The sequence below is a fragment of the Anomalospiza imberbis genome, chromosome 4 (genome assembly GCF_031753505.1).
Source record: "Anomalospiza imberbis isolate Cuckoo-Finch-1a 21T00152 chromosome 4, ASM3175350v1, whole genome shotgun sequence".
Lineage (NCBI taxonomy): Eukaryota > Metazoa > Chordata > Aves > Passeriformes > Viduidae > Anomalospiza > Anomalospiza imberbis.
The window spans coordinates 40,219,257-40,341,152 of record NC_089684.1 but is presented as its reverse complement, the minus strand read 5'-3'; the positions used below and the strand labels follow the sequence as shown (position 1 = coordinate 40,341,152).

The 121,896-nt window shown below is 38.4% G+C and overlaps 2 protein-coding genes and 1 long non-coding RNA gene across 5 annotated transcripts; 2 read left to right on the top strand and 1 right to left on the bottom strand.

Annotated features, from left to right (window-relative positions):
- Positions 1 to 3,411: 3,411 nt before the first annotated feature.
- On the top strand, positions 3,412 to 81,462 carry SYNPO2 (synaptopodin 2). 2 transcript variants are annotated; one of them, XM_068187985.1, is made up of 5 exons: positions 3,412 to 3,675; positions 54,867 to 55,018; positions 59,269 to 60,059; positions 63,177 to 65,362; positions 77,162 to 81,462. In XM_068187985.1, exons 1-5 carry the CDS (start codon positions 3,550 to 3,552, stop codon positions 77,726 to 77,728), a joined length of 3,822 nt encoding a protein of 1,273 aa, XP_068044086.1. In that variant the 5' UTR covers positions 3,412 to 3,549; the 3' UTR covers positions 77,729 to 81,462. The 2 variants fall into 2 exon arrangements, with proteins under 2 accessions (XP_068044086.1, XP_068044087.1); XM_068187986.1 differs by lacking the exon at positions 77,162 to 81,462 and adding an exon at positions 69,541 to 70,742.
- LOC137472686 (uncharacterized) lies at positions 53,134 to 104,070 on the bottom strand. 2 transcript variants are annotated; one of them, XR_010998368.1, is made up of 5 exons: positions 103,940 to 104,070; positions 60,372 to 60,429; positions 57,588 to 57,658; positions 56,277 to 56,583; positions 53,134 to 55,158 (listed from the first exon to the last, which is right to left on the bottom strand). It is a non-coding gene; the product is annotated as an uncharacterized lncRNA (long non-coding RNA). The 2 variants fall into 2 exon arrangements; XR_010998367.1 differs by having other exon boundaries at positions 53,134 to 56,583.
- MYOZ2 (myozenin 2) lies at positions 98,071 to 113,902 on the top strand. Its single transcript, XM_068188000.1, has 6 exons — positions 98,071 to 98,233; positions 98,784 to 98,887; positions 103,954 to 104,123; positions 105,533 to 105,662; positions 107,031 to 107,214; positions 113,473 to 113,902. The coding sequence occupies exons 2-6, from the start codon at positions 98,812 to 98,814 to the stop codon at positions 113,702 to 113,704; spliced, it is 792 nt and encodes a 263-aa protein (XP_068044101.1). The 5' UTR covers positions 98,071 to 98,233; positions 98,784 to 98,811; the 3' UTR covers positions 113,705 to 113,902.
- The last annotated feature ends 7,994 nt before the right edge of the window (positions 113,903 to 121,896 follow it).

Genomic DNA, 121,896 nt, shown 5'->3' with positions numbered 1-121,896 from the left:
TTGAAAAAAGGTAGATATGCAAAAGGTCTGTAAAATAAGTGCCTGTGAAGTGTGCCTGGGGAATGCTTGGTCACAGTTTTCCTTGATCCATGAACCAGGGGACATCAAATGAATCTCTGGGATCCAGATTCAAGGAAGAGAAGGTGATTCTTTGAGTCAGTATTTAGTTAGGGATGATTTCCCACACTAAGCTAAAGATACTAAAAGTTATGTGAGCTCAAGAGGAAACAACATGCAAAAGTTCACGGAAGAGAAATTCCTGCTACAGAGCTGCCACATTCAGCTGAGGAAGTCTTTGAGTGGAGGCTCCCTGGGGAAAGAAATGCACCATTTTCCATGTTCTATCTTCCATCTATTATCAGAGACAACATTTCAGGATAGATGGTCTCACTTTGGTTATTCTACAAGTATGGCTATTCCTATCTTATCACAGCTCATCCAGATTATTGTGCTGGGTTTTTTGACTGGCAGTTCTTGAAGGGAGATGAGCAAGGGGAGGTTTGACCTGGAAATGTTGTAATACAGATCTCATCATACAAGCTTAGATTGAAGCCAAAGCTTTCCCTGTATTTGTGCACAGATAGATTTTGAGTGAGTTCTGCCACTTGTCATTTTCCCAGTTTATAGGATTATTTGTGACATCAAAGTTTTATCACTTGTTGCCTAAAACTGGATCTTTAAGTTTTAGTGAAACAATGGAGGTGGTGGGAGTGGTTAAATGGCTGTAGTTAACATTAGCTTGAAATTCTCCAATGTATTTTGAAAATAATCTCAGAATTGATGCAATCTATTTAAACTCTAGAAATTACAGAGATCAAAAAGTCATAAACTTCATTATGGACTCCACTTTTATCTTGATGTCCAGTTTCTGACCAGCATTCAAAAATCCCAAAGGATGCATGAGTGTACAAAAAGACAGGAGTTGTACTAAAAAGCAAAACATGCTGCAGCATAAGCATTTAAGAAATTCATATAAAGCAACTGGGAATTGTTAAGGCCTATGGAATGTTCATTGTGAGATTAAGGCATAGGAAGCTTTGGGTGTCCCCATCATGGGAATAGCAATTTGTTTGAAATTGTTGTTAGAAAAGTCCTTCAACACGCTGACAAGACAAAAGTTATTTCTCCTGTTTTTTCTCCTATTTCTCCTATTTTTTTTCTCCTGTCAGGATCACAGTGCTTGTCACTTCAAGTGAAGAGTACTGTATCACTTGAAATGTACCAGGTTAAAATATCCCCAAAGCTTTTTCATCCACCAAAATCAAACAGATCCTGATGTTCTGACGGTCATTTTTTCAGCTGAGCTGAAAAATCAAGGTTGTTCTGTTCTAATATTTTACACAGTACAGTTATATGGTCAAAGGTGACAGAAACATCTGTTTCTAGTACAAATTTCCATCACATATGTGACCATCCAAATGCAGGGGTGATTCTCTTTAATTTGATTTCTCCAGTAAGTATATGAAGAAGTTCAGAAGCAGAGATCAGATTTGATTATTCCTTTTTACCAAAATAATAAGAGACTAATACAAGCTCAAACATCCTAACAGTAATCAGGCATTTAGTCACAAACTTGTAACATTTAAAGGACTAATAATTATGCGATAAATTCTGCTCAAACACACTGTTATTTTTTGTATTTAACAGAGTGTCATGGAGCATTTGTTGCAGCTATATACTGAAGAATTTAATTGCCATAAAATCTATAAAAACTTGCATCATTGGGTAAAAAGGAGAGAATTTTGTCTAAAGCAAGATTCTGCCTAGGGAAAGACTGAAAATTTGTCTGCTACAGCAATGTATCAACACTGCAGAAGATAATAAGCAGCTAGCCCCTTGAACTATTTCAAATGAGGTGTCTGCACTCAAAGGTTGTCTAGCAAAGTCTCTTTAAAGGCCATCCCCTTTCCTAGTGTGGCTTCTCTGATGGTGTTTTCCTTAAGTATTTAATTATATGGCAACCCGTGCTGGTTTTGCTTCTCCAGAGCTGTTGACTTGTAGTCAATAAAGCAAGCACTCTTCCTCCTACTAAATCCTGTTATTGAGAGAGTGACATTTTCCTCTGTTTGATTAGGGATCGTCTCTCCATCCAGGCTTTGTGTTACCTTAGTGTCTTAGAGGACTAATGAAGGACTCAGGCTCCTAAAAGTCTGTCTACTTTTTCCAGCCAGAATATTTCAGTTTGACAGAAGATCCTGTCTCTACCTTGATATTTTGCCTTTGAAGCATCACTCAAGGGGTCACTTAACTGACAGATGCACTGGATAGCTTTAAGCCCTCTGTGGTTATCTGCTTCTTAGATGCAAAGTCATGTAATTTAAATGATGAGGGTTTGCCCCAACATCTCTGACAGCTTAGAACCAACCAAATGGAAACACTTCCAAGAGGGACCTGAGTGAATTTATACTGTGAGAATCTGTGTCCCAGTACCCTGGGTCTCAAAGCAAAAGGTGTTTCTGTCAGAAACTTGTCCAGAAATTAAAGACTGCTCACCTGCTGAACACTCTCCTTTAGAACCAGCATAGTTCAAAATGCAATGAGATTTAAACCAGGCTACCTGACTGGGCTGAGGTGATAGATAATGCTGTCAGTTGTTAACACCCAGCTAGAGGATCCTCTTAAACCACCCCAGTGAATTTCTTTTTTATTTTGGTGCTTATAGTAAGGTTCCCCTTTAACAAAACAACGTAAACCATCCATTGATAGCATCTGAAGAGGGATCTGATACTTCATTTCACTAACCCTCTTCCCCTCTCTGGTAGGAAAGGCAGCAGGCTGCATAAGAACAGGTATTATTAGGGTCCAATAGTAATTCAGGTCACTGCTAAATTGCAGCACATGTTAAACTATACTGAGGTCAGAGAGAACTAGAAAAGGAAGCAATTCCATGACAGGGGAATTATAAAACTTTCTCTTTCTTTTTTTTTTTTTTCTTTTTCTTATTTTCTTTACTTTTTTGTCTTGTTTTGTTGTTTGTTTGTTTGTTTTTTTGCTTACTTGCCCGCAGTGCTGCAGAAAGTACATGCAGAGTAGAGATGAACATCCTAAAGCCAGTTCAATCAAAGTGAATCAGTTATTCAGAAGATGTACATGGTGTTCCACTTCAGATTCTGCTTGGAGTAAAAATGCAAGAAATGAGTAAATCAGGGTTTCAAATGTCTGGTACCATTTACTAAAGTGAACTTATTTCCCAAATTGTCACAGGGAAATGTACACTTCTTTCTGCTGTTGTTTTGATTTAGCTGGCAGGAGACTCTTTTAAAGCCAACCTTCTCTGCCTCACGGCTGAGTGTCTGTGTGAATTCCTTTAAGCTCCAAGTTCACTTACTTTACTTTGAAGGTGGGCTGAGCATCGGAATCTGACGAAAGAGTGGGCTGTGCCCTCATTGCGAGGGAGCTCTTCCATTCCCCTCAATGACTACATTTGCTCGTGCAGTACACAGGAGCAGCAACAGTGTGGTGCTCTGGGTCTCCAGTTCTGCCCGGCAGACGGATCTCCAGCTCACTGAACATCTGCAAGCCAAGTTTTTCATGTTCTCCCGTATGTGAATGCTGCCCAACTGCAGGAAAATGGGCACAGGGGATTATCTCTGCATTGCTATGAGCGGAGGGGCGCCGTGGGGCTTCAGGCTGCAAGGGGGCAAGGAGCAGAAGCAGCCTTTGCAAATTGCCAAGGTAAGAGCATGACAGAAAGGTGTTGTTGGAGTTTTGTGGGCACAGATGACAGGACCACTTTGTTTAAACCCATCCTGCTTCCAGGGAAATGGTTGGTATGGATCTTGTTGTGATGCTTGTTTGAATTTGTTGAAGTGTTTTGCAGAGATTCTACAGGTGCTGATTCTGTCGGTTTCAATAAAAAGGGATTATTACTATTGGGCAGCTTGCAAGTGTTGCAAAGGTTTTGTTAGATGCTGAATGTTTCACTTGTGACATGATATGTGCCTTTCAGCTCCTGTTTGCTTCGCTCTCTGGCTTTGAGTGAACTCGGCACACCGCAAAACTCAATCTCATATTAGGAAATGCTGCTTCAGTCATCTATTTATGACAGTTTTTCTACTCTGGTCATAGAATAAATACAACTTTATCATGAGAAAATGTTCTTACTATTTTGGGAATCCTGGAAAGCATTACACTGACTTATCTCTGGTTTTGGAAAGTTATACAGTCTCAGAAGTAGCTTTAACAGATGCCAAATGTCCCCTCTTATATTTCATGAGCAACACTGAAAATTATTGGACACTTTATAAATTATCTGCACGTATAGAAGGAGGGCAAGACAGACAGTAGAAGCTGACAATAAATTAAAAATAGGAACTGGTAGCCCCAACATGCAGAAATAATATTTCAAAAGTAGTTTTGTTAAAAATCAGTGCTTACTCCAGTGCAACAATGAAGACTTATCACAGTTATTAAGGCTTATGTAACTGTATGGAGCTGCATTCTGTTCTCTTAGACAAGAAGGACAAATTTTGTCCAGAACTCTGAGCTCAGCAAAATACCACTGGCTGAAACAGTATGGGGACTGATAATCATCCCATGAGCTCTGACTAGTTAAACCCAGGGAGAAAGTTTAAAATGTGTCTTATCTCCTTCCAGGAACTTGGTAATGCAGTACACTGAGTTTTTGTTTTACTTTGATATGGTATTTTCAATCAGCAGTTTAGTATTTAAGCTGTAACTTTCTCAGAGTGCTTAACTTAACTTTAATTTACTGTATCATCTAACTTTTTCACAAACAACAGAAACAATAAATCTACCTCATTTTATAGGAGAAAGTCCTTTTAGCTCCTCTGTCAAGAAAAGAACATCTTTCACTATTCTTTTCACTTATTTCCAGCCTATCATATTAACCATATCCAGTAACAAAACTGTGATTTATTGAGGGCCTGAATATTTTTTCTCATTCTTGTTAAGTTTTTGTTTTTCTATGTTTTGCAAAACTTGAACATGTTCACTTTTTTTCCTACCGATGGGCAACTGTTGCTGTGCAAGTAAAGCCTCTGATAACAGAGGGCAGGGGAGTCCTGCCATCTAGTGAAAACTTGGAGCTAGAACTTAATAATGGTGAACAATGGTAAAAGGCAAGTGGCCTTGATTACATAAAATCAAAAGTAAAATCCACAAAATTCTGACTAAACTTTAGTTTTCCTGATAAAAATGGTCTATTCAAGGGTAGCTTGTTTTGTTTTTTTTTCATGTCCACATCCTAGACTAGGCCACAAGTCTGGGTACTAAAGGCTGGGACTTGAGGTAGTTGGACCTTACTTTAATGTATTTACAGTAATACACAGTAATATTGTATATTCAATAATATTCAGTATTTTCTAATGGGAAAATCCCCAGGAAAATATACTTATATTTAGAAAAATAATAATAGGTATTTTTAGGAAAAAACTCACAGGTAAAAGTTTGTTTTCCTGTAGATTAAGAGAAAGGCTCCAGAGGGGTTGCTTACCTTGTTTATAGTGGAGGGAAGGGCACTCAGGTTCTGGTCATGAGTGAAGAAGTGATTGTGAAATATATCTAAAGTGGAGAGGGATATGAAATAGAGGGAAATGAGATAATCCATTAAAATATGTCAGGACACAAAATTCCCAAATTCACACTACCTACTCTTTGATAAAGGAAACATACTGTTTTTAAAGCTGATGGGATAAGTCACTGCAGCTCACTGTCAGAAATAGTTTTTTACCAGTTTGTTTTATGTCTTTTAAAATAGTTTTATTACATTTATAAAGAATATGTAAACCATCCCCCCCCTCTGCCTAGCTCCTAAAGCATATATTCATGTAGCATTCCCACTGAAATCTATGAGAGTTTTGCCTGGAGTACAAATTATTGTCTTCCATTACCATGCAAAATGTTAATGGAGAGATAAAGACAAACCTTTTACCAAAAAATATCTCAGTACTTTTTCACAAGTACTTTTGCAGATAAAGCAAGCAATTTTCATTAGCAAATAATTTTACAACCACTAAATTAGATTCAAGACCTTTCAGTAATTTGTAAGTGTGAGATTGCAACAAATGGATTTTTCTGAAGTATGAGAAAGTATCATTCTGCTTGTCTATTTTAAACCCTTATTCAAGACATAAATTTGACTCATTTTCTGTAGAGGCATAAGAAGTATTTAACAATTCTCCTCCTCTAAACCCTGGCTCTGTATACCAACTTACTTTGTGAAGTCCGATAATGTTGCAAATACTTTATAAAAACTTATTTTCAGTTAAAAAGAATTTGCATATTCTATATACTATCCCAATATAACATAAGGCCTTTAAAATAAAATATTTTAAATGCTATGCCCAAAGACATACTGTGTTAAGAAAATTATCTAATAAATGGATGTTATTTAAAAAACAAATTTAATCATGAGTCCAAAGCTAAGGAAAACAGTGGTTGTGCGTATCCCTTCACTAAACCATGTCAGTGTTGTGCTGTAGGACGGCTTTTCCAAAGCAGGAAATGGGAAATCTCAGTGTAGCAGTGACCCTAGAAGGATAAGTATTCAAGATATATAAAAGCTAAGCAGTGCATAATGTCCTTTCCATTTTACCATGAGATATATGAAAGGATATTTTTAAAATTAATATCATCCTGGTTTTTCTTCTTGAAAATTTCTTTGCAGTTTTTAATTTAAAATATATACACAATAATTGCTGATTTTCTGAACTAGCATTTGAAAGAAAGTCCAGTGAGTTTTTCTATTAATATTTAACAATAGTTAACAGTAAAGTTATATCTTTTAAGATGCATGTCTTTTACAACAGGTAATTTAATGGAGTTGTCCTATAGAATATTAGATTTATATTAATTTACAAAGTGACTCCATTAAATAATCTTTGCAAGAGAGGTACATTATTCTGAGCATATTTGTTACCTGCACCAAAGAGTAATTTGATGAACTCATTGTTTGTATCTGTCAAAGTCTTGGTAATTCAAGTTTGGGAACTTAAACAAATAGTTCTAATATTTAAGGGAGGCAAGTTGCATGACCTATAAGCACTTCAAAGGAAATCAAGATTAGCATCCTAAAAGTAAAAATGAACAGATGCTTACAAGGAGGCTTCTGCTACTGCTTCCCAAATTGTAGCTTTACCTTTGGCTCAGTAATGACATGTGACAGCTGGCTGCCTGGTCATTTTAGACTTGTGCCCTTGTCCATCAACATGCTCAGATTTCAAGTCTCAGTTTCATCATTTTGGATTCATTGGAACCTGAAACAGAAAGTGAAACTCAAAGACTTGGGAATAACCTGAACCAACAGTGTGAAAAGTAATATCTGAATATGATTACTTAACACTGGATGTAAACAGAGGTGGGGTGTGTTGTGGTAGTTTGGCTTTTTCTCTGTGTTTATCCAAAATACTTGACACATACAGAACAACCACAAGAGGTTTTCATCAAGTTGACCTCTACACTTTGCCTAGCAGAAAAGAAATAAGGGGTGAGACATGTTAGCGCAGTTATGCTTTGGATCCTGAGATAAGGCAAAACATGCCACGGTCACATATGTGTAATGTATATATAAGCAAACAGCTGGTCTATCCACAAAAGATATCACAGCTGCTGGGTTGAAGGAAACCTTTTTAAGTTGTTTTTATGTTCATACATTGTCACCCCTGGAAAATGCTCCCACTTGCAGGCAGGTAAATGAGGTTAGTGAAAGCAGGATCTTCCTCTCCATCACTGTTTGGAACTGCAGTTCTCAGTGAGCTGGGTGAAGGCTCAGCACTGGGCTAACACTACCCTGCTGATCCCGCCTCGTTTCACCTGACATATTAAGCAGGATTTGAGCACAACTTTATGCAATAGCAATCAGCAGAACAAGTCATGTTTAAAACATGCTATTTGAACTTCAGCAGCAAAGGAGGGGAGTTTAGAGTCGACCTACATGATTTTAAACACAACTTGCCTTACTTGGCCTGTATTTAAAAGTGTTTAAATTTGCTGGCTAATACATTTCCAAACATAGTTTGTTTTTGCAGCCTGGACAGACTCTTATTCTCAAATTCACCCTTCAGACCATCTGACACAGCTGATATTTGCTGATATACAGCTGGTATTTGCTGATATTCGGAAAACCCTGTAAGGCACATTTACATATTCTTTCACACGAAGAATTATGTGGAAGATTGCGGGTTTATCTTTTCTGGAGAGGATTTTGACTGTGTTACGAGCCTTGACCCAATTTAATAACCAATACATTTTTGCACGTGTTTAGATGACATAGTTCAGCTTGTATTTAAGTAAATTACCAAACTTCCACTGACAGACTGGAAGAACTTGTGCTTTCTGGAGCTTAAGTTAATTTATCTTGCAAAACAGAAGAGCAAAGTAAGGTTCCCCAAATCTAGCTAAAATAGACCATTGCTAAATAACTCTGTTCTAAAAATAATCTGCCAGTGCTAGTTGGAAAAATAATTAAGAAAAAAATCCATACACCTTAACCAACAAAGGTTTACATGTTCTTCTAAAGGTTAGGGCTCTGTGTTCCTTACTTTTAAGCTTTTGCATTCCAGCCATTGTGCCAGTGGAAATGTTTAGCACTGGAGTCCCATCTAGTTGTTTAAAAGCTGGAGGCTGAATTAGCACATGAGTGTATACCCCGTTTTGGATATACAGGACTACATACCAAGCTGGTTTTGGCATGCTTCCCACAGTATTTAGCCAAATACAAGCATGTTTTGGATACATGGTATTATTAATTTCTGCTTATTTCCAACTGATGCTTTTCCAGCTCTCACGCTAGGCATGTTTTCAATGGAATAGAAGGAGCACCATAATTCACACTGATTTAAACTAAACAAACTAAAAAAACCAAACAGTGTATTCCTACTAAATTAGATTAGCTGCTTTGTATAGAACTTTGCTTCATTTTGTACTTTCTTTGCTGGAAACATTTAAAATACACTGCAAGACATAATTACTTGTCATTGTTCTGTATTTTCTGCCATTGCATTCTTATTATGAATGTGAATGTAATAGTAAGACTTCTGGCCAAGTTCACATTAAAATATCACAACAGGAAATGTTATTTACAGAGTCCTCTAGGATTGTGTCTGATTGTTTAAGAGGACACAGCTAACAATTTATGCATATCACGGAAGGCTTTTCTTTCAAATGCAGAAGTCAGTGTTCCTATTTGCAGCAGAAGTATTTAGAGCAGAAATTACTTTAAGGGACCGTATTTCATAAGTTAAATGCTTAGCACTCTGTAAAGGGAGAAGGATTAGCATAGCACTTCAGCTTTAAGAGGAACAATTCTGTGCATAGAATTAGCTATGGACAGAAATGATAACATTTAGACTGCAACCAGTACTCAATGAGCACTGGCTGGAACAAAACTGGCAGTAAAAAAGCTGGATATCAGCTTGAAGGTTTTAAATTTCAAACCTAATGTACACAAGTTACCCAGTGGATTTTGTTTTCCTTTTCTGTAATTTATCCCATCTGCACCATTTCATTAGAATCAGTCAGTGCCATAGTCAGTGGGAATTTTAGGCTCAGACTAACATATATTTAGACTGGAACACTTCAGTATGCACCAAAATCAAAGTGCTGTGTTTTGGTTACCTGCCAATACAACCTTGTGTTGAGCACGAAGGCCAAAAATCTTCAAAACACATCAGGACCTTGCTCTCAGTGGAGGCCTAAGAACAGTGAAAAGTGGCTGTCTTATTTGTGGCTTACGTGGAAGGTAAATTCTAACAAAAACCTGACTCTAAACTTGCCAGAGACAACAGGTTTAGACCCTGAGCTCTCTACAATGTTCTGCAGTCCTGGGCACAGCACAGACCATTCCTCTCTTATTTAGCAGGGAAACTCTGTCTGCAAGTTGTCATTCTAATTTATAGAAACAGATTTTGAATCCCTTAAGTATCTTTCTTTGTTTTACATCTCCTTCTTACATCTGGGACTGAGCACTGAATGCATGGGTAACCTTTTGCTTCAAAAGTGTTATGTCATCCTGGACTGAGTAGCTGTAGAACCATTATTTTATGAACTTGCCTTTTTGTAAGTATATTTTAGAAATATGGTCCTATTTAGGAAACTGGATGCTTTGGGTTTTGAAGCATGTTTTATATTACAATTCATTAGCAGATGAACTGGTGATGGGTCAAAACTATGAAGAAAGTAGATAAACCGTGGTGTTTTATACTGCTGGTTTCATTTCATACCTTCTCCATAGCATAAACATGCCATGTATGGCATAAATTGCTTCAATATTGAATTTATATAAAGTTTCTAAAATAAAAGTAATGTAAGACACTATATGTCCATTGTGGCTCTTCACAGCAACAGAAAGAAAAGCAAACAGAATGACAGGGAAGCATAATTTAATAAGACTAAATTTGCCCTTCCTAGTACTCTCTGCCTAATATAGGAATATCAGGAGCTGTTTGCTGTCTGAAGGCAAAGGTGGCAAAGCTGAAGCTCTGTTTTAAAAACCTAACAGTTGAACTTGCACTAAAGGAAGCCTTAACAGAGGAGTTACTTTTTTCCCATGAACTCATTGGGAGCTTTGCCATTGACTTCAAAGGGCAAAGGATTGGGCCTTAGTTTGTATAATATAGTGCAGTTATTTAATTGGAAGCAGATATCATGAATAAAAATCCTCATTGGGAAGAGTGTAGCAGATTTTGTTAATGGAACTATTTAGTACAGATTTCTGTGTCTAGCAGAAATAATTTCCTTCTAAGGAACAAAAGATCACCTTAGACTTTGGAGTATTGTGACAACATGGTTATATAATGTAACTTTTATTCAAGTTATTTGGTAATTATTTGGTATATTTCTTTTCCAACCTGTTTTGGAAACCTGTGTGAGGACAAAGATACTCACTTGAGCTGAAGGCATTTCAATCTGCTTATCTGTAAAAGAAAGAAATGATTGCTAATAGAAGAGAGTAGACTGACATTACTAGAAACTAGAAGCCATTAATTAAAGGACTGATAATGTATCAGTGTAAGCTAAGGAAAAAATTTAGACAGTGGACATATCCCTCCATTGCAAATATTTACTGGTTGAAGGCACTCCTTGTAACTGCCCTCTCACTTTCTTTAGCTGTGCAAACAGACTGACCTGTGTTGGATGAATGGTATTCCCTAAACAATTTAGATTTCAGGGCTTTGCTAACTCACCTCATTTTGCCTGACAGCTCGGGCAACAGTCCTACGAGCAGTTTATCTGTCAGGTTTGAAGTGTAGAAACCCCCAGGTGAGGAGAGGAAGGAGGAAAGGGAGAGGAGTACCAGGCGGCTGGGGGTGATATTTTCCAGCAGGCACAGGTGTGGCTAGACAAGTCTGTAACTCCATGACACACCCATCTTGTAGATGTGTCTCCAACAGTTTAACTGGCATCCTTCTGGAAAGGTTCTAAGTGTCCATCGTGTCATCTGTAAGAAAAGCATCTCCATGGAGAGCTGTACAACAGTAATTGCAATTGTTGTCTGTACCTGTGTAATAGAAGGTGTTCCCAAGGTGTGCTGCTAACAAGGAGAATCACGTCATGAGTTCTGACATCTTTATCCACCACCACTGAAACAGTCATCTCTCTACTTACCTCTCTAAATCCTTGTCTTCTCTGCCAGGAAATCTTGCTATGCTTTCTGTTACCATTCTCACTGTAGAACTTCTATTTAAATACAGAAGTACAGATACTCACTTAAACATCAGTTTCAGTGAATTCATTGCAAATTGTGGGCAAAATGCCTCCAACTTCAAGCCTTGTTTTTTGGTTAGAATAGTGCCCATCACTTCCACCGAACTTCCTTTGGACTGAAAGAAATACAGGAAACTTTCTACTTCCATGAACTCTCTCAGCACAGAAATCTCTGAACTACTGGAACTTAACAGATGTGGCTGGAATAGAATGATCAGCATTTTGTTCCACAAATTACATTTTCCTGTTTTGCACAGATCACTTCAAAGGCCAGCTGCCATAAGCCACTGATTCAATTACAGAGGATACATATGGAAGTAATCTGAAAGGGATAAATAGGTTTCTTTATTATCATATATTCATAATGAGCTTTCTGCATGCTGAAATAATACTTGCAGGATGGATAGTGTAAGACTCACTTGCAAAATCCTTCAAATTAGAAAAAACTATCATTAAGCAGGGATGTTTTAAGCAAATTCCTACATGTGATACTATTTAATGTCTAAGATCCTCATGAAGGAGCAGCTGTTAGACATCATTCATAGAAAAAGAGTCCAAAGTTTCAGAATTGTTGGCTTTCCAAAAAAAAAAAATTAAAAGGATATATAGGAAATTAGAAGTGTTTCACCTAAATTGTCAGTCAGTGGAGTAAGTATATTATGCTGGTGAATATAAAATAAGCCATTCACAAAAGTGGAGAGTTTAATTATAGAATGCATATTAAGATTACATAATTAGCTTTTGAAACAAAATTTTAGTATTAAATTTGTTATCTCGTGGTATTCATACTGTTAGTCAAAGTCAGTCTTTAGATGCATTGTGCATTTTTGGAGGTATCTGAGGTACCTGACATTTGACAACCATAACTAGGACACTGTTTCCTTTGGAGCCCCCCAGTCCCTTTGGTAAATGAATTTGCAGTGTGCCTTTAAGTCCACTTTGAATAATAACCTTTTCATGATACTGACATTATTGATTATCACTAGATGGTGCTCTTCACAATCCTCAAAACCATAGATAGATGAATGTAAAGACAGTTAGTTCTGCCTTGGAGAGGTTTTCCTTGAGAGATGTTTTCTTACTGAAGCTGAAAGTATTGTTCAGCTCAGTTACACTCAGACCACATAGCAGAATTAATGCCCTCAGGAAAATTTCTATATAAACCAAGTCAAGAATCACAGAATATCAAATTAATCAAAATCATAACATCAAATTACTAATTCCAAATCTTCCTTTCACTTCTACTTATTAGTTCCTGCACACAAATAAAATGTAATCCCCTTAAGGAGGGCTCCATAAATTTGTAGTAGGGTTTGAGTTGTGGTTTCATAACACTACAGTTAGGACAAATTTTGATCTTAGAAAAAACCTGATTAAAATTATTTCAGTAGAATTGCAGAAGAAGGAAGCAGTTGTAATCCTTTAAAGAGAAAAGTATTTCTGCACCTGACACCATATTATGAACATTAAATAGTAATATTACACACAACTATGGATGAGATGCAGTGAAATTATAATTAAAAATAGTATGAAAAATATTATCTCAAACCTCAGTTCCTTGCAGCTCAATATGACGACAGCCTGAGCAGACAGGGCTGGGAGCCCTGGAGGTGAAAGGACTCTCCCAGGTCTTGCATCCAATTTAAATCAAATTTTGAGCTATATTAAAATGGTGTTTTTAACAAATTCCTCATTATCCTTTCTCTGCCCTCACTTTTAGTCATGACTTCAGTCTGTAACACTAGATCTTCACTTTACTAATTTGATTAAGAATAGACTAACATGAAGTACACCAAATCCAAGACTGCATCATGACCAGCCATGGTGTTTGAAATCTACCTGAGTTTTGCAGCTTAAGCTCATTTTTACTCTAATAGTTTAAAATTAACAGATGAGTAGTACAGGTGTGATGTAACGAAATTTTTCATGGTTGAATTTTCCTTTCAAGGACCCTGATGCAGCTCCTAAATGTGCCACATTTTTAAGTCAGTTTCCACATCCCCAGAATAAGGTTATCAAAGCATTTCTGATCTCATGGCACAATTTGTGATTATAGAAGGGGTTTGACTTTAAAACTTCTTGTGATTCTGTTTCAGTTTTCTTCCTCTGTATTTACAGGAACAGTGGGAAACAATCCAATGAATCTTAATGTAGTGAAAGACCCATGAATGCTTCTTTTTGTACACTAGCAAGAACAGTACAAAGGCTACAATAATTAAGCCTGAGGAGGTAGTTATGGTTGTGGCCTTTTTTTTTTTTTAGAGTTACACTATGAACAAACAGAGCACTGAAATGCATGTCCTGAGAACAATAGTGCCCAGCCCTGTACCAGCCTTCTGGGTCACTCACTGGTTGTTTGCTTCCAGGCCTGATTTGCATAAGAGGCCTGCAAAGGTTGCAGAGGCTGGGAATTAGCACAAATTGATATGGGGTGCTAATTGATTCAGGCAAAAACTAAAGATGCACTGACCTGTTCAAATCAGATTTGCATTCAGGCCTCTGGATTCCTGCATCGTCCAGTGCTGAAGAATTAAACCCTGGCACGGTTCATCAGCTGCTGGGCCCTAGGATAAAAATAGACAGACAAAAACGGGATAATGTGTTAGCTTAATCAGCTGAATCTGCAAAGGGTGGGAAGGAACCCTTCTTCTTATGGAAAATGCTTTCTTTTTGGCTGTTTTGGGTGTTGCTGTAGGCAACAGCATGGCAATCAAGCTCACCTAAAATGAGAGCCAAACCAAATCTTCCCCCAAAACCTTTTACTGCTCTAGACCCAAATACTTTTTTAAAGGTTGAAAAATACTCATTGTTCCATGTTTTTGGGCAGGTATGGTCCATCAAGAGCAAGGAATATGATTTATTCCAGTGACTGGATCAAATGTTCCAGATGCAGACCCAGTGATTCACAGCTGTAGGAGTTACCTCACCTCAGCCCTATGCAGTGCCTCTCTTGTCTGATAAACAACTAAAAAGCTTCTTCCAATAGCTTTCCATCAGATCATTATGAGAATAAAGGATATGTTACAAAATCCTCTTTGCTTTTACAGTAGTACTACAGAAAGCAGTGTTCACCCATGGGGATTTACATATAATATAATTCACATCCATGGCGATTCATATTCATGTTATACCTGTATGTCCCTTAAAGCAAAAATTGCACTGTTTAGTTTAATTTTAAAGTTGTCATGAACTTTTGTGGATTTCTTCAGTTTCACATTTGCAAGATGCTCTCAGGCCAGACATTTTCATGCACTTGGGTTTCCTTTTGGCCATTTAACTTGGCTCACACAGGCTTTTTGTACCTCTAGTTTCTCCATTATTTGAACACATTTAGTCCCTCCCTAAAGCAGTATCTCAAATACAGATCCTGACACGACTGCACTTGGCTGGTTTTGACTAGTTTCTTCCATGCTAAAAGAATGTACAATCCTCTCCAACACAGTGACATTAAAATGCTTTTGCTGTGGTTTTCAATTAATTGTATAAATTAATAAGAAAATATGTTTCAGGGCAAAATAATAAAGAGAAAAGGAAACTGGACACTAATTCTAACACTGAATTTAATTAATGGAGGTGCTGGCATGTGACATCTTTTTAAACACTACATCATCCTTAGAAATTGTGCTTCCCAGAGAAACTTGAGGAGATACTTGCAGTTTATATAATAGGTGCTTTTTCTCAAAGTTATATTAGTAAGAGGTGTCAGCAAAGTCTTCTGAGGCAATCTGAGTCAGTTTATCATATTTTAGGAGAAAAAGAGCACTGTACATTTTCATATTCCTATTCAGTTGCTTAAAAGGTCACTCCTGATCTTCAGTTAGTTTTAAAATGACTCCTCACATCACCAGCATACTGAAAACTGTGACTGTAAGAGTTTCTTAAAAAGCTAAAATCAGTGCCATGAGATAAGGACTTACACAACCTATCAATTTTCAATGTCCATAGTAATTTGAATTGTTGGGAAGCACTTGCTCAGGAAACAAATACAAAATTATGGAACCAATTCACATAAATGTCTTTTCAGTTAATACCTGTGCCTTCACAAGTTCCTCCTGGCCTCTACTCCTTTTGTTTGGTGCTTGGCATTTGGAAAAATCCTGCAGATCAGGGCTGACTTCAACATTACCAGGGGCTTGCTTACACTCTTTGGAAAATTCACCCTATGCTGTCCTATTGCCAGATGTTCCTTGAGACTGTTTTTCTTTCAGAAATAAGCTCTGAAAGCAGCCGAGTGCATGTGAGAGGAGAAAGCAATGATGTCCATTTCCTCTTCTGCTTTTGTCTCCTGTTTTAAAGTTAGTATTTGACCTTTGTTGGGAGTTGACGGACTTTCCATAGGGAAATGTCACATGGGGGATTTTGGATATGTAGCTGCCAGAGTCTTCATTTCAAAAGTACTTACAAAAGGTGCCTCTTAATTGGTACAAGATGCAGTTATTTGTTGCTTTCCTATGCAGTTTTCAGTCTAAAAATCAAGTCACGGGGATGTAGCATGGTTTAGGATTTAAACACAGTAAGGTTACTTGGAGGTTCCACAACAATGCAGCCAAGTCTGATGCATAATTTAATAGTTGAAAAATATGCAGGACATCATGGAGCAAAGTTGGAGCAACAGTAGCCACACAAAATGAAAAGGGATGCTGCTATCCTAGAGTAATACAACTTGGGCTATCTGGAATCTTTCTATGACCATGTTGGGGAGAAATCTGACAGCAAGTAGGTTTTTTATGGCCACATGTTAATCTTCTTGAGCAGGATGAGTTATTAAATTACATCCTCAAAATAAGCAGCTCTTTCATGTGCACTTGTATTTTCCAGATGTATGATACAGTCAAGATTATCCTGTACATTTGCATGTGCTTGTTTCTTTTGTTGTTATTTTCAGAAAATTCTTTAAAATTATTATTATTCTATCATCGGAGTAAGATTTGAAAATATTTTTTTATTTTAGTCTCATAGCATTTTCCTGTTATGTTTCTTAATCCTTATTTCTATTATTTAAAGTTTTGGAAGAGACCAAGATTTAATTTAAACTAATTGAGCAAGTAGGAATTTTGTCCTAGGTTTCACTCATTTGAGGGATTCAGCAATATCAGTGATATTTATCTGTCATACTTAGCAGTATGTTTTATAAAAATTAACATTATAGCAGTAGTTTTATAAAAATTACATCCATGCTAAAAATAAAAGCTCATATGGGATCGATGCATTTCATGAATTGTGGGCCGCAGCCTTCTGTCTATGGAACTGCATCCTTGACTTAGCAAATGTCTGAAAGCTGGCACAGATTTTGGACAAAGATCATGAAAGTACTTCAGCATGTATCTGGGATGAGAGATGCCATATTATGTTTGTTCTAATACATAAAAATAGTAATTCAGAGGAAGAAATTTAAATCAAATTGTAAAAAATGTATGCCAAAGGTCTGCTTGAAACAATACTCCAGATTCTTATATTAAGAATTGTCAAAAATGGCAGCATTAAAAAAAAAATCCAACTGGCTCCTTCCCAAGCTCCATGCCTTTTAGATTTCCTTAAAAATTCAATCTATAGTTTCTGAATAATGCAACCATTGTAATTCAAGGACACTCCCCTGCTGGTTTTGATTAATTTATTTTAACAACACAGAAGAAGTCTGCTGTAGCTCCTCTGGTAACATAAATCCCTGTTACAAAGGATTCTGCTGTCTCCACCTCTCTAATAAACTATCGTGTCAGGGGTTCAGAGCTAAATGGATGGCAATACAGCTTCAACAATTCATCTCTGCTTATGTGTCTGAACTAATATCAGGTTTTTGTCCTCTTCAACCTTTAAATAATTTACAACTCTATTCTTACCTTCCTATATAAGTAACAGATCCAGTGAAATAGTTTAATTTGCATGCAATCACACCTTTTATATTTTAAAAATTAATATCTTGAAAGGAATGTCAGATATCTTAAAAAATCCCCATAGCCCATCTTTTTTAAACTTACTGTGGGTCTCCTGACAAATGCAAATTTCCTTACAGTACCAGTAACCAGAATCTGGTTCTTACTTGAGCTCCAGCTTCCATTAAAATTACAATACATTTCTGGATGTCCTGGATTGCAAAGTGATCCGACCCCCAAGGCAGAAAAAACCCAAGTAATAAGTAATCTCAAGCTTTTAATGTTTTAATCTTTTTTCATGTGGTACTAGAGAAACTGGTATTTGCTGGTTGCAGAGCTAATGGAATAAGCTTGGCAGGCCCAGGGTCTGAGAACAAAATGCCCAGTGAGGACCCTTAAATACCTGTTATGGTTTCTACAGACAGAATTGAGTAGCACAACAAAGCTGCTATTAAAATAACAGTGGCTTTCAGAGGTTCATGGATTGTCACAGCAAATTATATTTTCCCAAATCCTAAGAGCATATGTATTGTCTAGCATTAAAGCAGCATGATTCCTTTTGGGAACCAGACAGCACTTTAAAAAGAAATTGCTGTTAGCTCACTTATACAATTACATACTCTTGAACTGTCTTCATTTCACATAAATATTAAATACTCCTTTGTTTAAATTAATTGATTTTAAAATATTACATGAAAGGAAATCAAACAAATGTCAAGCTGTTTCTTACAGATTTCTGGTAAACTTGCTGCTCATTTGACATGTTGCATGTGTCGTTTCAACAATGCCCTTATGTGTGAGTGTATATACAGATGTTTTAGGCTAAATTAAACAATGTTCTATAGCTAGGACTGTTTTTGTAGTCCAAATAAAGTAGGTAGTGTTTTTATAACTATCAATTCTTGGGTTATGGAGAATGTCTTCAAATAGAAACAGAAAGAGGTTTATCTTTACAAACAGGTCTCATTCCCTTAAAAGGAAGTTGTTTCTTTTTAATTCTGCTTCTTTGGAGAAGTGACTACAAACTGGGAATGGTTATTGTATGACTCATTTGGGAAGAATAACTACAGTGTAAAAAGTTCAGAAAGGATTTTAATAAATCCAAACCAAATTATCTTCTGTTTTGGGCATGATAAGGATAGTTTGAAAGAGCAAAATATGAAGTTTTTCAGAATGCTGTAAGTCAACCTAATACTGTAGTATTTTGAGGGGAAGGGGGAAAAGGTCAGGAAAGACTAAAACATTCTGCCTCAGTTTCAGTTCTATAGATAAAGCAGAAATCCCCTTTCTTAAGGAAATTTTAATTTACTTGATTCTGGTCTGGTTTAGTCTGGCAGTGAGCTCCTGCATGCACCAGGCAAACCACTGTCTGCCAAAACCAGACACTGAGCTGAGGAACGATCCCCTACTCAGCTATGCACAGATAATGGGACATTGCTACAGCAGTCTATGTACTTCAGGTACTTGGAAATTCCCCCAGACACCAACACTATCAGTTAAACTGATAAAAATTTTAACATTATTCCAATAAAACAATATTAATGCTGTGCACAGCAGAGTCTGCAAATGCTACAAGGGAATATTATTGTATTACTCCCTGCATTGCCTTCCCTGCAATGCCACAAAGGATACAATAGTAAAGTTAGGACATAAAAAACGTCTGTTAATGTTTATGATTCAGCATCCTTTCCTTACAGCCCTCATCTTAGTTTTTTACAGTTTTATAAACAAAATCATGTCTTCTGCATGCCACTTACAGTTCTGCTTCTCTTAGTGCTGCAGTACTTGAGTATCCTGCCTTTCAGGGGGAGAAACTGGGGTTATGTCTCATAAAGCAAAGTTTTAACAGGATTTGTGATCTGTTCATCTTAGGAACATGCATTGAAAAAGTGCAGGCTTGCTCACGCAGTAGCTGGGTGAGGGATGATGGCTGTTTAGCAAGTGTTCCATGAAAAAGATGGAAAAATGTAAATTTTTTTCCAAGTTCAGCACTAGTTATTTGCATATTGCTAATCTAGCATGAGAATTTTAGAAAATTTTTATTTTCTTTCTCCTTAGTGTATATACAATATAAAGGAATTTGTCCCTTGTAGTCAAGCCACATTTCCTTAAATTTCAGACTATTATGTGGTTTTTGTTTGAAAGCTAATTTCCAATGTTGTCCATTTATATAAAAGTTTCCCAAAATGCTAGTAGAATTTTTTTTATTATCTTCTCATGCTTGAAGCACTATGAAACTTTTCCCTGAGTGTTTCTCCTAAGATTAGTTCAACTGAGGCTGAAGTTAATAGAAAGTGACCAAGCGATTTCAATGGGAGTTTCATATTTGGAAAGCAAAATCATGACTGTAATTTGGCAAGACTACTGATGAATCTGGACTCCCATTCCTAGGAATTTTACAGGAAAATGCTGAACATTTCAAATTGTCATGAGGCTAACTGCATTTGAATCTTCTGAATATATCTAGAATGTCCTATAGTCTTCAAGATAAGTTAAAAAAAAAAGCTTCAAAACGCTCTTCACCCCACTTCCAGCTTTCTCATGTTAGACCATTTGGGAATGTTCTGGCCAAACAAGGTTCACAGATGTGTCACAAGCACTCCGTTCTTTCTGCAAACCCAGAAATAATGACTCTATGCTTTACAGTCTAGCCCAGGTTTTACAGTAGAGCTTAGCCATGCACCGCTGATGCTTTATGAGGTACCTTTGATGATGGGAGATCTACAGGCAAAGCCATAATTTACCACTGCAGTAGATTGTGGATAGACAAATTATAGAATTTATAAAATTATAATATATTTAAATATATATATATATATATATATATATTTTATAGATCTCACATTTTAAAAAAGGTATGGGCGAAAGTGTTGCTGCTGCTGCTGCTGTCCCAAGTGCTGTTCATTGTGAGGACCTAGAAGGTTGCTATTTGGGAAGGGTCCTGCTGCTGGGAATGGGAGGCCAGCTGGGACAGGAGGCTCATTCTTGACAATAGTCTGGATAGTGCTCTGCCTGATAATGAGGGGAGTGATATTTAAACAGACTGCAGAAGAGAGTCTGTGCCCCTTTTAAAAGCCTACCCTGGACCTGGTTGCCAGGGAGCTGTGGGAGGGTGAAGGCTGGCAGCAGACAGGGAAATAATTCAGCTGAATTCAATTAGAATGCATCAGTAGAACTAAGTGAACTATTAAAATAAACAGTTTCCCTAAATCAGAAAGGGTTATGACCACAGAAATTGGAGCCTTTACAGATTTCTTTATACCATATTGAGCTATTCATGCTTTCTAACGTGAGCCACTGCATTACACAGTTGCAAATGTGCTGAGGATATGATTGTGTTTAGGCTGGCACACGTGGCAGGGATCCACCTTGGCCATTCTGACACTGGTCATTTTTCAGGATCTACAGCAGGCAGAGATACAGCAAGGCACTGCTTTCCCCACTGAGATTGAGGAGCTGCTGCCTTGGTTTGTGGATCAAAGGGAACCAGCAGTAACATCATGAGAGAACAGGACTGTGAGCAAACCCGTCCTTCCCCCTTCTGCTGAGGACTCCTGCTGAACACCTGCAGAGAGGGCAACAGTTCCTCTGGTAGAATGGCTCCAGATTTTCCAAATATCCTGATCAAACCACTGGCCAGGATATAACCCTAATGGAGTAGAAACAACCCAACATTTTACTAATGCCTTCAGATATCCTGGATCAATCTTCCTCTAAGTACTACCTAATTGATTTAATGACAGTGATTTTCTTGATTTAAAAGGAAGAATCCTGAGTATTTCCCGGACTGTAGATTTAATTTGTCTGGCACTGGTATAGGTATTCATCAGCCAGCAAACACCTACTATTTGTTTATAACAGCCATTGCACTTCATACTAAAGCCAGAGATTTAGCAAAAAAATGGGTGTGAGAAAGTGCTGCTTGCAATTGAGACAAGTGGGTTCTTTGAGCAGTATAGGAGTGGATTTCCCTACTGCTTAGACTTCCTTGATGGTAGCTTTTGCAGATACTTATGTCTAATTGAAAAATCAAAGTGAAAAAACGGAGTAATACACAGCAATAGCCATGAGAAGAGCATATACTGCAAGAGATTGCTAGGTCATATATTCAGGGGAATAATACAATGTTCAGCAGAGACAACAGAAATACTTACAAGTGTTGAATAAAGAAGTACCTTGGCTTTTAGGTGGTATTCTCAAATTATGATTTCCTGCCTAAAAGAAAAAAAGGATAATGAAGATAAACACAAGGCAACAATGAGAAATAAAGGAAACAATTTTATAAAAAATAATAGGGCAGGCAGCAACATACATTGTGTATATGAAAAAAAGACTCCAAAGAAAGTGTAGTGACAGTCCATAAAAATGTTACCTCAAACTGCTGTGGAATTTGCAGCTGAGCTCCTATTTCCTTCAAAGGTTGAAAATGACAAGTTCCTGTAAAGCAGCCTTCTCAAAGTTGCAAAGGCCAATGGTTTAGTTTATATTTTTCCTACTGCAGAGCAAATGACTGACAGAGGTCAAGCACACAACTTGAAAGTTAAGTTCTTTCCCTGAGTCCCTTTCTTGTGGCTGCCGCCCCTTGGTGTTCCACTTTCTTGGTTTCTGAGTTCTCCTATGCATTAGTTGGCAGCCTCAGCTCGTAGCAACACAAATTTACACACAGCACCACCAGAATTCCAACTTGGTGTATTTTGAATGCCTAATTTTAAACCAACCATTATGGAAGAAAACTCATCAGATACTTTTGCTGGAGGAAAATCTCTCTGCTCACAAAATAAAATATCTTTTGCCTGCTTTTTTGCACTCAGAAGCAGAAATATAAATTTTTGAAAGTTTTTTTTTCTTCTCCAATACCTTTTTTGGTTATGGACCAGTGGTGCTGACAAATATCCAACCCTTGCCAGGAGCTAAACTACTAAATGTCAATCTAGTCCATTTTTGACAGTACACGTGCAAGATATGGCCACAGCTGTAAAACAACATTTTTAGCATGCTCCTTAGAATAGCTAAAATCAAAACTGCAAGATAAAGCAGAGCCAGTTTCAAACCTTGTTGTATAACTGCAATAATTACTTCTGAAAAATAATAGCTTGATGCACAGAACAAGGGTGACAAGAGGTTCTATTAATCAAAGTGTACTCTAATGGAGCTAAAGATAGAGTACAAACCAAAAAGTCAGAAATATTACTCAAACTTCCTAGCTTAACTCATTTTAAACTCCTGCAATGTGGGTGAGAATTCTGTAATATTTTGTGCTTATACATTCTGAGGCATTTGAATGCCAAGACTTAATTCTTAACTTGGGCCCAAGATTGCTCCAGCAAACTCATTTTAGAAACATAAAGTTTAGTTTTCATATTGATGTGATCAGCAGAACTGATTAATGGCAATGCAACATGCTGAAGGGCTCCATTGGAAGAGCTGGTTGCAGTAATTATTGCAGCAGTTACAAAGAGCTGATGAGGGGCAGGGATGAGTTATGAATCCACACAGAATAATCCCACATTACAGGCCAGGGCCTAAACTTATGAGTCAGATACAGCTTTTTCTGGAAATAGTTAGGAATTGTGTTTCCAACTACTGCTCTTACCTGCAAACCTGCCTTTATCACATATGAGTTGTTAAGTGGATCAGTTCTGATCACATTTTGCAGTCAGAGCCTCATCTAAAGTCTCATTGTCCCTCATCCCTCTGTGGGCTCTGACACCCATAGTGTGCTCCTCTGATTTCCTTTTGCACAGAAACATGAGCACACAACTTTCACCTTGAATTATCCACTTCTAAATTACCTTGGTCTAAGAAGTGGTCTTCAAACACCTTGTATTGCCTAGTCTAACCTAACTCCTAACCTGGGCCCTATTTTTTTTCTGCTTTCTCCTTGGTTTTCTGGTCCTTTTCTTCTAAATCCTTCCATATACATCAACTACATCAATTCTAACATCAGCTGGCTGTTAGGGTCATCTTTTTGGTCATTTCTACCAGGGGAAACAGCTCCACTATGCTTCCCCCTGTTTAATGGCATATACATGTCTTTCCTGACATTTCCCATTCCTTCATCTGTCAGGTGTTTTAAGGAAGGGAGTTCAACAGGCAGGTTTGAAAGAAACCATTCCAGGTAAAGGTACTGGGAAGCCCTGATGCATAATGAATACAAAAGTTCAGTCTGGGATTGTGAGGGTTATCAAACAGGAAAGAACAGTAACTAAAATGTATTAACTGCTTCACTGTGTGCACAAGAATGTGTAAATGATCATGACAGTAATTACACTTGGTTCACAAGCCTTCAAACATACTCAGTATGAAATTCTTTCTCATTTATGCAGCTGAGGAAATTTACTTCAGCCAGCAGGTGGGGGAGTCTAAGAAAACTGCTTGGACTATAGAAAGAGAAGATATCTGTACTGCTGAGAGGGCTTTGAAGACATGCCAAATTTATTTGGGGGTTTTTGTCTTTCAATAAGGTTAAGACTCTTCAAGAAAAATCCTAGTATTACTTCTACTCCTCACACCAAAAATAAAGCCCAAATGAAAAGAGCATCAGGGACAGTCATGAAAGAACTTTTATGGCCCTATAGATAGGATGTCCCAAAACAGAACCGTATACAGATGAAATATTGAATAATTTACATGTTATGCATTCAAACAACCATCAGCCAAACATGTCTTTGAAAGTGTTGATATGAAATACAGAAGTTGCTAGTTCCCAGCAAAAATCACCTATAGATGCTTGTAAATAGCAACACTCTGTTACAGGATGCTATTATTATTATGCTTCAGTATTTAACTAGGCTTGGCAGGCAGAAGGAAAAACAAAAATATACTCACATTCTGGCAATCTACTGCATGCTGAATTTTAGAGCATTGGCCATGCAACCATCTTGTCCTATTTAGGAAATTTTTTTGTCTAGATTTCTTTGTTTGGGTTCGAAAACGTAATTGCAAGCTGATCCAAAATGACAATAAGCTTCATCCCAAGCGCAGTAGGAAAACACAGATACAAATGCTGCTTCACTGCTTGTCTATAAGGAGGATTGCAAAGGATCTTTTAGGCTCCTAAAGGAAGAAGTCTGTTGCTAGTAACTTTCAGGCAGAATTTACTAGTATTGCTGATTTGCTACATTTGTACACAAAATAGTAAGGTAGGTAAATTTCAAGACAGCTTATCAAATTCTTACACAACATAAATGTTCTAAGCATGAAGCATGGAAAGACTAGATTGTAGTCCAAGTTTGGGTGAAAAAAAGTAGCAGTTCCTCTTGTGCAGCTAAATTTGGAAAACAAGAGACCCCAGGTGTGCTCTGCAGTGGTTTATGGGTTTCTTTAAGAACATTATGCTACTCAGTACAAGTCAGGCCCACACTATCCCATTCCTCAACAGTGGGTATTGGGGCTTCGTTGCTTAATAAATGGAAACACACGAAAAGTGTTTGGTATTTTCCTTCTTTTTTCTCTCTCCCTGCATTACATAAATCTAAATTTTCAGTTTAAGATTACTAGAGATTCAAATTCAAATGACCCTAAATGTGCAACTACCTTTTGGCCACATCTAGACAATTGCTCTGCCTCCTCCTTTTATGATAGTCCTTCATCATTAAATCTTTTGTGTCAGGAGAGGTAACTAGAAATTTCAGGCTTCCAGTTCTCTGTTCAAACTTGCTTTGGAATCTCTGAAGGATGCAAGGGGTAAAGCACATTGGAATTTCTTTATGAAGCCCTACTGATAGCTGTGCTGTTAGATCTCCTGTGGCCACTGTGGGGGAGATGGGTCCAGTCCCCATGGAGACATCCAACAATCCTCTTTTCTAAGTAACTGAACAAGTAGACTTTGGTGCAGCATCACACAGAGGGCTGTCATATGTTACTGCAGTCTTATCTTTGAGCTTTTTCTCCTCAGATGAGTTCATATTTTTAATCCTAACATGAATTTGACACGATTTTTGGCCAAAAAACAAGGCTAGCTCTGTGCCAGAAAAGCCCAGGATAAATGTGTCAGAACCTATTTTCATCTGCTTAGTTAAGTCTTACAGAACAACATTTAAGCCCTTCTCCCCATCCAGAACTATGCCTACCTTGAATGCTTTGTTTATTTGTACTCAGGATAGCTAGGCAACAAGGGAACAAGTACCCATGACCTGGTAAAACTGCATTGTATTAAGCTGTCTGTGTCCAACTCTATTTTAATGTCAAGAGATGAAATCAAATGCAAAATCTAGACCAAAACCATGGAGCTGTGGGTTTCTAATGTTATCTTCATCTCTTTTTTTCAAAAAATTAATACTGCTACCACCCAGCGTCACTGACAGAAACAACTGCAGCTTTAACTTCTGATCCAAATCCTGCAGCTTCTTGGGGCACTGAACTCACATTCGATTTTTTACTATCAGCTGAAGATGCAGTTGTGATGAACCTGTATCTCCTCCCTATTAGAGTGCATAGAAAGCAATGCATCATGACCTCTGAGACACCCAAAACGAGCTCTTGCCAGAGGAAGCGCGTGGTACCTGATGAGCTGTGGCTCTGCAAAGGGCTCTGGCATATGACAGAGCCAGGCACAGTGTGAAGCCTGTCAGGCTGAGTGTGAGGTAGGTTTGTCTGCCCCTGTATCCCAGTGTGGATCTGGGAGTACTGGGGAGCACCATGGAGGGCGCAGGAGCCGCTTGCACGCGTTCTTTTGGGTGGAACCAGATTTATGAGCCCAAGCTCAGGGCTGTGGCTGCAGCCAGCAGAGGCAAGGAGGATGCTGCAGCCAGTTGTGTGAGCAGGGTGAAGTGGATAAAATAAGAACAAATCTGGCCAATTTATTCAAGTGTGGTTTGGCCTCAGAACTGCTCAGAATCATTACTGTGTTATATATTAGATGTGCCTGAGCAAGTTAAATTTCTTGTTTTCTTGGACAATGAAACAATATTCCTTCTTTTCTGTACTATAAATTACTGTAAAATACAAATTGAGATATTCTGTTGATAAGTGGGTTTTCTTTCTGGTTTTGTTTGGTTTGGTTGTTATGCCTGGTTTCTAACAAAGCATAACTTTCAGTGCACATTCATGTCAGCAATGGCCTTATTTGAAACAGCAGTTCTTCTCAAGGTGCCTCGCAGGGTGATGACCCTTAATTCCAGGCATCCCAGCTTTGATTAAAACCACATGAAACAAGTTCATCTTTGTAACCCTGCACTAGTGGATCGCCTGCTTTCCTCAAACACACAAAAAGCCTGCATTAAGACTACCCTAACACATCTTTATGTTTGTCACATTTTCTTAAACCTTGTCTGTCTCTCACATTTCGAGCTTTGAAAAATTATTACAATACAAGCATTCCTCCTGAATGAGGAGCAGAGTAATTTTCATTTTAAATCCAAGAACAAAACCATATTTTCCTATAAAACAAGATTTCCTGTTCTCTCCTTCTACAGAAGTAAATTGCCTATTATCTTCCCTAGGGTTACAAGAAGATGAAATCATGTACTGCAAGTCAGTGGCTATTCCCATCCCTCTCAAAAAGTAGCTGGCTAGAATGGAGAGGAGAAGGAAAAGGAACATGGAATGCAAGAACAAAACCACAAAGCTCTTTGGGGAATTGAAAATTTTAAAAAATGGGGAAAAAAGGAGGCAACACACGGCTGCCACCACCAGTAACTGCAAAATCCTTAAAGAGGATCTGTGAGGAACTGCTATGGTTTCATTTTAAGACAAGATCAACAAATATGATACAGGACTTTTCAACACAAGCCAAACTATGGCCACATTCACATTATCACAGTGACACAGGGCACCTAAATCCAACAAAGACCACCCTTTCTGCATTCTCTTTCCCTCTGAGCAACCACTACCTTCTCTACTGCTGTTTTCTTTTTGTTTAGAGGTCAAAAATCTTGTTGGTTAGGTCCCTGTCTTTCTCTCTCAGGCTTTCACAGAGGGTTTATGACAAGTTGGTATGGTCATTCATGATCATAGTTTTGCGATTCCCATTTGAATACCCACACCCTTTTCTTTCCTTCTAAAGCAGCTGCTCTGATCATACAAACCTTGTGTCAATTCAAGTTTTTAAAGGTGCACTGGAGATGCTTCAATCCAATCAGACGCTTGTGGAAATTCATTAATAATGACAGCTTTACTGCTCCTATCCACATGTACACCTTTTTATCCATCTTTCCTCTTCCTGGGGAAAAAAAGGTCCCACCTAGCACGTTAACAGATAGATAAATGAAGCATTTCTTAAGTGTCAGCAGATTCCCATGATAGATTCATCTTAGATCCATCATAACTGTTTAACACATTCAAGAGGAACCCAGAGTGGGTATAAAAGATATGAACTACTGTGTGAGTGATCCTCTAATAGAATAGTATCTAATTTCTAAAATTTAGTTGCTGTTTCTGGCTTCTGGTTAGCAAACTAATAGAGATTGGGTTTTTTTTGAGAGCACCATACAATGTCATGTGCTTTTGTGACTTTCACAGTGTATCCATTGCAATAAGAAGCCATTTCTAAACCGTAGACTAATTACAGCACATAGAGTAAAATCTCGTGCTCTGAATATATTAAGCCACAGCCACAGAAATTATCTTGAGCACCTGCTTGCAAAATTTGTAAAATTTCTCCTTAAATAAGGAAATGCAGACAGAAGATTTAATAGATAAAACATCATATCAGAAACTTTCTGATTTACCTTCTGTCCCTAGTTGTGTTGAATATCAACATCTCAAGGTTGTGAAGTACTAATTATCCCCAAGACTAAAACCAAATTCCTCATATAATAAAGCCTCAGCATAAAGCAGCCACTACAGTTACAATACTTTGAGAAAAATCAGTTGATCCTCTAATAGTTCAAATTCTGGCTGCAGAAATACTTCTGTTCATTGAATTATGAGACAGGAACTCTTTACAGGCCCCAGAAAGTAATTCAGCCTTACTAATTTTCCATCAGAGCTTGTGATCTTGCCTAAACATTATATTCCAGATAAAAAAAAAAAAAAAAAAAAAAAAAAAGAACCTTAAAACCAGAAAAGTAATTGAATACTGTTTTTTAAATTGTGGTTTCACTTTCTGTAGGAAGTAAATGTTCCTGTGGGGATCACCTGAAGGAATGCCAAATATCCATAACAGACTCCAGCACTGCATTTCATAGAGTAGTGCAAACCTTTTCACAAATAAGCAAGCTCAGAGGAGCTTAGCTCAGTTTCAAATAAGCATGAAATTGCTCTGTTGTTTCTTCAGTTTTCATGTGGAACTAAGTGAAACAGAGAAATTTTAACAGAATTTTGCAAGGAGATTTGTATTAGTTCATTTAAATTCAATTACCAAGCATATAAGCTCTTTACATGGACATACCCAGATAAAGCAAAATTTAAGTTTTCACAGCCATGCTTGTGACCTTGAAATGTGAAGCTATAAAAACCACATACTTCAGAGTTTATAATTAAATGAAGGACAAGTGTCACCTCTACCTCCCTCTTTTAAACATATGTAAAAAATAAAGCTAATTTATCACAATATTTGATTTCTTAAACAGTAGGGTCAGTTATGCTTCTGGAACAAGCATCTTTGCACAAGCTATATATAGAGCAATTGTACAATGTACAAACAACAATATACATGCTTATAATCTGGAGATATAAATAAGCAACCAACAAAACATGGAGAATTGTGATGTGTTCATGTAATGAGGTACAAGGTTTCGCAAAAATCTTGGAAGATGTGTTTTTCAGATCTTTTGGGACTGAACCTATAACTCATAAACATTGATTCCTATCTACTCTTTCAGCTAGAAGTGGCACATGATGTGAACTAACAATAGCCATAACCCACCAGAGTGCTCAAGCACATATTTTGTATAAATATACATCATTAATTTATACATCAGCTATCTGCTTAGGCTCACAATAACGCTGATACAGCTGGCTGAACCACAGCACTCAGAACTGTTACACAGTTACAATCCTGCAACAAACATAAAACAGAGGCAACAGGAGTAAAAATTTCTTTATAAGGATTCTGTTGCTACAAAACTGGAGGTTTTCACAAGCCTATATGAGACTACAAATTAATGCTGGTGGTATTTGCTATACTGGTCCCAGAAAAATATCCTCTCAGCATCTAAAACACACAGATCTTGTGTTTTCCTTTTGCAAGAGAATCATAACTTGAGTTCTATCTTTAACCTGCTAAAGTGATTTCAAGTGTCAAACCTCTGTCTGTACTAAAGAATGGGACAGAATAGAAAGCACACAGCAGCCTCACAGAGGCCATTGGAGAAATGCTGTGTCCTAGTGACAACAACAATGGAAAACGTAGGTTTCTGCTGCTAAAACCTGGAGCCAGACAGGTGCAGATGTGTTGTTTCCATTGCCATGAGTTTAGGTATCCATTCATAGGGTTTAGAAATGGAAATGTGGAAAAACAGTTATGCCAGTAAAATTTATTGTGTAGACATAGTGCGAACTGAATAAATCAACTGCCTGGAGACCCTCTGCTCAGAGACCTGGCACTCATCTTCTCCCGCCTTCTACAACACATGTAGACATGATTTTCTTTTTTTTTTGTTTCTAGGAAACATAAGTTTAATAATTAAAAAAAAAGATATCACATTGAATACACAAAGAGATGACAAGATATCTTGGGAATGAATGTCTCCACATAAAAAATAAACATTGAAAAAGAGGAGAACAGAGCTGAGTGAAGGAATTTTTAGCAGCAGGAGACCATAGTGTGTAGGTAAAAATATATAGTGATAAAATGTAAGAGCTAATAACCTTAGACTTGCACAGAGAAAAAAATGAGATAAAAAGCCTGAGCCTTGTTAAACTTTAGAAGTGTAATATAGATGTAAAGCAGTAAAAATTATTGCTCTCATCTTATACGTGTATCACTTTCTACAGAGTTCAGGCAGTGCCTTTACATCAAAGAGAGTTGGAATGAATCCTGGTCTGCCAGCCTGGTGTCTGGCTGAGCCTGAGTTCCCTGGGGATTTATACAAGTGCTACAGCCCAGAGCTGGGCTGGCATGGTCTGATTGCCAATCACCAGTTTATCTTTTAGGGTAGCAATGATGGAAACTCAAGGGCTGGGCTTGAGCAGAAGCTCAGCAGCCCCTTGCACACACGAGCTGAAAAGCAGTGCTGAGGATATAAATCCACACAATCCTTCCAGAGGACCTTGCACCACTGATATTTCCAATGCTGAGCAGCAGAAGGCAGAGTTACAGAGGAAAATACACACAGCAATGCAACAATGCTAACTGCAGTTGGTTTAGCATAGAAAATTGTCAGGATTGAAGCTAAACCAAAAGTTTAGAAAGAAGAGTTTATGGTCTCTAAATGGAATGTGAAACTGCTGTACAAGGCATGGATTCTTTTCCAACTGTAGCCATTGCAAGCTCTCCTCCATACTGTATGTCTATTCATATCTGACTTGTCTGGAGAGAAAAAAAGATTAAGGAAAAAAAATTCTCCCAAACCACTAGTGAGCTAAAGAGGACTTCTGTACAAAATTACTTTAAAGTTTTCCAACTTGCTTCACTCCTTAACATGATTTATGGATTCCCCTGCTATTTAGCTTCAGTACACCACAAGGAACCAGGCTTGCAAACTAACTAGATCCCATTTTTTCTCATGACATATTTAGGCAACCGTTTCCTGAGGATCTTCTTTCCTTGTTCAATTTCCCTGGTGCCCATACTACTGAGATGCACTCAATTGTCTTACTGAAAGAACACATTTCTTTTAACAGTTTTCACAATACTTTCATATTTTTGTGGAGAATATTAAAGATAGTAAACAGTAACTCCAATTCTCTCACAGCAGATTATGAGCAATTTAGATTGGAAGTAGTATATGTTTTTCTAGCCAGCTTTGGAAGAATCAGGACTGAGTCAGGTCCAATTACAAGCAGATTTGTTGGAAGCATTTTCCTTTCAGCAACAGCATTAGTCATCTGAAAATGTGTGTGGGTGTCCATGCCCTTATATTTTTCTATATTTCATAAAGGAACTCTCCCTCATAGCTTTAATCCGCAAGAAGCAGGCAAATATGTCAATAAATATCTTTATCATCAGGGTAAATCAGCTCAGACCAGGGAGATCCCAGTGTGTTCCCTGATAAGGAATTACATAGGATGGGCAGCACTGCTAAGAACATCCACTGTAATTATAGACCATTAAAGTATGTGTTCAATATTTATATCTGCTTACCTTAAGGACACATCACAAAAGAAGGTATTTGAGGGCAATATATTGTCTGAGGAAAAAAATAGCTGACTTTGCCATTAAACAATCTTTGCCATTAACAGCAATCTAACCTGTTAAAAACAGTCGATACACGGTCACATAAAATGTGACAGCCACATTCTGTGGAAAAATGGATAACTGTAAAAATGATCTCTTAAGTCTGCTTTATTTTGAGAGTTCAGGATATGAGAAAATTCATATTAATAACATCCTTTGTTAAAAAAAAATAAATATATAGACCATGAGGCTCATGGGATTGCTGTGACTCTAAGTTTATATTTTATGATAATACTCTCCAAAGACTCTTTGAACATTTGCTTGCTTGGCTTTTGTACAGTAAGTATGCTGTGAGATTTCAGGCTGACCTTTAGCTTTTAGAAATCCCTGAATCTGTGCTTGCAGAACAAGTCTGCACAATTCAGCTAAACAGAAGAAGGAAAAATAGTGAGGAATGTTTTGTTATGAGATAGACTAATTTCTTTTAAACAAAGGAAACACTGCTGATTCAATAAAATAGAGCTAGAGATGTGTTAAGTGGAAAGTAGGAGAAATGTTTGATCTGGCAAGTAAAATTTAAGCAAGGGGACATTTTTCTACAGCTGGTTGACAATGGTTGCCATTACACAGAAGATAAGTGGAAAGATACTGCTTTTGCCTTGCCTTTTCTTGGGCCTGCAGTGCATACAGCCTGAAGAACCAATGCTTTTTCCAGATGCATGTCAAATCCAGCATATTATCCTTTATGAGGGAATAGAATAAGCCATCTCATTTACTTGTTGGGTGCAACCTACCTGTGGTGGAGCAGATAATATGCGAGAAAACTGTAGGATCACCACCATCATCATGGTTGCCAAGCTCCCTGCTGGAACTGCCCTTGCAACTCGTCTCTCTCAGGCTCTACTGTGAGATAGAAAGGGGTAGCACAAAGGTAATGTCCTTTGATCATCTCCTTATCTGCAGGGAGATGTGTACCAATGCCCTAATCAATATTCATATCATCTAAGCTGCTTCTCAGGGAAAAAAAAAAAAAAAAAAAATCAAACCACAGCCAGAAGTTGTTTCATTAAGAATGAGCAACCTCAATCTTCTTTTGAGTTCTCACAAGCCTACTTAAAATACTACTAAAATTAGAATTTTGTCCTTTTTAATTCATTACAACACAAATAGCTTAGGCTGAGACAATGCCAGTGGTTTCCAGACCCACTTTTCCCAGTAGATTGCTTTAAGGGACTTTAATACTGGGAAATAAAACTAATGTCTTGTTTGTTCTCATATCTGACTGGGGACAGCAGAGTTCCAAAAGAAATACAAGAGTTATTTGTTTATGCTAAGAAAAAGCCCTGATGTAAGATGTCATCTCATTTATGGTTTCTCCCATACATTTAGTACACTCAGAACCAGATGCTTCTTATTCAGAGTGATTAATTGTAAGAAAACTTCCTAATATCTGGGTTCAAGGTTTCTCAGTTCACTTCATTTGGGTGTGAAAACAGAGAGGAATGAAGTGCAGAGAACAAATATTCTTCCAGAAAAAAAATTGAATAATTTTTCTCTTCACAACCTGCAGTACTCTCAGCTCTCCTAAGTACAATACTTTAGGGTAGTCAGAACTGGTTTGAACTTCTCATATTTCCTATTGGCATTACTGAAATAACTTATAGTTGCAAATCATTAGTGCTTTGAATGGAAAAGTTGAGCTACAGAAAAATGAGAAGCAGGGGTGTAGAAAAGAGAAGTCTGAGGGCCTTGAAAGTAAGAGGAATAGTGAGCTCCCGTGCCTTGTGTGTGTCTATGTTCAGGTTAGTTGATGATTTCCTTATCTTCCTCAGCATCAGAATTAGAGCAAATGAACCATATATGGGTTGAGCAATCCATACAGCACAGCATGCCTCCAGGTATTGGCTCTTTTTGTAATGTACCAAAAAGCAAGGAATAATTCAGGATAATCATCAAGCAGAAGAATTATCTGATAAAAACAGGGGTCTTCTGTAGGTGATCTCACTGAATGCCAAGCTACTATAATGCACAGAGACAGAGAAGAAATTGCTTAGAAAGGAAATAAAAAAGTAAAAACCAAACCACTGTCAGAATTGGACAGGAAGCAGAACTTCCATTCCACTGCTTTTTTTTTAGGTGTATCTTCAAGTATAAGAAGTTTCATTTTTTATTAATCATGTTTGAAACTGCTGCAGTCTTTGTAAATGACAACTGACATAATTAAGCCAACTTCCTCTAAGCAAGATAGTCATCAAAAAAACCCCTGAATTCTGCTTTAATAAAGAGATTTTGAGAAAAAATACAAATAACAAATAGCCAGCTGGACTACAAGCAAGCATTAAAAGACAAATGACTGGTGCCTTATAAGAATATATGTTGCACATTGCAAACTTTTGTTGTTATAGACTATGCTTCTAAATACATAGATACTTTCCCTTGAGGAAAATCTGGAGAACAGATCTGGATGAAGCATAAATCTCTACATTAGTCCTAATTAACTGTAGGGAAAGATTTTGTCATTTCATGGTCCACACATATCTGTGCATGCTTGAGGGGTGCATTTATTGCTCAGAGCTGAAGCTATTTATACATATCCAATGACTCTCTGCAAGTCACTAGTCTTTGAGAAAATCTCCTGCCATTTTGGTACTTGATAATCTGAATAGAAAGCCAGCAGAACTGTTGTGATACAGTGCCCAGAGCAAGTGTAGATGCAGCAATTGATTGAGAGGATAGGCAGCAGTGCTAAATCAAACAGTTAGTTTCCTTACATGACTCAGGCCAGGAATTGTTTGCGTTTCCTACATCTCACTGCATACATACAGTAACAAGAAGAGATTTCCAGAAGTTTTTTGTGTGTGTGCCTGTTCTCTTCTCAATGTTTCTGTCCTGAGCTGTTCTTTTTCAGTTGTAGGGCCTCTTCAATACAGATGACTCATAATGAAGTGTTCTCCAAATGCAAGGTGAACAAGCATCTGCAGGAGATTAGGGTGACATCAAAGCCATTCCAGATTCTCCATATTAGATATGAACTTGAGTCAGGAAAGAAATGAAGCACTTGTTCATTGAGTCATCCAGACACTTAACTCATCTTAGCCATACTTTGGGAGGTAGTTACACTCCCAATAGCAAAAGTGATCTGCAATCTGTTTTGCCAGATGAGTCCAGATGCCTGATAAAGGCACTGGGAGTTATAGGAGTCTTATTTTCCATAGCCAGACCTTGTTAGAGTCACCAACAAGTGGAGTAACATTTTCAAGATGATTGCGGAATCCTCTCTAGCACAGACTGTAGCTTCCTACACCGACCCCAGAAGAATGAGAGATCATATAATACACTCTCCTGTGGCTGCTGCCCTCTTGAGTGAAGTCAGTCTGGGCCTTATGGAGTCTCAATTCTGTGCTGAGTTATTCCAGAAAGGAATGCATTTCTCTTCTCTTACGCTATTTCTTTTCAGACACAGAGGTAAAGTGGCTGTTTGTTTTCAAGTATTCATGTTGCAGGCACTCTTCCTATCAAAAATATGGCTGAGATGAACCAAGGCTGTTTGGGGCACCATTTAAGACATATTTGTGTGGGCCTTTTCAGTTCTGTGGCAACTGCACATTCAGCCAGGTCCTGTAGACCAGGCTCCTGGCTGTTTTTCCCCCTTTCCCATAAGATTATTTAGGTGGTTGCTAGCATTGAGCAGACATGTGTGGGGCTGCTTGAGCCTTGAGGGATTGTTGCTCCACTGATTGGAGCTGAAACACCTCGTATCTACCAACCACACTGATGACCACTTGCAATGGGGCTTTGTCAAAACCTCAGTCACCAAAAATCAGGACTTGTAGCCAGAGTAAAACTTCACTCAAAACCACTGAAACCAGCTCCTAGTCCAGAGGATTAAACCCACATAGGCAATTCCTGACAGAAATTTGCTTAAACTCTTCTAAAATCCTGCAGTGAAGGAATTTCTGGGACTCCTAACTTAGCAAAATCCTTCACCGTCCTCAAAAATACTGAATATATAAGCTTACACTTTCTTCACTGCAAAGTTGATTTCTTGCTGTTTTAAGCCTACAAACAAGAACCAAAAATTTTCCTGCGTTCTTTATAATAGTTTTCTGCTGTGAAAAGGTTAAGTCCTCCCATCTCTATACTTGTTTTTGTGTTGGTTTTTTTTTTTCCAAAAGAGAAAGACTGAATACAGTAAATTCCTCCTCAGCTTCCTCATAGGTCATGCTTTCTAAGTCTTTGAGCATAGTTACTGATCTACTTTGGACCCTTTCCAAATTGCCCACATCTTTCTGAACTCAGCAGGGTACTCACAGCACCAAGTAACGATGAATAATTACCTCCCATGTTCTGCAGATTGAGCTATCCTATTAATACAGCCCAGGATCACATTTCCCTCCTTTCCTAAGGAAAGAACCCAACAGACAACATAAATCCTACCACCTACCTCCTGCCCCAGGCTTCCCTTATTCAGCTTAGAGTCACACTAAACACCCCACAGAACCTCTGTGGCTGAACTGATGTCCACAGGACACTTCTTTACTTATAAATTCCTTTTTCCAAGTGAAACAGTTTGTACTACTCTAATGAATTATAAAAATCCACTTTTTGTCTTGCCAGATCATTTTGAATGTAGCTCTTTTACAATGCCAACAATTAACACCTTGTGGGCTCTCATTAGTCAATTATATGTGTATACTCTTGCTTCAGTGAGGGATTAATGAAAAGGAGTAATAAAAGAGCATCCTTTACATAAGTCTATAACACCGCTTGGATGTAGAATGTTACTTAAAAAAATCCAAAAATCAAAAAACATTTTCCAAAGGATCTAACCCTGCGAAGTCAGACAATAATGATAAATGCCTTCAAAGGCTTATAAGGCAATTCCTTCCCTGGTGTCTCAGAGTACAACATTAGTAGTTGTACTAGTAGTTTTCCAGACAAAGATAGAATCTTCTGGCAATAAAGTGTGGCATGCTTTGTGTAAGGAAATACAGAAACTCACAGGAGATCTGCCATTAATGATAACAGCCAATTTTCAATCCTGTGGGGATACTTCCATGCATAGAGAGACTTGCTGAAAAGCCTCATGTTCTCACATCAAATAACATGTGAGAAGACAGAGAAGCACAAGAAATGCTCTATCGCAATGGTCTTAGTGAGGATTAAAAAAAAAAAAAAAAAAAAAGTCCCTATCTCAGCTAGGTCAAATTTATGATTCTTACTGTTAATCTGAAGAGACTGTAAAAATAGATTAAGAAATGTGAAAATGGTACTGAAGAATTTGCAATACTTTGAATGTGCAATATGAATGTGAAATTATGTCTTTTAATAAAGCTGTTCAAATATTTCACATCAAATCACTCCTCTTTGCAAAACTGAGTTTTAAAGTCATTAGCTTTGGGGAGCAAAGAGTTTTAATGAGGGAAAGTAAGTCCCAAGCTTTCTGGTTTTCTGATTGATTGTGTTTTGGTGGTTTGTGGTTTTTTAAACATCTTTAGCCTATCTGAACAGATCTTAGTGTTCATATTTCACTTCTGTCAAAAAATATTCAGACATGGAAAATCACAAAAAAGCTACCCACTACTGTAGCTGCAGCTAATATTTTTTGTGGTTGTAGTACTCCTTTCCCTGAGTCCTAATTTTGACCTTATCTCCTTTTCTTTTTCCCATGTCCTTGTTACTCTGCTCCGTTTTACAATATATCAAGACAACAATATATGCAGCTCAGCAAACAGTGCTCTGGCCTGCAAGTTACACTTACTTACAAAACCATCTTAATTTATTGAATTGCACCTGTATTAGGTCTAGTAAGTAAAAAAAAAAACCAAAAAACCCCAAAAAACCCAAAAACAAAACAAAACAACAACAACAACAAAAAAACCTTCAAACAAAACAAAACAGAAATTAACAAAACCAAACCAAAACACCCAAAGCAAACCAACAACACATCATGATAACTGTGCATGTGATTTATTGTAATTTACTTTGTGTATGCCCTAGAGTGGCCATTTCTGATAGGGAATGGCTAGGAAGTGGGATTGTACAGAAAGGGAATGAGAATGCTTCTAGGAGCAGACTTTTTCATTTTCCTTACGCGGCGATTTACTGCCCTCTGGTGTTTGAGACAAGCACAGAGCAGCCGGGGACCTGGGAAACCTTTAGTCAGAAAATAGCAGTCTCACCTGACAAGCACAATTAAACTTAGCACTGGTGGCAAAGCTTTCCACTAAAAAAAGACCCAATTACTGTGAAGGTCTTTGTTATTATCTCATTAAAGTAAAGCTACATCATATTGAGTTGTACAAAGAGCACAGCATGTGTGTGTGCATCTTAGCAACACAAGCAAAAAAAAAAAAAAAAAAAAAAAAAAAAAAAATCAGTAATTATCAAAACGGACCAAATTCCACTACCCTACTTTTAATAAATAATCTGGCTTGTTCAAGGAGAAAATTTGGGCCTGGATCTGGATTCATATGAATCCAGAACTTTCTAAAGCTAGAGATAGCCGTTAAATTCATCAAAGAATGGTTTTAATAGCATCAATTATGTTTTTATATGCATGCTTTATGATAATTCCACAAATTTTTTATAATATTTTTCTGTATCACAAGAAAGCAAGGATAGTGGGGTAAAAGGCAAAAAATACCCCATCCTACATTTGCCTGGTGTTCTTTACATGTGATGTTTAAATATTCAATTCTAATGACAAGCATTTACGGTCATGTACAATCAGACACTTAGCATTTCCCCTCACTCTCATTTCTTTTAGCCAGTTTGTTTACTTCTTCCTTGGGTACTCAGAATAAGTATCACAGCAAATATATTTCAAAATAGCTACACAGAATGACTCCAGGAGTAGTAAGATGTTTACAAATATTTTGGAAATTGGTGGCTTCTCAAATAAATCTTTATCCTTAATTAAATTCAGGCTCATACTAACACAAGCACGGTGCAGCTGGTTTTTGTAACATTGTGCATTTTGTCCTGCTGAGTTAACCTTCAGCTAATAAGAGGAGGCCTGAGGAAATAATTGTACAATCGTGACTTAGACTGATAGTCTTTGCTTACAACACAATGGTGTTGCTTAATCCTATTTGTCTCCTACAGCAGCATGTCAGTATAAATGCTGCTTCTTTTGTGTTAAAGAAGTGCTTGTGCTTACTACATAATTTAGAGACTTTTTAATATGCAGAATACACTACTGTCTTACATGACTGGAGATTACTGATCCCAGAAAACAGAAGTGTGCTTATCTAGATGGGCATGAGAGACAGACATTGGAACAAAGCTTAAGAAAAAATTGCAGATTGAGATACTGGCTCCAAAATCTTGAAGTTAATATTTTTAAAAGAGTTTGCAACTGAAATATAACTATAAACCAATTTAAATGATCAAGTATGTATCCTTGTACTAACCATTTCAGATGATCAATCGATGATGATTAAAATTTCAGGTGTGATGTTGTATCTCCCTGGTTTTCAGGACTTTCAAGCTTTTTCTTTGACATATCCAACCAATGTCGTGGGAAAAGCTCAGGTGATGCAGGATTATATACCTTGCTGTAATCAAACAAAAAAAAAAAAATCTTGCCTGAGTTAGTACTTCTTTTTCTCAGGTCCAAAAGGAGCTTATAGGCCATTATTATCATCTTGGAATATGCATTTGTATATTAACATATTTGTATTTGCATTTTACAAATGGAAATGCTATGTAATGCATTTATGTCATTACAAAAAAGGTAGTGTTAATCAAATGGAAGCTTTTAGTAACCTAGGAATTATCAGTTCTGATCTCCCTATGGACAGTAGCTAACGAAACAAAACCAAATTCAAGTGAAGAACAGTATCTTTCAAGTGAAGCATGAAAATTTCAGTGGAAACCACACTGAAGAAATTAACTGAGACTACATTAAGACAAATGACTGACCAGATGTGCAACATTTTAAGAAATGGCTTATCAATATCAGAAAATCTCTGTGTCTGTTATTAAAAGTGAAAAATAAAAGGTTCATTGCCATCTGAATGCACAGCAAGCAAAATTCAGAATTAATTACCAAACCTTCAGCCAGTCGCTCGTTCGGGAAACAGTGGGGGGATTTGTTTAATCCCAGAAGGAAACTGTCCAGGAACTGTGGAAAGACAGCCCGGGATCCCTGCCCGGAGACAGCTGCCAAAGGGATCGAGTGAGGAACGCGCCTCTGCGGCAGGGCTCGCCGGCACAGGGGAACAAGGGGGAAGGACGAGGGGACGGCCATGGAGACATTTCTGGGGGGCCTCCTCAGGGGAGGGACAGAGCCGCCTCAGAGGGAAGAGACACTTCCGACTCCGGTACGGCTGAGGGGCTGCTTTGTGTAGACCCCCTCCTGGACAACGCCTAAGTCCTTTAGCAGAACGGTAGAGCAGAGTTATGGCCACGTGCCTCAGGATTTTCAGGAATGACGCCTCGCAATTCCTGCAATTCCCTGACGGCGGGTTGGCCCTCAGCGCTGGCCGCCAGGGGGCAGTGCGAGACCGCGAAAGGCGCGGGAAGCGGCGCCCGCTCCCGCGCCTCAGCCCGGACCCCGAGCTGCAGCCCCCCAAGTCCGGCACAACGGGGCCCGGCCTGCCCGGGCGGCTGGTCCTGTGCGCGCACCGGTGTCAGTAATTAAAGCTGGTTTCACCAATAACTCTGCAAAGGTACCCGTGGGCCCCGACATACTGCTTCTCATACCGTTAATAACAAGCCAGGATCAGTATGTCCTGCGTTTCTAAATGCTCGTCATTTTACTTCTTTTGAATAATAATAAAAGTCAAAGTAGACATGTTATTTCTCCCGCTATTCCTGGCTCAGTGCACTGAATGGATGAAAAAATGTCCCTCGTTCAAGGTGTTCGGCCATTGCTGCCTACGCTCCAGCTTTGGCACCAATTCGTTTGCCCTGTATACCCTTTGCACAACCCGAGACCACTGTCTTTCCTTATGTTACAGGAATGCACACATTACTTCCAGCTGCTGTTTTTTCACTCAGCCCTTATTCAGTGTAGCTGTTCCACATTTTATTCACCTGAAGCCAAAGAGGTTATGTCACAGCTTGCCAGACAATATAAAAACCCTGGGCAAGTTAAGACCAGCATCATTTCAGTCCCATCCCTAATTCAGAATTCATCACAGGAGCTGTGTTGGACTACAGAAGAAGTGGACCCAGTGTCCTTAATTTAGTTCTGTTACCTCATTTAGTCCTTACTCAAGCAAAACCAAATTGGCTCCAGCTGCTGTGCTAACATTGGCAACAGCTGCTAAAACCAGTGTCACCTGGGCTGCCTCTGAAAGTCCAGCCAGACCAGAAGCCCAACAGTTCCTCTCCAAACTGCTGGAGAAATCACAGTGAGAACATTAACGGAGAAAACAAGTTCATCCAATTCTGTACAGACCTTTTTCCTCTCTATTAATACAAACCCAGATATTAAGGGTTACAGATTTAGGTGTTTCCTGGATGATTCTATGTGACTAAAAAACAGACTCCAGAAGAAGGCTCCCCAGCAAAGCTAGAACTTCAGATACTCTTCCATTTTCCTGCCATTAGCTGTGACTACTATTCTGAGCCTACCTGACCTGATGGCTTTGCTGTAGTGCCCATTCAGTTTAGGTGCACTTTGTACTCAGGATAACTAATAAATATATACCTGTAAAGGCTGAATCTGTAACATCAAGCTTTACTTAGTTTCCCCATGAATAAAACAATGATTATTTGTGGGATTTTCCCTTATGTTGTCACATGTTCGCATAGTAAGTTGTCTTTTGGCATCAAACTCTGCTTGGAAGCTATCTCTTTCCTTTTGCATCATCACTTCAGATCAAGAGCCATGTCTGACATTTTTAATGGCTAAAACACTTGTTTCAAGGAGTTGAGAGAAATCAGAATACTGAAAACCAAATATTGAGTCTTCAGCTTTCATCTCAGTTCCTTCTCACCCACAAAAGACAACCAAATGAGAGTATCTTTGTGTTTTTCACTTTTATACAGAATTTTTCTTCCCAACTGAGTAACAAATACTCTCATCTATGTAATGGTCTCCCCAGGACAGCCTTATGCAGTTCTTTGAGTAGAATCTCTCTCTAAAAATAGAAATCTCTTTGACATTGAAGCTCCAGGCAGCAAGGAAACTGTTGCATTTCAAGCTGAAGATTTTGGAAAGCTTGCTCTGTATTTCCTTTACGAGTGTCCCACAAATGTGCAAAATGCATGACCTGTCCTGTCGTGAACTTTGAGCAAACAAGATTTTTGCAGCCGGTGCTGTTGCAGCAATACCTTCTTAGAAACAAGCAATAAAAAAAAGATGCAGCACTGGCAAAATGTGCTGGATTTACAGCTCTGCAAAAATAACACTCTTTCTTTCCCCCCCAGACACAGCTGCCAACTTTTCCCAGACTGCCTGACTGGGCACGATATCCTGAGTTAAGCCCAACACTTGCACTGAGGACAACAGGACGGACAAAAACAAACAGAAATCTCACACATCAGGGTAGCAGTTTTTTCCAGTTCTCTGGCAGACATTCCTCTTGGGACTATACAGAAATGAAGGGCAGGGAGAACACAAATCCTCTTCATCCAGCCTTTGAAGATGTTGACAACTTGCTCTTACTAAAGTCAGGGACTAAACAAGCCAACTCTGCCAGCATGCTGGAATTGGAGACTGTAAGAATAGGAGGTCTAATTCCTGGGAGCACTAAGTCCAGGAGCATTAAACAGAGCTCAGCACCTCTGTGTTAGACTGACCTCAGACACAAATGTGCAAGGACAACAGCCACAGTTGGACATGGGAGCCAGAAGTCTGGCTCAGCTTCCACATTTACTGTTGGAGTAAAACAGCAATTTCTCAGTGTTCTGACTGCTACTATCCATTTGCCATGCCAAAATAGTTCTTCTACCACTGTAATATTTCCCTGGAAGCATATATAACATGAATTTGAAATTGCTGATATTTCCAAATTATTAAATGTGAGTGAGTACTCATCTTAAAATCTGAAGAGGAGATGGGGATATGATTCTAGCCTACCCTGGGAGAGATTAATTCTTTATTCAGCCTTCAGTTCCAGGGCAAGTCTCATGCTCTACTTGTAAGACACTTTGTTTTTGGTCTGGTTGGTTCCACACCTGACTTACACGGGATTTTATTTAGGAGCTGAAAGACAGATCATGAATACTAATCTCTATGTCAATTTCATGAAACCTGCATGATTGTCACATGTGTTCAAGAGCTGCCTTCACAAGAAAGGATTAAGGGGGTGACAAAGTGATCTTTTCAATAGAAATATTTATTCCTGTTTATAATTATCTTTGGTTAAAGCCACTTCAGATTAAGCCATTGAAAAAGAAAGATGAATTCTTGTGACAGTTTGCATCAATCTGTCTGTGGCCATTTTAGAGCTTGATAAAACTGATAAAATTAAAACTAGGCAAATTCTGGAAATATTCTTTAAAAGTTGAGACTCAGATAAGGAAATCTTCATGGCAGATTATAGGCTTTAATTTTTTCGTTAAAAGCACAGGTTAAAAATCTTGCCCATTGTTGTTGCCCAGGCGGGTGAGAAAGCTCACAGAGAGAATACTTTTGTCGCTTAATTCCCTGGAGGTTTTCAAAATGTCTCTCAGGAATCTTCAGCCTCCATTTTCCCCATCATTAGGGATTCCAGCTCAAGCACAGAAACCTTATCTCCTCTTCTGGGAGGAGAAATAGATCACTGACCTCCCCAGGTTTCTGGCCTCTACCAGGCTAGGATATCCTTGGTGTACATCCACTCTCAGAACCATCATTGCTCCTTTCCTGACCAACTTTATTTGAGTCACCAGGGAGATGTGAGGCTGATGAACATCCAAATTTCCTGATGAGTCACAAAACAGGAGCTGTCCAGGACAGCAGCCAGACAACACCAGAAAGCCTTCACATGAACCTACGTGTTGGCACTCACAGAATATTCACCAGCTTTGGCAGAACTTTTCCTCCTAAACACCAAGGCGGGTTGGCCTGAGACTGCCTCAGTTTTAAAAGGTTGTTTCAAAACATTACACTGTAAACATGAGGAATGCTAAGGGAATTAAAAGATTAATAACTGATTCTGCATGCTTTCTTTGACTGTTTCTTTAAATTGTGAGTCTTGGGAGACTTGTCTGAAACTCTACCTCATGGCTAAAGCTACTTGTCAATATAAATTTGTACACTACCTGTCTCAGATATGAAGAATTGAGTAATTAGAGAAATGTCAAGGAAGAGTGAAAATTCAGTGAAACAGGCAGTTTTGAAATTTGTCAGTAAGTACTTTCCTGGGAAGTAGGGAAGCTTGAATCCAGCTGACTTATTTTGAGGAGTGGAAGGAATAGATACAGTTCAAGAAAGAGCAACATGGTGGAGTTTCATGTGAAGCCCTGGTAAATAAATCTAGCAGCTTTCACAGAGGAGTATTTTTCTTTAGACTAATTCTAAGTTTAATTTAGTTGAACAGTCCAGGTAAAGATGACCACAAGCACTGGGAACTGGACACAGCCCCTGTATGGAGCTCTCAGCTAAGTTCAGGCCACTGTTTGATTCATACTTCTCAAATGACTTGGAAGACTGTGCTTTCCTCTGAAGATTATTTGGCATTGAACACTTTGCTAGTGCATAACACAATAACTGTTTAATGTATATTATCTAGATACTGCCTATACCAGATGCTCATATTATTTATTTTCTTTGAACAATGTCTCTCATTTGTGCCAGTACAGCCACCAAAGGCCCCCTACCCCGTAATCTGAGATCTGGCCCAGTTGTACTGTGCTTTGTACACACAGAAAGCTCCCACAATAAACATAGGGCCACTGCTTTCTCCACTGGGAGTGAGGCAAAGCTTCCAGTTACCTCTGCATGGTGTTGACTGAATTGCTGCCTCAGCAGTGAGGCAAGTAGCAAGAAATACATCACTGGGCACACATTTCAGGATAACCTTGACATCACTGACAGTGATAGCTACAACCCTTGCTGAAACAGAAACCTGTAAGACGGCATTTGTTCCTTCTTGCTGCCTTTGCTATTCCTTTTAGGAGGATGATCATATGGCATGCTCATGTATTTGCAAGCTCATGACATAATGTTAAGGGATTGTAATAAACAATACCATTTCAGGGAATAGACTGGGGAGACTGAACATTTTACCTGTCAGTGGAGCAGTTTTGCTTTAAGGATTAAGTATGTTGTCTCAAATCCAGATTTGTAATGAGAACCCTCTTGTCTTTCCTTCTCTGCCTGTTCCCATCCCCCTTGCATCAAGAGAATTTGGGCAGGTGACCAATGAAGTGAAAATGAGACAGGGGAGCCACACAGAACAGAGTAATTGATACAGGATATGAAGCTAGGAATGAGAGGATTTGACGAAGTGCACACCAGTAAACTGAGTGGCTTATTTGCCTGCCAGCAAGATGGATTTATAGGCTGTGTGTCACCAAGAAGCGTGTCATCCCCCCTACTGCTACCTCCCCAAAAAACCCTCATGCCCCTTGTGTCTGCCTGTAAAACGTTGCTTAATTTGAAAGGCAAGTCACAAGTCAAAGCATCAAATTACACAAACATGCTTTGGACTAAACTGGGGAAAGTACAAAGACCTCCAGCAAACTAATTTATTTTTCTTTTTCTTTTCCTTTTTCTTTTCCTTTTTCTGAAACTAAAGGGTTCAGTTACCTCTCACACACCTTTTCTGCTTTCTCCCAGCAGACCCAAGTCTAGGCTAGAAATGTTCTCTTTGTAACAGTGTGCAAATATTATATACCCTCATTCTCTTAGCAGCATCAACAGGTAAGTACTTTCAGGTAGCAGGTTTTGCTTTTTACCTTTCATTTACCAGTGATTTGACTGCAATTTTGTTATAAGAAAGGTGTCCCTTTTCCTACTGGAAACTCCCAGTGTATGGCCTTGGGACTGTACAAATACTGCAAGCATATTGCAGTTCCTCTACTCCTCAGTGACAAGAGCTCAGCCCCAGGTTAGGCAGTGGATATACTTATCACAAGAACTGTCTATTGTAGCACATGTTGCCTCCAACTGTTCAGTAGCAGATAATAAAGATATTTTAGATCTCTATTTATTCTCCCTTGACCTTATAATATAGAAATTCTAGTCTCCAGGACATAAGGTACACTGCAATTTAAGACTTTTTATTCTACTTTTATACCAAAGCACTCAGTAAAGGTGCTTTATTTTCTCAATCCCAAAGAAGCATTGACAATGCAATTATCTCCCTGTTTGGGGAGCAGTGGGAAGGAAGAAATGAAAACATAGCTACAGTGTTCATGGAGAGATCAAAGCTGGTTAGGACTTAGAAATAAGGCAGGAAGCATACAGCCAGTCACTGCTCAAGCAGTGCAAGAAGAAAAGGGGAATGGAAATAGAGCAGACAAAGCACATCTACCATGCTATCTACACATCTACCAAAGCAATGGCATCATTCCTCTCCTTGTCACATGTTCTGCCGTAGCAAAAATTCACTGTAAAAAGGTAAAGCAGTACAACATTTTGGTTTTGACACATCAACTACAAGTATGCCACGGTACACTCCAAGAAAGGCTATGCACTGGATCTGCTGTACAAAATGGACAGCAGACTTTAAGTGCTGCACACCCAAGCTCACTGTTGGGAAATCTGCTGCGTCGCCAGCATACCACATCAATATTTCAGAGGTCATTATCTCATCTCTTCTTCAGCTGCTAACTTTGGATTCCTGCCAGAAAAAGGCAACCACCAGTAAGATGATACACCAGTACATTAGGCAAGGCTTTTGGGAATTTGAGCAGGCTTTTCACTGAGATCAGTCTGCTCTCTGGGTCCAAATGGCGCAAGTGCTCTGTCAATATATAAATGGCCAAACAGGTTCTGTAACCCTCCCACGACAGAATGTGCAAGAAGTTCTACCAAACTGCATCTGTCAAATAGACACTGTGAAGATCTGAACCTTTATGTAAGTACTTCTGACACTGTGGGAAAGAGGAGACAACAGTCACTGAACTGATCCAGAATCAAGTAGTATGATTTCACATGTACAATGCAGCAGAAGAAATGGAGACAGAGTTAATAAAAAAGTAAACCAATAACTACCTGGTACCATATCTCCTCTGCAAGAATGTCCCATTAACTTTTACATGAGCAAACCATGATTAAAGGTCTGCTTTACCAGTGAGTTGCTAAGTAAAGCCAGAACCTTTGCAATGGGATCCATGTATTTTAAAGTTAAAAAGTACCTTTGTTTTATGTGGCTTGGCTTCCAAATCTCCTGTGTTGCCATAAACTACTATAATACTATACCAGCGTTCAATTTTTCCCATTATGATCTTGGTGATAATCAATGGCAGCACTCCTGTGCATTCAAAGAGTGCTATCCTACCTCCCCTTCTGGAAAGGCTTTTTGGCATTTAGTAATAAAACTATGTCTGGACATATTAACTATTTTCTCCTTTGATGTCTTTAATGTTATTTTGTCTCACAACCCATTTAGAAAGATAATTACCTTTACAGACAGACATGAAAGTGGATGTTTCTAGGAGGTTTCCTTTAAGACCAGAAGGAGAAAAGGGTGGGCTGAACTGCCCAATTCCCAATATCATTATCCTGCTACCAGGAAGAATTTGGTGAGAGAAAATATTCTGTGTTTACCTTACAAGCCAAAGATACTTCATTACTCAAAGCTTCCTCTCAGGGAAACTGTTTGGGAGATAACTTAGAAGCATCTTTGTTTAACCCAGTTAATTAACAGGCATTTGCATTGTCTCACCAGTCTTACTGTGTAAATCCTGCATATAATCCCCAAAGGAGGGGACATAGAGAATTCAAGGTAAAATATAGAAAAGTAGTTTATATTCATACTATCTCTAATAATATTATCTATATTTATAGTAGCTAAAGTCACAGCACTTGAGCTTTAGCTCTGGGGCAAGGCTTCTCATTGCAGTCCCATACATTCAGAAGAGCAAGGGAGCAGTTGTATCTCACAATCCCAGGCAACTTGCCCTGTCTGAAGCTTTTACTTTGTGGCTTTTACCCTGACTGATTCTGAAAGAAAGTAGCTTATCTTGTAGAGAAATTCAGTCCAGAGATGATGAGAACAGGAATCAGCTTGATGCAAAGTCACCTCCAGGCACCACAGATGCAAATAGCTTGAGCCACATCACCCAGGAGACTCATGCTCAAGTACAGGCATGGCTAATGAAAGCAGACTAAAATTTGGTATGCCAGCTCTAAGAGGCCCTTTATAAGAGTAAAATGCATGCAGCCATCGTGGAGTCTGTATACAGAATACATACACCCAGGTAAATCATTCCACTCCAACTCCATCAACGACACTGTTACATCAATAGCATTTAACCCATTTTGCTCAAAATGCAATCCATAAGCTTGAGCTCTGTCCTACAAAAAATGCCTTCAGTTTAGACCAGAACCTCGTATTTCCAATGAATTTACATGGGTGCAAAGCAAGAGTTCTAGGCAAGAATATTTCCTAATTATATTACTTTTAAAACCTCTCAAGGAACTCCACTGCTACCATTACTCAGTTAAATCTACAAGTGGCTCCAATTCCCTTCCTGAAGATCTGATGACTCTTTCCTGTCTGCACATGTCTATCTGTCAACTGACAGCTATTTTCTCTTTATAAATATAATAAAACAGAAAATTAAGAACAAAAAGGTCTTCCAGTTTTCCTCATTTATGGACACTTTTTCCTTAAGACTCATTATTTATACAGCCCACATTATAACTTGTGATGGCAGTGCTTGGGGATGGAGAAGAAAGTGTTAAGGTAGAAATACATTTGGATGTTCTCATTGCAAACCTGACTTAAAGCCCCTCCAGAAACCATGGAGAAAACAAGGGGATGTGAGCTTGTCCCTTCATCACCCCCTCTGATTTGGCAATAGCCCTGTTTACCAGCCTGGAGTCTCTGAGCTATTTAAAGGATCTACAGAGATCCCTAAAAAACCCAAGCACATTAGGAGGTATGCTTAGCTTACTGTACAGTCCTTCATATCTAACCCCCAAAAAGCTCACTAACTGAAGGCTATTTTCTGTCTAAAGGACTCCTGCATGCATAACCATTGCCAAACAAGGCCCTAGAGCCTTATTTATAAACTGTGGCTGAATTAATTTGATTTGTAACTTCATTTTTAATTCCCTAACTTCATACAAGTCAAACTACTAATACACTAGCATTTGTCACTCTGAGTGCTTGTGCTTCTTTCTCATAGCAAAGCATTACTCATTTTATTAGAGTGACAGATAACTCTCAAATATTTTAAAATACATTTACCAGCCACTGCCCTTGCTGCAGGGTTTATAACAGAATAGATGAAGTACCTTTTTTGGTGGGTTTTGGGATTTTTTTTTTAATAGTATGTACAGGAAACACTTACCTTTGATCCCTCATCCTGAACTTCATAACTAACACTTAGCTAATCAATTAATGAGAAAAAATAACTTCTGGAGAATATGACTTAATGTCTGATAAAATTAAACTAAGTAGTGACTATGTTACTTTATTTAAGCTGACCTCAAAACATATTTAAGAAAAACTTGTTAGCCAGATAAGTTTATTGCAGCAATTAACAAGGCAGGCCTTTAATTGTTGTAATACTAATTTGCACTTAGTTAAGTGGCAAAGCTGAGTTCCACTATACTTTGTGTACTTTCATGTGTAGTACTATCTGTCACTTTGTCAGCAAGCAGAATACAACTTTCTCTAATGACTAAGATTTTTGATCACTCCATCACTTCTCCTGTCTTTTCAATTGCTTCGAATCACCGTCTTTTTTATGACCAGGACTAGGCCTCTTCAAGTCAGTTGACTTCATTGTTATTTCTGACACATAACCCATTTAACTTGGATTCTTAATTTAATTATACTTGCTCTCAAAGTTAAGGTATCTGACTGTATATTAAAAAAATACATTTAGAAACATCAGAACTGTATTCAGGGTATCAAAGTGAAAGTTGTTTCTTTTAGAGAAAATATGGTTTGTGAAAGGAGTGCATCAACCACTTACTGCTTTAATATTAGTACGAACATCAAAAGAAGCAGCAGTATCTCTCCAGCCCCATCTTCTTGCTTACTGACACCTATTTTCTCTGCTTCTTTACCATTTCATATCTCTGGCAATACAACAGAACAATTAAAAAACCTCCACACAAGGCATATTTAAACAATGCTACTCTATTAATTCATAGTTAGTTAGTTAGTTCTACAGAGTAAGGGTACTAATCCCAAGATTTAGGTGAATGATTACTTTAAAAAGTTTATTTAATAGAAATTTATTAAGCACATTCCTGCATTACTGATAACAACAAGACATCAAAGGGCACAGTTTGCTACTGTAGTAAAAATTACTGCTTTAGAAGCTGGCTAGTTGTTGGGTCTGAGAAGGTAACATTTATCTGAGGAATCATTTAATCAGTAAGGACATAACAGTAGTCAAAGGACATGTCCTTTGCTATTGCTGTTTAATCACCAGTTTAAAAGAAAACAAAAAAATCACTGCTGGTAAAGTTTGCAGTTGACATAACTAAAATAGTAAACAATAATGAGGATGGACAACTGATCTACAGAAGTCCCTTGCCTGGTAAGGCTTGCTATTTTGGGCAACATAATTCATCACAGCAGAACACAAGGCCAGCCACCAAAGACCCAAGCCTACCATTGAGGACACACGTGTGAATAACATTCCAGGAACCAGCCTCAAACCTTGAGGGGAAACAGCAGCTCAAATGGGGCTTCAGGAATCAGACAGGCTATCCAGCTGAATAGGGTCTTCCAGAGGTAACCCCTCAATGAAAGAAACTACTCTCTCTGTATGAGCAAGGTGCCTGAAATGGCAGGGAAGGATATTTCCACTGGCAGTGGCAATATTTCCTCTTCTGCTGTTTAAAAGCAGCTGGCAGACTGAAAAGGGATGAGTAAATAGTTCTGAAAATAACTCATAGTTTTGGAAAGCTTGCTTTAAATTCAGAATTTTGCAGTACAAATATATGTATATTTTAAACCTACATAAGTCTTATTTTATTAGATACATTTTTAGGCTAAATGGACCGTGCTTATGGTCATATTGCTCATTTCCTCAGACTGGTTGCTCAGTAAGGCTATACCTGATGCACAGCACTTAGACACATGTCCCAGACAAAAGTTTGCACTCCTGGCTCCAGAATGAACTAAACTCCAGGACAAGATTAAGATACACATAATCCTTAACAAAAATCACTGGTAAAGATGATGAAAAATCCTAATAATTCTTCATTGTGCCATTAATTTGCCTCACTTTAAACTACAACTCACTGACCTTGTTACCAGGTTCAACATACCTCAGCCCTGATCTGCTTATTATAGGGCTCAAACTTGCACCCAAAATCATCGCCTGGTCAGCTGAGCCACAGCTGCTGTCTGTGCATCCACTTGCAGCCACAGCAAGTGACAGGTGCATCTCCTCCAGATTTTTAGCTTCATTGGGATAACATTTTTGAAGCAAATTTCTCAGTTATTCCTGATTTACCATACTTTGTTTCATAGCATGGAACAGTTCTGGGTTGTAACTGGAGAGCTTTCAGATCGAATCACAGGATATCTAGTTATGTGGAAGGAGTATCCAGTTGGCAGAAGGACACTTGATCTAGTTTAAATTAAAAGCACTACAGTGTGTACACAGGATGAGGGCTGGGCCCTCCCATTTGCTTTCTCTAAAAATACCTTTTCCCCACACTCACATGAGCACAGCCACTGTGTACCCATCAATTTATTCTTTACAGGTTAAGAAACTGACTGGAACTGCCATATGCTGTGAGCATCCATGGCTACTCCAGCCCCAGCAGCATCCCACAGCCACCACCAAAGTTCCTGTCCTACACTTTCCCCATGTACCTCTGTCTTTGGGAGGTGATCTCTCACCAGGCCAGCACAGCACCCAGCGCTTGCTCACTCACATTTTCCACCTTAAGTCTTCGCAGACCCTCCTGAGCAGCCTCTGGACAGCCCCCAGTCCCTGCTGCCTCTGAACTGGTGCCAGGGATTCCTGGATTCCCTGGAGTGCACAGATAATAGTGAACACCCAGGCTAAGTTCTTCACATAGCATGGAACAGTTTTCTCCTAAGTTTAATATTTCTGTGGATGTGAGGAATTGCTCAGGACTTGACATTTTAATCATCAAAGGGCACTCCTGATAGCAGGAAATTCTGGATGCAGGAAAAAAATCTGAAAATAAAAAGAAATTACACACTTCAGGTACGTTGAACAATAAATTGTCCTGACTGAAGGGGAGCAGGAAAGCAGTAGAGGTAGCACCAGCTGAAAATGGGGTGGAGCTCTTCAAGGTGCCCACTAACAGCTGCTGTCTTCACAGGTTCAGCACTAACTGCACCAGCCCAGTTTTGCTGTGTTATACTGGTATTGCAGGCATTGGAAAACAAAGAAAATACTTCCAAACTTATTTTTCTTGTGGTGAGATCCCATTCAAAAAAACTATTGGAAAACTCACATTTTCTTCCTCAGGAAAATTTTAAGTGTATAGGAGAAACAAGTACCTGAGAAAGCAAGGGCTGCACTATGAGGCAAGAGCAATCACTGGTTTTATAACAATCTCTCCTGCTTTACAACCAAATATGCCTTGCTTTAAGTTCCCAGGAACTGGATAAAGGTTTCTTACTGTCCCCTGTGTGACCAAGTTGCATTTCTGCTAACAAAAGCAGCTTTTGTTTCCCAGTGGGCTCCTCAAAGTCTTTCTGCCAAAACTTTGAGAGAATACTGTCAACCCAACACATATTTTACCAGGGAGATCTTTCTTTCCACAAATCTTCTTGGAATTTTGTTGTTGTTGTTATTCTGGGTGGGTCTTTTTTCTTTATTACTTATTCATTTATATTATTTTTCCCAGAAATATGAAAAGTTTTGGTTTACATGAGTAAATTATTTATTCATTTTTGTGGGTGTCCAGTGAAAACAAATAAACAAAGCCAGAAGCAATTACAGCTTTCCTGGCAAAGCAGTCTACATATTGTTGAGTAAGTTGGTGTTACGCTGAGGCTGAAATAACACAAATGATGATGGGATATTCTATCCTAAAAGCAAACTGCTATAATTTACCACACAATCTGCCTTTGCCTAGTTTCTTCTGGGTGCTCTCTCTTCCCTTTTATTAACCCAACAGAAACACAAAAAAAAAAAAAAAAAGGTTAAAAAAAGGTTAATACTGAGGTGATTTTATATAGACATTGTTCAAATTTGGGAGGATGTTTTTGCATGCAGTTTCATATATTTCAGAATTGTGATCTCACAGTAATTCACAAGGCAGAAAAAATGGACTGAGAGAATCTTTTACAAATTTTGAAAGGAAAATCAATCTCCTTGTCTGTTTCTTTTTCTTTTTTATGATACCAAGGAGTCCCTCAAACACTACATAAAGAAAAAGAAACAAGTTTTCTTCTCACAGTCTAGGTATCACATTATACTATTTCAGAGTTCACAGGTTTCTATAATGGATGTTTATAGATCTTCTGAAAAAGGCTCACTCAAAATTCTTCATGGCATCTACATTAAATATTTACATTCAGGCCAAGGATATCTTGTAAAATTTTAATAGCATACCCTTCTATTTAAAAAAAGACAGTAACTAGACCTCAACACAATTGCTAGCTCTTCTATGAAGCAAAACCTTCTCAACACTGTCTAAAGTGTCATTTCTTCCCAAGGCACAAGGATGTTTATGCTGTTGTCCAAGGGGAGATAAACAGAGCAGCATACCACTCCATATTTGTAAATGTTAACTCTGCAAGGTAGAAACTGGCTTCTGTATGCACCAGGCTTCTGTTCCTTTGCTGCTCCAAGAGCCGTAATGTGACATATGGGTATGTGTAAATTGAAACAACAGAGATAGATATGGTGGCCCTGTCACAGAAAAATGTGCAGTCTTACTGTTGTGCCCCACATCATCCTGACTCCAAGGAACTTCCTTTCTGAAATGCATCTTAGGTATCAGCCCAGTGGCTTAATAGAAAATCTGGGACAATTCCATGAGTCTGCGGGGCAGTTCCACCCTCAGGTCCAGAGTATATCAGAAGTAGCTTTCCTACAGTGAGTAGGGACTGACTCTGCTACTGTGTGGTAGATGTGCTACTTCTCTAAAAAATTTCAAGAAAACACTCTGAGAATTAACAAGGGAAACACACTGAATGAACAACTGGATGTGGTGTAAGGCCAAAGTACTCACACCAACAGGTAGAAGACTGAGATCAAAGAACTCAAGGCCAGCCCTTTTTTATGTATATGTCATTCTAAAATAGACTTGTGCAAGAATCCTGGTTAATATAACACACTCTTTGCCAAATATGTACTTCAAAAATAGCCATCAACTGTAGGCATACCTTGAGTGGTGTTAGAGCTGTCTGGGTTTTGTTATGCAAAGACTGTGATAAGTTATAACACGCTGCCAGTGGAAAAAGGAGTGAAAGTGAAAAACTGAGCTGCAGAGGATTCTTGAATGAGAACTTAACAGGGAAATTTAGACCATAACAGTCATGCTTTAATAAATCAGGACACTTACTTACATGACTTAACATGGATTTAGAATCTCCAGGGATGCAGATGTCTATCATTTGGAGACTGAAACTACAGTTGGGCATCTAAGGAAAAAGTGACCAGCATATAGATACTGATACTCTGCCCAGAGAGGCCTGAATTTACAGACTCTTCTTTTACAATCTCAGTGCAGATTTCAGCTCTTAGTAGTCTTTGTTTCCAGAGAAACTAATGGGGCATTTTTTTGCAGTTCTGCTAAACTGTGATCAATTGATTTTTGTCTGTCCCAAACTTCCATGTCTCCCAGTTTTGAAAGAATTAGTCCAGTCTGTTTGACACCTAGCTCACAAGCTCAGTAAAGCAGAAGGTTTTGTATTATTACTGGCCAGAATAGTATTAACCTCAACTGAGGCAAGTTATTAATTTGTGCTACCATAAATTTGTTTATCATCAATATCATTAATCCTTTTGCACAGACAAAAAGTATGCTGAGGACATGGTTGCTGCTGTTTTCAAATGAACACTAATTGTGCAATTTGGAATTTTTCTTTGACTCGTTGTAGGTTCGCAGCAAAAGCAAAGCAGCCAAGGCTGGACTGTGTGAGGGGGATGAGGTGGTGTCTATCAATGGCAAGCCTTGTGGAGACCTAACCTATGCTGAAGTCATTGTTCTGATGGAAAGCCTGACTGACGTCCTGCAGATGCTTATCAAGAGGTACAGGAATGCTCAGGATGCTTTGGTGCAATTCAGTGAATCACCTGGAAAATGCTCGCTTTGAACACGGACTTATACTGAGAGGTTTTGCAGACTTATACTGAGAGGTTCTGATAGTCCTGTTGTTAATATCTGTAACTCTGCTTGGATGGAAAAGGAAGACAGAGAATTTGAGCTGAAGGAATTAATGTATATAATTTTGTACCAGCAGCAGTCAGGCACAGAATTAATAGTACAGTCTCCAAATGTAAGTATTAATACTTGCAAGGTGTCTACTACCATATATGCATACTGCAGGGCCCTGAGTTCAGTTATTCCCTGCACCCCTTTGAAGCAGTGAAGTGTTGTTATTCCCCACAGATAGGGAAGTGAGGCTTACATAAAACAAAGGCTGTATAGATGGAGAAACTGTGCTACACAGATAGGTCTTGATGATGACATGGCAAATGGTCTTCTTAGGTGGCAAAATGTGTTAGTGGTCAGGAGGAGGAGAGGGTCTGGAAGTCATGAATTCTATTTCTGTAGCTGTTATCACCTCACTAGATGAGGTGGGGGAAGTCACAGCTCTCTGGGTCTCAGTTTCTGCCTTTATAAAATAGTGAGAGGGAATTTCAGTTTTTGAAAATGCTTCAAGTTTCTTAAAGCAGAGAAGCTTCATACAAACTTACAAGCAGGCCAGCATTACTGCTGACTGAACATCAGTCTATTCCAATGCCTGCTCTGTAATTGCCATCAGTGTAATAAAGGCAACCTGAGTTCAGAGCCACCTACAGGAAAGCACATTCTCCCCAGACTGAATTCAGACAGGATGAACTCTGAGTTGCCTTCAGTGAAGGTAAGAAGAGGAAGAAAAGTCTTGAAACTCCCACACTTCTTGTAAAGACTTAAGGCTCCCCCCAGAGCTACTGCAGCTCCCTCTCACAGGCAGGACCAGGAAGGGATCAGAATTCATCATGACAGCTACCAGAGCAGTGTCCCCGGAAAGGCAGAAAACAAGCACTTGTCTCTGGCTACTAGGGATGTCTACACAGCATGTGGAATTCCTCATGGTTCCTGCAACCTGCACAAAGGAGCTTTCCTCAAGTGCTTAGCAGTTCAAAGTGACACTCTGCCATCAAAACTAGATGCTCTCAAGGAGTGTTCATTTTATTTATAACAGATATTTTGCATGGCCTGTGTGTACATGCTGTCTGGGGCTGAGTAATGGATCGGTGTGACAAGCTCAGGGGGACAGTGTTAGCTGAGGATTAGAGTTTACCTTCCCCAGAGTGCACAGTTCCTGCTCCTGGTTCAGCAGGGGAGCAGCTGAGTGTTCCTTATGTGATAGCTGCATTCTTCTGTTTTTAATTCATAACATGGCTATTGGAACTGCACTTGTAAGAGTGACATTTGTGACTGACCAGCTGTCTTCTCTTCAACCATAGAAATAGCTCACCATACTTTGATTCCTGCCTGTTGCTGTTCCATAACTGATATTTCAGTTGTCTGAAGGTCACAGGATGCTGTAGCTGAAAGGGACTCTCCGTTGCTCTTGCTAGAATGCATGGTAAACAGCAAGGCATGTCCTGAAAATCAGAACCAAAACAGAGTGTTTATACCATGTAATTCAGTGTTTCATGGAATGAAACCATGTCAGAAGTTATTGGAAAACTGCAGTTGCTCAACACTGTGAAAGTGACTAAAATGTTCTAAAGAAATTCACTCTGAGAATCTTTAAACTTCTTCTCAGCAGATCATCTCTCCCAAATCCCAGTCCTTGCTGTCTGTATCTTCCTAGGTATGGGAGAATGGACTGAAACACTTCTCTTCCACTCCCATCTTGTTTGTGGGTGCTATCCCTCTCAGCACTACCCCCATAAGGACTTTTCAGGAAGTGTCTTTGCATCCTTTGAGGGCAATGAAAAGCAAATCCTTCCTTTCCTGAGTAGCCACTTGTAAGCAGCCATCACAAGAAAATGCTGGAAAGCATGAGGAAAGAATAATTTAAGTGGTGTTCCACTGGTGATCTTTACATCTAACTCTCTTTTGTTAGCAGGGAAGAATATTTTCCATTGGAAAGCTCCTGGCTGTCCCTAAATTTTTTGCATGAAGGATGCGATTTTCACAGGCATCAATTGTTGACCTAATTCTGCTCTTACACATCGTCCTGGGAGGAAAATTGGGCTTTTAAAATAGTTTTTAAAATGCTACTTGGCCTTTGATGTCTACCAAAAGTTTTCCCAATGCCGTGTAAGGCACAGCGAGTTAATGACCAGCAGCAGTGCCCAGAAAATGCTCGGTTTACAGGATGAGAGGAAAGCGACACCCTGCAGGGTGGAAACTCCCATATGCCGTGTGGGGGAGCATCTCACTGATCTTCCCGGCAAATGCTGAGCAGATGGATCCAGGAAACATGGAGAGAGGGGACAGACACCGAAACGCCAGCCTGGCCTTCTCACATCAGTGTTAGCAGTTCCTGGGCTACTGCTGAGTCTGGAGAGAATATTTCTAGGGAGAAGAAGGGAGTGCTCAGTGCATGCTGACATGAAATACGCCACGTAGGGAGTAAAAACATGAGCCGGCGACAAACCCTGCCATGCTGACTCCAGGAGTTCTGCTTCCTTCCTGGAATTACACCAGGGCTGTTGTTCCTGCAGTGAGCTGGAAAGGTCTGAAACAGAAACAATAATTTGACAAAACAGAATCTGAAATTACAAAAAAGAAATCATACCCAGTATTCTGCCTTTTGACACAGGATACACAATTATGTCTATATAGAGTAGAAGTATATCCATACATAGCAAGGGCCTTTTAAGGTGGAAATCTTTCTCTCCCACACATACACACAATCATTCAACTACCAATAAAGGCTAACATTTAGCTGGTCCAGCTCCCAGTCCATATCCTACAAGGAAATGTTTACAGATTTCTGTAATTTATCTGTGCTCAAGAGCAGTACAATTGATCATCCAAATAGCATCATCCGATGGGATCCAGCAGCACTCACAAAGAGCTCCCTAAATTAAAATCTGTCTGACCTTTACCAAGCCCCATATGTGGTGAAATGGATCTTACACCTTTTATGCTATTTGAGGCAGACCCAGACTGCCACGAGCAGTAAGCTGCATGCCTGAAAAGCAAGCGATATTGAAGTTTCTTCAGCACACTGACAGATTCATTCCTTCTGCTGCTTCTTCCAACCTTTATTTCTAGGGGGTTTCAAACTTTCAGAATAGCCAGAATACCTGCTTTTGATTTCAAAAATCTCTGTAGTGCTTAATGGGGACTTTACTGGGGACACCTACCACTTCCCTCATTTGAAAAAGTGCTTTGCGACCTTCTAGCAGATAGAAACTCTAAATAACATGCTGCAGCCTTGCTGTGCAGAGGTTTCTCCTTAAATTAATAGTACTCAGTACGGTCGGGAATACTGAAAGAAGGTGCTAGAGAGTACACCAGGTGTCCTAAGAGCAGTAAATCATCTTAACTGGGCCAGAGGAATTAATAGTTTAGAAAAAGGAGCTACAGTGACATATATTGTAGGTTTTGTGAGAACAACATTTTCCAGGTGGAAATAGTGTACTTTTAAATAGGTAGGAAATATTGTATAGGTTCACTACCCCTTTTTCCTGGATCACCCAGAATATTTCAATTAATCCATGATATATAAGGATGATGATCCTCTCAGGAATTCTTCAAATGTGTCTTTCAAATATTCATTTCCCTCCCTCTGATCCTTATCCAGTACTTCTCTATTCCTAAGAGAGTGAATGATTTGGGAGAGGAACCGCATGTAAGGATGGTGCCTAAAACTGTTGCAGTAGTGGCTACAGAGACAAAAAATAACCACTCCTGTGGTGTCATGCAAAGTCAATTTTCTCACAGACATGTGAAATATGAAGTATTGTCTCAAAAGTCTCAGAAGCATTTCTCTGGAAACCCTATAACAGAAATGCATCTGTAAAAGCACACTGATGTTAAGAATGATACAATTCCACATTTCAGGTTAGTAGTGGGGTAATAGTTCTACCAGTGTCGAGTAATTTCCCTCTTACTGGACTGCTAAGTTGAAAATTTTTGAAAGATACAAAGATGCTTCTATTCAAAATGTTTACATTCTGGGAAAATTCTTCTATTTAAGTGGACCTGGTAGAAGGTGCCACAATTAATTAGGGTGGAGAAATACTATGCAGAAATTGCTTTTGCAACTCTATTTACAATAGCTGTGCTTACAGAAGCTTAATTTCTTGAATTTTTTTATGTATGTGCAGATCCTCCAGTGGAATAAATGAAACCTTGAATGCTGAAAGAGAAAATGGGAAGCACGAGAATATAAAAATTGAGGACTATGGGGAGAACACCACACTGCAAATTAACACAGCGCAAGAGATACCCCATGGAGATTTATGCATCACAGAGATTTACAGTGGGACTCACCATGGAGCAGCAGAAAGCAACACACACTTTGCTGAAACAAAACAAGAGACCACACAAAGCCACAGAATTCCTCCTAAAGTGATAGGCACCCCCAAAGTGATCGTGACAGATGAGGCTGGTGTCAGAGGGTCGGCAGAAGAAGGGCCAGGTGCTATGGTTGAGCTGCAGCTGTCCCTCTCAAATGATGCCCACAAGGCCACCAGTGCTCCTGCTGTGACTCTCTTGGGGTCAGAAAAGTGCCCCCCTTCAGGCAGAGGACCCAGTGCACCACAGGACGGGAGCAGCCCCCTCATCGCAGTTCCCCTGGGTGTGAAGGAGGGCAACATCCAGTGGTCAAACAAAGTAGTCCACTTTTCTAGCAGCAAGGAGGTCAAGAGGATCCAAGGTGCAGCTCCATCTATCCCCAGGGTGGAGGTGATCCTAGACTGCTCAGACAGGGAGAAGGAAGCACCCAGGTCTCTGTCTGAAAGGGGGTGTGTTGATTCTCTTGTAGAAGGAGGGCAGTCAGAAGCACCTCCTTCCCTCCTCTCCTTTGCAATCTCACCAGAAGCCACAGTGCAGGGAGAAGACAGCAAGCACTCGGAAAAGGAACACAGACCTCTCAAACACAGGGCAAGGCACGCAAGTGAGTATGTCCCATCTAATCATTTGCACTGCCTGGGGGCAGCTTTGGTAGCTTTGGATATAATTTCAGGATTTAGAATGTATTCGAAAAAAAAAAAATGTTTAGAGATTTTTTTTTCTGCAGTTTTCTAACTTTCCCTCTCTTCTTTTCTCTTAAATGATGTTTCTGTTCTTGCTTTATGTATTTTTCAGGGTAATACAATGCTCCTGGTGATGAGCCAAGAGTGTACCCATGCCTTAACTGTGCTGAATAACTTTGCTTAGTAGACTTCCACTTTGAAATTAACTCATGACATTGTCCAACTAAAAATACTTACATCTCCTGAAAGGGCTGAACTCTGCTGTTCTTCTAACTCATATTCAGTAGCAATCTGTAAAATATTAACAAAAAGAGCAAGTTGCTTGCACATGTCTAAGTGAATCCTGTGGCTTTCTCCTTTTATAGCAAAAGCTTTGTGTTGTCATTTGCATCATCTAAAACCAAAGCCATGCCACTGCTTTGAAAAGTTCATAAAAAAGTCTAGCAGCAAAGCTTGATGTTGTCTGCAGAAGAGATTTTGACAGACACCAGCATGTGTATAACTGTTACATGATCCTTTTGGTGTGGTCAGCCTTCTCAAGACTGTAAAGTGAACATGTTATTTCTCCTGACTCCCAGACCCAGAGGTCAGCTTCAAAAGGTGTCCAAGAAGTTTACTTGGAAGCAAACTTGTCACTGGAGCCAATATTGATTAATTGGGTGTAGAGGTGTAATATTTATTAATTAATCTATTCATTTCTTTGTTATTTTATTCATCTGGGAGCTTTCTGTTGATTGCTTGCTCCTTCCCAGCAATGTGAAGAATCCTGTCTGGGGATTTAGTAGCAGTATGTCAAAGGTGCTTGAATGTGTGCAGTGAGATACTGTAGCAACAAACTATTTCATATGTAGCATTGGAACTCCTCTGCTAACCCACTGCTAATTCCTCTGGAAGCATATTTTTAGCATGATAGCCATTTGTGTCTCATTGGCAAGTGGATTGGGCAGTTACTTATGCCTAAGCGTCTGTATGCAGCCCACATATTTTGGGCATATTAAATGAAGTATAAAATAAAAGTGCACATGCTTCACATTTTGTCTGCGAATTCAGAACCAACTGTGGGACTGTGCCTGCATTTCTTAGGGAATTACTTGCAGTGCCTGTCTTAAAAGGCAAAAGTACAAAGATGAACTACTTTTTAAATGATAAACTCTTCTTTCAAGAAGAAGTCCTGTCCTTTTTCCATGTCAACTACGATAATCTCAGTCTCTTCTAAACTAGTGGCAGGTCATTATCCTTAGGAACCACTGATTTAACACAAATTTTTTGCATTATTATTACTATAGTTATAGTTACAGTTATAATTATAATTATTATTATTATTATTATTAACCTGTCTACACATTAGAAAAAACAAATTGCCCAGCATAGTGAATGCTCCATGTGCAGCAAATACTATGCATGTTTTTTGCAAAAATAGAAGTTATTATGCAGCATTTAAGTCTGAACTAAAGAAGAACTTCTATTATGGACATTTGATCTCTTTAGCAGAAATTTTCTCTGTAAATATTATTCAGATTATACTTACCTGAATAGGTAGCACTCTAACACTAAAACCCATAGTTTTGGAAAATACCTTCAGTGACCATTGTAAGCAATTGCATTGTCACAGGAACTGAGCCGAGGATTTTGTGATTCGGCTCTCCAACCATAAAATATTACAAATTGCTGGTCTGGGTGCCATGCTCTTTTCTCATCTATAGATTCTTGTGAGGACCATTAGTCCAGTTGTGCAGTCATCTGGCATAATGGCAAAACTCCAATTGTCTTTAATAGGAGAAGTATCAGACTCCATCTACTGACTTGGCTAAAAGGATCATGACTAGAAAACACATGGCATGGCTTTCTTTAATAAGTTTGTTTTATTTATGCCAGAAAAATATTCTAAATAATTTACATTTATCAGAGGCATGTTTTTTCCTCATGACCATTGATTTAGTCAGGAATAGCTTTAAATTCCATGTTTTTTGAAGGGAGGAGCTATTGAGGCTGTCATTGATGAGGCTCAGTGGTAGAGTGTGAGGAAGGGAAAGCAGCAGGGGCACCACCTGACTAGCATTGCCCCATGAGGCACATGCTCCATGTTCCATTACAAGGAAGCAGTCACACTGATGTCCAGTGCATCCATCAGCCTTGCAGCTGCATCTGTTCCTCTTTCACATGACCTGATGAAAACCAGTAGTTTATGTTTTCAGAAATATTGTTACTGATACTCTCAATAACTTGAGAAATTAGTTGAATCTCCTTCTTAAATGTGTATTCATTCTTGCCACATTTCCAAAATAAATATTCTCTATATGTTATATCTTACAGAACATACATTTCAGGCAAGTAATGCTTGTTTAAAGACTGAAGACTGAATACTTGTTTAAAGGCTGCTTTCATTGTGTACCATGGACAAACTCCCACATCTACCAAGGGGCTGAAAGTTAATGCTAGTGGTTTCTGTGTATGTCCTTCTGGATGTATACTTGCTTTTAAACAGCTAATACAAAGTAGCATACTGACTTTTAGCAAGTTTGTAATTTATAGGAGTAAAAGAAGCACCTAAATGGAAGAAGCTGCTGCCACTGTCAGACAGAATCTGCTCAGTTTCACTTGATATTAGACATTAAGCAGTAATGGGCCTGCCTGGCTGGGAATGGCTGCTGTAAAACTAGGAACTTGTAGTCAAATACTTGGAAAATACCAGATCAGAAGCTGGATAAATAAGAAAATATCATCTGCCTGTTGGTGCTGGGAATAAAACTTAAGAATGCTAGAAATAAAGACATGTGTACTGTTCCTGTTGAGCTAAGAGTGTCCTAAACAAAGTGATGTAGCCTTTGAACTTGCATGGGTGTGTCTCCAAGGCATGCTGGGTATGGAATTTATAACACAGCTGATACTGTGAGGAAAGCTCGAGTATAATGAACTTTCCATACAAAAGAAATGTTTTCATATTTAATGAATTTCAATACAGAAAAATGCACTTGATAGTCTCCTTGCAGTTTCATGGACCGCATGAATTTAATGTGCACTCTTTTTTCTTTCCACAGGGCTCCGACGAAGCGAGAGCCTGTCAGAGAAGCAGGTGAAAGAAGCCAAATCTAAATGTAAAAGCATTGCACTGCTGCTGACGGCAGCTCCCAACCCCAATTCCAAGGGGGTGTTGATGTTCAAGAAGCGCCGCCAAAGGGCGAGGAAATACACTTTAGTCAGCTACGGGACTGGGGAGTTAGAACGTGACGAGGACGAGGGGGAAGAGGGTGAAGGTGAAGAGGGGGACAAGGAAAACACTTTTGAGGTGAGCTTGCTTGCAACAAGTGAGTCGGAAATAGATGAAGATTTTTTCTCTGACATTGACAAGGACGGCAAGATCGTGACATTCGACTGGGACAGTGGTCTGCTCGAGGTGGAAAAGAAGACAAAAAGTGGAGAGGAGATGCAGACACTTGCAGACAGCACAGGGAAAGGGGCCCTCATGTTTGCCAAGAGGCGGCAGAGGATGGATCAGATTACGGCCGAGCAAGAGGAGATGAAGGCAAGCACAGTGCAGACAGAGGAGCACAGGGAAATCACCGTGACAGAGAACTTCCAGAAAATGAGCTCTTCCGTCTATCAATCAAAAGAGGAGGAAATGTCAAGACAGCAGAGCTGTGTGAGCAAAAGCTACACAGACGTGAGCCAGAATCACAGCAAAGTGGTACAACAAAATGGCTTTGGCTTAGCACCTGGCACAAACCTCTCCTTTCAGTCCTCTGGAACTCAAAAGGCAGCATCTCTGAATAAAACTGCAAAACCCTTCCCCTCCGGAGTTCAAAACCGAGCAGCTGCACCATTTTCACCCATAAGAAATGTCACCAGTCCCCTTTCAGATGCAGCAGCACCACCTCCTTACTGCTCTGTCAGCCCACCAGCAGAGGCTTTCTACAGACCTGTCTCAGCTCCTGTGGCCAGCAAGGCTGCCCCACCTGCGTGGGCAGCCACCGAGCCCACGGAACACATTGCGTCCAGGGATGAAAGGATTGCTGTGCCAGCCAAAAGAACCGGGATACTGCAGGAGGCAAAGAGAAGAAGCACTTCCAAACCTATGTTCAATTTCAAAGATGCACCCAAAGTAAGTCCTAATCCTGCCCTGTTGTCCCTTGTACACAATGCAGAGGGCAAAAAAGGGACCGGAGCTGGTTTTGAGTCAGGACCCGAAGAAGACTACCTCAGTTTGGGAGCAGAAGCTTGCAATTTCATGCAGACTCAAGCATCTAAACAAAAGGCCCCTCCTCCTGTTGCTCCAAAACCTTCACTCAAGGTGTCTCCTTCTGCTAGTACTCCAGTTTCACCGGTTTGGTCACCTTCAGCTGCTGCTTCCAACAAGCCTCCTTCTTTTCCAGCACCGACCTCACCTCAGGCAGCATATCCTGCACCACCCAAATCTCCACAGTATCCTAATTCTCCCATCCATCCCCCAAGCACTCTCGACCTTTCTGGTCCTTTCAAAGGGCCTCAGGCCAGCCTGGCGAGTCCAAACCTTGCCCCCAAGGCAACACCAGTCACCCCAAGTGCTGCAGAAACAAAGCCTCCCTTTGAGATGCCACCAGCTATGAGTGGGAAAGGAGCACAGCTGTTTGCCAGGAGGCATTCCCGAATGGAGAAGTATGTGGTGGATTCAGAGACTGTGCAGGCAAACATGGCACGAGCCGCATCCCCAACTCCATCTTTACCAGCTTCTTGGAAATATTCATCTAATGTCCGAGCACCTCCACCCATTGCTTATAATCCCATCCACTGCCCATCTTACCCTCCTGCTGCTACCAAGCCTTCCTCTAAGGCTGCTGCTGCTACCAAAAACACAAAAAGAAAACCTAAGAAAGGTCTCAATGCTTTGGATATCATGAAACATCAACCTTATCAACTTGATCCATCTCTATTTACTTTCCAACCTCCTAAGGAAAGCCTTGCCATGAAGCAGACATCGAAGCTGTCCACTTCAAAGCAAACACTGCCTTTACCTCCCTACCTTCCACCTGGTGCTGGCTCTCCTACAAGGGCCCGGCCCTCTTCAGTGTACTCCGTGCCCGCCTACGGGTCCCAGCCTTCGTTCCCGTCAAACGCCTCTCTCCCAGGGAATGAATCATATTCATCCACAGGCTACTCTGCGTTTTCTAAACCAGAAACCACCACATCCTCTTTGTTTACTGCTCCGAGGCCAAAATTTTCAGCCAAGAAAGCTGGCGTCACTGCACAGGTGTGGAAGCCATCAGTTATTCAAGAGTAAACCTGGTTTCTAAGCAGAAACTTAGTGTCCATTTTGCTTGCAGTCACTGGTTTGCAGTGGTCACCTGGCACAGAGATTGTACCAGTGGTGTTCCTTAGCTTACTTAAGAATGTCAGATGTATCACCTCAAATCTGGGTCCAAAATATTTGAACTTTTTAAAGGAATCAAAATAGATCTAAAATTTTTAGCACATTTATGCATTTTATCAGGTGCTTTACAGAGATGACATCCTGAAATGGAGAGGTGCCATTGCATGAAGTGAGCAGGACACTAGGTTTTTACTTTAGGACTACAACAATAGAAACAATGAGCAATATTCCTGGTATGTCAAATTAACAGAGAACAGCTTTCTTCCTGTCCCTCTCCCCAACTGTGTTCTAATGACCTAGGGATTAGAGGACTTTGGTGGTTTGGATTTTTTTTTTAAATAAGTGCCTTATTAACAAATAGTAATATGTATTATTAACAAAGCATAAAATAGATACAGTGTTAGACTCTGACTGATCATGAGCAGAACACAATTGGATAGACCTTTGGCCTGCACAGAGCCTCATGGAATTCACTCAGAATCTGTCCTGGCTCGAAGGTCCTTCCACAGGAATCTGATTGATCAGCCAGGGGCTTAGCTTGTAAGCTATGTGGATCAGCTGTGATCCAAAATCATTAATTGCCTCTGTGATTTCACAGAGAACGTGCTGTAAGAGATGCTGGAGTGTTATGAAGACTAAAAAGAGGTGGAAAGACAGCTGGACAAATTGTTTAAAACTTCCCATTTTGGGGAAATTTCACATCCCACATGCAGGCATATTTTTAACCAGAGTTCGCCTTGAACCCAGCAAGTATGAGAGAAGCCTGTAAATCAAAATTATTGAGCAGTCAGAGAGGTGAGCTGGGTTTTGCAGCTGCAAAGTAATGAACCAGTTTCTTGTGAAAGCACAGTGACTGAGAACTGGAGGGCTGCCTGTAGAGTGCTGATTCTTGCTCCCAGAGTACTCTGTGCCACAGAAATTACCAGTAAATCATGATTATGACCGTGTCTTCCTACTGGCCTCATGTACACATTTAATTTTCTTCTCATGGGCCTCTACAGTGCTTCTTCCCACTTTAAATCTTTTTACTCTTGTCTTTTACTATCTTTTACTTGTCATATTGGGGACTAAGGATTGAAATACTGCTACTGGGGAGAACTTTTAAGAGCCTGTGGTCTTGAAATGTACTGTATAATCCTGCAGTGAATCTAGAGCAAATATTTGAGTAGTTTAGTATGGCTTTCATCAGCATCAGTGGTGCTTGGGCTAAAACAAGGTGCTGTTTCTCACAACCAAAGGAATTAAAATCCGTCCCAGGTGTGAAGCTAAAGATTAAAGCATAACTCTGTGAATAAAGGTGGCAGAATCTGTTGGTATATTTGTTTAAACTATCATTCAGCTAGTTACAGACCAGATTATGGACCTTGTATATCACAGCATGGTTTGTAGAACCATCTATCTCGATGAAGAAAACATTCCTAAGTATGAACAAAATCTCTGTAGTTTGGTCCTATGATGGTAATTCAAATTGCAATCAAAGATGAGAAGAATGCATTTGGTTGCATATGCAGAAAGCAGGCTGAATTAAAACTCTAATCAAACCAATAAAAAACCTTTCTATGAATTTTGGACCTCCAAAATTCTACTCTCCCCTTTAAATTTTAGATTGGGATACTGACTGAATTAGAAGAAAATGACCAAGGGATCCATCCCCCCACTAAAATTTAGAAAAAAATGATACAAAATGCAGAGGGGAAAAAATTGAAAAACTCAATAAATATTTATACTGCATTTACCTGGAAATAGAAAGTAGCAATATTTTAGTCCTTTGGAGATCTCCCTTCTACCTGTTTTCCACTGTCAATATCTGTACTTTTCTTCTATCATTAAACTTGTCCCTTTCCTCTCTGCCTGTTTGTGGCTTTTTTCTTTGGTTTGGCTGCTATTTTTTTTTTGTTTCACTTCCATGTACACACTGACAGTATATTTTTGGGGGAAGTCTATTCCCTATGCTAGCCTGTAAACATGAAATCTCCTTCTTCCCCTTCTTCACCCTTTTGCTTCCTCCTTTCTTCCCCTCTTTCCAAGTTCACCCTAGAGTTGCACACACTCTTTCAGGTGGACTTTAAGACACCAGTATATACTTGGAATAAAGATCCCCTGCCAAAGGTAAGTAGTGCTGTGAAAAGACACAGAAATCTGATCAGCCTCATATTGCCTTCCATGATTTGCTTAGTCTCCTCCTGTAAAGCACATCTGTAAATTATAATCATACTTCTGTACTTGTTCACCCCAGCACCAAAAGAATATTTCCTTTCCCTAGTGAGGAGATTTATAGCAGCTTTGTCCTTCCTCCACAAGTGTTGATATTGATGTCTGTGGCTCCCAGACACAGGAGCTTAGAAAGTGCATCTATGCTGAAAAGCTGAATTTTGATCACATTTGCATTCAAACACAAGTATTTTATATGGCCTAGAACAATGACAGAAGGATTTTTAAAGCACCAGTTAGAGTTAAAAACAAAAATCTCAATTACATTAGTGCTCTTAACTCAGTTCAGATCTTTTGAAAATCTTATTCAAAGCCCAACTCTGAATTCAATTTCTTATGTACACATCATTCTACACACATGGAACTTGGATCCAGCTTGGCTTCAAGGCTCTTTTTACTAATCAGGTACGTCTTTAATTCTTATTACTATTTCAAAAGGCTGCTCTGCCTACAGTAACAGGTTTATCCAAGATGTAATCTCTCATGAAGCAGATATTTAAAGGAAAGATGAGCTGCTCATTGTCATGGGTCCATATGAAAAGCTAAAGATAAATTCAAACGTAGCTGAAATGTCAAGGAAATTAATTGTTTGTGTAGAGGAGGCATCTGAAATTTCACTTGGGAAGGGCAGAGAGCCTTCGTAAATGGTTTTCTGAAGAAGCTGTTAGAATTATTTTATATAATATGGCAAGGCTGCCAAGATGCAATGGTCATCTTTGCAATGGAAGCATATTTAACAGTGAATTTTAAGCCATGTCCAATAACAATACTTCCATTATGTTCACATTAAAGGAGGAATTTAAGTCCGTTATGACTATTTTAACACATTTAATTACAGCACAGACTGGAAGTACTATAATGCACCAGTTTTGATCTCACATTCTAGACAGCCTTTTCATAAAAACAGCTACCTCAATCACAGGCTAATATACCTTCAGTTTATGATTCAGTTATAAACATCCTGCTTTATAACTGAGTTGAAAAGTTTTGTTTTGGAGATGAGTGGCTTTCAGACAAAAAGTTAAAATTTCTGCTGTAAAAATAAAATAGACAAAATTTAATTCTTCAACAAAGAACTGCTTAACTCCTCCTCCATTCTCTAGAGGAACCACTCTTACCATGTTACTGCTTGTCAAAAAATAATATATTATGAAACAACCAGAAAGATATTTCAATGCATTTTTCCTGTAGGAACATATTCAATGCATTTTTCCTGTAGAAACATTACCATCTCTTACAAGTAAGCCTGATTATTTTGCTTTCTGCTCTCCTAAGGAAGAAACAAAAAACAAGAGGCTGAGGTACCAGCAGACTCAAAAAAAAAAAAAAAATAGGAAGTGTGGAGCTTGTGTGTAATTCAGATAGAAAAATCAGTTCTAAGTGGCAGAACAGCAATTTTGAGAGAAAATACTACTGGGATTAGCAGGACGCAAGCTGGGGGGACAAAACTCCATAAAAAAAGAGTGACTACACAGGGTAAAATACCTGTCAGAGGATTTTGAAATATTGAAGGTAAAAGAACAACCAGCAAGAGGGGCTCATCTATTCTGCATATAGAGACAGCTGACTATTTCCAGACATTTCCTGATTTTTTTTTTAATTGAACTCTGATAAAAGATTACAAGCAGTTATAAAGAGAACTTCACACTAGATAATGTGACCTGGGAGGAGCATTGCTTATCAAGTATCCAGGATGAGAGCTCAACAAAGGACCAGCCTGACCCTCACGTGCTGCTGCTCCAGCTGTTCTGGAGTGGGGAATGCTCTGTACACTGTGAGGCAGGGGAACAGCAGGGAAAGGACAACAACTAACACTGTGCAAAATGTTTCTCCTCTCTTTTTTCCAGGATGCTTTTCCAGATTTGCTAGCTTTAAAATTCCAAACCCTTTGGTTCTAAAAAGTTTCCCTCTTCCAGTCTTGACTTTTTACATGATGCAAATTTCTGTACCTGAAGTCAAACACCTGGGATTCCACTGATTGCTTTGGTGGTTTGGCACGGCAAGTGCAAATCTTAATTACACAGCTTGGCATAATGACATTCTATAATGGCTCTGCTCAGCTTGGAATGGAAACACTATATGAAGAAGAAACTTGACAAGATCTTCAAAACCGTGTGGATTCAGAAGCTCTGAATGAACTCACTGCTGGTAGATCTCTTGCGAAAATATGTAAGCCTGGTAATTTCACAGCAGTCTTGGTGCCCTCATCACAACTTCACAGTACCCATGACAACAACTGGTCTTGTTTTACAGTAGACATTACTTTTGCATGCAATTACATAAAGGAGCAGTTGGAATCACTCAAGAGTTATGTTTGACAAGTGGTTTTCAGGCTGGTTGCTTACTAAAGGAAGCCCTTCATGTTTTCATCAAATGATTTAAAAAGTAGAAAAAAATCCCGAAGCTCTATGCTGAAATTATCTCTACAGATGCAGATTTGAACTCTTTCTTTACAAGCTAAGACAAACCATATGAGAGTATTCCCATGGGTTTAATATTTGCTTCCTTAAGTAAGGCAGGCAGACTTTTTCTTTGTGTGCTAATCAAGTCTCCAGTTATCCTCTACAGCATTTAAAGGAAAAATCTATTCCTCATTGTAACGATCTTGACAAACTTTTTAATTGCAGTGCATGTGAAACCTGCACTGTGTTAATATAATAACTGCACACTCCCTTAGGCTGAGAAAACTCAGCTGTGAGAGAAATAACTTCCTGAATTTACAGATTAACTATCTGGATGAAGGCTTCCTTTGTGGAGAATTAATGTAAATCCAGCATTTTCAAACAAGTATCCTCATTCTTTTGTACATTTTTAAGACAGAAATCTTAAACCAGAGACTCTCCTCATAACTCCAGGCAATTCAAAGTTAAGATGCTATGAAAATAACGACATCATTTCTAAATAGGTGTCAAGACTGGACTGTTGAACAGATGGAGTGTTTTTCTTGACGTTTCTATCTATGTCTGAAACAGCAGATTGTAATGGTTTTAAGAAACATACAACAAACAGAAGAAAAGAAGGAACATTACAGAAGTAAAATACATTCCCAATCACAGGAGCACATTGGATTACAAAGGGTGACATGGAACACAACATTCAGTTTCAGTGTGAGTTCTAACTGATTGAGAAGCAAAGAATTCAGTACATTTATATTATAAGCAAAAGTTTCCATACAGTAAAAACCTTTGGACAAATATTTTCAGTTTTTTTTAAATATTCTTTTTTCTCCAAAAACCATAAATAACTGCTAGTGATTTTTTTGGCTTTGATTTGTGAGAATGCTACTTCTCACAGCCCCTCTATGCAGGTTCTTGGTACATGGCTCTATACTGCAAACAAAAGTAAAATATCTGGCTTCTGGGTACACTTGGTTTTCTTCCTAGAGTACTGAAGTGGTACTGATGCAAGCACCTGACACTGTGTATATAGAATTATGAGAAAAACAATATTAAACACTGCTGTTTGGATTGCAAAGCGAGGCACTTGGAATTCTTGTTGCCTGTGTCAGCTTAATCCAACCTTCTTGGTTTGTGTGGCCAGAACATCTGCAATCATGTCATATCTGGTTCCTTTTGCAGTAGGACTCCAACCAGGGATTCCCATCTGACAAACAGCTCTTTGCTGCTTTGTTTTGACATCATTTCATGCTCAGAACCATTCCTTACCCAATGCACACTCTTCACAGGGTGCCCTTCATGCTTAATTGTTTTCTTACAGATTTTTGCTGTTAGCATCCAAATCATTCAGAAGCCAGGGTTCATCTTTACACTGTTGCATTCTACAAATGAGTAAATAATGCACAGATTGAGCAGCACTGACACCGGGACACTCTGTGGCCCTGGGTGTCCAGTTCAAGGCATTTCAAGGCACCTCCAGAGCCCAGCAGCACACGCAGCAGTTACTCTGTCAATGTGATCCTTAACATCCCTCTGTGAGTGTTAACAGCTGGCAGACTCCACGTGGAATTCCAGAAAGGGAACACTCAGTGACCAGCTAGAAATTCCAACATGCAAAACCACTTTTTTTACAATATACTCCTGTGTTAGAGAACCCTAATATTTCCTAAATGAATCCCCGAAATGGCACTGGTGGGGCAGAAATCATGAAATTTAATCAAAATGCATCAGCACTGGGCAATGGTGCTTTCATTTTAGAGCTTTGGAACAGCTGACCTTCCAACTTCACTAGCACTGCTTCAAGGTAGCTTTTTAAGAGCCAAAATAAAATCTGGAATACAATCATGGAGCACACTGTAACAGGGGGTTTGAACCACCAGATACTTGTAGGAATGATTGAAACCCTTCTACCTCACAGGATATGGGGCTGGAACAGGCTGTGCTCCTGTTGAGCCTGCATAAAGCTCTCAGTATGAATGTTCACACATAGGGACATTTACACTGAAATATGGGACACTTCAGACACAAAGATTTGTGTCAAACCAGTTCTAAAGCAGGCACTGGTACCACATGTCTAGGTAGAAAGGTCAGAAAATAGGGCCAACTTTGCCCTGGTAGCTGTGCAATATAAAATCCAGAAGGTGGCAGCAAATATTCTTCCTTACGAGAAATAAATAGTTTATTCCAAGGAAATATAAGGTGCCTATGGCCAAAAGTTTCATTTGATTTCTATAGGTATAAATGTACTGTATTTTGAGAACTGCATATGGATAAAGATTAAATGATAATGAAAAGCTGATTTTTTTTTTTTTTTTATTTGCACAGGTGCAAAGTCAGCTCACTAAATATTTTATGACAAGTTAGAAATAGTCTTTTGGTTTTTTAGCCACCCAGGCATTTTGCAGTAGTGAAGGCCTAATTTTAATAATTTACTTTCCTCTTCTACCATTACTTGACAACTAAAATTGACTTTATTTTCAAAAACAAAATTTTTCACAAATTTTGTCACAAAGCTTACGTGACTTGCCAAAAAACTTATGTGAGGTGGCTGACAGTAACTGCTTCCTTAGTTTGTATACAAATTATGAAAACACTATTGTTCTCACTTGAAATAACACCACATTTAGAAACAATCTGAATTTAGAATAAATTAGATTCCAGTCCTAAAATTCCCTATAAATTTCCAGAATCAAGCCCTGACAAGACAGCTTTGAGGAAGTCAGGATCAGGTCTGAACTGTGTGATTCTAATATATTTCTGGTCTCAGTACAGCCACTGACAAGATTTTAGTTATTAGACAGGTAAAATTCCCTCCCTCCCCAGCCATTAGCCAAATTTCTTCATTCCCATATTAGTCTACTGTAAAATATTTCAAGAGTTTCAAATAAAAATTATTTTTCCATTTTATTTCAAAACTTTTGGTAGTTGAATTGTAAAATAGCTGTAGCATTTACTGCAGAGGTGGCAGCATTTCAGAGAGAAATTATTTTTTCATGACATAAAGTTTAAATAATAAATGGTTTGGGACAAAAAAAAAGCTATAATAATATTGACAATATGTCTGCCTTCCATACTCACCTCAGTTAAAAAAGCCAAAGTGCTTCTTTCATGTTAAAAAAAATAGAATTAAGGAAAGAATTGAAAGACATAAAAATTCAGTATTATTTATTTTGTCCTAGCATTTTCTCAGTAGTTTGGTCTCTAATTGGAGTGGCCATTACAAGCCCATAGAAGGCCAAAGGAGAAATGCATCACTCTGGGCTTTGTATAAAGACAGAGTCGCTTTCTGAGGTAAACCAACTGTTTTTTCTGCTTCCTCCTCCTTTGTCCCCTTTCTGTGTAAACAGCATCCAGGCACTATTGTTAACTTGGATTTTAATGTGCTTTGATATGGGATAAAGGACCAGGACCATAATGAAAAGACAAAAATAAAATCGCTTTAATGACTAAGACACGAAGGTCCAACTTTTTCAAGTGACTTAATTAGGAAAGAGTTTATGTGGAGAGAGTTTTACTGCACTATTCAGAGTCCAATCCACTTTTGTCTCCTTGACTGGTAAAAAGGCAGATGTGGCATGGAAACACACACACACACACACACATACACACAGAGTTTTCTCTTACTGAGATGTGCCACCTGAGACAGAAAAACAGCTGCTGGAAAATCATTTCACTAAGTAGTATTATTCATTCTAATTTAGTCTGGAAAAGGAAGAAGACCTTTCTGACTCCTGCCTTTAAAAATTGCACAATTTTATGAGCCTAAGTATTGTTCTTTTTGTCTTGCAGCTGTTCATAATTAACAAGAAAACTAAAATAGCTGTAAGTTCCAAATAACCCATTTTTCCTGACTGTTGGTAAAGATATTCTTGAATCAAAGGTAGACAGTCACACTCATCCATCTTACATTAACTAGATCTATACATGTACACACCTAAGTACTGCTTTTACATTCATTTGCTTGTATATGGAAGTAGTTATTTTGGAAGTAGTATTATATAAATATTAGTTTATATTAACATACATCTTATAAATATCAGAGATTTTTGCCGTGTCATAAATGTTTTCTTCAGTGAGCAGTTTATAACTAGTTTGCATTTCAAAATCAGTGTTAATATAAAACTAACCTAAACAGTTTAATCTGTTTGCACAGACACCCAAGGCACTTAGCAGCTGTCAGGATTCTTTGATTGTAAAGGACAGCTCTAAATGATCCTTCTTCTTCTTCACATTTAGGAATTACTTTCCCTTTAATAACTAATGTAGAAAAGGTTTTTTCCTCTGAAAACATCCAGGAACTGGAAAAGAATAAATTAATCAGTGTTTAGGGTTCTAGTTTGTCTTGCTGCATAATACTTCAATATTCTAATAACTGTTTTACCACAAGATTATAGGAAGACAAAATGTGATAAAGTAATATTTCTGGTAGCATTTCACTTTTCTCTCCTTCCTTGATTTCTGAGGTGAAGAACGGAAGATCTCTACCCCTCTTTTTATGATTTTCTTATAGCTTAAGGGAGAAAGAGGGGAGAGTAATTATTCTCTAGTTACACTTCATGTTTTCTACTGTGTCTGAGGTTTGTGCATTGTACATGCTTGTCAACAGATGTATCTCCAAGATTTAAATATAAAGGGGAAATATTAGAAAGTATTAGCATGTCTGGCTGCTGCTGTCCAGCAGATGAATGATGAATTCTAGTGTTTAGAAGTTGCCTTAATTCCAGAGTTTGTTAGCTTGAAGGGGCTGAACATCAAAGTAGTGTGCTAGTTAGTTCAGGCCCTTATGGAATTGACAAGGTTCTTCCCATGTACTTCAGCCTTCTTCCAGGTAAAACATCTGGAATGCTATTTACCCTCACGGGTTTTGTCCTCTCACAATCCAAGAAGATAAATATTAGTTAAACCCATACACTGTTCAGTCCTTACTTCATGGAAGCACAGATTATCCTTACTTTACCAAAGCTAGAGGAAACAGATGTGCATTTTCATATTTTAGAATTTCAAAGATAAAACCCAGCCTATGTATTATAGATAATAATAAAAGTCTTTAGAACTTTTTTTCTAAAGACAAGCTATCAAGTGGGAAACGGAAGCCCAGACCAGGACTTCTACCTAAGCAATACAATAGAATGATTCATTTTGATAAAAAAGTAGTAAAACACACTGAATAACTCACCATTCTCTGATTAAACTCTGTCAAAGAAAATTAGTTCCTGCTTTATAACTTATGGTTACACCAAAAAGATACTTCCATAACTTGATTAACTCTGGAGTTTTCCTCTTAACAGGACAGACTAAACAGTATCTTCATCTAAAGGTCTTGAAAAGCGAGATATTTTATCCAACACTTACTTAAACAGTATAATTTCCCTCTGCATCTCTGAAATCCTACAAAGTACACACAGGGCTTTGAACTGGAATTTCTGTTGAAAAAACGGAGCTTTTCTGTTCTAGAACCCTACTGAGAGGAGCTAACACATGTAGACTAACAAGGTGAGCCTGTTTGATCAACTTCTTCATCCCTCTCTATGACCTTATCTTCTTAATTGCTTTATATTCTTAATTACCACCCAATTTCTTGCAGTTTGGGTTATCTGATTAATTTCTAATATAGAGGGGCGTGTGGATGGGATTAATAATGTTGGGGAGTTTTCTCTCTGGAAATGCAAACTGGAAATAGCTGATCATAGCTAAGAGGTGAAAGGATACTCCTGTCTTAAAGCATCAGTTGTGAAACTTGTCAAAACTCTCATGACATAACCTCTGAATGTCACTACACTTTTAAAAAGAGATTCAGGCTAAGTATGACACAACTGACTGAAAATTATGAAATCTGAAGTCTCTTCCTCAGTTTCATCTCTCATACAGAAGGCTGATATTACAACAGGACTTAATACCCAAAGCAGTGGTCATTCAAGTTCCTTAAGTGCAGCAAGATCCTGCGGCAGAAACACTTAAAATGTGACTTTTCTATGTGAATCTTTGCTAGATCATCTATACCTTGAATGATCACACACCTGGTTGGCTGTTCTCTAGTTCATGCTAACAGTGCTTCAAGTTTGGGAAGCTCATTAGAAAAAGTAACAGAGGGCAATGTTGTGCAGAGTAAATTCTAGCAAAGTCTCTGGCAAAAAGAGCCAGGAATTTCACAGCAGATTTCAGAATTAAAGGCATTTAAGGCTGAGGACATGAATCAATGAGTGTGAATCAGTGAGTTTAGGAGGCACATTTATAGAGACTACAAGAACGAGGTAATTTGTGTGACACAGAGAGCAGGTCTGGCTTGGGGACAGGCTGTACCTGCTTCGTGTGCTGCCAAATGGCTGCTGCAGCAGAACCTTCTCATAAATACAGTTTCTGTTTCAAAGTGCTGCATTACTAAGAAGATTAGGATTTGTCAAAAATTAATGGATTGCTCCTATAAGTGGGTCGGAATGTACTGAAATTCCGAGGGCATTGCCTTTTAAAGAAGCCAAAAGTAGCGTCGTGTAAAGGTATTAAATGAATGATTGCATTAATGCCTTTAATTGCTTGTGTTCACTTTTGTGCCCCAAAAAGTGAAAACTAGGATAAGTCTATTAATTTTTGAGCAAGAAAAGCCTTTCTTAAAAGGAGATTGCCAGAGATATGTTCTTGGACAGATGTCGTAGACAGAGCCTGTTATCAATTAATTAGGCTGTGCCTAATGTTAGAAAGAATCTTGTAAACACACACAGAACTGTCACAACATAACTCCCTTCTGCATTAAGAATGGTCTTTCCAGAGCAAGGCACACCAGCTAAGTAGTGGGAAAGGTGCACAGTTGCCAATGCCACTGTACTTTTTCAGTAAAAGCCTGTCTTTGGTCTGCTTACTTTCCTCAAAAATTCAATTTCCTGTGTCTTTGTTCCTGTTTCTTTCTCTTCCTCCTGCCTTTCCAGTAAATTAAAGTTCTAAAAGATACCCGTAGATATAAAAAGGGACTGCCAGGATGTCACATGCCTTCAGTATCTTTTGTTCCAGTTTGGAAGTGAAGAAAAGGGACTTCCTTTCTTGGTGGTTAATAACTGTATTTGGTATTTTGTCTTCCTAGGGAAGGAGCAGTGGCCGCTCATTATCGCTTCCTGGGAGACCTTCTTCATTCCTCCCTCGAGCCATGTCTCCCACTTCTCCTCTTGTATTTCAGCCTGCCCCTGACTACTTCAGCAAGCCAGACACAGCAGCTGACAAGCCTGGCAAGAGACTGACTCCCTGGGAAGCAGCAGCCAGATCTCCCCTTGGCCTCGTGGATGAAGCTTTTGGCCCCCAAAGCATGCAGGAATCCGTTGCTGCTAATGTGGTATCGGCTGCTCGCAGGAAAACACTTCCTGAGCCACCAGATGAATGGAAACTTAAAGTTTCTTACGAGCCCCCAGCCCCAAGTGGTAGCATAGCCTTACTGGGAGGGAAGCAGTCAGGGGTTCTATCACCCCAAAAAAGCTCCCTGTCTGCCCCAAGTGCCCCCACCCAGGCTGGCCCTAAGCTGCAGTATCCCTACTGCACGCAGCGCTCCACAACGGATCCTGATATAATGTCCATGGATTCCAGGTCTGACTATTGCTTGTCAACAGCTGATTCAAACTACAATCCACAGCCAAGGGGATGGAGGCGTCCAACATGAGCAGCTGAAGGGTCTAGGGCATTTTCCCTTCCTCCAGCTCAGCAAGCCCTAAGGTTTGAGTTGGAGAAGGAAAGTTTCTTGCTGGCCTGGTGATCTCTGAAGTAAAAAAATGAGGAGACAAAATTGAATGGAGCACAGTTTTCACATAACTGCAGCGCTAGCAGCCTCTAGAATAGACTCAGTTTTACACCTAAGATTGTTCTGTTTGTCAAAAGGCAAAAATATTCGTTTCTTGGGGTGAGGGGGGAGATGAAAGTGGGGCAATCCATGTACTCGATGCAAAAATCTAGCAAGGGTGTAGAAATTGACAGCAAAAATGCTTGCAGTTAAGCTAATGGGAAAAAAAAGTAAAATAAGGGCATTTTAAAACCAATAAATATTTTACAGGATCTTGTAGGTTTTCTGAGAATGTTTGACATGAGTTCCAAGTTAGTAAATATAGTCAGATTTGCAAAAGTTCTAATGAAAGTGGCAGACTTGGAAGCACTGGCTTATTTGCCATATGGCTTTTTACTGCATTTCTGTAATGAGCTAAGAAAGTAAATCCATAAATATTTTTACTGTGGCAACAGTTAAAATACATCTGTGGCAATGGTGCCTGGATCACCGCAATATGTAGGTACAGGAAATCATATACAGTCACTCATTTCAAGATAGATTTCAAGACAGTTCCAATGAAGTTTTACATCTTGTAATTAATCTGAAAACACCAGGAAGAAAGGCATTGTTAATAGAGATCAATACCATGATACTTGAACAACAAAAGAGATGAGGAGTGTATTTAAACTGGATTGCAAGTTATTTTTGTAATAAACTATCAAACAAGTCAGAGGCTGAACAGCCTTTATTTCTCTGTGAAATTCACTATTTGCTGAGCATTTACTGCTCCAGTGCCTGGTAATCCAACTGGCTGTGCAGTCATTCGTGTTTCTAGGGTAGCTCAATGTTTAGAAAGCTTTTGAGTCGTATCGTCAGTTGGGAAGACGCAGATAAGTTGCCTAGCAAGGACACTTCTTGCTCTACGTAGAAGTTGGTATGTGACAGAAGGTTCCTGATATGTGGTGCACGGTGCGAGTCTAGGAGCAAATCTTTGGGTGGTTGGTTATACCTAAGTGATGCTGATGGATCTGAAGGGATGGTGAATAATTTTTGCTGGTGAGACATACCTTGCATTTGCAGCTTATTTAAACAATAGAAATATGTGGCTAAAAATGTATGTATTCCAAGCTTCCTGGGTGGTTTAAATATTGTTAAAGCATTAAATGAACACCCCCAGTTTTAAGAAGTGCTGTCAATCCTCCTTATTCTGTGGGGAATTCTTGAAGGATCTGTCAAGCACAGTCAACTGAAATTACTGCAGAAGCACTATAAACTCTCCTTAGTTTCAGTAAGGCTCTCACTGTGAGTGAAGGGATTCGATTAGAAAAAATGAAAACATATATGCGACAAGGAAAGATACAAAATATTCCCATCAGTAAAGAATTTTCACTTATAGCAATTATAAAATGTAATTGGTATGAAGGAGAAAGGAAAATTAAATCTAAGTTCAGCTGAGCTGGAGCTTTCCCTAAAAGCAAATAATTACAGGAAAAAATATAGCCTTAATGAGTTTAAGTTGGCAGAAATTCTGTAGCCAAACAGAAGTCTCCCTAAAATTCAACTGATCCTTCTGACCAGTCAGGAAATGAAGATGTGAGAGTGGTAAACCTTTAGAATAGGATCATATTGCTATAGCACCTTACAGTTTTATTTCACAATATGAATTTACAAAAAGAAAAAAAAATTATTTAAAAAAATTACATGAACAAGGCTGCCATGATATGCCTGAAAATAAGCTTTGCACCTCAGAGTTATATATGCACATAATCAGAGTAAATTTTCCTGCCACACAGGCAAAAATAGATGTCTCTCTATAGAGTCCCTTTATGTCTCCTTTTATCACAATAGGGAATATTCCACTAGTGTGACTGTGGAAGTCCCCTTAGCCTTGAGGGCTTATCCTCAGATCTAACCCTATTGCCCTGGAAGTATATGCCAAATCTTCACTTAATTTCAGTTAAATTATAAATCAAATTGAAATTCAGTGAAATTTATAGTTCAAGGCCATCAAGGCCTTACCTATTCAATCAATACCAATGCATATGCATTTCACAGAAGGCCTACATTCTGAAAAGTGCATGCCTCTTACTTATTTTGCTGACCTGTAGTCCATATTTACATAGCAAAACAAGTTCCTTTTTCCAGGTCAAGTTCAGGTTTCTAACTGTTTCCTTTACATCATTAAAAAGAAAACTAGAATTATGCATTTGCATTAAAGCATATTTTTACCCAACACCATTATTTTTATTCTAAGAATTGGACACCTAACTTTTTCATTCCCATTGAATGTAGTGGTGTGAATTCTGAGATCATTCATCTACCAGAAGCAAGTGTGTGCTTAGTTTTAAGGTACATGCAATTAAAAATTGGCAAAAGTGTTTTTAAATTTTGATATTGCAAAAGAAGTTATGATACAAAGTGATCTTAAAAAGGCTTTAATGCTGTGATCACATGGCATCACAGGAAAACATTCTCTAGGAATTCCCCACCACAAATAGGTAACAAACATGGAAGTGAAGAGCTTCAGACAGGATCACTGACTTTCTGACAACTTCCCTAGAACAAAAAATGTACAGCCTTATAATTTCATTCTATTCAGAAGAAAGAATTAATCTCTCAGTACTTCTGTGAACATGAGAATTCCTGATGCTGAGTTTCATGTGGCTTTGCATCATATTGTAGATTAATTTGGGTGTTTAAAATTACTTACTCCAGATGGTTTTTTTTCCTCCTGCTGAGGATTTCCTAGCTCTCTTTCCCATGTGGATTCTCCCATATCTAATATGGAATGACTTGCCAGTGCAGCATGTCCCTCAATAGCAACACTGGTAAGTGGATCTGGCCTCCCCGACGCCATCTATTTTTACAAAGTCTGTGGGCAATGGATTGTCTCTGAGATCTGTTCCTCTGCTGCAGAGAAATGGAACTAATAAACATTTTTGAAGTTATTAATGGGAGGGCAGACGTGAGGGCAGGCATGTAGACAGATCACATAGCCTTGTTTGGAAGGAAATCAGACTAAATCCAGATTGAGATCATGTAGTGATTTCAAAGAAAGCAGCAGGCCCAGACCAGTAAATGAAATATTAATGCATCAGAACTATAAAAGGACCCCACAGCATTTTCCACTTTCTGTCGTTCACCCCATTCCTCCACTAGCAAAGCATCTATCAAATAGTTATGACTGTTGTGTGCAAGTTCTGAATATATTAATGCAAGTAATTCATACATTTGCTTTTGAATGCACAGATCTGCTCAGTAAATGTGAGGAAAAACTTCTCTTGATATTTTAAATCGCTGGCTTTGTGCTCACCCTCAGATGTATCTCTGTTAACATGCAGAGCATTTGAATACACAATATAACTGAAAATTTAGTTTCTTTAGTTATGTTAGATGATGATGTTCACAACTCTTGTTCATAGTTTGTTTTCATTTTGGTGTGCTTTAACACAACCAAATATCTATTCACACTGCATTTCTGCCTTGTAGCAAGAGACTGTGTTATCTTTATAAAAGACTCTTCACTTCTAAAGACTTTTGCTCATTGCAAAGGACACTTTATTTGACAGTGCATGCCAGCAATGTGAATTGTATCACATAATAAAGTGATTTGACCAATCAGATGAGAAACACAATTTTGTTTTCCCTAAATTCTTGTCTGTTTGTTTAAATAATCTGAACCCAAGTAAAGACTAATCGCTTTTTTTCTGCACCATTTTTAGACTCATTGATTTTGCCTGTCAGTGACCTCGTGCTGGTATGAGCTTCTAGAAGCTTAAATCAGCATCAGGTCAAAAGGCAACTTATCAAATTTAGTGGAATTATACTTCCATACTGACTAAGCAGAGAAAGGAAACACAGTGAAGCACAATCTACCCAGGTTGAATAATACAAACAGAACAGTTTTTATTGTTTGAACATTTTCATCCCAACCACAAAAATCTGCAATTAAAATCTACTTACTGTACTTGTCTACTTTATTTGCACCTAACCCTCTGTTTATTTCCTTGTTCATTGCTGTATTCTCATTGTTTATTCTCAACTGAAACATACTGTTCAAACATGAAATAAATATTGTGAAAAAACTGTGAACCCAGTCTGTACACTATGCAGGCTATTTGGTTAAATAGTTCTTCAGAAAATAAGGCCACAATCTAGCTGTGGAAAGTCAGATGAGATTTTCACTATAGACATGAAATGAATCCCAAAGCAGTTTTTGCATTTGTACAGCAAGCAGGATTTTGTCCCCAGTACAAGAAAAATGATTAATGCATGTAAAGCTCGGGGAACTGAAAAAGCTCCACAATAGCATTTTAAGAGCTTTGCTCTACAAAGGATTTACAAGGTTATAAGAGACCCAGTACTATTCCTTTCCACAGCTACATTTCCATTCTTCTGTGGTAAGTTCATAAATACATTATAAAGAAAGGAAGCATAAGCCAGATTCACAGTTTAACATAACTCCCTTGACTTCTGTAATTGGCAACAGATTAAAAATCTCCCTGCCAGGGGAACAGTCATACATTTTGTAGGATGTTTCACTCTGCAGAGAATGTACCCTGGGTTTCTTGGAATGCCCTCGATTTTCTGGTGCACTCATCAATGCTTAAGAGCATTTAAAATTACTCCAGTGTGGCAGACTGCTCCCTTACTGAATGTGAGGCTGGTGGAATGAGGAATTTAAAGTCCAGAAAGGCAGACATTTCCAGGCCAGTGTCTGGTTTTCCTCAAATTGAGCATTTGTGCTTTGAAATTGTTCCCTGGATATATTATTGGACCTTAAAAAGAAGCCTTGTGTTGCTGCTGAGTCAGAAACAGCACTCAAGATGCTGGAAAATGTCTGGTGTTTGTTCACACATTTTCAGTCCTAAAAAAGGACTCAAGTATTTCACACTCAAAACAAAATGACCTTGGAGCATTTGTGTGTGTGCACATGAAGTTGTGGGGGTTTTTGTGGGGAAAGAAAGGTAATCGTCAATTAACAGATGTTAATGGAGAATTAGGAGAACATATTGTGCTGCACTACAGTTCAAACAGCTGGAAGGTTACAATACACTGATACATGTATAAAAAAGGTGTTGATAAACCTCCAGATCTAATTTTATCTTCAAAGTAGATCAAAACCCAAGAGTAATTTTGTCTAAATACTGCAGAGGTTCATGACTAATTTTTTCCCTATAAATAAGGAAACCAAAGGAAAGTTATGCTAATTGCTGAACAAACAATATTGTATGTTGTAAATAATTTAAACCAGGTTGTAGACAAGCAGAATTTGCCCAAGGCAAAAATGGAAAATAAGAAGCTTTACAGAATTCTAAATCAGAATAATAGATATATTGGTATATTTCCCAACGTTAACAACCTCACACAACTGTGGCAGCTATAAAACAATTGCCCCTCTTTATAGTATTAACTATTCCTAAGCCATTTTCATTTTAATTAGTCACTTCCTAATATCAATGGATGCACTTGAGTTTAGCCTCAGAAAGTCAGTAATTTTTGAAAAACAAGAATCAATATAAAGTCAGCATATTCTTAACTCCATGGTATTTCTACTGTTTTGGGGATTTTTTTCTAACAGAAAAGCTTATAAACATACACACAGCAGTTTTGATCTGGTGCACATCAGCTACTCTGATTTTTAGGTATGTCCAAAACAGTTTATATTTAAATGCAAATAATTTGACTATAAAATTGTTTGTATACAAATACAGGACTTGAAGCTCCCTAGTGAATTACTTGTATGCAAAATACAATATTTTAAAGAAGATGATCAAAATTGGTAACTTTTATAGTTTCCAAGAAATTCCCCAGCACAGATACACATAATTTCATTATTTTGTGAAAGTTCAAGATAATTTTCTCCACTTTTCTGTGGAGTTCCTTCTTTACTTCCTTTGGCAGCTGAAAACCCCATGAGATTTTCCGTGTGGCAGTAAAATAAAAATATTAGTATCAAAATTAATAAATCTTCCTACCGAGTCAGTATGCCCTGAAAAAACCTGCATTTCAAAGAAACACCAAGAACAAAACAGGGCAACAAAATTCCTTGGACCACGTGGAGCAAAATCCTGTTACCAGCTAAGTCAGTGGGAGCTTGATTAATTTACCACTTATGCCAGCAGGGCAAGGACTTCACCTCACACAGAAATGTGCAGCACAAAATGTGCACCACAAAACACAACAAATTTACAAGCATTGAACTGGTGTCAGCAGTTCTGTAGATTTTTGTAGCCTGTATAATTAAAAAAGTGTGATTGACAAAACAATGTGGCATTAATCAGATTTTTTAATGGTATCTACTGTTAGGAATTTGCTCATTCATTTGCAGAATTATGGAGAGTTATCTCAGATGGAACTCTGCTGAGGCTTAAATTGCTGTCTTGGCCTCCTGTATAACCAGTGTGAAGAGGCATTCTTAAAAAGAAACTAACTCCACCCTCAAATAAATGCCTAAAATAGGTGGACTGGATTCCAGGACGCCAGGCATAGCCTTACACCACTCCAAACTCACCTAGGCTTGCAGAGGTCTGTTTGGGTAATTCTGTACTTGAGAAATGCATCATCAACCGACCAGAAAAACCACCCAAGGACAGTGAAGAGATGATTGGTGTTATTTTGGGAGCTATAAAGTTATGAAAGTTTAGGCAGATGCTTTTTCAAAATCAACTTAGATACAGATCACTGTGATCACTATGTTTTGGATGTTTATTACTGGAGTTAGATGTGACTCCTCTGCATGTAACCTCAAATGAACAGCAGTATGAATACAGGTTTGGAGAGCAACAATCTAAACAGATAACATTGAGACAGTAGCAACAGTAGCTTTATTTTTCCTTGTGACCTTTATAATAATTTTTACTGCTCTGAATGCTCTGCCATAAACTGTGTACTGGAGGGCAGAGAACACAAAAGCAGTTAGGACTAAGTTCACAAGGACAATGAGGATTATGGGCACTTCCAAGTAACATTGTAATTTTTTTCCCTCTCAGATACTAATTTGATTGTTTGTACCTTTCATATTTTTACTTCCCTGTTTTAAATTCTTGCTATTATTCACCATTTCACTTTCAGATACTACAGTGTGTACAAAATGCATTATACTTTTTGACAAAGCATATAAACCTCCTGGAAAACCATAGCTAAACTAAATACAGGAAATACATTATATTGAACACTCACCTACATACACACAGAAAGCTCATAGGCCACAGAAGATGTGAGGTAGGCAGAGAGCAGGAGGGAAAAAAATAAAAACATGTTTTACCAGGAAAGCAGAAAAATTCTATTATATCAGACTGTAGGACATGGTAGGTTTTCAAACTTCAATTTACCTCTGCATTTTAGGGACTGGTGCAATCTTTGGAAGAAGGATGGTCAGTTTGTCACTAAACACTTCAAGCTTACATATACAATATTATCAGGTTTATTGCTCTAAAGTTTTGCAAGCCCAGAAGAAGTCAAGCAGTTGGTCTAAGCCTAGTGCTGTCCAACAGAGGGCAATGGTACACAATCTATACAATCCATACTATTTGCTCTCCCTGTCAAAGCCTCTGTTTCAACAGAGAACCTGTAGCACAGTTAGAGATCTGTGGGGACACCAGACACCAAAGCAGTGTCATTATCAGCACGTCCACTGGAACTCAAATGCCATAAAACTTTAAAGTTTGAACTAAATCAGATGATAGACGAGGCATTGCTTAATGAGTCCCACATAGACTGTAGTAAATTACTTCTGACCTCAGTAGCACGGGATGGACAGATGTCATTATCTCATTTTACCAATGGAAGAGAACATGGATTGGAAAGAACACGTGCACTGCCCAAGGCTATTGGGACAAAATGGCAGTGCTACACTTGGATGGGGACATTCCTGGCTCTTACCTTCACCTATAATCCACTGGCTATTAGTAGCAGTCATGCATACTTCACAACCAGCACAATTACATTCTTACATCTCAGAAAAGGAACAGGAAGGAAGCTCCAGATCCTTTGAAGAAACAATCTGGTAATTCAAGAGACAGATCAAATTATGGCCCAGACTGCCAGACAAAATTCACCAAATCCCATAACAGAGTATGTAAGGCTTTGGAGTTGTTTACTCATAGGAACCACAGCTGAGTGAACAGAGATTAACTTCAAAGGGCAGTAGAAGGATTAGTTTAAAATTTCAGAATTAAAGGGGAGTCCATATTTGTTAACCATAATGGAAGCCCCTGTCTTCTCCCATGTCACCACGCTATTCTCACCTAAAGTCTGTAACAAAGCAAACAAAACCCATCCAAAGGAACAAAATCTTAAGTTCCTATTAAATCATGAGCCTCCCCATGAGCCTTTGCCAAATCATCACTGGCAATGTCCTTAGTCTGATGTCTGTTACTAAGGAGCACATATTGTTTCTGTATCTCCCAACAGTAATGTAAAACACACTCAGCTGCTACCAAGGGGATCAACCCTGCCCCTGAAGGGAAAAGAATGGCACAGCCATACTCAAAGGCACCAAATGGAGGCATGTTTATATCAGGAGTCACTTCCATTAACCTGGGGAAAAGGTGACACACATGAAAAATTATGAAAGATAGTGCAAGAGTTTCTCTAGTGCCTCCTTGAAAACTGCATAAATAAGAAACTGTGATTAATTTAAAAATGAGCAAGCAAAACTTGAACAACTTGTCACTTCTTTTTCAATAAAGTGGAGTTAACAATTAACTTCTCCTTCTTACCAGGTGGCATAATAATAAATGTAGATAAAATCAGTTTGCAGACAAAGTATTTTGATGAACAAAAAGCTTAAAGAAAAAAAAATCTGTGCTAATGGATTAGCAATATTAATTCCTGGAAACAGAAACCTCCCAGAAAGGAGAGACGGAAAGTACATAAACAGAAAGCAACACAAGCACTGCTAAAGAATCTTTGTTGAATGCACAGTGGCAAGGAACAGCCTTAAGGTCATGAACAAATGCATAGTCAGTTCATGTGATTACGTGTCCACCTGCTCCAATGATTTCCATGCAAGGTACTGAGGTATAGTCTCTGGGGGAAAGAGAAGGAAGTTGGCATAATTAAAATGCATTATGTGAACAGTCAAAAGTCACGCAGACTTTGGTGTTTCCAGCTTCTTTGCCACGCAGGCCCAAGTTGTCATCCACTTAAATTAGAGTACTAAATAGCTTTTTAATTTAAGTTCTAACAGTAAATACAATTCAGGGGGAAAAGCAAAAACATTGGATGTGTCATCCTTAATCACTCATCCATGTCTCTTCTTTCCTATTGCACCAGAGCATGGCTATTTGTTCTAAATCAAATGTCACAGCATAAAGATAAATACTTCCCTAGGAAAAAACCTTCAGCCTTAGTATTTAAGGATGTACATAATATATTATACATATCTTTTTTTCCAAGTGCAATAACACTGAAAAATAACTCCTGTCAGAGTTTGGATGAAAGGGAGTCCACATTGCTGGGAAGTTTTACTCTTCAAAAAGCCTTAATTCCTGCACCAATGACTTTTACTCTTGCATTGGGTTTTTTGAGGGGGATGGAACTATAAACACAACTCCAGACCTTTTCCAACAATAGTTTCTTGTTTCTTTTAGTTTTGTCCACTGTTCTAAGTGAAAGAGGAATTTGGAAAAGCAATTAAGCTGCAAATGCTGGCAGCTTCTGTTTGATTTGACAGATAAGCTTTATCTGAATTAAGGAGTATAAAATTGTTGGTACAGCAAGTGTTACTCCACTGGGCACAATGCCCACATTTAGGGCAGCTCAAGTAATGGAGAAATTACTCAGGAGAGTAAAACACATGTGTACAATCCCACAATGCATTCCCATACAGTGTGAGGAGTTTTAATTCTACATCTGTAGAATATCAAGAGTAAGAATGGAAAATATCTATGGCATTGCTGGACTCTTGTAAAATGGAAAATATGAGATGGTAGGAGTTTTGTTTTCTGCTAATCATCTAGCAAGCCCATAAGTCATGGAATGCCTCTAAACACAGTGAATCTGTGAAGAAAGAAATAGGAGCAACAACATTAAGAGAAAATACAGCACATTTCAGGAGTGAAATATTCCTTCTCCCATTTAAAAATAATTCTTCTTGCAAAGATGGATAAAAATTTGGGCTTTGATTCTTCATATTTAAGAGATTTTAATTCTTCATATTTTCTCCTATCTGGAGAGTAAAAACTTGTGAGTTCACAATTATTTGGATGCAACAAATTACTTTTTATTTTAAAAAATTAAAGGGGCAGACGGATGATGGTGTAACCCAGAAAGTATTACTTCCAACACCATTGCTCACTCTTGGTAAAGAATAGTATACAACCTATTGTACATTGATAGTATATTCCAAATATCCTGTAAAATACATCCTTTCTGTGGCAACCTGCTCATTGACCTTTTCTGCATGACTCCAATAACAGCTAAAGGAAAAAAAAAGGAAAAATGCCAAGAATTAATCACAAATGCAGATATCCCTAAAACACATGCACAGTAGTACACTAGGTGTGCTCCACACAATGACAACTACTGCAATATTTAGCACTTAAAAGGGTCAAATTGATAGGCATATTTGGGAGTATAATGCAATTGTGATGTGTGACAGTTTTAAAATTTATACTTGCCTAAGTTAATGATAATGTATTCAGTTTCACTGATTAGCAGAGTCATTTAAATGGGTTTGGAAACAGTGTTCAAATTTTTGAAAGGTAAGGTCATGACAAGTCTTGATGACACAGCAACAAAGAAATGGTACTTCTAATTCACCGCTTTTGTGCTAACTTATAAAAAAAACATCTGCTGAACTACAGGCTTTTTACTTTCAGCCATGAAGTATTCTAATTAACTTCAAAATTAATGGGATCACCAGAAAATATCCAAACACTGGAAATGCCACAAAGCAGAACGGCAACATCATCCCTACCATTTAGGGAAAATTCACTAAAGGTGGTTGCTAACAATTTGCACTGCTGAGTGCAGAAATTAGTTCTCTACATATGAGACAGGGGAAAAAATGCTCCAAAATCAAATTGATAGTTTGTGTTGTTTCAATGGTGACAATGGTGTTGAATTTTTTTCCAAGTTGGATTTTTTCCATAAGGAGACCACTTTGGTGGTGGGCATATTTTTCCTCAGCAAAATTAACAGTGATAAGAGAGAAAGTCCAAACCTTCTTTGATAATGAAAACACCAAACAGAAAACAAGTTCAGCCAGACTATAATCTTAGAAGTGACGTCTACATCTCATTTCTGATTATTGGGGAAAAACCACAACAGCAATATACCCTACATCTTCTCTGCTAATACTGAGTCTGCCTGTGAAAAACACCTAGCAATGAACCTTCACAAATGCCAGAGGCACACTTAGAGCTTTAGGACTATCCCTTTATTAATAAATAATCATTCTGTGACTATATTAAACAAATACTAATTCTAAAACACATTCTAAAACTAATACTAATTCTAAAACACATCTAGGTTGCCTCACAAGACTGGTTGTTAACTGACATCCAATGCCTATAAGGTCAGCAAATATTACATGGTTGCAAGGGGAACATCCCTTGCTTTGGTCACATGATTGTCAGCTGAAGATGACCAGAGTTTATTTGGATGACTTCTTTATTTCTGCTACCTTCACTATATAAGGACTTAATTTCTCAGCCAAAATTGAACAGGTCAGCAGAAAAGCCTAATTTCTAAGTAGTCAATTGTCTGAATGAAACTGATTAATTTTGCACTATAATTTCTGTCTTTTTTGTATTGTATATTCATTTTCCAAAATACAGCATTGTGCTCTTCCCAGAAGACCAAAGTAAATTTCTCTCTCTTCAGAGGCCAAATAAGGAACTAATTTTCCTTGTACAACTAATACAGAATTAACATCTTACATATACTGTAAAAGAAAACTCAGTCTGTCCTAAGGGTGAATTTTCCTCAGACCTCTTCACTGGAGAAAACTGACATCCCAAGAGAGGATCTGTTCCCTGAGAATCATCTACATCTACAGCCTTTAACTTACTCTCTAAGGCTTCATATGTTCTGAATAGAGAGAAACAGACAGTTACTGAAAAATGTTGATCCAGGTTTGTGGTTTGGTAACCAGCAATGTCTGCTTCAAAGTCCTTTTGCCCAGTATCACATTGTGAAGTCTAAAAATAGCCTAGCCTCTATATTTACACTGTTGGATAAGGTAAGTCCCTAAATTCATGTTCCTAATAAGTCCCTAATTTACATGTAAAGCATGTAAATAAAAATGAATTTGCAGAAGCTCTGAGATCTGAAAACAGTAAATGCCTAAATGCCCATCATGTCTTAAAATCAGGTCCCTGCTCTGTAGCCTGAATATGGTGCTGCATATGCAATTTTGGACACCTAGATTTAAATGCTTTCTAAAAACAGTCTCAATAAAGCTGGTGACAGTCTAAACCAGGAATTTAGAGGCCTGGTGGTTTTTCCCAGTAGTATAGGTGCTTTCTAGCTTTGCCAGCCCAAATGTTTTCAGATGCAGGAAGAACAAAAGAGGCAGTGGGTTCAATGTTACCCTCAGCACTCAGCTGCAGGTCCCCCTGCACTGAGTGCATGCAGTTTCACTGACGTTCAGCCGAGCGCTGATGTGCTTAAGGGAAAATCTTATTTGGCAAGTGACACTACCACACAGCATTGCAATCCACCGAGTGCAGAGACAAATCCTGCTTTCATCCTTCTGCAGCAGCAAAGCCACATTAGCTGACACTCCCTTCCCTGAACCAATCGTGGACATATCCTTGTTTTGATTTAAATATGTTCCTGTGCAGGAAGGGCAGAGGATGGTGATTTATTTTCACAGAAAAATATGAGTGGCTATAATGATTAATGGGAACGTAATTTTTCATAACACTGGGATACTAAAAAGAGAAAGAAATGTGGGACAAGTTATGTAATGTGTACTTACTGAAATATGCTTCATGTCTCTGAAAGGAGACATGATTTGCCATCTCTGGAATGAACACCAGCTTTGCCACTGAGGGAAACTTCAGTTGCTTTAAATCACAAATCGATTCCCCCCCCCAATTTATTCTAATTTATGGTGAAATGTCCATCAAAAGCTACTACACCCAACATCAGAATATCCACTGCATGACATATTCCCACCTCGAAAAGAACAGTATCATCCCTGTGACATGTAGGCCTAAAACTCAGTGACACCAATGAGTACAAGAGCTGCCTTGCCCCAAACCCCTGAGGATAAAGCAAGGTTATCACAGCTGCCCTGTTTCTGGACTGAAGGTTCCTGCAGACTGTGAGACATTAGTCTAAATCACTTACAAATAGCAACTGTACCCAGAGGAACAAGTGTCTTGGAAAGAAACCACTGTTACCTAGGATGACACTTCTCTTGGAACCGTGCTGAAGTTCCCAGGACAGACTCACTTCAGTTCTAGGGATTAGAAGCCATGTTCACAAATTTTTTCCTCGGGGCAGCACAGGAGTATCACGTCATTTCTCCATTTTTCTTATGAAACAGGATTAGGCACTTGTGCACATGTCTGCATCAAGAAATAGGATTTTTAGCTGTGGTCTATGGGGCACTGGGACCATCATTCAAACGTGTATTTTGGCCTACACAGTGACAGAAGCAAAGAATACAAAATTATCCATGTCCCTTCTACTGCAGGCTGCCACTCTTCAAAGAGAGGTGTCTCTTCATCCTTTCTCCATCATGGAAACATGGACAGAGGCTTCCAGGCTGTGAGTCCAGTGAGGAGCTGTGGGAGCTACTTTCCTCAACAGAAAACAGAAAAATGCTTTTCACCTAATGGTTATAATAAAGTGGATGCTGATACAATCTAGGGCCTTGCAAAATAAATAATTAAAAGTTATATTAGATTGTATTCTTCTTTAGAAAAAAGAATCTGCCTGAAACACAAAAAAAACAAAAGCAAAAAAAAAATCTACTTCAGAATATGTGATCTCTGGATACAATTACTCTTTATATAAAGTTTGTTATTATACAAGAAGGCAGGCTGTCCTTTCTGGAGAACAAAAAATACACATGAATAAGATCACACCCCAGTAAGTTTACTGGTTGGGGGAAAGAATCAGACCATGTGATAAATGAAACCTGAGATTCTAAAGGAAGCCTGATGCTGGTAGTCGAACGAGAAGTCCACTGAAGTTCTATGCAGAGGTCCCAGGCAAGATGATGAACTGTACAGAGGATGAAACAATGGAGGAAGAACCTGAAATAGTACTGGAAAATGCTTCTTTAATAGACCTACTTCACGAAAAAAGCATTTAAAATAGCTGAATCATGTCAGCAATAAAACAGGCAGTGTCATACCCTGCTGCAGAGTGCTCCTTGATGAAGGTAGTGCTTACCATGAGGTACTGTATCAGCCACAGAAGTGTTTTCACAGCAGGGCTACCTTTGGCTGGCAGCCAGAATGCCTGTTTTTCAACCAAATGTTAATAACTGTTCTCTTTCTCAAGTGTGGGGAAAAAACGGAAACACCAAAGCAATCTTTTCCACCTTATTTGTTTTTGTTTTCTTCTTTTTTTAATATAAGGGCATTTTCCTGACAGTTTTTTCCTATGGAAACACTTGGCCAGCTGATTCCTTCTTGGGATATTTTATTGACTATTTCCTGCTAACACAGTTCCTGTGTGTGCACAACAGTGTTCCTACTTAGCCATAACTCCATCTCAACCTCTGTGCCTTTACACTCACATGGTGTTCTCAGCTTGACAGACTTATGTTTAATTTGAAATTATTTCAGCATGAAAAGCTATATAAACCATACTTAACAAACACAGGGCTTGATTGTACTCGGATGTAAAAATGATAGTCCAAATACTCTTTTTTCTGTTCAAATTTGTTTCTAGCTCTACAACCTTCTATTTGCTCTTTCAGACTACCTTTCTGTTGAAGCACAATTAGTCCAGTCTTGCTTTGCAGCTTTAACCCCCAGCAAGCAGTTAACCAAACACACATAAAATTGAACAGGTGTTTACTGGTAGGTTCAGGAGCTTATTTTTATTTAAACCAAAAATTATTTCCCTTCACCCCCATTATTCTCAGGTTTATTTATCAGTGTTTACCATTTTAAGGCCCATTTTAAGTGGCGGCATTTTTCTCTCTTTGTTTATTTTCAAGAGTTCACACTGTCCTGACTTAAAAACAAACATATGAACTACAAACCGCATATGAAGGAACTCACCCTACTCATAACAAAAGTCTCTTGTCTTCTCTGAGTTAGTTTCAAAGAATCTAGTTTATAGAAGTTAGATCAACAAGATACATGCATCATGAGTACTGCCAGCATCACAAGCCAAGCTTGCAGCTGTCTTAACAGAGAGAAAAGAATTCAATGCATATGAAGGCAGCAAGTTTGGTTTTTTCCTGAGTCAGGATCAGCAATGCTGCTAAGATTTCAGAATTTAATCTAAAGTTTTAAAGCTTTTTGTTTGTTTATTTCCAGCTCCTGCATTCATAAAGACTTGAGTCTTCTAATAGCTTCTTTTCAGAAAATTGAAAAGACGTCTGAAGCACTTGTCAGACTAAAGTTATTATGTACTTTCCTCACAATGCAGTTAAACCCCCACATTCTTTATAAACCATTGTCAAGAACATGGCTTTTCATTCTGAATGGCTGGATTTGTCAATACAAAGTTAGGAAAATAAGTGTGAAACTAATCCACTGATCTGATAGTAACACGAGGTTTGCCTTGGATCTACATCTTCAAGTACTTTAAAAACATTCTACATACTTTAACCATTATGACATGTATTTTGGACTATAATTTCCCCCTTCACCTTCAAAAACAAAACCCCCCCAAGATACTCTGCCAGTTTGATGTTTGGCACTCCCCAGCAAACAGAAGAAGTTCAACAACTTGGCAGAATAGTCAGTCTTTTTTTTGAACTCCTATTTCATCTGGAATGCTTCCTTTTAAAATCACAGCGACACATCAAAAATAACAAAATAAAATTCTCAGGTATCCAAATCCTGCGGTGAAGGCATCTAAATAGATTCTCTAGGTATGGAGAAAGAATTTGGAATTGAATGCAGAATGAAAACGGCTTATCTCCAAACAAACACCAACCTGCCAGAAAGATATGCATGCCCTGCAGTATTTAAAAAGAAAGGATCTTCTCTTTAAGAGCCCCTTACTCAGGCACTCTCCATGCTGGTGACACAATGTCAGACTGCAATGTTCATGCAAGCAGGGAGAAGACTTGTATCCTTCTGATGGAAGAATAAAACAACCCCAAAGAGTATGTCAGGCTCACAGTGAGGCGGACCACCCACAGAAATGAAGGAGTTTTCAACCAGTGACCATCAGAATATGCACATATTGAAATAAAGCTCCCTGGCCAGCTGCTGGCTCTGATTAAGTCTTTGACAGCACAGGCTGGTGCTTGTGGCCTTAGCCCTGGGGATTAAATCAGGCTGGCAGCTTTATGTTTTCTTAAAATGCCTATTTCAACTGGAAATGAAGCATGAAAGTGTCAGACAGCTGTAAGTAATAAACCTTGAGGAGTCTCCCCTTATCTGTTGTCCTTGCAGGCTGAATTACAGCCATACCTACGCCACCTTCCCATCCCCGGGCTGCTGGGGCAGTTTTTCCACTCTCAGGGAGAGTAGGGGTAATACCATGCCTCCAAAAATGAAGCTCCATCCCCACTTCTGCACAGAAAATGTATTTTCTTTGTGTCTGTGCTAAATGCAGAAAGATCCCACAGCATGGAAAAAATACCACTGAAGAAATACTCCTATATTTTATGGATTATTTAACTTCAGTCAAGCACAGACTGGAGTTTCCAATGAGTGGTACCTATTGAACCATGAATTTCAGTGAGAAGTATTATTTAACAACTAAGATAATTAAACCAGCCTGACAGCCTGTGAGTAATGGCAATATTAATCTGTCATCCTCCTTTAGGTCTTCTGTTACAGACAATGCAGGTAAAACAAGGGGGCTTTTTTTCTCAGGCTTTTATGTGAATTGTTACTGAGTCTGATGTGGCAAATGTAAATCCTACAAAATAAACCATCCCACTTGTTTTAAAAAAAATTGAGGATAATGAGATTACTAAATAATATACTAAATCTTAGAATGTCTTCCTATGAATCCCAGGTAAAAAATTGTATTCTTTGGATCCTGAACAGAAAGACAACAGTAACAATATTTTAAAAAGCCTATCAAATTATTGATTACACAATTCCTCAAATGCAATGATCTTTTGCCAGTCTGCTCAATGTAGCTACAGAAAAAGTACCAATGAAGCATATAATTGAAATTAAAATACTTTATTTTTCATCTGAAAAAGACAAAAAATTCCCTAAGCAAAAATTCAAACTGGATATATTTTTAAAAAAAGGCTTTCCCCACACTTTTCATAGGCAGAGAAGGATATTACAGATAACTCTATAGTGGGTGTTTTTTCCATTCCAACATTTTTGAATTTAGAGGTGGAAATAGGGAACCCTACTGCCTCAGTCAGACTGCAAGACATATTTCATGAAAATTTATGACAACAACAGTACTTGGTCTCATTTGCAACACATGTAGGAAGCCTAGGTTCAGAATTTAAGTAAAAACAAGAATACAAGTACGCTTTGATCTATGAGGGCCAGTTTCATTAAAAAAAAAAAAAACTGCTGGCAGTTTATCCCCAAATAAAGAACCAGTTTAATTTTTAAAAGCAACTATTGGCACTTTATGTCTACCTAACTTATTATTTGGCTCCAGCCAGGTATTTTGCAGAAAATTATATCTGTAAATTGCTGTCTGAAGCACAGGTGGACACAGAATACAGAAACATCAGCTTCATCATTAATTGAACAGCAACTTTGCCATTGTCTAGTAATTATAGCCACCTTTTTACAAATAGGTATTTCTCATATTGTGAATTATACACTACACATACATTAACAGCCTGAATGGTTCATTGATTTAAATTCATGGCACAAAGTTAGGCAGACATAGCAGTCACAGTCTCAGGTTGAATTTAAGTACCTGTTAAGGACTGAGCCTTTATTCAGCATTTAAATTGCCTCTGTGGAGAGGAGAGAAGAAGCAAAGCATGGAAAAGGAGAAAAAATGAAGGAGAAATAGTTCAGGTTTTTTCCACTTGCCAGCCTGGGTGTCCTTTCTGGTCAATTATGCAATTTAGAGGAAGCAGTGTGGTGGGAAAGAGCCCAAAAAGGTGTTGGAAAAGACCAGACTCAAAGGAAAAGTCTTACTTGGTTAAATAAAAATGCCCTAAATGAAGAAGACAGGAAAATATTGCCCTTGTTACCAGCCTGACTAAACATCCTAGTCTTCCACTAATAAAATAGTTCTTCTCATTGACATGCAGGGTTTAATTTTTATGGTGATGTCACATGGTACTGTAATTCTTTCACCTTCCTTAGCTTTTACTAATAATTATGGACATTCTACTAGTCACATGTATATAAGAATGATGTTTCAGCAACTTGGTGTATTTTATGGTGCCCTGACCCTCTTTGAGCATTATAAAAGAGAGAGAGCTGCATTGAACAGGATCAGTTCTAGTTTTGCAATCATGACAGATACACATTCTTTATTTCAGCTGCAATGACATGCTTATTTCTACTTTCAAAATCTTATTATTAAATTATTATTATTATCTTATTAAATAATTTCAAAATCTTCACACACTAGTAAGTAGTAAATGAAATTCTAGGATAGTCACTCTAAAAAGTTTTTTTAATGCTCAGCTTCAAAACAATAACATTTATGTACTTTTTATTGTATCAAATAATTATTTAATGGGAATTGGAATAGACTAAACATGTGACTATCCCATTTGGGATGGCTCTTGGTATTTCCTCCTGGATTAAACATTTAAGTCAGTGTAAATCAGATGAATGCCCACTTTATAACTGTTTTTGGATATGGCTTTACTGAATTGCATTTTATTTCCACCCCTCTCCCCCATCCCAAATTCATCAGGCTATTTTAACATTAAAACTCTTCCCTTCAATCCCATTTGATAGGCTGGTGATGAACCACTGAGACTATTCAAAGATGGTAGTTGAATAGGTAAGATTCAACCAAGACTGACCATGCTTTTTAGTATTGTTAAAAGTCTCTGATCAAGGCACAAAAGCTAGAAAAAAATTACCAATAAATTCTGATGGTGAGGATTAAAATTAACATTTCTCTGGGGCAGAGATGGTCAGGATCTCAGAAATATATTTTGCAAAGCTAAGCAAAGGGAATAGAAAGCTTGAGGGAAAAATAATGCAATTTTTCAGTTGGACAAGCAGATTTTCAGGACATTGGATCAGGCACATACATTTTATCTATTTCAAAGTGCTTCTTGCTGGAAAAGGTCTGCATGTTGTGTTGGTTTATTTTATTACTCTCCAGATTCCCTTTACATTCAGAATACATACAGTTTTCTGATCAATCCTCCAAGCCAAATAAGACCATAATTTTCCATAAAAAAAGAACTTCCTAGAACAAACTCAAATCCAAATCAGAAATACAAGAGCTTCACCTTGCTTCTACTGCCCCAAAATTCATCTATCTGCATTCAGACAGAAGAGCAAAGGGGAATGTTCCTTTCTGCCACTGTTTTATTCTGTCCAAAGTTGGTCGGTGTCTTGAAATATCTGTGCACTGCAAATCACACATTTCTTTGATAAACTGACACAACACTATCCTGGAATGCTGGATATTAGTGAGCTTCAAATTGCTGAAGGCTTTTTGTCCCTAATGCTCAAAGAAAGTGAAGGGATTTTGAGCAACACTTTGCGAGGCATGTGCTTGTTGAGCAATTACTCCCTAGCACATATAATGCTGAAGAAAATCTAATTTCTTTTGCAGAGCAGCCTCTGTATATCAGCCATCTGCCACTGACTTTAGCCATCAGCCCCTACAGAAGCACGGTTTCATCTTTCACTGAAGGATTAGCCCATGCCATTCTCATCCGCTATAGTCTTGCCTATCTATACACTTAATGCCTTATTTTTAAATGTCTCTTTCCTGATTATAACACACAGATTATAATTCTCAGGGGTGATGAGAAGATGAGGAGATGATCTGTACAAGTACGAGGGGGGCATTCCATCAGATTTTCAATATGCTCTGAAAGGGACATAACCTCTCTCTGTTGTGGGTGCAGTTGAATCTTTTCTGTTCTCTTCTTTTGCCAGGAAGATATGAGTGGCTGGAGTGTTTGGTTCTATATATAACTGGTTGATGTCAGCTGGATGCCAACCCCTTTGGAGAGGATCAGCCCCCCAGTTTGTCTCAGTACTAGGTACCATGCAGATCCCAGCACAAGGGTACAAACCATCCAGGACCAGGCAGGTCATCCCCATGCATAACTAACTTCTGAAGCCTCAGCTAAAGGGTTGACATCGCTTTTTTTCTGCACAACAAAACAGTAGGGTAAGTGTATTGTTTCCTGAAATGTTTTGACATTGTCTGTCCTACAAACTGTCATATACAAGACATTTATATAAGCTCTTGATTCTGCAACTTAACGGATGTTTATATTTTTAATTAGTCAGAAATGCACCTCCTTTAAAGATGCCAGAGGAACTCGTTTCACTCTTCAGATTCTTGATTACAGTAAGAAAATTCAAAATGTAAAATTTCCGAAAACATAAACCAAGATATAAATTAAAATTAGTTTGGAATTTTCCTCTTGTAGTATAATGAATAGATGTGAGAAGGCCTATACCACTGATACTGATTTTTGCTGAAGGACTTATGTAACCAACTCAAAGTCCATTCCTTTGAATTTTCTATCCATCAAAACATGTCCTAACATCTGTCTGCAAGCAAGAACTGCCAGTGCATTTTGCAGTGCAGTATTTCTCAGTCAGAAACCCCTGACTTCACTGTTCAGCCATTCCTAACAGGCTGCTGGAAATGAAAGTTGGCCGAACTGTGTGCTCTGGCTCAACAATATAAAAATGTGTTGTTTTTTTTGCAGCAAGGAAAAGTCGTATCAGAAAATCACAATGTTATCAGAGTCTGCCCTGGCCAAAGAGAGGAAAGAGCAAGCATCAGCCATTATGGATGAAATACACAGAAATGGTATAGCACTGAACCCAGCTTACTGCATATGCAATGTCCTCTAGCCCTCCCTAATACATTTTTTTAATCGTAGAGTTTAACTCTCTTACAGCTTTGTCTCTGGGTGTTTTGCCATAAATAATCTTGTGGGAGTATCATGCTGCCTATGGTAACTAATCCTTTTGTAGCTGCCTCTTTTCATTTGAAAGCTATTTTCAGATGAACAACTGCTGTGGAGGAATGAAGTAATCTAACAGCTGATGTACATTCTGCTAGGATAGCCTTTCAGAACATTATTTGGAGTTAATAACATGACTTCATTCCACATTAAAAGGCTATCATCTAAGAAACATAATGATCTGTACCCTCTTGGTTTGTTGGGTTTTTTCTTGCTCTGTTTCACTCTGCTTTTTTATATAAAGGATAAAAACATTTGAAACAAATGTTCACATCTCCATTCCTCTCAAATCTTGTCTTTGTAACTAACACATTTTACTAGCGTTTGTCACTCTCTCTAGTGCATAGCCACCAGTTAATCTTATTTGACAGAAATTTTACTTCTCTGTAGTTGCACTGATGAAAATGCAGGCACTTTTTGGAAAGTTGTTTGATTTTCTGAAACAGGTTCTTGAAGGTATGCTTCCAGCATGACACCTTAAGAAGCAATTAACTCCATTGGAAATACAAATCTGCTTGGCTTTCATTAGACATGTACTGGATGCTTTTGGAGATCCTTCCAATCCTGCCCATGAAGCCTTTTTTGCCATCTACATAAAAGATCAATTTTCTAAAAGTGATAAGCACCCCACAAGCCTCACTGCAACCACAGGGAGCTGCATTAATATTTAGAATTAATGAAAGTTATACCACTTTCATGGGATGAAATATTGAACATGGAATTCCAGTTTTGAAAATCTTTTGTGGGTTTTTGTTTCAAAGAACTTTTGGATGGTTTCTGCACTCACTTGATGACCATTATGATTGCATGAAGAGTAGGGTGAAAGACTTCAGAATTTTTAGAACAAGAATATACAAATTTACCTGGTCCTACTCCTTCTGATATTTCCAGATTTTTTTTTTCCTGAAGTTTCTATTCCTAAACAAATACCTCTTTCCTGTTTCAATTCTCCACCGAACATGCCCTCAAATCTGAAAGCCAGTCTGTCCTTCCAGATTTCATTACAACCCCAGGTTCTTTTTGGTATTGTAAACCCAAGCACTGCATGTGCCTGAAATAGCCTGTAAGCTCCTCAGGGAAAAAGGAAAAAAAAAGTCTTTCATATGTTTGTTTGGGACCAGGCATTTCACATGGTAAATGTTGCTACTATTCATAGCAATACTAAAAAATGTAGCATACAGTCCTTGAAATCATTGGTGTATTTGGATAATCTGTGCTGATGCTTAACATTTGTCTCACATAATCTTCCCCTTTATTATTTACGTATTATCAGATTTGCTGTCAAGATTTATACTCATAGTTATGGCAGCTTATCCTGCAAGATATGCTGTGGTATGTTCCCACTGAAGGCAATTCTAACTCTTAGTAAAATTCTATTTTTGCCTCTTCTTTGGGTGCTAGAGATATTTAATTGTTAACAAAAAAATGAAAGTCCATGAAATGGGTGTGATAAGAGACTGAAATTTATAACTGTACAAGCACAGTGAAGCCAGATAGAAAAGAGAAGGATAACCAAAGCTGTGGTGACACAAAGTATAAGCCAGTTCTCTGGGACCAGATCTGAACAAGCCTTGGAAAAACCATGGAGAAATATCGCATTTAATTGACTTAGATTTAGCTTAACTAATTTTTGACATTTTGTTTTGCCCTCAATTGTTAATTCAATTAGCTTAATTTGAGATCTAGACGGTGAAATGCTGTCTCTCTGGGCTTGGAATCACTATTCCTAATGACAGTCCTGCAACTGGTAATTACATCAAAACTAAATGTACAGTTCCAGCCACAGCCCTTTGAAACTCTCCACTGCTAACACAGGTACACAATGACAGAAGGCTCTGTTACAACATAACACAAACCCTAGCACCTTGGAATGGTGTAAGCATTCCTACTCCACTTTTATTTCAGACCCTTTTTATCATAATGCTTTCAGGTAAACAGTGACTCTCTACTTTCTGGTTAAAAGATATTCATAGCAGGAACAGTCGCTGGTAGACTCCAAAACCAGCCAAGTTTTCTGCCAGTGTCTGAGATCACCAATCTCTGGGCAAGACTGGTGCAGACTGAAAGTCCTCCTCTGCTGTTGGCTTGTGGGACATGACTTTGTCTCATTTTTTAGAGAAAATGGACACACCATAAAATGCTGCAGGAATAGACATCAACGGTAAACTTCATTACAGTCTCAAAGAGAAACTGCATGAGTAAATCAGTGGGTGCATTTAGCAACCTCCTCAAGCCCTTGGTTTGTCACTGGCAGACTTGGACTAATCAGAACATTTCTAAAAATACTTGGTAAAAAAAAACTTGGATGTATATAAATATGTACGTTTAAGGAAGCCCTTGGAGTTCATCACTTAAATCCCATGTCCAGTTCTATATTACTTCTTAAATGCATTCTTCAGTATCTACATGATTAACTGTCTTTCCTGATAGAGTTAAAAGATCTTCTTTCTGATACTACAACAAACACCCTTTCTAATATTTATCATTAAAGTTTCCAGTTCAGATTAAGGTATTTAGAAGATGGTAAACTGAAGGATTAAAGGAATATTAGGTAGTGTATGCAGGAGGGACTATATAAATAATATTTAAATAAAATTTGCTGTGATTTTAAGCACAGGACAAGAAGGACTTGGCAGAAGCAAATTAAAGAAATTAAGCTAAAAGGTTAATATTAGGATTAAACTTTCAATATTATTTTTCAATGTCCATCTATGACATTAATGTTCTCTTTCTATTATCCCCTAAATGTCCTCCTTCTCTCATTCTCCATCACCTTATCTGCACTGACACTGAAACTATCCCTAGACACATCATAAAGCTAGACAGATGATTAGATTTTAGTTGGCAAGGAATTCAAATGAACTTTACACTTATGATTTTGGGATGCTGCCTGGATACACAAGAGTACACAACTGTGGGTTACAAAGTAGCTTGGAGCCTTCAGTTAACATTAACAAGAACAGTGTGTATGTAAGGGAACAGCAAGGCACAAAACAGATAAGACCCATAGTGTCCCAGAAGAATCCCGAGTGCTTTGGACAGAGCTCTGCAATTGCCTTGGCTTCCCAGTCTCTGAGGATGTGCACGCTCCCCATTCTGTGTACAGAATAGGACATAGAAAAGCTTTTCTATGTGAAAAAGTTGTTGAATTGTGGGGTGAATTTCTTACTTCTTGCTAATATAAAACCATCTAGCAGTCTCTACCCTGGCAGTCATTTTGAGAAATTATAAAATCAAAATATGACTTGAGGTCTAAATTTCAGGCCACGGGCCAACAACCAGTTATCTCCATGTCAGAGCCAAAATCCCACCACTATCAGCCACTGATAGGGATACACTGGGCAAGCTGAGTTTTTTCCTCCCATGTTAAGAACTCTCTGTTTTGTAACTAGCTCTTAAATAACATGAGGTTGTTAGGATTCTTTGCACACACTATTTTTAAAGCAGAAGAGCACAATCCACCTTATGATCCAGTTAAGTTGCTTTTCTTCCACTGAAATCCACTGCAAGCATTCAGTTGAAATTGGTATGGACAGAAATGGATCAACAAGGGTGGACTCCAAGGCCCATCTACTTGTTTGATTTACTACGTGGAAAACTCTTGTCCATCCAGCTTCAGCTAAATATTTAATGTATCTGTCTCCATTAAGTTTTCCTAAATGTCAGCGCATCACATTCTTTTCCCCACATAAAGTTACTAGGAGACACATGCCAGGCTGAATGTGCCATTTACTAAAACCAAAACCCTTCATATGTAATACTGACTTTGGGATTAGGTACCTTCTGCAGCTAATGGGATTAGGTACCTGCTGCAGCTAATTAATTTGTCATGTTAAGTTTAAACTGGGCCTCCTGTCTGCTTACTCTGATAGCAGGATACATATTATGTATAATTTGTCCTCATTTCATTTTAATGTATTAAAATACATGTCAAAGTTCAGAATTTTAAATTCTGGAGACCATAAGAATATGTGAAGCATAGAACGTCCTGTTATTGTTATATTTCTTAAATTCTACAATGCTCTAAGCAAAAACAAATAAATAGAAAATAGTTGCTTCATTGTTTAGGTTTCTGTGTTCTAAGGTTTAAGTTTTATCTCTAGGTTGAGGACATTCAGTGAGAGTTCAGTCACTAAGCAATAGCTCGCTCAGTGCCACCAGCATCCCAGCTTGCAGAACACCACCATGAAGATGCCAATAGGAATTCTGACATTCAGAATTCTTTATTTTCAATCCTGATTGATTTCTCCTTCCCTTGCTTATGCAGTCTCCCTTTCAAATTCCACAGGATGTGAATAAAGACAGAGAAGAAATTTTCCCCAAGTAGTGAATTAAGAAATATGTATCCAGTACTTCAGTTTCCTCTTAGAGAGAATAAAACCCAAAAGGTCCTAAATGAATTAATTCCTAGAAGCACATTGTAATTCTTTGTTGACTCTCATTTTTCACACCTTGAGCTTTATTTTGAAAGTCAGTCTAAAAATAGCATTTAATAGAAACTGGTAGGTATGTTTAAATGGGTTTTCTCTAATCTATCCAGTGCAGGACACAGAAAGTTAACTGAATGTTTGATGTGGGAACCTGGGATCAGAAGGAATTTTGTTCCTAGTTTTAGCAGAAGCCAGTTTTTACTAGCCTGCTATTAATATAGTGTGTAGGACACTATAGACCTGATCTTGATAACAGCTAATTTGGAGCTTGAGGTGCTTATCTTTGAAAATACAGGTTTGTGGTGTTCAATAATCTCCTCCAAAATTCGGGAAGAAGGCTTTATTTCACTAACACCATGTGACACTGTGCTATGTGTTAGCTAAATATGCACTAACAAGTTGTTGGATTTCAGGTGCAGAGCATGGAATATCAGACATTTAAGACAAACAGAGGTTTGTACTTACCCATTGCATTGCAGTCTCACCCACCCTGAACCTTGGAAAAAAGGTCAGCACGCCCAGAGATATCATGGTGGAGGAATTGTCGACGCTCAGCAACAGAGGGGCCAGGCTCTTCAAGCGACGCCAGCGGAGATCTGACAAATACACATATGAAAATTATCATTACGTGGCAAACAAGCCAAGAAATGTGAGTATTTTCTAATGACTTCTTAGTGATTCTACATCGGGTTCCTTTGGTGCTCATGATACACTTTGTGTATGATTTACTTGTAGTTTCAGGAAAAAGAAAAGCAAAATCGCAGAATGAGGCTAAGAAGAAGTGAGCCAATTGTATTTTATTAAATGAGATCCTATAGACAAGAAAATAAATTTACATTTATTTTTATATGGTATAGATATTTCCAACGCCTTTGATAAGTTGCTCAACAGATGTTAAATTACACTGGGATAAAATGAGATCCAGTTTGAGCTTTGATAAATCTGCCTTTTTAAAATAAATCTGCACAAAAGAAATCCTATTTTAAAAAATCTGAATAACTCCATGGAGCACCCAAGGCTATTAGTAAACACTATCCTTTGAAAGCCCACCTATGAATACTGTCCCCCCATTTCTCCCTCTGTTGACTATTAGAAGCTACAGAGATAAATTCTGAGCACACCATCAGTCTGTATGCAATTACATTATTTTGCTACAGTCTGACAGATCCATTTCCCTCTAGTCCACTTTTTCTCCCCAAAACCACAGAGCACACTTGGTTTACAGTCAGTATGACATTACAACACACGAAAAAACAATGCCTCTGGCTTCTGTTCCCTCCCCTAAATGTCTATTTAGCACCACTAGTGGTGTCTGCATCATCTTTAGGGTTCTGCCTGCCAAAATTAATCTTTCTAACATACTTCAGGATGACTAGAAAACATTCCGCCTTGATCTTTTTTTGTTGTTACTTCAAGTTTAAACAACTATTTTTTGTTTGCTTTCCTATTCAAGAAACTCTTACTCTAAACCACTCTATATTTAAATTGCTTTTAGCCTATGTGTCATGGCTAAAATAAGATGCTGACTTCTTATGAGACTCTAACTCTATATTTATGCAACAATGATTAAGCCTTCAGATGTTTCCTTAGAACCGATATCCCAATAGGAGGGTGGAAAATAACACCATATCATGAATCTCCAGAAAGTGATCTGCACTGAAGTTGTTATTTCTACTACAAATAAAGGAAAAGACAATCCCAAACAAAAGCAGTTCAACAAATGCAGTGAATTTTCAACTGATATGGGAAGAGACGCTTTGAAGAATCAATGCTTTGAAACTCAAAGGGAGCAAACTTGCCAGATTTCTTGACCCTTTGGGTAGCATGCGTGCTCTGTCAAGCACAGAACAGCTTCTAGCATCTAGTGACCGAAAAAATTCTCATTTCTGGTTACTTAGACAATGCAAATGTGAAGGCAATACTCTACCTAACAGCAGCACAGTGTGCTTTAGTATTGTGCATGCTGGAAATCAGATCTGGGCCGTAAATCGGAGCACTGGTGCAGCCTCCCCAGAGAATGCCATGCCTGAGGTGCTATTTCTTTGTGTCTGAATGCAGCGTGGAGAGCCCATCCAGACTGTCAGAATGGACGGCCTCAGTGTGGAAGGAATCCCACAGCATGCCCCAATGACACCTCCCAACACACCTGATCCCCGCAGCCCTCCACACCCTGACAACATCGCCCCAGGTAATATGGGAGTCTGCAGACACTGAATACATTCAGTCTCACTGCACAACAAAGAAATGACCATTTTTAAGGCAGTATCTTCAATAAGAAGATAATGGACTAATATTAGAAATACTAGACACATTTGAGTCAGGTAACTAATCAGAACATCTCCCAGAAATGTAAAGTGATGCTCTTAGCTGCTTGTGTTCATTTTTAAAAGATCTGATATACCTTTTGTACTACTTCTCTCTAAACTGAAAACGTATCTTAATATCAAGAGAGATTGCTCCTATATATACAGGTCTTAAAAACACTGAGAAAGAGATCCTCTGATTTAAAACCACATTACTATATTGATTTTTCTTTGTCAAACCATTGTTTCCAACATGCAACACCCCGTTTAACAGTCAGCAAGCTATCCATTGTAGTTTAATTATCCATAAATGTAAATCTGAAGCCACTAAATTTTGCTAGAACCCTTTAGAGAGGAGTAACTTTGAAAGGAATTTGGCTCTGGCTGCATAAACTGTTCTTTTTTAAATCCTTAACTGTGAGGGTACTGTTGGCTTTATTTAAAGGAGTGAGTTACAAGAAGGCCTTATTTTGTATTCTTTAAAGACTAGAGAAGGCTAATTTGTTTTAATTAATTTATTCAGTGATATAGCCTTTCTTCCTGTTTATGAATTATCCATGAGCAGACTGTGGTTTTTACAAATTCATTCTTTGTTCAGAATTACTCAATGCATGTTTTGTGCAGACCTTTTCCAGTTCATGTAAACTAGGTCAGTCCCTCTCTGCTGGTGTCTGCTGAGGCTCTGTGCATCCTTTGGCCAAACACAATGCAAACAGAGGTAATTTCCATTGCTAAGACATGATACAAATCTTCAAACCTTTCTATAGGCAAAAAAGGTCTGGTCAGAGTACATACTAAGCCACAGGGAGGTTTAAATTTATAGAATGAAATAGCACTCATTTAAAGACCTAGATGTAGATGTACTTGTGGAAAATTTCACTCAAAGAGGTAGAATTATCTTACTTTTAATCAGCAGTCTGTTTTAAAAATATTTTTGTTAATTTAACCCAAGGACTATGTACTCTCTGTTTTCAAGCAAATGCTTACAATTGAAACAAACTTATAAAAAACTGAAAAAACTCAGCCTCAGAAGAAGTTGGAATACTTTGGAGGAGTTATCTGCCTAAAAGGCTACAAATTTACCCTGCCTGATCTCTGTTTCTCTGTAGCAGTGGCCTGGGGACTTGACCCAGCTGTTCATTTTAACTCACTGAGAAATTCTGGTGTGTTAGTTCCTGTTTGCACAGGATGGTGGCAAGGAAGCAGAAACCACAAAGAATCACTATAATTATTTTACCTTGATCACACTGCAGGATATTCTGGACCACTAAAAGAAATTCCTCCTGAAAAGTTCAACACTACTGCTGTGCCAAAGTATTACCAGTCTCCCTGGATAGAAGCCATTAGGGATGATCCAGAACTGCTGGAAGCTTTATATCCTAAACTTTTTACACCTGAAGCAAAGCCAGAACTGCCTGACTACAGGAGCTTTAACAGGTAATCCTGAATGAACACTGAATTTTACTGACCAGAGGAAAATTACTATGAAATAAAATGTTTCCACTAGCTTTAAAAACCTTACCACCTGTGTTTGCAAGTGTATGCATAAACATCAACACACACAGTGATTACAAGTGGTAAAAAAGAGCATTAAGGAGCAAATTAGTCTATCACTAAAGTATGGGCCCAAATTCAAACTGTAGAACTAGGAACAGAAGATAAATTGCTAAAAATATTGAAAGAAAGAAAGTATCAGAATCCAGTGCCCAGAGAAGCTGCAGATGCCCATTGCTGGAAGTGTTCAAGGCCAGGCTGCATGGAGCTCTGAGCAACATGTTCTAGTGAAAGATCTCCATGCTCATGACAGGTGGGTTGGAACTAAATCATCTTTGAGGGCAATTCCAACCCAAACCACTCCATGATTCTATGATTCTGTGATTCAGTGTACTCAATAAATGGGAAATATGAGCTTCAAATTCCTTTCAGGATGCCTGTTGTTGACTTCAGTAGGTATGGTACTGTCAGATCTCTCAGTAAGAACTTTGTTTCTAAGTTGTATAATGCAAAGTACTCTTTTTCTATTTATTTTTTTAATACAACTCACATGACTTTGTTTTAGGCAATGATGGTGCAATGAACTTCATCCCACAACCAATCCCTGGTGCTAAATAGCAAGATTTCCTCTTTTATTGCAGTGTAACATTTTTTATATATTTGACAACCTTCAGCAACAAATTAACAGATTAAACATTGTTTTATTTACATAGTAACTAGTGTATCATGGCTTTCAGTAGAACTTCTAGCTATTTGGATAACACTGTGTTTTTAAAGCTTTAAAGCAAATTCTTACTCATGTCTTTTGCTTTCTTTCGTTCCGTTTACACTATTTTTATTTACTGAAGTACTGGATAACCCTGCTGAGTTCCAGACAGCTGAGCCAAACCCAAACCCCTCCTCAAAAGGCCAGGCAGCAATCTAATGAAAAACAAAATTGTTCATGGCAATTCAAACGTAGAGAAATATACCACAAACATCACTTGTGTTCCTGGTGTTGATGTGGGCCTCAACTATGAGTGCAAGGACTAAAACATTGCACAATTCAATGTCAAAATTGTCACTGCAGACACTGCATTAGTTCTGATTTCCTATCAGCAATATACATAGCCATGTTAATAACTGAGTCTGTGTGGCACACTCTTCTCAGTAGACAAAATAGCAAATGCAAGTCAGAGATGTGCCACAGCTGCCAACATCAGAACAGTAACAGCACAGTTTATGTACTGTGCTTATTGTAGCCTAAAAAAAAAAAAAAAAAAAAAAAAAAAAAAATTATTAAAAAAAAGAGCCCAAGAAAAAATGCTAAAGATACAAATGCATGGAAACAGAATCAGTTCTCCCTCTCACAAGAGGTTCTAGTCATTATTGTGAAGGACAGCATCAGTCAGGGCACAGAGACTCCATTAACAGGGATATCTGTCTTGAGACAGTGTCTGATAGCTTCTTTGTGGATTTAAAGGCTATCTCTGTGGCCCTGTGTTCTGTTAGCTGCCCTCTTCACAATACTAACTATTTGGATTTCTTTCTATATGGAGTTTCTCTGTGTATGACGTGGCAGAACTGTGGCTCATCAGTGTCTGAATTTCTTGAACATATGTGCATTCTTATACGAGAAAAGTCAATACTCTTCCTTGTAACTGCCATAAAACCCTAAAATTTGGCACATAAATCCAAATCCAGACTGTGAAACTGGTAAAATTCAACCCAAAAAATATATAAACATAGTCCACCATAACACTCCTTCTCATGGAAAAAACCTGATATCCAGTAGAAAAGGATGCCTGGTAGCCCTAGAAAAGCTGTTACATGTTACAGCCAGACATATGTTTTCTAGCAGACTCAAAAAGAAATTGATAATTTGAGAAACTAAAATTCAAGATACCCATCTCTTGGAGAGGATTTTACAGCCATGACTTAGATGTCTACACTCCTTAAAATGCACAGCAGTGTGTTTGATGATGGGATTAAAAGAGCACACTGCCATGCCAAGCTATCCAACAGAAGAAGACTACCTGGACTCCTGTGCCTAGATCCTACTAAGTCATTCTGTGCATCTAGGTCACAGCATCCTTGGCTTGCTTAATTGCAGTCTTGGAGAGAAAGCAAATGATACCGTATTAAACAATTTAAGTGTGATATAATGGCACCATTTCGTTATCAGCGAGGGTAACTATCTAGGCTTTCTATCCTGCTTCATCATCCAGTAAAGTGCCGTTGTGTTTGTTCTCCTGCAAAGCGCTGCTACAGTCACCATTAGTCAGGAGGGGGTGTGGTTAACAGCAAGTGTGAGCCATAGGATTCCCAAGGGAAATGGGCATGGGATCCCTCCCGGTTCATCCCCTGGCGTCTGTTGAAATGGCACTCAGACTTTACAAATAATTTCAGGCTCCTTTCAGCTTTCCTTGTTGCACAACAAACTGGAAAAGCAGCACAACCTGAGCAGGTAGGGAGGTCTGATGTTTTGGAACTGAAGCACACATTCACAGCTAAAAGTATCTTCAGCACTAAACAGCATCCAGATTTTTTTCCCCACTGTCCAGCAGTGAAGAGGTGACAGTGGACCCTGCAGCAGTGCAATTTTTATAACACTAAGGATTTTTTTAAAACAAATAAGGAATCCATAGAGGCATTTTTTGGAGTTTAGTATCCATTTTAAGCTGCATGGACCTTGCAGTGCTGGCAGGTCACTGGAGGAAAAGCTGTGGAAGCAAATGTCAGGAGGGTTTGTGCTGCGAGGCAGGGCTGTCTGAGAGACTGGCAGCGGTGCTCTGACAGCACAGCACTGGGCAGAGGGGAGTGACCACACAAGAGGGGCTCTGACCACACTGTGCACATCAGGCTACTCTTTCTCCTCCTCAGAGATAAAACGAATCTGTGCTAGCAGAGAAAAGCAGCAGAACAGACTATGCCATCTGGCTTCTCTTTGAGATCCATTCCTATTAGGATTGAAGAAGCATTTACTAGTGAAAAAATTTCTTGTCTCTTTTACCAGTGTGGAAGCACCAAGTAATGAATCTGTGGGAAGGCAGCATGAATCTGCATTTGCTAAGGAGTTTATAATATTACTTAAATTAGTACCTTTATTCCATTTGCTTTCTTGGAGCTGGATAAAATGTCAAAGGTAGGATTATGAGTAACATACAAAGCACCACATCTTACTCACATAGGACAAGCAAGTCAGACTAGTTCTGCCTCTCCTACCAGATAAATTCTGCTTTCTCAATTCCCAAAGACTACTCTTTCAAAAGCACTGCAGGAATTCAGTCCATCTGGACTGGGCTCTGTTTTCATTGATTCATGGACACTGAAGTCTATTATAAAGTGCTAAGGTCCAGAGTCTCACAGAAATTTTGGGTGCTAACTTAAAGTGATGTGAGATTAGTGGGAGCTGGGTGTTAAGCCAGCGAAACTCCCATGAAGCTCTGAGCCATTTTGCAGGGTCAAATTCTTTGCTCCTATGTCTCATTTTTTTGCAGAATTAATGATAAACAAAATGTTCTATGAAATATGATCCCATTTTAAAATGTGAAACTCATATTTTTTGTGATTATGTAACCAAAGGTGCTAATCTAATGCAGCTAAAACATTTCTTCAGACTTTCCCGAATCATTAGCTACAAGCAGTCTCCTATGTTGAGACAATATAATATTCAATAAGAAAGACTAGGGGTAAAAAAAATTAAAAAAGAAATCCTGTTAAAATGACAGGTAAAATTAAACATTATTGTGCCTGCTATTGTTAAATCGAGCATCTACTTTTTAGGAATATGCAAAGTGAATATTAAACAATCTGTTACACTTCCTGGTGCTATTTCCTATGGCTCTGAACCAGCATTTCCACCCTTATGAGCAATGACTGCTGGAATTTTTAAGGCATGGGATTTAGGCTTCTATAAAATGAATCAGAGCTCAAGTAGCACAGCTGATGTGCACACAACAGAGGTCATTACAACACCATGTTGTCAGACAAGTTATTGTTCACAAGAATATATTTACTGCTGCGGTAAAGGAAAATCAACATCTCTTAGCCAGTTACTGTACTCTCCTTTATGTCAATCGTCATGTGCCCCTGTCTATAAGGCAGGAATCCAGAGTTCTCTGAGGCCAGACTTTGTATAGCAACTACAGGGGGGGTATTTTGCTACAAAAGATACTTGAATTTCCAAAGAAAGCCCTCCTGTTTCTGTTACATACAGGAATATGCTCTATTTAAAACCCATAAATATAACAAAGAGGATGTTTCAGACAACAGAATTGTTTTGCAAATTATACAACTATTAAAATTCTGTTTATTTTGATTATCCCTTTAATATACACATCAATGATAATTAAACATCACAACAATGTGAGAATGTGTATTGTAATTAGGGCAGCAATTAAAACAATATTTATTATCCGGTGAGATGTAGATCACTACGTTCACTCTGTGCCAATTACCAAGCAATTATTTTTAATGGGTATCATTCGGTGTCCATGTTGACATTGTGACCTAGAAGACAGCTCCACAAGAAAAGCTTGATACCACAGGCTCGATACCAACTTTGGACAAACACTTCCCTTGATCTCAAAAGAGTTTAATGCCTGGACTGGCTGCTGCAACATCTTGTCTTACCATCATTTGAGACACATTTTTAGAGCTTAATCTAAAGCGGTGTTCTTCTCTCAGTGAGGGTGCATGCCCAAAGCTTGCATGATTTTTTTGTATCTCCCAGGATTGATGTTTTGGAGTTAACACCATCCCCTTCAACAAATGCTGCTGGTACCAAAATGCAGTGAATCATCCATGTAATGAGAGAGCAGCACCACTTCTTTCATGTCACAGATTCATTTTTCTGAACTAATCTTTTCTTTTTGTGTATGTGTACTTCATTCTTAGTACAAAACTTAAGGGTTTTATCCTGATGAAAATCCTAGACAGATCTTCAAATTATCTCTTTTAGTTTCTGTTGGTATTAATTTCCCTGGGCTTCTGCTATAATACCTGGAGCCACTGGAAATATATTCCATCAGATCTGTTGTTCTGTACCACACACCAAATATTTTGTTGAAATTTTGTTGAAATTCCATTTCAACAAAAATTAATTTTCCCATGCTATAACATGTCTGGTTTTTGCAGAAACTGGGTGCTCCTGTGGAGTTTGAAAATTTGACACTCTTCACTGGCTAGAATATATCCCAGCAAAGCTATGCAGCTGATCAAAATGCAGAGCACATACCATAGTCTGTTTGTTTGCCCAAAGGAGGCTGGAAGAAGTGACAGGAAAACTCAAGGGTTTTTTTCAGTCTGAAACCTGTATATACAGAAGATCAGGGGAGGAATTTGGAAATACTGTTGTTTTAAAGTATTTGCAAATGCATGTAACAGTCAACTCCAGCTTAGTATTCCTTATCTTTCAGTTTCTCAGGCTCACTGCCTGGGGGAAAATCTGCATTTAAATAACATGAAAAATACTGGCTGAACAGTGTTTCAAGGTTTAGTTACATAAACATTTTCTTCAGAAACAAAGCTGGTATATCAAGTCCTCACCCATTCCCTGCTTTCCAGAGCCTGTTGTCTTTGGCTGTTCCTTTCTGCTTCACTCATTAAGCTCCACTCCTCTTCACTTGTATTGCTACAATTGTTTGAGCATACTGATATAAACTAGATTGCTGAAATAATTTGGATTTTGAAGTGCTTCTCTGTTTTGAAGGGTCTTTGTTTAACCCAGATCACACAAGTGACCCAAGTTTATAGCACAACCCACATACATTCTAACTGGTACAACAATATGGTGCTGAAACACAGTGTAGTGGGAGGAACAAGCAGCTGAGGAGAGGAGAAAATGGGGTGAGAAGTTTCGGAACTAATTACTTGCTAGAGAGAATGTGTTTAGCTACAGTTTCAGATTTATCTATTTATCACCAACAAAATAAATTTAGTAACTGTGACTCACCAATTACATGGTTTTCTTGTAACATCTTTTTCTCTTGGCTTTTCCATCCATTTGAATTTTTTAAAAGGCTGCAAGCTTTATCTAAGGGAAAATTAATAAGATCTTAAAGAGAATTCCCCAGAAAAACAATCAGAATGCTTTTTTCCAAAGCTTGCATATGTGAACAAGAAACTGGAACAAAAATCTGTTCTTTTCAGCTTCTGGAAGGGAAAGAAAATAAATATTTTTAAAATCACATTTAACTTTTATTTCTCTGATACCTACAGAGTTGCCACTCCCTTTGGTGGTTTTGAGAGAGCATCAAAGCTGGTTAAATTCAAGGTACCAGATTATAATATGCTGATGCTAAACGATCCCAGATTCATGATCCTTGCAAACCCTCTTGCTGCAAGAAGATCCTTCAACAGGACTCCCAAAGGATGGACATCCGAGAATATCCCTGTAGTGTTCATTCAGCCCGCAGAACCTAACACCGTTCCAGAAACAGAGGACCTGTGAGAGAGGCTGCATTCTACATGGTACGAAATGCTCAAAGCTGCACATCCGAGTATTTTTTGGTCCAAATATTACTAAAAGCTACTGAAAAAAATTTTCATTGGAAGCTGGAGTATAATTAATAATGTGGGATGCAGTGTCTTTTTTCTGGCACCCAGTTTCATCTGTAAACATGAGCTAAATAAAGTAACTTGGAAAATATGACAGTGATGTTTTCCATTTGTGTTTACATGTTCTTCTTTTACTTTCTGAAACATTTGCATGTCATTTAAGAGCAGGTGTACCAAGAAAAAAGAAGTGACACCTCTCTCAAGGGCTTTGAAAGGTACAATAATTTAGGGAAAACAACCAAGCAAACTCTGGACTAAATGCACCCCAAGTCCTACCTGCTCAAGATAAGCTCTGAAAAATCAACCTTCTTCCCAAACCCTGCCTTTGGCCCAAGGTAAGAATTGTGTCATTACTTCAGTGACAGCAAGTTCAGGCCATTTTCCTCCTTTCTGACTCTTCCTCAGCTGTTATGATGCACACCATTGCCTGTGTCACCTGGATTTGTTTACAGAAAACTCAGTAAATTTGGCGATGACAAGGATTACATACTGGGATGAAAAAGTACAGAGGTATTTCCTGGATGTCTAGAATGTTTGTATTATTCACAATTAAAAAGCTCAGCAATGACTGGTTATGTCAAACATACAAAAATAGTATCATCAAGCTCTGTTACGACAAATGTTTTTCTTACTAGAAGGAAATTTCATAGACCTTTTCCCTTACATCTATACTGGGACTTAAAAGCATGAGAGAGTCCTTGCTTTTGATATACTAACAAGCTCTGATATTTTATAAATATCAGTATGCACGTTTTTCAAATGTCATTTCAAGGCAGGTACTTGGCAAAGGAAATTTTGCCATGCATTTTCCTTCATTTACTTTCTCACACAATTTTCACAAATAAATGTACAGGTCCTGAACAAATTTAGGAAATAAAGAAATAAATTAAAAAAAAAATCACCTCATTGACTGAGAACACTTTCCTAGCAAGGGATTTGTTTGGGGATCTTAACACACATTGTACAACCATTAAATGGACAAGGACAAAATATGAATTCTTCAAAGTTAAAGATGCAAGACTAAAGAAAAAAACTATGGTGAGGTGTAATGCAAACAAGTTCTGGAGGAATTAGCATTTTATGAGCATCCATAAGACTGTTTGAAGAGAAATATGAGAAAACTGGTGCATAGCACATACACAGTGAGGACTGTAAGAGAGGATACATCAATTTTACTGTATTCTCTGTAAAAACAACTTATACATACAGAGCATGCCACCTTGCTTCTTACACAGTTTCCTACTTCAGTTTCCTATTTATCCGTGGATCCACTGGAGCAGAACGGGCTCAGGAGGCGCTGAGCCTGCTATGGACATGTTCAGCCGATGGTGCGAACAACAGAAACCACCGACAGTCCTTACGTTCTGACACTTCCCAAAGGAGCTGTGACACCGCAAAACCGGGAGCTCTGATTTCCCTCTCAGCTCAGTCATTAGCTGCAGAATAGGAGCCCTGTGCCTCCTGCTCCCAGCTCTGCCACCAGAGAGGCACAAGCACGCCAGCCCATGGCAGGGGCCGGAGCGCTCTGCAGCCACGCCGTTGCACCTTCTCGTACCGAGGGGCTTGTGCCAAACCACCTGCCGGGAAGAGGCCACGCTAAACTCCCGAGCCGTGCCTGGGAAGGGTTTGGGAGAGTGCTAATTGGCAGAGGGAGAGCTGTGCAATGTGCTAAGCATTCAACAGCACGCAGCAGTCAGTGCCAGTGTCCAGGAATGTTCCCTGCCTGCATCAGCCTGGATGGAGCCTCATTGTGCAAGTCCCACTGCAATAAACAAATCCCTCTGCCAAAGTCCAACTCGTTTGCCTCAAAGGAACATCTCTTGGTAAGACTGGGAATTCAGAAGTCCATTGTTACCTTCACTGGGTTTTAGGACCTGCATTTATTTTTTCAGACTGTTATATTGCACTTGAAATGTATCCTATAACTAAAGGAAAGCTGCAGGGGGCTCCTAAGGCTTCTTTTAGCTGTAACAAATACAGCTGCAAGAACAGATTGAATGGGAAAACACACAAGTAAGATTCACACAAACAGAAACATGGTCAAGTTCATAAATATTTCAGGAGATGTGCATTTAACAGCATGTACATTTTATCAAAAGACACATCTATTTGCTTCAATAAGAGAAAGGCACTGAAGGGTATGGTGAGAAGTCAGAAGTACGGTGAGAATAAATATTTAATAAAAATGCCTAAAAGTCTTAGTTCCCAAAGGCTTTTTTGCATCATTTTTATTTACATTAAGGTACCCATTGGAGCAGTATAAAAGGAACTCAAAAATTAATTTAAATATTTTCACTAAAAATGTGTTGAATTGAGAAAATAGCTTTGCTATTTCCCAGTCTATACAAAATGCCCTATGATCACAGTATGTAAAAAATAAATAAGAGATGTACACTCCTAAATAGCTCCATGACTATAAGGGATTTTTAAAACACATTACCTTTAAACCTTTTTTGAGATGAAAAATCAGGGATCAAGGCCTGTACTGTCTGCTCGGGAGAGAAAAAAATTAACCACACGCTCCCTTCTCAGAAGTCTCAAATATGTCAGCATGTCTTGGCTGCTTTGCCTCCTGCATTATCCATACAACTGACAATTGTGGAAATAAATTATCATTCTATTGTCTCAAAGTATCCCTGTGTTTAAATTAATTTGACACACATTGTCTCAATCAGAAGCAGGAAAAGCACACTGGAGACAGAATTCTACTTCCAGTGAAATCAAACAAAGGTTTTGGCACTGCCCTCTGTGCAGACAGAACTTCTACATGGTATTTATTTAATCTCAACATGTATTTGTAATCAGAATTTATACTGTGTGTTCAGCATAAGAATGGATGTTTTGGATTACAGAGCTGGGCCTAACTATGTAGGTAGTTTGTTTTAAATTTTTACATATATTGAAGTGCTAACAACCCAATCATGCCTTAGAAATACTCTGGGAAACTGCATGGAAATGCAGGGGAAAATGAGCCTGTATCTAATTAGATCTCTTTAAAATTATTTTCAGACCAGACATGAATAATCTGCACACTACCTCAGCTCTTAGGTGGCCTTACTAACCAGCACAAAATATTCTGGGCAGCACCTAAACCAAGAGGACAAAACAGACTTCCTGAAATACATTAAGACTGTGGAGCATAAACCCCCATGTATGTTAGATTAGAGTTTTTCATTGTAAGGCCCATAAATTATAAGCAGACTAGACAGAAACACCAGAAGATCCCTATAATGCTGACAAGTCACATAGCACTGGCTCCTTCATTATTCCCAGAGGCTACATACTGTTCAAAACCAAATAAAAAGTGATCTAAATGATTTATAAATAGTATGTTTGCCACAGAGCTGTTATGTAACTGGGTGTTAGAATATACGATATAAAAAAGTTACGAAATGCTGTCAAAATACTGATACAGTTTAAGAAACAAAAAGTTGCATATAAAATACTCCTACTAAAAGGAAATAAAGCCACTGAAAGGGTGAAATATTTTCAAGGAAATAAAGGATTATTTCAAACTGCTGCAGACTAAGTGTTCAGAACAAGGAAAAACTACTACAGAGCTCTAACCCTCCTCTCAAAAAAAAAAAAAAAAAAAAAGTTATAGTTTAAGAGTACAATAAGAGGAGACTCAGAAGACAAAAAGACAAATAAAACTATACTGCAAGGACACAGTAATTAAACCATCTCAACACAAATAAAGGAAGTTATGACAGAGGTCTCCACAAATGGTATGGAAAAGATGATGAGGAAACAATAACACAGGAACAAACTGACTCTTAATAAAATGGTAAGGAACCAACTTGAAAATTAACGGAATAAATACTTTTACAAAACTGCCTGGTTATGGAACCTGGTGCTATAAGATTCTATGGGTCAAAAACTATTAATAACTTCAAAATAGGATAAACAACTTCATAGTGGTAACTATGCCTATTACAGATAATGGCTACTATGGGATCTGCACCTGGAACATAGGAAGTGTGTAAGAATGATCACCCCACATTTACCCCATTTTTTTCTATAAATATCTTCTACTGGGCACTGTCAGACATCTGGGAAAGGAGGACTTGTCAGTCCGATGAAGTACTTTCTGTCTCCCCAAAGCCATGTATTAAAGTACCATGTCAATTCTAGCACGTGCAGTTAGTGCAATGTTCATTAATTTACATCAAAATATCCATTAGGAGAGCAGTGAGAGCAAAGTCAATTCCCACATGGAAATAGGGACATTTAAATGCAAGCTGGAACCAGAGAGAGACAGGGCTAACTTAAACATCCCACACAACACACGGGCACTGCAGGGAACACAAAAGCCTGACCTCAGCTATGCCTTTGGCAAGACTCCTGATCCTATACAGAGAGCTTGGGTTAGGACACAACATACAAAACTTGTTCCTCAGTTTCCCCTTTAATAAAATAGAAATACTAATGCAAGCTGTATAAACGTTTCTTTTTATTACAGTATGTTTGGGAGTTGGGGTTTTGTTTTTCTGGTTTTTTCTTTTCCGTTTTGTTTTTTGTTAGTTTGGTTTTTTGTTTTGTTTTGTGTTTGTTTTGGTTTGGGTTGGGTTTTCTTGTGGTTGTTGGTTTTTTGTTTTATTTTGTTTTTCATGTTGAAGAATGAATTTCATGGTAAAAATAAAGTAAAAGATAGCCTCACTTGAGTACATACATAATATTCCTGGCTATGGTGTAAAATGAATGCAAGAAGCATTACAAGTAGAATAACATTCTACTTTCATTTTACTTGAAATACTGGATTTCATTCTACAATGGGCAGGCTCTAACTAATAGAAGTATCAACAAATTAGTATTTGATGTTCTTTAAATAAAGATGTAACTTTAGCTATTAAAAAGTCCAAATAACTTCTCTTACTGTTATTTTTGGACAGAACTTTAAACTAAATTCAGGATGAATTCACAACCCTTTTGTTTTCAAATGGAAATTGGATTTCCTGAGAACAGACTATTCATCCAAAATACCTGCCCCAGAATTTGCAATACTTCCCTACTGCACAAAGACACTGTGAGACAAAGTTAAATAGCACTTGCAAGAGGCGGAGGATTTATAAATCACTGTAAGAGTGAAAATAAGCCCTGGTATTGTGAGCCAACTATTCTTTCAAAAGCAAATGGAGATTAAAATATTCGATGGTGTTTGTAGAAAGAACAGCTTGAACTTTGCCAGTTCAGAGCTGGCTGTACTCATTAGCACAGGAAAGCCCTCAGGCTGCTTTGCATGGAAGGTATAACTTAGAACTGGATTTCTCCAGACTTCTGAAGGACATATGGACACTCATCTTCCAAAACAAAAAATTAAAAAGTTTCAAATCTTGAGGAGATTCTGGGTGCTAGAAGGCTGACCATACCCAGTCCCCACAGGGGGAAAGCTGGCAGCCATGCATAAATCCAGAGTGTATAATTCCATTTCCTCTTCTTTTGAGAAGATTCTCCGCAGAGCCAAGCCAATCTAGGCAAATAGTAACTTGAAACAGTAGTTACCACAGTCATTACCCTCCAGATTACTGAAAGATGACTGTGCAAGATAACTACAAATAATTGTAAACAAACATTTGAGGCATGACAGGCTCTTCCTAGGCTGGCCTACTGTACGTCAAGGAGCCAAGTAAGGCTTAATTCCGGCAGCAAATTCCAGCACTATGTCATTCCTCAAGTTCTTAATGAGAACATTTTGTCTATTTGCTGGCAAAGGTAAAAACAAGAACATGCTGTACAAAAAGGAAGGAAAAGAGCAAGCTGAACTAAAATGGAAGTGTCTGTTTCCTTTCTGGGTTTTGCAGTGATGCAAATCCATTTCATTAAGTCTCACTGCTGAAAAGGAAGCGATACTACACACAGCTCAAAATGAAAAGTCTCCTTATATTTAGTGATGTCACTTTATCATTCCGTCAGATATGGCTTATAAAATAGGCAGAAAGAAAGGAAAATGTGGAAATGGGAAGTATCAGTGGGATGGAGGCAGTAAAGCAGACCAGCAGCTCTAGGTTCTGTGAGATGAAGACAGCGCTATTCTGGAATATGTTCCTTGAACAAGACATTTTCTCTTAGCAATGTTTAGACACATTGACAGTTAAAAAACTTCCTCTAATTTTCAATCTAAATTTGGTCACACCCATCTTAATTTCTTATTACAACTTTTTTTTTTTTTTTTAATTAATACATGCTTCCTTTCCTGTCACATTTGCTTCAACTGGTATATTCAAAGACTGTAAGGTCTTTTATGTTTCAGTTGTCCAGACTAAAAAATTCAAGTCCTTTTAGTCTCTTGTCCACTCCTCTCATTTAGTAGGGATTTAAAACATATTTTTACAACTCTTCTAAGTTCAATTTCTTGCATGTGGATTTCCAGATCTGTTCTGTTTTAAGGTGTCACCAACCACATGTACAACACATGGCATTAGTACTGTTTTATGTGTACAAGAAGTACAGGGATGAAATTATTTGTGACTGGATTCGCATTTTCCACAGTAGCATCAAATCAGTGACTCTGTCTTTGACAGCCACTCTGTCTTTGGCTTGCATACCCGCTTTTTTAAAATTCTCTCATCTTCCACCCGACAAGCTCTGAGCTTTTATCAGGGAGCCTTTCCCATTAGGCTCTAACGCATGACCTTGTACTTTATATTGTATCCCATTTTATTTCTCTACGCCTCAAGCTCATCCAATTAGTTTGGTACGACACCACACTACAGGAACTGTTTCCCAACTTTGTGATGTCAACAGAGCTCATTAGGAAGTTCTAGGTTTTGTGCCAGAATAACTAATGAAAAAATTAAACAATATGAGTTTCAATATCAATTTTCAGACAGAGCTCCAACAACTTCCCCCTGCCATTAATATAATATATTATGTATTATATTGCCACCTTTTCCTCTGGGCTATTTCTTTGCCCATCTGGCACTAATCTTAAAAATTTCCCTTTTCTTCAGTGTAACCAGTTTGTTTATCTAGAAAAGCAGTTACTGTACCACAGAAAGACAGCAGGCAATTCTGTCATGATCTGTCTATGGCAAAAAAAATGTTTTATCCTATTTACTTCCACATTTTCTTCTCTAAGAAGTCATCATCATTTTTAAATACTATGTTTTAACCCTGTTATATTTTACTTGGGTATAGACTGAGGTGCTTGAGGAAGGGACTCAATTAATGTATTTCAAATCAAATCGTGCTCAGTTTCTAACCCACGACAAAATACAAAACATTTTTTGCATTCTATTATCTGAAGTATTCAATGTATTTTTTTTTCAATGAGACAGAATATATATTATGTAATGTCAGCCACTATATTACTTCTGATTTTATACTCACTAAATTCTTCTCTTTTGTTTTCATTTTACTTCATGTTGGGTTTCACCCTGAAAGTTAAATTCAACCACGGGAGTTGTCTGTATGAATCAGACCCCTCTTTCTTTTCTTTTTCTGTTGCACACAACCATTCTTATTGGTTTACACGCTAAGAGGAAGCAATAAATGAGACCTGGAAACTTGTAAGGATTGTTGAAAACTGATGCAACACAAACAAAGATCATCATAAAAACTTTATTTTTTCAAGAGTATCCAGATGAGGACACAATTTTAAACAGTTGTCAGATATATACAGCACGCATAGAATTTTCTTATACTTCGACTGTTTCAACAACTAACTTTAAAAACTGAAATCCTTTCCTATTTTAGGCTATCTTATTACATTGTTGTTCCACAGAAGTAGATTATTGGACTAGAAACTGGATTATCCAAGAGGAAAAATATTCAGTTGCAAGACTTATGCAACCCCCACCCTTTTCCTTGTTCCTAAAGAATGAAAAAAAATCAAGAACACAGAGAACTTGTTCCAGGCCCATTATCATCAAAAAGTCTGGAGAAGAATGCAAACCAATGTTTCTTTTTCTAAGGGTGAAATTCTAGATGACTTCAATGAAATTGCTTTTGCCACCCCACTGAACACTGTAGCCCTTGAAAGCTACCAGGAAAAATTGTATAGTCAGGCTAATGTACAATGAATAAGAGGAAAATATCTTGTGTTTATTCCTGCACCTACAGGAAGAAAAGTTTAAAAAAGATGGC

Coding starts and splice junctions, on each gene's coding strand:
- SYNPO2 (XM_068187985.1), top strand. CDS start 3,550: ATGCTGCCCAACTGCAGGAAAATGGGCACAGGGGATTATCTCTGCATT. Junction 60,060..63,176: donor ACACAGGGCAAGGCACGCAA/GTGAGTATGTCC, acceptor TTCTTTCCACAG/GGCTCCGACGAAGCGAGAGC. Junction 65,363..77,161: donor AAGCTGGCGTCACTGCACAG/GTGTGGAAGCCA, acceptor TTGTCTTCCTAG/GGAAGGAGCAGTGGCCGCTC.
- MYOZ2 (XM_068188000.1), top strand. CDS start 98,812: ATGTTATCAGAGTCTGCCCTGGCCAAAGAGAGGAAAGAGCAAGCATCA. Junction 104,124..105,532: donor TGGCAAACAAGCCAAGAAAT/GTGAGTATTTTC, acceptor GTCTGAATGCAG/CGTGGAGAGCCCATCCAGAC. Junction 107,215..113,472: donor GACTACAGGAGCTTTAACAG/GTAATCCTGAAT, acceptor TGATACCTACAG/AGTTGCCACTCCCTTTGGTG.